This window comes from Erpetoichthys calabaricus, chromosome 10, assembly GCF_900747795.2.
Source record: "Erpetoichthys calabaricus chromosome 10, fErpCal1.3, whole genome shotgun sequence".
Classification (NCBI taxonomy): Eukaryota; Metazoa; Chordata; class Cladistia; order Polypteriformes; family Polypteridae; genus Erpetoichthys; species Erpetoichthys calabaricus.
The window spans coordinates 19,909,468-20,028,592 of NC_041403.2; the positions used below are offsets into that span (position 1 = coordinate 19,909,468).

The 119,125-nt window shown below is 40.4% G+C and overlaps 1 protein-coding gene across 1 annotated transcript; it reads right to left on the reverse strand.

Annotated features, from left to right (window-relative positions):
• Positions 1–13,766: 13,766 nt before the first annotated feature.
• On the reverse strand, positions 13,767–91,227 carry slc35d1a (solute carrier family 35 member D1a). The gene is made up of 12 exons (XM_028810983.2): positions 90,930–91,227; positions 70,589–70,622; positions 70,385–70,471; positions 58,571–58,638; positions 53,448–53,519; positions 53,221–53,289; positions 48,978–49,080; positions 40,285–40,377; positions 33,162–33,229; positions 23,312–23,390; positions 22,556–22,638; positions 13,767–18,152 (listed from the first exon to the last, which is right to left on the reverse strand). Exons 1-12 carry the CDS (start codon positions 91,124–91,126, stop codon positions 18,044–18,046), a joined length of 1,062 nt encoding a protein of 353 aa, XP_028666816.1. The 5' UTR covers positions 91,127–91,227; the 3' UTR covers positions 13,767–18,043.
• Positions 91,228–119,125: the final 27,898 nt, after the last annotated feature.

A 119,125-nucleotide genomic window follows, 5' to 3' on the forward strand; every position in this document is an offset into this window, starting at 1 on the left:
ATTATGTTGTGGTGAGACAAAATATAGTAATTTGTATTCTAGTGTTGAGGCTTATGCAGAGAAGAAAAATAAGACCTGAAAGAAATTGCATTCATTTCATAAAACAAGTGAAACAGAAGTACTATATGAAGTTTGTCAAAGGGGTAGAAGTAGAATGAACTAAACAGGAATTGTTTTGTCTTTGTCTATTCTAAAAGATTACTGTTGCATTTTTAGCACAAGCATATGGGGGAGGGGGGAGATTTCTTGCAGGTAAGCACAAAGTGGTTTTTACCATCATCCTCAGTGGTGTGTAGTTCAAAATCATCTGCATGGTTTGAGAGCTTTCTATCTCTTTACATCCTGGACACATTTAAGCTGAGAGGTTTAAAGAGCAAAGGAGGACAGACTGCAAATTCCCCACATTTAACAGACATTTCAAGCATGTACATGGTGGTCTGCCATGTAGAGTGACCATTTTATGTCCTTGAGAAATTTCTAGAGTTTAGAATCTTTTAAAAATATTTTGTAACTTGTGTATAGTTTTTTTTATATAGATGTGAAGCAACAATGAAATGCAGCCAAACTTCCATTGGTGATGAAGGCATCCGTTTATTTCATTGAGCCAGTTTCATACCTCCAGGTCCTTTTGGGCTTCTCTTCATCTGCTGACTGCTATGAATTTGTCCAGCGTTTAAATATAACAGCCTTAGTGAAACTGAACTGTCCACTTTCTTGCAAAGCCAGGTAAATTATGACTGTGTTTTTATGATACACAATTTAAGACTGTTTCGATATATTAAACTTACTGCAGTCTGAATTTAGAATAGAAAACTTCATGGGGCTTTTTTTTAACACCTCTTTCTAAATGTTTAATGCCACTCCTGTATGCTAAGGTTATTGTTACACTAATCTAGTGATTTGTTTTTATCACTAATTGCTAATTTCTAATCAGTATTCCTTTTTATGTCCTATATGGTGCCGAGTTTAAAACATCCAATACCATCACCATTGAGACCACCTGTCAGAGCAAGCCTTTTAGCGTGATAAATCACTTCAGTTCGTATTCTTACAGCTTATACAGTGCATCCAGAAAGTATTCACAGCACATCACTTTTTCCACATTTTGTTATGTTACAGCCTTATTCCAAAATGGATTAAATTCATTTTTTTACTCAGAATTCTACACACAACACCCCATAATGACAACGTGAAAAAAGTTTACTTGAGATTTTTGCAAATTTATTAAAAATAAAAAAATTGAGAAAGCACATGTACATAAGTATTCACAGCCTTTGCCATGAAGCTCAAAATTGAGCTCATGTGCATCCTGTTTCCCCTGATCATCCTTGAGATGTTTCTGTAGCTTCATTGTAGTCCACCTGTGGTAAATTCAGTTGATTGGACATGATTTGGAAAGGCACACACCTGTCTATATAAGTTGACAGTTCATGTCAGATCACAAACCAAGCATGAAGTTAAAGGAATTGTCTGTAGACCTCCGAGACAGGATTGTCTCGAGGCACAAATCTGGGAAAGGTTACAGAAAAAATTCTGCTGCTTTGAAGGTCCCAATGAGCACAGTGGCCTCCATCATCTGTAAGTGGAAGAAGTTCGAAACCACCAGGACTCTTCCTAGAGCTGGCTGGCCATCTAAACTGAGCTGAGCAATCAGGGGAGAAAGGCCTTAGTCAGGGAGGTAACCATGAACCCGATGGTCACTCTGTCAGAGCTCCAGAAGTCCTCTGTGGAGAAAGGAGAACCTTCCAGAAGGACAACCATCTCTGCAGCAATCTACCAATCAGGCCTGTATGGTAGAGTGGCCAGACGGAAGCCACTCCTTAGTAAAAGGCACATGGCAGCCCGCCTGGAGTTTGCCAAAAGGCACCTGAAGGACTCTCAGACCATGAGAAAGAAAATTCTCTGGTCGGATGAGCCAAAGATTGAACTCTTTGGTGTGAATGGCAGGCGTCAGTTTTGGAGGAAACCAGGCACCGCTCATACAGTGAAGCATGGTAGTGGCAGCAACATGCTGTGGGGATGTTTTTCAGCAGCAGGAACTGGGAGACTAGTCAGGATAAAGGGAAAGATGACTGCAGCAATGTACAGAGACATCCTGGATGAAAACCTGCTCCAGAGCGCTCTTGACCTCAGACTGGGGCGACGATTCATCTTTCAGCAGGACAACGACTGATGGAGCTTGAGAGGTGCTGCAAAGAGGAATGGGCGAAACTGGCCAAGGATAGGTGTGCCAAGCTTGTGGCATCATATTCATATTTTGAGGCTGTAATTGCTGCCAAAGGTGCATCGACAAAGTATTGAGCAAAGGCTGTGAATACTTATGTACATGGGATTTCTCAGTTTTTTATTTTTAATAAATTTGCAAAAACCTCAAGTAAACTTTTTTCACGTTGTCATTATGGGGTGTTGTGTGTAGAATTCTGAAAAAAAAATGAATTTAATCATTTTGGAATAAGGCTGTAACATAACAAAATGTGGAAAAAGTGATGCGCTGTGAATACTTTCCGGATGCACTGTAGATATGTGTATATATAAAGTGATGCGCTGTGAATACTTTCCGGATGCACTGTAACTGTGTTTGGGCTTGAAATTGAAGTTCGAGGTATGAAAAACCTGCAGGTGCTGATTTCACCTTCAGTATCGGCTAAATTGCTGCTTACATTGACACTTTTCCTCTGCTTAATTTTTGCTGCTGTTATCGGGTCGGGGGGGCTTGTATGGTCATCATTTTGGGCTGCTTTGGCAATATGGGCCCATATAGCACCATATCTGAAAACATTTTCAGCTTCATCCTCAGAGCAGATGTGAGTTTGCTTTTCCACCATCCCTTTACCAAATTGAGAATTGAAATTGAAAGCTTTTGTGTAATAGTTCTATTGTACACAGTCACAAATATTACAGTAGATACTGTACAAAATGTTTACACCCTATCCATAAATTCAGAACAGTGGAAGAGTGGGGATAAAACCAACAAGATGCAACCATCTTTACATTTAATCTAAACATGGATAGCTTGTTACAGATAACTTGTGTAAACTAATTTGGAGGAGGGTGGGCTTGCTTAACACTAACAATATCAGTCCATTGTGGGGCTAATTTAGATCTGTCGAAAAAGAAAAAATGCAGATTTGAGATCTAATCCCTTTTATAGGCACAGAAAATGTAACATGGAGATGTTACCAGTTGTCAACAATGACTAGTATAACCAGTTCTTTATTTGAAACCTTCATTCAGAAGTCCATTGGAATATTCCACCCAAAATGATTGTGTATGTGTTACTTACCTTGTGTTTTGTAGTGATGACTGAGAAAACATTTAATGCCATGTTTTTATTAAGAACAGAGAGCAAAATTTTTGCTAAAGGGCTCCAGTGGAAATCGAGTTTGAATAGCTTCAAGTAATAAAATATCCTGGGAATAATCTAAACCTGTCACATAATCCATCTCTCAGGTATCCTGTTATGCTCACAATATCCCAAATATATTTGCTGGATAAAATATTGTTAAAACAACCAGGGAGCGCTCTTAAAGGGGGAATTGCTTTATTTGAAGACCCTCCTCTCTGAGTGCCACCCATTGTTTGGTGTCATTTTCTAAGGTCTAAATTGAATCCGTTTCACTTTGGAGTTGCAGTTTTCTAATTCAATTTTCCTGAAAAGTACAAGTTAATGAAAACTTTTATTATTGAAGCCACTTTTTTCAAAAATGACATTTAAGAAAAACAACTGAAAAGAGAGAAATGAATAGATGAGATGTTGGGTGGTGGTAGCTTGTTGGTGTGCCTGATCCACACCTTAGCTGGCAAGTCATACAATTCCAACCTAATTTGTTTAAATAGCTTAGCTCTGTTTGCAGGTGCAGCTATAACAGACTCCTCTTTTTCTCAGTTTTCTTTTGCTTTTATAAAATTGTTGCAGTTTATCCCAGTATGTCACTACTACTTGCTCCTTGTTGTAAACAAATCAGTACAGAACTTTTTTTTTTTTTAATGGCATTTTTACTCCTTTAAATGCTGACTGTACCATTTTTGATGGCTTGAAATAGTCTCTGGTACCATTGGAGCATTGGTATGCACACACACACAAGCTAAAAAAGCCTGATCTGCAACTGGCTAATGGAGAGCTTTAGCCAAGTGACAGAACTGGTGGCTATGATTGACTTAGTCAATGGTGCTGCAATATATGACTCTAGAATGAGTACACATTAAGGTTTGACCAGTAAGAATATACCTGAAAACAGGGAAAGATCAAAGTGAAGACACAAAAACAACCACAAAGCTCTTGCTCTTGTTTTTATTTTTGGATTCCAGTGCCTGTACAAAAATATGCCATCTGACATCAATGTCAAGCCTCTGCTACAAAATCCAGGTTGTTATCTCTGTACAATGTTAAAATAAATATGCATAAAAACAGCATAGAAAACTTTGAACAGGTTGCATACATATGTATGTACACAATTTATACAGATATATATACAAACACACTTCTAAAATGTACTAAGAACTGCTGAAAATGTCAGCATTTACATACTTGTTAGCCACACTAACTTTTCATCCATCAGCAATCAAATGACTTCTTCTATTTGTGCAGTGTTAAACAATTTATTGGGAATGGCCTTTTTTGCACATTTCAAATAAAAAAGTGCTAATTAATGATCAGTCTTTTTCATAATGAAATCAACACCAGCTCTTTACTTCCCATATTTTTAAAAAATGCCATTGGCTTGGTCTCAGTTATATCAACTACTTAAGTTGATTTTTTACCCTGTGTATTTACAGTAGACATGGTACACCTAGCAATCCCCCCCCCCCCCCAAAAAAAAACAGACCCATGTGCTTGACTAGTTATGGCCTTTTTACTAAATTGAGTATTCCAATTCCTGATGCTTGTTATATAGTGAGCATTTAAATTTATAAAACAGAGATGGTGTTCACTTGAACCCTGATTAATAAATCATCGAGTGCAAGCCATACTGTGGTAATTTGCTGCCTCAGATGATAATTTTGTTGTATCGTTGTTTACAGATAAACATGGGGATTGGGTGTAAATCAATTACCTGGAGCAGAAGTCCCTGCAGTGTTGCCATGTTGTGTGCTGTTCACTCCATGCATTTAGATCACAGCTACTCAGTTACATGCTAGAGGGCAGCATGTTTTTCCATTAATTAATGTCTTATTCAAGGGCCATTTATTTACTACTGAAGTAGCGGTGGGCCATAGTGGCTAAGGTTTTTGTTGGAACCCCATTCATTGATTAGCTAGATGCCAGTTTGGCTCTGCCATCCTCAATGAATACCCTGTCGCCACCCAAGCAACTGTAGTAAAAGTGGAGGGGAGGAAAACAAGCATATTGTGCAGACAGCTATTAGTAGGACCTTTGTAGGGTCTGGTGTGTTGCAGTAATTTCCAGGTAAATGGATATTACCGTATTTTTCGCACCATGAGATGCACTTTTTTTTCCCCAAAAGAAGGTTGGAAATGTCTGTGCGTCTTATGGAGCGAATATTGCGTCACAGACCATGATGTGTATTACCTGACAAAAGTTGACATCCAGGGGTAGACGGCGACAAAACTCACTGTTAGTGTGCTTGGAGGAATGTTAGACTCATTGACTCGGCATCTAATCCTTGCGTGTGCGGGAGTTGCGAAATGTAAACAATGGCAAGATGGCATCGACATCTCATGAGGGAGCGAAGCGAGTGCAGAAAACAAATGTTTTGCGCATTATCACTGACTCGGACTTTCGTTGAGAGTGATCAGGAGATCGAACAAGAGAGTGAGGAACTGGCATCAGCTGATCGGGACACCAGCCGATGCTGCCCCAGCTGAGCGCATTTGTGCACCTATGGCAAGGTTCGTGTGGGAGGAATACCTAGACATTGATCCGTGGGAGCCAAACTGGCTACCGGACTTCACAAGACAGTATGGCTTGCTGTTGGACTCGATAGATTACCAGCCGCTGGACTACTTCAGGCTGTTCTTTCCTGAAGCTGCCTTTCAGCTACTGTCAGACGAGACAAACAGGTATGCAGGGCAATTTTTTGAATCGAGGGCTGTGCTTGCACCGCATTCTCGTTTTTCAAACTGGAAACCCACAACAAAACACGAGATGAAGGGCTTTGTGGCATTACAAATATAGATGGGACTAAACTGGCAATATAACTTCAGGGAGCATTGGTCCAAACGTGCGTGATGATAGGTACGTGCTCCTGCAAAGTGATTGTGAGCAACTGAGCTTCATAAATTCTGACACTAGCAATGAGGAGTTCTTGGGGTTTACATAAAACTAGAAGAGTGCTTGAACCTTAAAGTCTCTCCTTATTTGTTAATGACAGTGATGATGTTTCTTAATACCGCTGTTGAATTTACATGGTTGAAATATTATTCTGCTAAATTTTATTAAACATATTAGTACACCATTTGGTTCAGAATATTTTTCTTCTTGTTTTCCTCTTCTAAACCTAGGTGCGTCTAATGGTCAGGTGCGTCTTATGGTGCAAAAAATACGGTAATTTACAGTTGAAAAGGAGCAAGAAAAGGCTGGAGAAGGAGGAACGAGACTGAGCACGATATTTGTGATGGAGAATACAAACGTCGTCTATCCATGGCCAGACCGGAGATTACCTCACTTAAAGGTCTAAGCCCTTCCCAGTATGGAAGTGGCCAGCTCAAAGACTTCATTGGCCGACGCACTCCAGGGAGAAGCGGACGGGACAGTCAAGAGGGTGAGCTGAAAGCAATTTATTTTTTTTAGGATAGTGTGATTTGGAGAGACTGCAAAAAATAGACAAACATTGACTACAATTTCATTTAAGAAGGGGCAGAACTTTCGTGGACGTTTTTCCTTTTGTGTTATTTGTGTACTGTATTTGTTGGGGGTGGGGTTGCATTTACAGATTTGATTGCTACGATTAATGTTTGTGTGTTTTTATATAATTGATTTAATACATTTGTTCTCTGCTTTGTCAGTTGCTCTGTTGTGTTGATTATTATTTTAAATATATTATGTAACCTATCAATATCGCAGGAAGGTGTCTTGAGGGTGGTTTAGAGTTGACCTGCTAAGTGGATCAAGTACATCACCAAAAGCATGGTGACTTATATTGGTATCATCTGGAAAAGGGCAAAGCGTTATGATCTCATTTATTATCATGACTCATTAGTATTTTCATTCTGCCGTGTTAGAAAAATCTTTTTCAAGATGTCATCCAAATGATTTGAATGCCAAACTGGATGAGTACTTCTCAGTCCTTCACTTTTTTTTCCTCTTTCAAATATTTTGTTCGACCAGAGAGTGCATGGCGAGTACACACAGGTGCAAATGGAAACCAGTCAGATGGAGAACTGCTGAATCCTTTGCCATTTGCAGCTCATTGCTAATAAGGAGACACTAAAACCGTGAATGCACCTCTTAAGACTAAAAGTAAGCAAAGGTGGGAAATCTTAACAAGCAAGACAGCTAAAATGAAGCAGAAAAATGTTGCTTAAACAAAACGTGCTTCAATGGCAATACTTGACGCCTCATTAGGAGGCTGGGTTGGAACAAAAACCTGCAGCCACTGTGGCCCTCCAGGGCCAACGTTGCTCAATCCTGTACTAAAGCAATTGTGTTTTTCGGCCTTAGTTTTAGTTACCTTGTTTGTTACAATTCAACAATAGAATTAAGGTGCATTAAGGTTAACTGTAGACAGTTTTCTTAACCATCCATCAATTAATAGCGATAGAACCACTAGCTCTTTGCTAACATTTATTTATATAGCACATTTTCATACAAACGATGTAGCTAAAAGTGCTTTATAACCTGCTTCCATTTAAACCTTTGTATATGCCTCATGAAGTTTCAGTGTCAATAAAATGTTTTGAAATGAGAAGGGAAGGACTAAGGGGTACAAGCATGTTTTGGACTACAAAACAAACGAATATTTTCAAAAATGAAAAATATACAATATGATATAAATTTGTCCCGGATGGAAGGATGAAAGCATGAATAAGCAATATATTTAAATAATCTAATTACAAAACTGTTTGGAATGAAAACCTGCACTCGCTGTGACCCTCAAAGACTGCAATGGGGGACCCCTGGTGTAGATTGTCCCTGCTGAGAAGTTCACTAAAGGCGATTGGTGTTCTCTCAGCTGCTTGTCCTCCCCCCAGACAGCAGCAAATTCAGTTAATGTTGGTTTAACATTACACAGGTTTAAGGCAGAGGGATGGTCAAACTTGACTACCGTTGCTGATCATTGTCTGAGAATGTCAGAGTGAACGACTAGAAATCAACATCGCTTGGCTTGGAAAATTAGTTGAATCCATGATGACTTTCTAGCACACACAGTTTAACATTTCCAAAACATCATAAGCTCTCCCCTTTTGCCAGCAGAGAGGCCTGAAAGAGCCAGGGCTTTCCAAGACGGGACAGTTCTACCCACTTCTACCACTCTTAAATCTTTTATGGTAAGTAAATCACAAGATAGATGGCACACAGGCCTCTCTTCTGTTTGTGAGGTCCAAAACATGCATGTTCCTTATTTCTCATAGCTGCATTATATGCGTCATACTTCCAGCCGAGTGCTCATTGGCTCTCAACACTCGCACATACGCATGGAGCCTATGGCCGGGGTGAGTCGCTGGGGATGTCAGACTACATTATGTAGTTGCAGGAGCGGGCTGCGATTGCCCCTAACTCACTTAAGATTACGCAAAATGGAAGTCTGTGACCTTAACCTGCTTTAGTTCCACTGGCAGAAAGGGGCATTCTGTCATCTTAAGGCCCCCAAGTAGCTGAGATGGGTGCATCACCTTGAACGAATTCCACAGATGAGGTGAGCAGCAAACCACATGGCCAGACTGTAAGGACTTCTGCTGAGATTGATTCAGTTCCTCTAACTTGAATTTGTAAAATGGAAAACTATAAAATTTAAGTCAGCAACAAGAGGTTTCTGTAGTTTGTCTAGACACCTGCACCGGTGAATGGATTTTGTTCGTAACGATTTATTAATTAGGGTCCACCTGAGCAGCACTCTGTCTTCTAAATTCAATTGCTTACCATATAGTATTTCCCAGCAGGAACTTGACACGTGAAGAATACAGTGATGGTCATGATAGCAAGCAGCCACACGGGGGCACCAAGGTACCACTGCTGTTGAGGAGGAGGAGAAACAAAATGTGAAAGGACATGAAATCATACAATATTACTGGGAAAAAAAGGATTAAAATCAAGCCAGTGTAGCATATTAATGGAAAAAGTTGTGAATGTCACTTAAGTGAATTCCAACACAAGTTGGGTGTAGGGATGTGAATAACACTTGGGTGGGGAGTGCAGTGGCGGATGTTCAGTCCAACCACTTCTTCAATTGCTGCTTTCTAAATAAAGTAACACGTATCATTAATAGTAAGAAATGGCATCTAATCATAAAGCTGGCTGAGGACAGTCTGATGACCTTTCTAATATTTTTAGGACCTGCAGCAGCTCAGTACTTACTGTACGGAGGACAAACTAAGCAACTTAAGTTTTGGAATTCCAAACCAACAAAAGACTTCCCAGCAGCAGCAGCAATTAAGAAAGTGGCTGAAATGATAAGCTGAAGCCACTGCAGCACTCCAGTAATCAAGTTTGAGACCCCTGTTCCCAGAGAACACAAGTTTTCCTTTCAAGGGTTTCTAACAGCTCCTCCACATTTCAATTATGTGATTAGGAGACACTATGCACACTAGCATACATTTTAAAAATGAACAAAAACAGACATATAATGGTCTCACATTCTCATGGGAACGGCAAGAACGTTCCCACTTGGCCAGTTAGAAAAGCTGGTCTAAAGGCACTTTCAAAAAAGGACCCCACCGCTAGATACAGCCCTAGTGCTAAAGTTACACAACTGGAATGGAAGACGCAATACATTTCAAAACTACCCATCCATCTAATTCAGTTCAGGGTCACGGGGAAGTTTACAAACCAGAACATCTAAACGCAGAATTGTTCTGTTGTACGTGGTCCTCCTGTTTTAAGTAGCAAGAGCTAAACAAACCAACCAGCGGGTTCTCTCATGCTACATTCACGTGCAATTGGGTAGACAGTAAATATGAGAGATTGTGAATTTTAAATTCCGTGGGAACGCCATAAAAACTCAAGACTATTCAGAGAGAACAACGCTACCTGAATTCCCCAAGTTGTTACATACTGGAGGCCTCTCATTGTAGTCAACTGTATAAAATAACATGCTGGGCGGCCAAGTGTGTAGTTATTGTGGTCAGATTGCATTTGGAGCAAAGTGAAGCAAATTTAGTATGTTTAGTCTACACTTTATTTATTATGTTGAATAGTTTTGTTTGTAACAAAATGAACAGGGACCTTGCATTCCCCCAAATAGTCTGACTGGAAACCCACGCTAAATGTCACAAGTTAGAGCTCTGAATACTCTGCTAGCACGTGAACACACTGCGCTGCAAAACCTGCCGTCCTGTTCAGTCAGACAACGGACTCGCTGTTTCACATGATCTCCTAAATTGACACAAAATAGGGTAACTCAGCTATTTTATCTAAGATGGCAGACCTTGGTATACACTCTGCTTTACCACCTAACTCTAGGAAAGGGTGCAAAGCATCCGCTCTTTTTTTCCTTAACCTCCTGGGATAAGCAGTCTTTATAATATACAGTATACCCTTACAAGGCACTTGACAAAGCAAACCACTATATGGTTGTTGGGACTGTAGAAGGGATTCACCTCAGCTGGACTGTAATGAATCCAGAATGTGCTTGGAGACGCAAGTAGGTTCGGAAAACCCATGTGCAAAATAAAATGTGGCTGGAGGTTTATCAACACTAATGTCAGCAGGGCCCAACAGGGTTAATAATAAGTAAGGGGAATTCAGAAAATACAATAGTGTGATTACACGGGCAAGTGGTTGCGACTACAAAAACAATTTGTTGAAATAAAAGAACATGCATCGCCAAGGCTGAACGATTACAGACCTTCAGACAGATTGCCAAGTATCGAAAGAGCATACCAGACAATTGAGAGCTCTTGCCAGGGGGCATTTTTAGAAGAGGATTAGGTTTTGTCACTTTTTGAAACCGGCAGAAAAACCAACAATGGCTTTCCAAATGTCAGGTTTTACACAATCCCGCTGTTTGTGTTCTTTCCACATCTTGCACATGAAAGAACGGATACATTTAGCAGATTTATTATTTAGAAATGCACCGCTGCTTACTTTAGAGTGATGCCAAAAAAAAATCAAACCGAACAAAGTTTTGTTTTGCAGGTATTTGTACTGAAATATAACTTGGGCTGGGGGCTGAGCAGAAGCAACAACTGCATGGGGGCTACAGAAGGCGGCAATCCATAATAAATTAAACTCAGTGGGCCAGCTTCTTGGTCTGTGTGCATCTTGAATGAGGAAAGTGTCTACAGCTACGTGATGTCCTATTGTTAACTCTTAAATAATACTAAATAAATAATCTTATGTATCACCTAGTTTATAATTCTATCATCATGCATACTACTGCACAATGATTTGTAGTGATATTTTGTGTCATGTATCATTGTTCTTGTCCGTTATATTTGTCTTTAATACACAGTCTTTAAGAGTTTAGCAACTAATCACTTCACTACATACTGACCTCTGTGTATAAATCTGTATGTGACTAATAAAAAATTGACTTTGCTTATTGTGCCCCCACTAACCACCCCCCGACACACAGCCAAAGTGGCCTCCCACCTCAGCCACATTTCATTTGTTCAAGGGGTCCTTTTAAAGGTAGCAATCTACAAAAAAAAATGACTTACTTATGCACCACGAAAAACCAATCTTGTCTGAATGGGAGTTTGTGCGTCAAGTGAATTTTGCAGATGTCATTAGTGACTGTGAAAGCTGAGAGGCGCAGTCTGCACTAAGATTTGCTGGTTCGTTTTACATGGTGCTGAAACGAGATTTTGTCACATTTTGGTTTGCAGTGTTACAGAACACTAATTGATAATCTTTTGCATTTGGTTTGAAATGAGGGGAAAAAAAAACTCATGCTAGTAATGTTTTGCATTTGGGCTGAAATGTCATAAAATACACGTTAATAGTATTGTGTTATTAACGGTGTCGTGAAACGACTAGCCTGTTGTGAGGTCGTATACCAGAGCCTCGCCCCCATTTAAACCCAGGCTGACTATCTGGATACCTGCTTTTACGTTTTTATAATCGTGTCGAACAATTTACCTTTGATTCAAGCTATGATAATTCATGACCTTGATTGTCACATGCAAGTAAAAATTTCACTGTACACCTGACAATATTGACCTTAACAACCCTACAAACATGCTCTGGTATCCAGATGGTCTCTCGGAGAACAACTGGGCTACAGGATTGTCATTGTGACCAAGTCTGGACAGAACAAACTTGATTTATTTTTCTTGTTTTCAATACTTAATAAACATGGCTTGACTTTTCATCACCTGCTTCAAAGGTCTTTAAAGCCCCCATCTCTCTAGTATTCCTGTTAATAATACTTTTCTTTTGGTTAAGCTGCTCCTAAATGTTGGTTAACTGTGATGAGAATCGAGTCCAGATGAATGGCTGTAGACAAAGGAACAGCTCATTCATTGTTGTTCACACCATAGTAATTTTATTACAAATAAAGAAACAAGAACAAAAGGAGTGAGCAGCAAATATAAGTAATAATCACAACCTTGCTATATTCTATAGGAGTAGACTGTATACAGTGTGATGTAGTACTAGGGTGTTGTACCGTGTTAGTCATTATGAATGTAGAGAAAAGCCAAGCAAAATGACACCTTTTATTGGAAAACTAAAAAGATTACAATATGCAAGCTTTCGAGGGAACTCAGGCCCCTTCTTCACGCAAGATGTAATCAAGCTATCTATCTATCTAATCAAGGATTACTTCTTGCGTGAAGAAGGGGCCTGAGTTGCCTCGAAAGCTTGCATATTGTAATCTTTTTAGTTAGCCAATAAAAGGTGTCATTTTGCTTGGCTTTTCTCTACAGTGTGATGTGAAAGAGAATGAAAACAAGAAAGAGAATTAAAGTTCATTAAGGGCCATGCATTGTGATAAAAACCTGTAGAAATGGACGCTCACCAAAGACTAGTCTGGCTACCAGGACACCACAGAAAAGATAAAAATGAACTCTGAATGTATAACTATCAAAAAATTAAAAGGTGTATACATACTTAACATCTATATAAAATATGTAAATGTATACGTACACACAAGAAATAGTAAACATACAAGATATTTGAGATAGATATATATACGTATATATACACACACATTGTGTGTATATACAGTATATACCTATTTTATATAGATTTTTTTTTTAGTTTTGTGATTATTTTATATTTATATATATATATATATATATATATATATATATATATATATATATATATATATATATATATATATATATATATATATATATATACACATATACACACACACACACACACACACACAGACGAGTATACGTGTATACACACGTTTACATAAAAAGATGTAATCTGTTTATTCACCAATCATGCCAAAACCGTGGAACCCAAAATTTGCATGTGCTTTACCATTGGTCGAATTTAAAATATCGGCTGTATGGTATATGGGGTAATAATGAGATGGAGACAATCTAAAAACCAGAGCTGATGTGGGCACTACAATTCCCATCAGGCACTTAGGAGTGCAATATGAATGATGGGAGGATGCCTCCCAAGTTTTGCAGCAGCCAAGATGTGACCACTACCAAGACCACAGGTACAGCATTTTTTTTTCCTCTTAAGTAATCTGGATAACAATTTCATTGTCTTGGTGGATTACAGCTTTTGTCTAAGATGAGGGCTTTTTTGTCACATCGTTTGTTGTGTTTATCCATGCAAAATTTTCAAAAGACAGTCAACCCTTGCTTCACCACTGTATGTTTACAACAGGGTAACGTCATGTGCTTTGGTTTATATTGTTTTTTATATATTTTTGTATATTATATATACACATACATACATGCACACACATACTGTATATACAAAGCGATTAATATATGCAGAATTGACACTGTACTTAAATGAGCACAGGTGCAGCTATGTAAACGTGTGGTTGTATACTGTATGTATGCTTAATACACAACTGATTATACTTAAACAATTATACATACATACCATACATTTCTGGGTGTATACTCTATACGATATTTGATGTTCCATCCAACACAGACCACTCCTTACTTCCAGTGTACCTCACAGTTCTAAGAATTTCACCACAATGTAAACTTGATAACCATGACTCAGGCAGAATGCTTTAGGTGAAGAATGGACAGATCTTTATCTCTATATCTCTTTCAGGAGGTTAACTTGTACTCTCTTGGCATCCTGCATTAGAGAACATTGCAAGATGCTTGACAAACAAAAAGGAGACCATTCTGTCCATCAAAGACAGTTTGTTTAGCCAAGTTGTCCAAATATCTTGTCTATTTTTAAAAGGTTTTTAAATATAAACACATGGCACAGACACAAAAACACATGACCATTTTTCCCACCGGCTTCATTAAATTATAGACATCACTAAACGTTCCAAGTAAAGAAACCATCTGTACAGTTGAATGTACAACAGTGTCTGACTGCAGCTACATTTCAATGTTTCTGTGAGATAAGGATCAAATGGGGTTGTTTTAGCAGTACGGCTTCAAAGCAAATAACTTAACTGACCGATAAGCTATTACGAGACTGCACTGCTAAAATACACTTCTACACATGAAAACTTGACGTGGTGTTTCTTAACATTATTTTATGCTATGCCAATGTTGGTTCAAATTTAAATATCGTTTCAGTAAATTATTAACAAAGTAATAATCCATCCCTGATGGCGCCTAGGTTAGCCACTTTCAGTGCCCTTCCATCTCGGAGCACACTCAGTCACACCTGGCCGGTTTACAGGCTGAATTAAAATAGAAACCAAATACCAGTTATCACCAAGCACTTCTGGGTGCTCACCAGGCTATGCATTTAATTTGCCAATTCACCAAAATGAGTCTCAATCCAACCCGGCGGCTTGTCGTCTAAACTCAAACCCTGCTAAAACATACCTGGGTTAGAAGCTAAACTCGTACACTTATCTTTAACATTTGCTTTGTTTCCTTGGAGCAGATGACTGTGGTTGTCTCGACTGGATTAACCAGCCCTGCAAGGATGGATGGATGGATGGATAGGTGCTAAGCTAGATAGCGAGTGACAACTAGATCTTTCTGAAGATATCTTACATTGTGCACCACCTGCACTCCACTAAAAGGGAACGTCCAGAAGCGGAATGACTCACAGGTATGCCATTCTACTGTTCAGTTTAATGCATTTCATTGTCAGTCACAAAGGTCTTCATAATCATTTAAAACTTTAAAGTGTAGAATAGCTGATGACATCTATCATATGACGAGCACTGTGAAATAAACCCTTTACTGATGATTTAAGATTCAGTATTTTAAATTGCTGCACATACAGTAAAATCATCTGAACGTCAAAGTAGGGTGGCTTTTATTGTATAACAATTACCGTGTCTATGTGGTTGCACGGATACTTGGGTGTATAAGCCACATGATTGTAAATCAGACTAGTATTTAAATCAAACTTCATTCACATCATTTACTCGGCTCACCTTATTTTGGGTCATAGCCCAAGTGCTAATGTGAAAGGATCTGTTGAACCACATGCTTGGGCAATGGCCAGCTGAGGAAGGAAATTCTAGACTACTATTTTATCATACTCTGGAGAAATATTAAAGGTTTTTTTCAAGTGCATATTTCAAAAGGAAAAAAAGAAAGAAAAAATGACGGTTTAATAAAACCGGAAGAACCGCTTTGTGTTTTGTTCACAACTTCAAAAGCAAGCCATTTGTCATTCTGTATGAAGATCTGTGAGAAGCACACGGGTGCCATTTAGGAACTGTGCATTAACACATCCAGACAAAAAGAGGAACCAATGGATTTGTCTGTTAGAGTGCCCTCTCTCGACAGACTTCATTGTTCTAAAGCGGCCTTTACAGAGCTCAACTCCATTAGTAGTTGTTAAGTCATCATAAGGTGGACTTTTATAAAGTCTCAAGCTGATTTCCAGTGCCTGTCAGGCTTTCTACCCTTTAGGGTGCCATCCTGTTAACCACAGCAGCAACACAGGCGGAGATGGCACATTTTATGCTTTAAGGATGGGGTCTGTGAAGTCGGTCCTGGAGGGCTGTAGCAGCTGCAGGTTTTTGTTCCAACCTGATGGCTAAGATGTTTGTTATTGTGGATGAAGCTCTAATTGCTCAAGTAAAACCTTTCTGTTTCAATTTAGTCTTCTCGCTTGTTACGATTCCTCACCCTTAATTGCTTATTTTAGTCTTAAACGGCTGTGTCCATTATTTTTAAGTGCTCCTTATTAGCAGTAAGATGGCAGTGACAAAGGAACCAGCAGTTCTTGATCTACATTTACACCCATGTGTAATTACTATGAATAATAATTATAATTCTTTGCATTTATATAGCGCTTTTCTCACTACTCAAAGTGCTCAGCAATTGCAGGTTAAGGGCCTTGCTCAAGGGCCCAACAGAGCAGGCATTTACGGGATTCGAACCGGCAACCTTCCGATTGCCAGTGCACATCCCTAGCCTCAGAGCCATGAACTCTCGGGTTCAATTAATTTCACTTTTATGTTTCTGCTTTTGTATGCATCTAAATTATCCCTTGGGATTAACAAAATTTATCTAATAAAATATATAGAAGGAAACTGAAGAGAAAAAAGTAAAGGATGGAGAATTACCCACCCATTTTAGGCTTCAAATCATTTGGATTACATCATTGGGAATGATATAAGAATGACTGGAGATGGCAGAATGAAAATATTAATAAGCCATACAATTAAAAAAAGATGTTACTGACAAAGACTGGCTTCTAATTAAGTGAAAACCTGCAGCCACTACAGTCTACCAAGACTGACTTTGCAGACCTCTTTTTTTCCCTTTGTTTAAAACTTCAACTTCTGTGACAAATAATTAAAAGCACAAAAGCAAATCCTGGGCCTTCTAGCCTTGACAAGCCCTGGCAATGTAGTAGAAATGCAGCCTTTAACTTAAAAGGGCCAATGACATGAAAAATTGTGACTATGCTTAATTTAAATAAAATTAATCAGTGTTACGCACATTCCTGCTATCGGTACAAACATGATGTATTCTCAAACCCACTTAATCGACTTCAGGGTCACGGCAGCATTGCGCATGAGACAAGAACCAACCCTGGACATGGCACTGGTCTCTCACAGGGCCAACTCACATCGTTTACACAGAGCTACTCAGAGCTGACTTAACAGAGGTCTTTAGGGATTTGGGAGGAAAACTACCATGAACCCGGATCATTGAGACAGCAGCGCTACCCAGGGTGCCACCACATCATTTCTTATAAATGAGCCTTCTGGGAAGTTTGTTTAAAAATAAAGTTTATAAGCTAAATCTTATAGATCTAAATCATCCTGATCAGGATTTTGAAAATGAAATGTGGGTCTGAATCTTGCCAAAGCTGAATTGTGTCAGGAAATGCTTATTTAAAAAACAGATATGTTAAAATTACCAATGGTACTATAGTACCTCATCTAGGAACACTGCAATGGATAATGAATTCTAAGGCCTTTGCGCTAAGCAAAAGCTGGTGGTACTGTGCTTTTTGTTATACGAAACTTTAAAAACAGTGTCTGCTACAACTCAGAGCATCACTGCACTCTTAAAAAAAGAGCCCCTTTAAAACCTCAGCTACATCATTAAATGTAAAAACAATAAAATGTGGAATATTCACAGTCTCAACAACAGGCTCTCATTCCGTAAGGCAAAGACAGACACCTCAAAACAATTTTCTCACTGATACGCTGCTGGACTCACAAGGAAATGTAGACTGCTGTGTGATACAGGCCTGAAGGAAGGTGAGCCTTATGGTGCTTCCATTCCCATCACTTTCTGATCCTGCAGATTTGCTGTATAATGCTCTGAAGACTCTGGAGCAGCACAGTCCGTTGTGTTTTTGTTATTTTTGTTTTGTTTTTTTTCACACCACCACCCTTCCTTTCATGTCCATTTTGCTTGGGCTCTCATTTTGCTTACTTGATTGTTCCTCTGTAAAGGTGATGTATGAGTAAACCAGACTTCCAGCAATGCTAAAGAGGGAAAGAAAAAAGTCAGTTAATTTGACATAAGAAGTTATCTGGTATTTACAAATAAGGTTACTCACAAGTTTTGATTATTACAGTGGAACCTCGGTTCATGAACGTCTCTGAACATGTACAAATCGGGTTATGACCAAAAAGTTTGCCAAACTTTTGCATCTGTTCACAACCCCACACTCGGGTGACGAACAAGCCAGTTTCCCTTCCGGTTTGTATGCGCCGATGATTTCCGCACGTGTTCAGTGTCTCTCTGTGCAGCGAGCGAGCGAGAAAAAATATATATATTTACACACAGCTTGTACGGTCCAGAACGGATTAATTGTATTTACATACAATCCTATAGGGGAAATTACTTCAGGTCACGACCAAATCGGGTTGCGACCAGAGTTTTGGAACGAATTACGATCGTGACCCAAGGTTCCACTGTATATGTAAAGTGCCCTCCATAATATTTGGGACAATGACACATTTTTTACTTGATTTCCCCCCTCTGCTCCACAGTTTAAAATCACAAATCAGGAAATTCAGACATTGTGATTAAAGTGTACATTGCAGGTTTTCACTTAGGGGCTTTGCATATGTTTTAGTCACAACATGTAGAGATTACAACTCATTTTATACACTTAAATTCAGGGCAACATAATGTTTGGGAAAACTGGTGTCACAAGTGTTTGTGATTCCTCAGGTATGTTTCATTGCTTCATAAGATACCTCGGCTTGCTTCTACGCTTTGGAGTCTGTAGTTGCCATTGTTCGAAATGAGGACAAGAGCTGTGCCAATGAAAGTCAAAGAAGCCATTATGAGACTGAAAAGCAAGAATAAAACCATTACAGATAGCGGGGGAAACCTTAGGATGACTTAAATCAATTGTCTGGAATTTCAAGAAGAAAGAATGCACTGGTGAGCTCAGTAATCGCAAAGGGACTGGTAAGCCAAGGAAGACCTCCACTGCTTATGACAGAAGAATCCTCTCTATGGTGAAGGAAAAGCCCCAAACACCTGTGCAACTGACCAGAAACAGACTTCAGGAGGCAGATGTGTGTGTGTGTGTGTGTGTGTGTCAAAGACGACTATTTGAAGAAGACTTCATGAACAGAAATACAGAGGCCACACTGCAAGATGCAGACCATTTCTTAGTCTTCTTTCGGCTGCTCCCGTTAGGGGTTACCACAGCAGATCATCTTTTTCATATCTTTCTGTCCTCTCCATCTTGTTCTGTTACACCCATCACCTGCATGTCCTCTCTCACCACATCCATAAACCTTCTCTTAGGCCTTCCTCTTTTCCTCTTCCCTGGCAGCTCTATCCTTAGCATCCTTCTCCCAATATACTCGCATCTCTCCTCCGCACATGTCCAAACCAACGCAATCTCACCTCTCTGACTTTGTCTCCCAACCGTCCAACCTGAGCTGACCCTTTAATGTACTCATTTCTAATCTTGTCCATCCTCGTCACACCCAGTGCAGACCACTAGTTAGCCACAAAACAGGATGGCCAGATTAGTTTGTAAAAAAAATGACTTAAAACAGCCTGCGGAATTCCAAGACAGATGAGACAAAGATAAACCTGATCAGAGTGACAGCAAGAGGAAAGTGTGGAGACAAAAAGGAACTGCGCAAGATCCAAACTAGATCACCTCATTTGTTAAACATGGTGGTGCTGGGGGTGTTGTGTCTTGGGCATGTATGTCTGCCACCGGTCCTGGCACACTTCACTTCACTTCATGGATGATAGAACTGCTGATGGCAATGCCATAAAGACTTCTAAGGTGTATAGAAACATCTAATCTACTCAAGTACCACTAAATGACTTCAAACTCATTGGACGGTGCCAAACACACTGCTGAGAGGCAACACAGGAGTTTATCAACACTAAAAAATGGAACATTTATAATGGGCACGCCATCCACCCACTTTAAATCCAAATCAGCAGGGCTCCTATTTACTGAGGAGAAAATGTAAAGGGTCAAACCCCTGCATTACTGGCTTGGCAGAGCAACACCAGAGAAGATCCTCAGCACCTGACTCTACTCCGTTGGGCCCTTGAGCAAGGAAGGCCCTTAACCTGCAATTGCTCCATCCTGGGTATGATGTTAATCTGCATCCAGCCCTGCATGTAGGCCCTCCAACCTGCAGGAAAAAACCTGGGGGTTGGTGGCAGAATTGGCATTCCAGCCACCATAAAACACCTCACACTGTTCCACCCCATCTGAACTAGTGTGGTGCTGAGGTGTCATCCATTGCATGCCTGCACTCAGGTCCTAATTTGGGATCCTGAGTTGGTTTGTCATGTGGTGCGTGCTTCTAACCTTCTCCTCTACGCTGACAGCGATGCTGGGCAGTGTGGGCTTTCCTCCCACATCCCTAAAGACATGAGTTAAGTCAGCTATGAGTGTCTCTGTTTAAATGATGTGTGTCGGTTAGCTCTCTGATGGGCTGGTGTCATGTCCATCGTTGGTTTTAAAGGGAAGCAAGCTTGATGTACTGTATTTTTCATTTACTGCATTCAGTTTCCATTGCTGACCATTACGTTTCTGGTTCTATCCTTGCCCATTTGCTTGTGCTTCTGCAGGAGAGCTTGGACAGTGTATCTGGAAATGCCTGTCTGCCTTGAAGGCTGAACAGTTATGCAGTTATTTTTTACAAAGGGAAACAAATTCAATTTTGCTCAAATTGTTGGCTCATTACTAATTTTAGGTTGAAAGCTGCCTGGGCTGTCATCATAGTTCTGTAGTCTATATTCTGAGCCCTACGATATACACCTACAAGCAAAATATAAGGACTCCTCAAGAAAGAGAAAAGCCACCTTTACTCGCAGAGGTGTGCCACGAACTACCAGTTCACAGTAACTTCTCAGACCTGGTGTCTGTGTAAGAGATAACTTGGCCAATCCCCTATCGTTGTATTGGTCTTTAGCTACCCCTAAATCCCCTCCATCCACTCGGGAAAGAAAAATAAAAGTGACATCTGCTGTTTGGCACTTTGATTATATTAGATTAGATACTTTATTAATCCCCAAAGGGAAATTCACATACTCCAGCAGCAGCATACTGATAAAAAAACAATATTAAATTAAAGGGTGATAACAATGCAGGTATGACAGACAGTAACTTTGTATAATGTAACGTGTAATTTGAGGAAATTCATGCACAAATTTAGAGCCACTCATGGATTTTTATGTACATCGACAATGTAATTTGACATTCGGTGATGGCCTCAGCCCTATAATGCTATGAACAAACCTTATGAATATTCATAACAGAACTCCAAAATTTTCCATAGCATGTGAAATAAATTTAATTACTTCCTCAACCTGTTTGAACTTCTGTACCTTCAAGAAACACTGGCAGTTGGCCATATGATCAGTTTGACCGGGTTTCTCATGGTGCTACACAAGGTGGGTTGCATTTTGTAAAGCACAGATGTTGACTACATGTGTGCTTGTAACAATAAAGTATTAAATATTTACAGTATTTTTATATACATTTACTCCATTACAGATGCAAGTAAAAAATGTGGCTTTTCTGCTTAGTAAGGTGGTGTATTATCCTTTGGCAAACACAAGGAAACATCACATCTGACAGCTGAGACTACCAGTTAAATTTAGTTATTTGGATATTTGCATAACACATTCACATAGGCAGGTGTCGGGTTTAAGGTGTCTGAAGAAGAGGTCTCCTAAATCTTTGGTATTAAAACACTGCTAGACAACCTGCAATGTGAGTAACATTGTTCTTAGGACACAAATGAGTACAGTCTGGAGCTGAGATAGCAGCTTTATTGGGTTGCAGTTTTTTTGCAGTCTTCAAAAATTGGTATAAATGCTTATCTTTACCTTCTGTGACCCGACCATTAGGAAACTGGAAATTAAGTATCCATCTTCAGACTATATGGGCCCAGATCTCCAAGTTTTAGTCCCAATATACTACAATAAATAATTATGCTGAAGGCCGAGTTTTAACCAAAACATAAATGGCATGCCTGTCAAGATGTTCAAAAGGAATGTGCAAGGTAACAGAGATAAAGACGTCTGTGGATCACACTATTTCATACACAAACTTAAATAGACCTAGAGTGCTCAAAACTGTGAGGTCAAAGAAAGTCATTATTGACTTTTCCAAATATATCTTTAACCACTGGATGAAATGTGGAGTGGACAAAAGTTATTATGGGGGAATATTGGGATTTAACATGCAGTTCAGAGGCAAGACTGATGTCACTTGTTGTGGCAGGCAGGCAGACAGACAGGCCTAGATATGAAAGGCATAGATGAACGGATACTCCTGACAACTTTTAGTACTCTCATGTAAAGGCTAGAAACACAAACACACAAAGCTAATTTCTTTGCATAAACTTGAAAAATCACAGATAATTAATGGGCAAAATACATTTACCTGATGTTCAAGCCAACAAAATTTGTCCATGTGAAAATGTAGTCTCCTCCGAATACCATGCCAATATAGGTTACCACTATATTCTACAAGATGGAAGAAAAACAAAAAAGAGGAAATACAGTAAACACATGTTAATGGCTCCTTTGTAGTTGTTTTTAAAGCAGTTTAACAGTTGTTCCCATTTTATGTAAAAGGCCATTGTACTACACACATTTCTACCCACCTGCCCACACATGCATGCATGCACACAACCAGACGGTGCCTTAAATGTATAAAATAAACATAAAAAACAAAAACTCTGATTATCAAATTATTAAATCAATGTAAGAAAAACTGAATTAAAATAAAAAATTCTCAAAGCCTGGGGCCAGTTCCAGCTAAACAGTTTGAACATGCGGCCACACTAAGTGAACATGGCAAAGCCAATCAGCATTCACAATCTACAGTGCTTTCATCACTCAAGGTTGTACAAAAATTTTACAAATACAAAAGCAGTTATGTGTTTATTTTTTTTTAAGAACCAAAAATGTAAAGAACTGTTGCAGTTTCTAGATGAGGCCTAGGGCATTGAGTTCAGATGGATAGAAACTAAACCAAAGGCCGTAGACAATCAGAACAAAATAACAAGAAACAATGCAAACTTTCAAAGAGTTCAGTGTTTCACCGCAATGCATACAGTCAAGTAATATTGTTCTTTGTACAGTTAAAAAAAAAAAAAAAAAGGAAAAATGCAGATTTTAGTGCAAGGGAGCATACCTTTATGCAACCAACAATGGTGGTGGTGAGTGCAGAATTGTACTGTGTACAAAGAACTGTGGAATACATCAAAATGAACCTGCAAAGACAAATAAGACACAGCAGACTCTTAGCAGTGAGGATATGGTTCAGTACGGAATGACGGGTGCCTTTGGAGCACAAGATGATCCTTGGTTAATGTTTTGACCAGTCTTTGGAGAACTTTTCAGTACGTTTATAGACCGGGGTGGTCAATGTTGGTCCTGAAGAGCCGCAGTAGCTGTAGGTTTTCATTCCAACCCAATTGTTTAATTGTTTAATTAGAAACCAACCCTTGCCAATCTCAGACCTTATTTAATTTTATGGCTTGTTGCTCTGCAATGTAAGGTCTTATATCGTAAGATATCATCCAAATGATTTGAAGCCTAAGAAGGATCATTTTCAGTCTGTCACAATTTCTATTAAGTTTTTTTTTATTAAATCAAACACTGTATGATGAACACACAAGTATATAAATGGAAACAAGCTAGATGGAGAACTGCTGGCTGCTTTGTCATGTACATCTTACTGTTAATAAGGAGCCATTAAAACAGTGAATGCAGCTGTTTAAGATTGAAATAAGCAGTTAAGTGTGGGGAACCTTAATATGCGAGACCACTCAAAGGAAGCATCAAAATATCACTTAAGCAATAAGAGCTTCATCAGCAATAACTGACTTCTCATAAAGAAACTGGGTGGAACAAAAACCTGCAGCCATTATGGCTCTCCAGGACCGACATTGCCCACCTCTGTTATTAGACAATATGTTGCCTTTCAAAAGATGGTAACTTTTTGACATTAAACATATACCAATAAAGAGGTCGCTGACATATCGGCCTAACTACTGTCCATCAGGATTACACAGCAGGTCTTCATGTTTCCTTTTATAGCTGTTTATATACAAGTGGTGGCTATAAAATGTGTAACTGCTTTTCCTTGATGATTTTTTTAAACTATATAGCTGCGGAGATGGCAAATATTCAAGCAGTGCATTTGATGTGTAACGTAAGTATTTTTTATAGTTCAAGTAACTTCATTTACAAGCATTTGGTAAAATACAAACAAAGTTAAATAAACAAAAAACCTTGTGTTACATTTAATTATGTTACTGTATGTCAGTTACATGTTTTATGTTATACAACATTACTATGGTCACAAAACTATGTGCCCTTATACTGTACCTTGCTAGTCCCAAACAAACATAGCTGTAAAATAGATTTCACTAAATAGAACTACAGCAAGGTGACAGCAACACTCCATTTGCATCTTAGCGATGGTCACTCTGTCAGAGCTCCAGAAGTCCTCTGTGGAGAGAGGAGAACCTTCCAGAAGGACAACCATCTCTGCAGCAATCCACCAATCAGGCCTGTATGGTAGAGTGGCCAGACGGAAGCCACTCCTTAGTAAAAGGCACATGGCAGCCCGTCTGAAGTTTGTCTCATCAGACCAGAGAATTTTTTTTCTCATGGTCTGAGAGTCCTTCAGGTGCCTTTTGGCAAAGATTGAACTCTTTGGTGTGAATGCCAGGCGTCACGTTTGAAGGAAACCAGGCACCTCTCATCACCAGGCCAACACCATCCCTACAGTGAAGCATGGTGGTGGCAGCATCATGCTGTGGGGATGTTTTTCAGCAGCAGGGACTGGGAGACTAGTCAGGATAAAGGGAAAGATGACTGCAGCAATCTAGAGAGACATCCTGGATGAAAACCTGCTCCAGAGCGCTCTTGACCTCAGACTGGGGCGATGGTTCATCTTTCAGCAGGACAACGACCCTAAGCACACAGCCAAGATATCAAAGGAGTGGCTTCAGGACAACTCTGTGAATGTCCTTGAGTGGCCCAGCCAGAGCCCAGGCTTGAATCTGATTGAACATCTCTGGAGAGATCTTAAAATGGCTGTGCACCGACGCTTCCCATCCAACCTGATGGAGCTTGAGAGGTGCTGCAAAGAGGAATGGGTGAAACTGGCCAAGGATAGGTGTGCCAAGCTTGTGGCATCATATTCAACAAGACTTGAGGCTATAATTGCTGCCAAAGGTGCATCGACAAAGTACTGAGCAAAGGTTGTGAATACTTATGTACATGGGATTTCTCAGTTTTTTTATTTTTAATAAATTTGCAAAAACCTCAAGTAAACTTTTTTCACGTTGTCATTATGGGGTGTTTTGTGTAGAATTCTGAGGAAAAAATGAATTTAATCCATTTTAGAATAAGGCTGTAACATAACAAAATGTGGAAAAAGTGATGCGCTGTGAATACTTTCTGGATGCACTGTATATGCTCCGTCAACAGCCAAACATTTTAAAATAACAAAGCAAACACTTGTATGAACTTAACAGTAATGTACTAAGAATTGCTTTTCTAAAGACTAGTCACCCCTTTGAAATTTTTTCACATCCAACCATGATGCATTAAACAAAGATTTTTTTTTTCCCCCACTCATTAGCACAAAAATAAAACTTTTTTTTTTATTATTTAATTTGGAAAATGATATCCAAACAGCCATACATGAGGGCCATTTCAATGACATTCAGCATACCATCGTTTTCACCTTTTGAAGACTTAAGTCACTTGCCAAGATTAGCCTACTTTGTGGCATATGGCTGTGTGTCTTGCACTGATGTCACTTTCTGTGCTGTACTGGTATAATATGGGAGCACTCATGTCTATCATTCTTTAGTCAATAGTGCTTAGTGATTGTGACTGTTTGTTACTTGCTGAATGGTAGACTGAAACTGTGAAAGCAGAGATTTCCATTGAACAGTAAATGATGCACATGAGACTCTGTGTTAAGGCACACACTGTGCATCCAAAACTACAAGCTCTTTCATGACGTGCTATACGGCACTGTTATAGTTTGTTAAATAATCCATGATGAATGTTCTGTCACAGATGCTGTGATTAATGCACTGGAACCACAAAAATAACAAAAAACAGTAGGTGGCTGTGCAGCCTTATGAAAATTTAGCCAGCAATCCATTTTTTAAACTTTCCTGCTTCAAAAGAACAGTCAAAAAGTAAATTAGAACTTTATAATTTTGGTAAAGCAAAAATAAAAACTAAAACTAACTGCCAAAGCAAACAATATTAAAATTAAAGTTAATATTGCCCAGCTGACCATGGTCCAACTCTGTCTAAAGATCCGGTCACATTATACAACTTTTTCAACAATTTTCAGTCATAGATTTCATTTACATAATTTCTGTCAATCGCAGTTTCTGTGACTGCCTGTCATGCTGTGTGACATACCCAGCGACTCATCCTGACAAAATTAAACAGGCGTCGGGCCACTTCTGTGTGCATAAGAGCTGCCAACCAATCAGTGCATCACCACGAAGTACAATACATACAATACAGCAAAGAAAAATAAGGGACGTGGTTGTCTTGGATCTGACATACAGAAGAGAAGCTCCTTTGTCAGAAAAAAATAAATAAATTAAAAAGCTGAACTCCCCATAACTGGAAAGCATTTGCACACCACTGGCTCCATCAGGCTGCTCATTATTGGCTGTCAGAAAAAAAGGGGCAAGCTTGCAATATTTTGGAAATGTCAAACTCTGCCAAACAAGTCATCATGGAGTAAGTAAGAAAAGACTCTGGTCTTTTGACGTGTGCAGAAAGCTGCTAGAAACATTCTACCATTCCATAGTAGGCAGCGTGGTGTTATACGCTGTGGTCTCCAAGGGAAGCGACCCTAAGCACAAAAGAAGCACAATACTTGGACAAAATTATCCCGAAAGCCTGCGCCACCACAGGGCCAACCCTGGACACACTAGAAGAGGTCGTGGAAAGGAGGATGGCGGCAAAAGTGGAAGCCAGCAGGAAAAATCCCCTCCATCCCCCCCCAGGAGACTTTTAGCCACAGGCTCATTCCACCACAGTGTGTGGAGAAGCGCCTCTGGGGGTCTTTTCTGCCTACTGCTATCAGGTAATTCAATGCTTCTACCCGATTTGTTAACTTATTGATTGATTAGCTGTATTACCTGTCCTGTGAGTATGTATCCTTGTTTTTTATGCTGTATGCATCTGAATTTCCCAATAGGGTTAATGATGTTTATCTAATTTGTCATCCCCTGCCATTTCTATTGTAATCTGAGATCCTCAGGCGATGAGATCCACAGCTGCTGCTGTCAACTTTAACATTACCCCCAACTGTAAGTTGTGTAAAGTGACGCTGGCTTAACTCAGTGGCAGCGGTACCTGCAAGTTATCATGCAAGACAGGAGTTAAACATTTAGCTTACTTAACAACTTAAACTGAATCATTGCTTAATCTGAATTTAAAAAGCACACCTGCCTGCAGTACAAGGTTAACCACAAAGGAACCTCCAGAGGCTGCAAACTAACAGAATCAATACCAGTTGAGAACACAAATGCACCAAAAAAGCAAAGAATGTGGACTGAGAATGCCAGCCGTGCTTTAATCACTCAATTCGCTGCTTTGATCTGGAGTGTTGACAACTTAAATGCAAAGGTAGAGTTCAAAATTAAAAATCAGGAGGCAAAAGGCACATTAACACTATAATCCGGTTCAACAGGTATTACTAGTCAAATATTGGATCCAGATCAAAAAAAGTTACCTAACAAAAGAAACTCTTGTTGGTGATAACTTGCCTTGTATCCTAAAAAAATAAATAATAAAAAAATAAAAAAAACAGGCCTGATGACTTTGCAACTACAACAACTGCACATTCACCGCAACACTTGGCTCTAAAATGTGAGAGAACTATAAAACAGAACATTACTACAGCATCCGAGTCACATCTGTCAGGTTACGTGATAACTTTTTCCCCCAGGCTGTCGGACTCCTCAACAAAATGCAGCACCCCCATGACCTTCCACTCTGCCCTAAAATCATAGATCGCAGCCTCTCACTTCAGTTCATGCACAGATCGCTTGACTTTAATGTCAAAAGATCAGTCACTGCACTGAACTGTCAAACTTGCAATAAATGGGCTTCTCTGTAATTGTGGCAGTTAACTGTATTGGCCTATTGCCTATTTAAAATGTATGCTACATGGTTTTGTCCATTTCTGCCCACGGCCTTGTCTTATTTGCACTCTGTGTCCGTTTCTGCCCAAGGCCTTGTCTTATTTGCACTATGTGTACACCGTGAGCCCTAAGCTTTATTTCACCTCTCTGTATAGTTGATGACAGTAAAGTTTACTTGACTTTAATTATTAGTGGTTTGGGGAAATCAACCGAATCCAAAATATCACTGGAAGAGAATAGACCTCCAAGTTCCTAATGCATAAAACATAGCTGAGAATACATTGAAAGTTTAGAAAACACAAAACACTTGTGCTAGACTTCCCTTCCTCTGGCAAATAACCAGAAGAATATGTAGCAGGGTATTTTTTAAGTAGCTGGCACGTGTATACACATACGTACTGGGTTTGAAATAAAGCAAGATGCTATTCTCTAAATCCAAAGATACCATAGATTGTTCCCCAAGCCTCTGTCATATGCTGAAGCAGAGTTCCAAATGCATCAAAGTGCACCACTACAATAAAGACTACAGATGAATGTTTATGCGCCATGTTCTCTAGTCAGGCTGAATGTTCGAATAATTTATTTAAAAGGAAAAATACTGGCTACAGTGGTTCTCCATGGGTGTACTTAAAGAGTTCAGTGACTAAACTAATTACAAATGAAAAGGTAATGGGAAGTTTTGGGATACAGAGACTGATGTGCTGGTCTATAGCCGATTGCAAATGTTTAGGAGCCTGTAGTCAAATTACGTTGTTAATTTTCTAAGTGAAAAGAAGTTAAGCTATCCTTCTGTAGGGTACAAATCTAAACATGGCCTACATTGCATTGACTTACTTGGCTGATGCCTTTATCCAAAGCGAATTGCAACATTTATGATACAACTAGTTCCATTTCTTTTGGTTTTCCAATTGGAGCACAGGCAGATCAAGTGACTTGCTCATTGTCACACAGTGACAGTGGTGGGATTTGAACCCACAACGTCAGGGTTTTGAAGTCCAAAGCCTGAACCACTACACCACACTGCCTCCATATGTCAATAAATACAAGCAATGAAAGCAAGGTTGATCAGCGTTGGTCCTGGAGGGCCACAGAGGCTACAAGTTTTTGTTCCTACCCAGTTGCTTAATTAGAAAACCAATCCTTGCTAATAACACATCTTATTTAATATGTTAAGTGTTTTAACTCTGCAGTGTCAGGTCATTCTTAAATCATAGATCTTTTTTCCCTTTTGTTAACACTTTAGCTTAGGCACTGCAATTTATTGCTCATTTACTCTTATGTAACAAGACCACATAACTAAAGCTTCTTGTAGTCTTAATGGTTAGTAGTCATCAGTAAATAGGTTATTCATTGTTGTGCAGTGTGGCATTTGATTTGCTGGTAAAATGACTTCTGAATATGAATGATTTCCATATCTTTTACTTAAGTATGTAATATCAAGAGAAAAAGGTCTCACCTATGCCAACTCAGACCGTTCCAAAGTGAAGCTATTTTAGTAGGCCAGATGAATAACCATTTTACTGATGGTTTGTAAGGGTCATGAACACCAACCCAAAGGAGCCTTCGTCGAGGTCTTGTTACATAACAGTACATAAGTAATAAATGCATTTTGCAGTACCTAAAGTGTTACCTTCCATTTTAATGATCATCTATATATATAAAATTCTTTTCGCATTTGAAACGGAAATTACGTATGACCACACGATATGGAAATTATGTATGAAACGGAAATTACGTATGAAATGGAAATTACGTATGACCACGCGATATGGAAATTACGTATGACCACAGAACATATTATAATATAGGAAACTAATCACTTCGTTTGTGGACACCATTTTTATATCGTCTTTACGAATTGTTATTATTTGTGTGAGAGTTATTTTACTGATATTAAAAAGAAGTAAACACAAACACGCCGATCTATCCCATAGAAGTGTGCCCCGCGTCGCCCTCTCCCAGCCCTCTCTGGACTACACCGCTGAAGTGTCCGCCGCCAGGCGCGTTCTGACAGATACGTTTTATTTATTCGTCCACATGACTGTCGCGGAAACTGCCACATTGTAACTTTTTTTTAGTTGGCAGTACTTGATAGTAGAAGAGATGAGGAAAACAGCTTTGCGTCTTTCTACTTTTTAATTGCGCCAAGCTGTAAACAATGTGAAGACGAGACCGCCTTCAGCGGCGAGGGGTCGTGAGAACAAAGTGGACGCTGGGAGGCGCGGAATATCGGCTGCTCCGCCGGGTTGAGAGCTTCGCAGTTTCGGGCAGCGTCCTCTCTTCTCGCACTGTTTGTGACACTTGAAGTCCCCCTCTCCTGGGAGAGTGCAAATCTTTGCGAATGAGTCCTGCTTCAATGGCACAGATTACACTCTGTTTGTAAATTGCCCTGCATGACTACTTACTGTCCCTTAAGGTGAGTTCGGGTCACTAAAACCCTGCAACATTCAAGGTTGCTTTTGTGATCAATTATTTTAAGAAGATGGAGAGTTTACATCTAAGAAGATGTACAGACCTCTTCATGTAAAGTGTTGGACTTGGGAATTGTTTGGACCTTCTGCCCGTTAAGCACGGAAGGGCAGCGTCCACATTTATCAAAATTATTTTTCTCTTAAATCACAGGCACATAGTGCAAGGTTGTCAGGCACAACTTTGGACGATCACATAGAAAATGTCATTACTATACCACAGCGGTCGTGTAGCGCCTTTCAAAAGGGATCTACTGCCAAGAGATGATCCAAATACATTTTAGCTGCGGTTAGTATAACTTACCTGTTGTGTTATACCACCTTTAAAATGTAGTTTACCCAAAACCACTCCAGTAGTGCTCAATGTATCTTTACTTCTTAAAATGTTAATGTTTTACTGTTTAATAAATTATAGACTACATTTTATTTTTTTCCCTTGCACTCAGTGAGCGAAGCCACTGGGTAATCAGCTAGTAATATATATATATATATATATATATATAGTAATCCCTCCTCCATCGCGGGGGTTGCGCTCCAGAGCCACCCGCGAAATAAGAAAATCCGCGAAGTAGAAACCATATGTTTATATGGTTATTTTTATATTGTCATGCTTGGGTCACAGATTTGCGCAGAAACACAGGAGGTTGTAGAGAGACAGGAACGTTATTCAAACACTGCAAACAAACATTTGTCTCTTTTTCAAAAGTTTAAACTGTGCTCCATGACAAGACAGAGATGACAGTTCTGTCTCACAATTAAAAGAATGCAAACATATCTTCCTCTTCAAAGGAGTGCGCGTAAGGAGCACAGACTGTCAGAAAGACAGAGGAAAGCAAACAAATCAATAGGGCTGTTTGGCTTTTAAGTATGTGAAGCACCGCCAGTACAAAGCTGTTGAAGGCGGCAGCTCACACCCCCTCTGTCAGAAGCAGGGAGAGAGAGAGAGAGAGCCAGAGAAAAACAAACAGTCAAAAATCAATACGTGCCCTTTGAGCTTTTAAGTATGCGAAGCACCGTGCAGCATGTCGCTTCAGGAAGCAGCTGCACAGAAGATAGCAACGTGAAGATAATCTTTCAGCATTTTTAGACGAGCATCCGTATCGTCTAGGTGTGCGAACAGCCCCCCTGCTCACACCCCCTACGTCAGGATCAGAGAAAGTCAGCGCAAGACAGAGAGAGAGAAAAGTAAGTTGGGTAGCTTGTCAGCCATCTGCCAATAGCGTCCCTTGTATGAAATCAACTGGGCAAACCAACTGAGGAAGCATGTACCAGAAATTAAAAGTCCCATTGTCCTCAGAAATCCGCGAACCAGCAAAAAATCCGTGATATATATTTAAATATGCTTACATATAAAATTCGCGATAGAGTGAGGCCGCGAAAGGCGAAGCGCGATATAGCGAGGGATCACTGTGTGTGTGTATATATATATATATATATATATATATATATATACACACACACACACACACAATAATATGATCCGAATCCAAATGAATTGAACCCTAAAGTTTGTGAATAATTTTCAGATCCTCACTTTCTCTTTAGTTTCCTTCTGAGTAATTTATTAAACCAAACACTGCACAATGATTACACATATAAGTAAACAAAAACGAGCTACATTACTTTGTCATTTTCATCACATTGCTAATAAGGAACAATTAAAAACAGTGAATGCACCTGTTTAAGACTAAAATAAGCAATTAAGGGTAGTGACCGAAAGAACGAGATCGTGAAAATAAGTTTCCTCTGCAGGGTGTCTGGGCTTTCCCTTAAAGATAGGGTGAGAAGCTCAGTCATCGGGGAGGGGCTCAGAGTAGAGCCGCTGCTCCTCCGCATCGAGAGAAGTCAGATGAGGTGGCTCGGGCATCTGATCAGGATGCCTCCTGGACGCCTCCTTGGTGAGGTGTTCTGGGCACGTCTAACTGGGATAAGGCCCCATGGAAGACCCAGGACACGCTGGAGGGACTATGTCTCCCGGCTGGCCTGGGAACGCCTCGGGATTACCCTGGAAGAGATAGAAGAAGTGGCCGGGGAGAGGGAAGTCTGGGCATCTCTGCTCAAGCTGCTGTCCCCGTGACCCGATCTCGGATAAGCAGAAGTGAGAGGATGGATGGATGGTTTCAAAAACCTGACAAGCAAAGACAACCAAAATGAAACAGAAAAATGCCACTTCAGTAATAAGTGCCTTATTAGTAATAAATTGAGTTCTAATGAGTCAGCTGGGTTGCAATAAACACCTGCAGACACTGTGGCCCCCTAGGAAAGACTTTGCTCACCCCTGAATTAAAAGGTGCAGTTTTCATAATTCAACTATTTCATGAATCCAACCTAGTTAATTCTTCTGTGCTTTCTCTCAGATAGTGTCATAACTTACCCCATTATGCAGGATAGACCAAACTGGAATGCAAACATCATATCCGACCAGTGCTCATATTCCATTGTCTAGAATGAAAAATATGGATATCATCAATAATTTTATGTGAAATAGAGGGGAATGTCTCGATTACAACTTTTTTGGACACATGACTACTTCACATTTCTGTACTCAACCACTGGCTTGTCAGATTTGTGCTAAAGAAACAGTTGTTCAGATTAATGAAAATGTATCACTTTTCAAAAATTATTTTGCAAAAAAGGCCACTAGACAAGTATTTACCAGTTTAACATTCAGATCCCACTGAAATGAAGCATTTTAATGGCTAGGTGAGTTGTACAGTGCTGTCTTTGTTTTAAAAAGAGTTTTTTCATCCATATGAGGTTTATACAGCGATGTCAGAAAAGGACAGAAAAAATACGGCCAACAGCAAGCACTTGTGAAACTAACTCCAGTACTCAACCTTCCTTGGAAAAAGGAAAAATTGTCTTGCTCCCAAAATTGATTACAAGCACCTCTGTGTCTAAAGATTTCAACCATAGGACCTCAGCCAAATTATGTCATGGGTTTCAGCTTTTTTAGAATAAAGGTTGCCTTGTATTTTAACATGACCTAGCATTTCTACACAGTGGCACCTACTGTATAACAGGTCTTTTTGCAAGGCACTTGGGAGAGCATGAGAGAGGGAAAAATACTCAATACTTCAATCAAGAATGACATTTTACGTGTACATTATATATTATATGTAAGTCACAACCCTTATCATGCAAGCTGGTAACTCTCAGAAACTTGTCTTCTAATCGAGTTCTGACTTTGGCTCTGCCAGATCTCTTCTAATCAGAGTTTCTTCCAGTTTCCAGTGGCCTTTGGATTGTGTGGGACACTACTGGACTCACTGACACCGATTTGTTTTTTCTGGAATTTCTCTAAATGAAAGGTCTACATTTTTAAGGGTAATAATGCTCTGTCTCAATTTATTTGTTAATTGTAGTTTTCTTGCCATTATCACAAGAATTTACAACTTTCTAAGGTGTAGAGGGTGTAGTAAACCATCTGTTCCATCTCCACTTTAAGACAAACTGAAGGTTTTTAAGCAATCAACAGAAGTTGGGGCACCCGTGCAAACTGTTTGCTTCAACTTGCAAGGCTTCATTGACTTTAATTGCTGCAGAACATCTGTAGGTTGTAAACTATTAGTCAGTCCCTGAAGAAGGCCTAAATTTGAAGAAAAAGTGGAAAAACGGAGGTGTTCTAAACTATGTTTCTGATTATCATCATTATGCTAGATTGCTTGCTTATTCTTTTTGCCTTTGCCTTTTGCTTGCCTTTTCTTTTCATGTTATATAAATCTGTGAAAAAGCATATCTTGGACTCTGTCAAGAGAAACATTCAGGTCTTTGTTTTGCAGAGATTTCTAGAAAAGGGGTGGTGTATTTCTAGTTAGGCACAGATTGGTTTATTGTACCAAAATATTTTCTTAAAGTGTTGCCAACATAGCATTTTGAGACCCCACAACCACTGGACCACCAGCCTGGAGATGTCCGAGTTGGTGCTCTGTGTAAACTTCTACACTCTGACAGTATCTCATGAACACAATCACCAAGAGCACGGCAAGCAGCTCACCTAATGGGTTACTTGACAGAGCTTGGCAGTGGTTTTATTTACTGTAAGATTCTTGAATACAAGCCAAGCCAAAACGTACTGTTTGAATTGCAGTGCTGCTGTTGTGATTATTCTTGTGGTTTTCAGATGGGACTGCAAGTGAAACAACCCTTCTGTACAGCAATTCCCAGCACTGAACCATGTCCCCCTAATGAGCTAGGGCTCCCTGCTGGACATTACACACAGCTGTAATTTCCCTCCGTACAGGGACGCCTTGGAAGCATGTCAAGATTGATAGCTCTTCTGACATTTTGGGGAAGTAATAGACTCTGCCCTATTGATTTTCAATTTGCTGAAATTTGAAAGCACTTCTTCCTCCAACTGTGTCTGTTGCATGCTATATTTTCCTTCTCGGTTTTTGGGCACAAAATTGTTTTTGTGATTCTGTCTGCTTTTATTCAAACTCATTTTGCCTTTTCTCTTTTTGCGAAGAGATTTTTTTCGTGTGTATGCCAGTTAATTTTAGACAGGCCAAATGAGGAAAGTTAAGTCATTTAAGTAAACAAAGACATTATGCTAAAGAACTACTTTTTCCCAGGTTAGTGTAAACACCTTTGAAGGATTTTGATAAATGACAAAATTCTGTGCCTCCTGAGCATTTTTATTTTTTCAAACCCATCTGCATGTTCTGACTGAATGTATGTATTTGGGCGTTTTATATAATGGTGTACGTTGTGAAAAGACAGATTCCTATCCAATAGATCACTGCTTAACACACTTTTGTGTACAGGCGAAACATATTACTAGTTATATTTAGCTCTTACTGTTGTATTATGTCTATGCATTGTTTTAGCATGTTAGCTGTGATATTTGGTACGTTTGGGGCCACATTGATGCAAGCTATGGATGTGCTGGACTGCAATAACAGGGGGATACAATCAATGAGCCAAAGCATGAAGGGAAAGAATAGTGGAAGCTCAGTTAAAAAGTGAGGCGACGATTAGTGAGCAGCAGTATGTTTTCATGCCAAGAAAGAACACAATGGACGTAATGTTTTCTCTAAGGGTGTTGATGGAGAAGCATAGAGAAGGCCAAAAGGAGTTGAATTGTGTGTTTGTGGACCTGGAGAAAGCATATGACAGGGTGCCTCAAGAGGAGCTGTGGTATTGTATGAGGAAGTTGGGAGTGGCAGAGAAGTACGTAAGAGTTGTACAGGATATGTACGAGGGAAGTGTGACAGTGGTGAGGTCTGCGGTAGGAGTGACAGAGGTGGGATTACATCAGGGATCATCTCTGACACTTTTATTTCTTATAGTCCCCGTGGACTATGATGTTTGCTGATGACATTGTGATCTGTAGCGAGACCCTGGAGAGGTGGAGATATGATCTAGAGAGGAAAGAGGAATGAAGGTCAGTAGGAACAAGACAGAATACATGTGTGTAAATGAGAGGGAGGTCAGTGGAATGGTGAGGATGCAGGGAGTAGAGTTGGCAAAGGTGGATGAGTTTAAATACTTGGGATCAACAGTTCAGAGTAACGGGGATCGTGGAAGAGAAGTGAAAAAGAGAGTGCAGGCAGGGTGGAATGGGTGGAGAAGAGTGTCAGGAGTAATTTGTGACAGATGGTTATCAGCAAGAGTGAAAAGGAAGGTCTACAGGACGGTAGTGAGACCAGCTATGTTATATTGGTTGGAGACGGTGGCACTGACCAGAAAGCAGGAGAAAGAGCTGGCGGTGGCAGAGTTAAAGATGTTAAGATTTGCATTGGGTGTGATGAGGATGGACAGGATTAGAAATGAGGACATTAGAGGGTCAGCTCAGGTTGGGCGGTTTGGAGACAAAGTCAAGAGAGGCGAGATTGCGTTGGTTAGGACATGCAAAGAGGAGAGATGAGGGGTATATTGGGAGAGGGATGCTAAGGATAGAGCTGCCAGGCAAGAGGAGAAGAGGAACGCCTAAAAGAAGGTTTATGGATGTGGTGAGAGAGGACATGCAGGTGATGGGTGTAACAGAACAAGATGGAGAAGACAGAAAGATATGGAAAAAGATGACCTGCTGTGGCAATCCCTAATGGGAGCAGCCGAAAGAAGTAGAAGATGCAAGCTATGGAAATTTAGTATATTTCATTTCATTGTCAGGAACATTACTTGACCTGTTAATATTTGCAAAGACATATATGCACTGAAATGAGCACATACATTAACAGCAACAAAACAGGCAGAAATGGACCACATTTTGAAATACAAAGGTGTTCTCTTTGTTTTCTCTGCAATGCAAATGTCTGACATTATTTAATGATTTTTAAAAAAGCTCAAACAGTCATATCAAGGGAAAGTTGGAGTACCAGAACATTGTTTTTTCTCTGCAATTCTAAAAGTAACACTGACCAAGCCATATACAGTGGTGTGCAAAAGTATTCAATCCCCTTGAAAGTCATCATTATGTTCTGCAAGACAAGATTTGTATACATTTCTCCATTCGGTATTTTAAAATGTCAACCCTTATGCTATGACAAACCATTTCCAAGGTCAAAATAAACCATTTTCTTTAGATATTTAAAGAAGAAAACTCAAAAGTTAACAGTGAACACCATTGACCAACTTAACTACAATACAACACAAAAGCAACATTGCTGCCTTATCCCATTAAAGAACCCTGAATCAAAACTGCATTAATAGGCACACAAGGTGTTTGAGGAAGAGGGGAGTCTTCACAGTTTTTTTTTTTTGTTTTTTTTCTTTGAAAGGCGAGGGGCTCTGCATAAGGGATGAACATGGCCAGCTTGTTCCACCTTTATTTGAACCCATAATGCCCACAAATGTGCCCAGAGCCAACAAGTCTATCATCACTTATTACTACTCAGAAAATGCTGCTATTGTTTAATTTTGATGGCTCTGCCTGTGCATTCTATGGAATTCTTCTTTAATAGTGGTTAATTATGTCCATTTGTCTGTGTGTGTGTGTGTATATATATTATATATATTATATATATATATATATATATATATATATATATATATATATTATATATATATATATATATATATATATATATATATATATATATATATATATATATATATATATATATATATATATATATATATATACAAACACACACCGCTTCATAGTTAGGTCCATAAGTATATGGACATTGCAATTTTTGTAAATGTTTCTCTGTATACCTCCACAATGGTTTTGAAATTAAGTAATCAAGATGTGACCGAAGTATAGACTTTCAGCTTTAATGTAAGAAGTTTAACAAAGTTATTGCATTAAGCTTTCAGAAGTTACGGCCATCTTTCACAGAGTCCATCCATTTCCAGAGGCTCAAAAGTATATTAATAATATATGCATTATTGTAATACTTGGGTGAAAATCCTTTATAGTCAATGACTGCCTGAAGTCTGGAACCCACGGGCATCACCAATTGCTGTGTTTCCTCCATGAAATGCATTGCCAGGCCTTTACTGCTGCCGCCTTCAGTTGCTGCTTGTTTGTTGGTCTTTCTGCCTTCAGTTTTGCCTTTAGTAACTGAATAGTATGGTGATTAACTTGGCCAGTGAAGAATATCCCATTTCTTTAAAAGGAATTCTTACTGAAACAATTAGAACAACGCTTTGCTATCTACTTTTAACAGTCTTGACAGAATGTTTATACCAAGACTTTAGTTACTGCGAATGAATAGTTCTAGACCCCTACAATTTTTACTACCCCCTTTTTTTTTTTACTCTGAAAAGAACTATAGTTCAATCTTTAAAACGACTTTCCTCGGCAATTTCGTAGTTGTCCAATATCAGCTGAAATGATTTCCAGTTTCTTCAACCCTAGCCTCTGACACACATTCATACTACCTCCAGTAATTTGGGATGGATGTTTGGTAACCAACTTCGAGGTTAAATTTTGATTTGTTAGGACACTGAACCAGGGAATGAAGCAGAAAGTTAATTACACACTCAATCAGACTGCAATAAAAGAGCAACACAAGATCTCTGCCCACTTTAAACGGTCCAAGATGACAAAGGAGAAATTAAGCTATAATTGCATTCAATATTGGCAAGATTCTATTGATTTTACCTTAACACAAAAAAGTCTGAATTAGTGTAAGCTGGCCTAATTCTGGGATTCATAAGAAAAGTAATGATTTACTTCACAAGGTAGAAGTACATAATTAACAAGAATAGCTACATCATGTGTGCTTCAATTTAAATGTTTAAAAGTCTAAATATTCTCAATTGTAACACACATTTGTCATTTTTTTCACCCTCGGATAGTGGTCCATTTTCGTAATCATTGACCTTAAAATAGTTTAAATTTCAAACATAAACGTGTGGGTCTTTGTTTTGTCATTTTAGCATTCTTTAGCCACTGGTAAACAACTGAATTATCAAGAATATCACATTTGTGATCAGCAACCTTGATATAACATAAAATGGCATTCCACATGCCTATATCACGATTCCTATTTCTTTTTTTGGCCTAAAAATTGAACAGTATATCATATGAAGAGTGCCGGACCAAAAAAACCCTCAAGTGATTTTAAAGCATTCAGAAGATATTCTTATGAATGCAATATCTGGAATCAGAGTTTTACTGTTTGGTGGACGCCATAAAATGTTATTAGCAAAGATTTTCACATTCATTCAGGAGAGAAAACACATGGGAGAAAAAATAGTATTTATACATACAAAGGCCTGGATAACTTTTAGTGATCAAACTGGGTAAGCTGCAGTTTAGAGGAAGGTTTAAAACTACCTAAAATATAATAGGTATTTATTATAATATTATTATAATAGCTTTGGTTTTTATCCTTTATTTCTCTACCAGTATTGCTTTAAGTGATTTGAGATTTCTGAAAATGTCTGAAGGAACAAGGTAGCTGGGAAAGTGTTACTAATCAACACCAGAAACAGTACTAGCAACAATCCAATTCAAAGTACAATATATTTTGTAAAGTACTAATTACAATTTCAGCTTAATACCATTAAAAAGTAATAAAATTGACATGCAGGTTGCATGAAAGTTTCTTTCAGTGGCACAGTGTATTCAGGAATCCTCCTCTTAACCCTAACCTTCATTCTGTGATCACTTCATGGAGGCTGGAATAGCTGAGATGGTTATTTAAATTATGCCAATCCACTTCTCTTATCCAGCCTGACTGAAAATTGTGTCAGTTTACACCACACAGAAAAATATTCCTCTGTGTGGACTCGCATGAACAGGCCAAAAAAAAATTGATTATCCTTTGATACATCTCAATCATAGTTTAGCAAATGGAACCTAAATAATTTTTTCCCTTATTACTAAGAAAAACTTGGAAAAGGTAGTGTAAAGATTTAAACATGTCATGCACACAAATGTGCTCAGAGCCAGGTTGGTTAGCTAATGTCAAGCTGTGATCAGCATTACCTAATCAACTACTCATATTCAGCATCATCAGAAATGGTCATCTTGGCAATATTCTGTGGACCCTGTGGAAAAATGTAATAATATACAGTCGATCAGCAGCAGCAGAGCCTACCTTGTGCAGGTCCCCAGAGAAATACGCAAAGGCCAGTGTTGGAAGAAGCATAAAAAGGGCATTGTAATACAGCAGACCATACTTTCCCAGCTCCTGTACATTAAAAAAAAAAAAAAAAAAAAAAAAAATAAGTATAAATAAGTGTAAGAGAAAGCCAAACATGTTTAATCTTTTTGTTTGGTTAAGGTTTAATCACAAGAAGCTATAGTTAAGCATATTTTTTACGATGCAGCCCAGGTTTGTCACTTACTATTCTTTCACAAATCCCTACTGTAACATCCTTGTTCCACTTCTCACCCTGATATGAGCCACCAATAATGTCAATTCACATTCTATTAGTTATAACAGCAGACCCAGCAGCACAATTATTTTTACAAGAATGTATTGAATATGCCAATAATCTACCTACTGCACAATTAGCATCCTAAAATACAAAAAAAAAAATGTTCAAAATACTCCCATATGTCCCACACAGAATTGCATTAAGTATACAAAAAAAAGCAATATGAATAGCACACGTGCTTGCAGCAATTCATAAAACTTATCAATTCTCTAAAATGGCCTGTTATCTAATAATGGCCTAATAGTCATCTGTTGACAACAAAAAGAAATTAAAGGTCATTCAAAAGTGGCCATTTTATTTGAAACATTTACCCAGCAGCAAGTTAAAACACCATTGCTCATCAGTACAAGGCAAGAAGAGATCAAATACAGCACAAAGATACCAAGCCATGTTGTCTTCCAAAATATTTGGAAATGATCAAGTGGTTAATCTTTACTCTAAAGGGCTTGCACCACCTTCCCTAAAACTATGATGACCCTTTCCAATCACCTTTTTAAATGATTATACTGTAGACTACTCTCTTAAGAACTGTAATTCATGTTTTCTGGAGCTTCTTTAAAAGGTCAAAGTTGCTTGCAAAATTGCAATTTGTACTGCAGATCGTCTCTGTACTTTCAAATTCTCTTAATTTATAAATAATTCATTATGTTAACTTGTGGTGCAAACTATGATGACTGATAGGTGCAAATTATTGAGGTATTGTATTGCATTGCATTACTCATTTGGGTCTTTTAAATATTCTTTTAGATTTTCAAATAAATGACAGAATACAATTTTTATGAATAACCTTAATAAACATTACATCCCATTTTAATAAATCTTTTTCTATGTAAGTGAGCAGAGTGAGACTTTGGGTGCAATAAAATGGTTTCATCTTTCTCCTCATAAGCAAACACACAGAATTCATGAGTTATGTTATGTACTGCACATATGCACCATGTCCAAATATAACTTTTGATTTTATATATGTTATTAATCTCCAAGGGGTTAAAAACATCTAACCAGATGTTACTACACCACGTTACAGCGTCCTGTGCGACAGGGACAGTACTGATAGCAAAGCAACAGGCTTTGAAAGTTGTGAAGAATCTGTAAGCAGCATAATATTCCACTATTGCACTGCATTATCTATACCTTGATGTTTAATATAGCCAAGTCTATTTTGCAATAGAGATACTTCTTTATATAAAATTTTTGCACAGGCTACATTATATACTGTAATCCTCCACCAGTACATTTATTTTAAAAGAAACATCAGTGCATGAATAGCGGTTGCAGTATCAGATAAATTGGTAAAATTGTACAGTTTGTTTTTACTTAACATTAGCACAAAAATATGAAACTAGAAAAAAACATAAATGTCATGCTTTTCTAAATAAACATAAAATACAAAAAATAATCCCTAAATGTAACAAACAATGAGGAAACAGTTATGCGTCTACAATGGTAGAAAGTGCTTCACAGATTGGTATGTGCATTTCTTAAACTTCAGTTTATTGGTCTGGTGTGTGGGTTGTTGCCATACACTGGATGCCGTACAGATGGTTATTTTCAGTGACTGCAGTGTCTGCACGGTGCAATTGTGTAACACAGGCCCACAAGAAAGCTGGTGTGCAATTTCTCTGCACTTTTACTTCCACGGAAAAGGAAGTTTGGTGATGGCTTAAAAAATTCATGAATCAAGTTCAGATTTTGATTCTACAATGTTCAAAACGTCCGGAAAAGTGGATTTTGGTATGCCGTCTGTACTGTATGTGTCTGTGAAAACCACTGTGCAACAATGATTTCTGAAAAAGTTGACCTCTCTTTTTCAAATAAGTTGCATTGTGTTTTGTCATTTTACAAACTCCAGGCCTATTGTTTCTGGCCCTGTGCTTATCGCTATATCCTTCAAAAATGGTCTGACCTATGTCCAGCAATAATTGCTGCAGAAACTGTTTTATTTCACCGGGATTGTTGCAGTCTGATCCATATATTCACAGGTCCAGGCCTACGTTTGAGATTCATAATTTAAATATGCACATACACACCAAGAGCACACACACTCACAGAAATATATAAGTCAAGATAGCGGACACTTTGTTATCCCTACAAGAGCACATGCTGGACGATGAAGAAAAAGAAATGATTGAATAAACATACACACACACGCCTCAGTAGATGTATAAAGATCGATGTGCAGGGAGACATTAAACCACCATTGTTTGGACTGGTCTGTCTGTGCAGCTTATTTACTTCATTTGACCCAATGTGTTTAGTTTCAGATTAAATATTGCTTAAGTTGTCTTCACTCCATTTCTTGTTCATGTTACTCCACATGTGGGCGGCACGGTGGCGCAGTGGTAGCGCTGCTGCCTCGCAGTTAGGAGACCCGGGTTCGCTTCCCGGGTCCTCCCTGCGTGGAGTTTGCATGTTCTCCCTGTGTCTGCGTGGGTTTCCTCCCACAGTCCAAAGACATGCAGGTTAGGTGGATTGGTGATTCTAAATTGGCCCTAGTGTGTGCTTGGTGTGTGGGTGTGTTTGTGTGTGTCCTGCGGTGGGTTGGCACCCTGCCCAGGATTGGTTCCCTGCCTTGTGCCCTGTGTTGGCTGGGATTGGCTCCAGCAGACCCCCGTGACCCTGTGTTCGGATTCAGCGGGTTGGAAAATGGATGGATGGATGGGTTACTCCGCATAATAAGTAACTTGATGTACATGGTTGTATATCATTGTGCAGTACAATTGACTGTATTATATTGCAGTATCAATGAAGAGAAATTTCCATGGTAATAGTGTATGAACCATTCTGTACAGAGTGCTTTAGTTACAGTATGGATTGATCTGTACAGCATTTTATTTTTTTATTTTTTTTATTTCCAGCTAAATGTTGCAATACACATTCAGGGTAGCCAAATCCTCTTTAATAAAATCCCTGTGTGCGTCCATGTGTCCGTGTGTGTGTGTCTTCTGGTGAAGTGTGCATGCGCGGGGCACGGTGCGATGCTTTAAAGCAGATGCTTCAAAGGCCGCCTGACACGTCACACAAGACAGAGAGGGCAGGACCTATAAAATATCGCGTGGCCGATCCAATCGGATTTCGGTAAATGAGGTAAGACCTAAAACATAACGCACGAAAAATCCAATCGGGTACTGACATGCGGAGACCAGCTTCCCCAAAGAGGTGGGATTAGTGTTTATTGTTCACTCTGAGGATGTCAGATTTGCGATTAACAAACTTGGCCCGGTAAAGTGTTTTCCTAAATATACGAATTTTCATGATATTACAATAGGATGACTATTAAAAGTAGATTTATTTTTGTGCACATAAAATCTGTTGCTGGGGAGACGCCATACATACAATAATCAGCTGCATGCCAGCACAGATTAAAATACTTGCTGGAGAGATGTATTACTGTGAGAGAAAATTAAAGGCACACAATACAGTCACGCATATTACAGCCACATACAAGCCAGTATTGCTGTAACAGAAAATAGACGGTCCTTTGCCATTTAATATAGACTGTTCCTACTAATGTTTATGCACTACTATTCTAGCGCCCGTTACTGTAACGGGCTTAATGTCTAGTTAAATAATAAAATGCTCAGTCATATAAGTGAAAAGAATCCAGTGTCTTTGTAAGTGACAGCTGATTAAGTATTGAGACAAACTGTCTCATCATTTGCTAAGCAAGATGCCCCAATCTTCTTTATATAAACTTTAATAATATTATGCTGTGTGTGCAATAATACCTTCAAAAAAAAAAAAACCTTAAACGTACTACAGCTTCCGCAACACACAAAAAGGATGGGAAGTTTGAACCAATTTTCTTATACAAAGACCAAAGAAAGTACTCAACTTTTACAGCCACCTCACCTTTCCAGGCCTACACTGATATACAGTAGCAGAATAACTAATTTCAAAGTACAAAACGCATACATGCAGCCCTCCAGTTACCAAGCCCTGTTCTTACTGGTGTTCATTTCCCAATTTTACAAGCAAAATAGAACTTGCACTGAAATAAAATGAGAGCGAAGCAACATTACTATATATTAAATTGTGAAACACAAATAGTTTCAAAGAGGGGTGTGCGCAGCATGTCGACCTTAATTCTGCAGTTTTTGATAATATCACAGTACCTCAGAGTTGGAAAAGAGCTAATGATGGCACAAAAGCCACCACTGACGGCTGATCTTTAAGCACAGAGAGGCAGTCTTTGCTGGAGAATCACTAACGGTTTCACCTCCCCCTCCCGGCAACGGTACTGCATGAGGTGACACACCCTCGACACGTACGTAGTGTGCTGGGAATTACAGCCAGTTACCAATCAAACTGCTTACCTGAGGTTACTGTGTGCGCTGCTGGTTACAGTCAGCAACACATGAGCATGAAAGTACAAAATGATTGAAGGTGGAAAATTGGGGGGGTCAGTTTCTGTGCTCATTCATATCTATGAAAATGCTAAAAACCCAACACCTGCCTGAGTTATTAAAATAATTTGTGAATTGAGAATACCTAAGCATAAGCATCCCTTTTAGTTAGAATTTAACAAAGGTATCTAATCGCTAATCACAAGTGTGGACTGTGCACATTCTCCCTCAGATACTATGGTATATAAGAAGAAAACCAAAAGCCAAGTATTTCTTGGTAACTTTAAACTAGCCTGGTGTGAGAGAGAGTGCTTTATGATGGATTGGCGCCCCACCAGGGGTAATTCCTGTCTTGCGTCTCATGTGACTTTGAATATAAATTGTGAGTTTCTGTCCTGCTAGTGTGGCAGATCTTCCCCCAGGATTTCTCACAATATTGATATGTCAATAGCATTATACTACCATTATCAAGCTTCACAAGAGAAATAGTTTTTATAGGGTTATATAAAATGCTCCACTTGTATCAACCACCACACTTAACGGACCACAATCAGTTTCTTTAACTTGGTGTAGGTCTCACATTATATCATATATGTTCTGATAAACCATATTCTCACACTCCCAAGTCAATGGCACTGGTCTTGCCAATTTGAAGGCCATCCAATACAACCAACTTTCCAAAAAAGATGCATTGATAGAGCTTATCTTTGATTGGTTTTCTGTTCAGGAGAGATTTAGTTCACTTCAAATGAGTAAAAGCCAACACAAATTGACCCATCCTTATGTATTTCATTGCCATACCCCACCTTTTTTTTTTTTTTTTTTTTTTTTTTTTTTATAAAACACATTCCCTTTAAAAAAAAAACAAAAAAAAAAACTTAAGTTTTATAAGATTGAAATCTAAGTAATCAAAGCAGACCTCAGGGTTAATGTTTGCAGTGCACCATGTAATCCATGTGTCTCTGTTATATGCAGTTTGGTATGGAATTCGTAAAAAGCAGTGTTAATATTTGTGATTTGCCAACTGTTGAAATGACAAATGCAATGCATTTTATTACTATTCTGATTTGGATTAGGGCGGCACGGTGGCGCAGTGGTAGCACTGCTGCCTTGCAGTAAGGAGACCTGGGTTTGCTTCCCGGGTTCTCCCTGTATGGAGTTTGCATCTTCTCCCCGTGTCTGCGTGGATTTCCTCCGGGAGCTCCGGTTTCCTCCCACAGTCCAAAGACATGCAGGTTAGGTGCATTGGCGATCCTAAATTGTCCCTAGTGTGTGCTTGGTGTGTCCTGTGGTGGGCTGGTGCCCTGCCTTCCGCCCTGTGTTGGCTGGGATTGGCTCAAGCAGACCCCCCGTGACCCTGTAGTTAGGATATAGCGGGTTGGATAATGGATGGATGGATGATTTGGATTAAGCAGGTTTGAGGAAGAATGTGTATGTGTAGATACAAACTCACACGTAAAGGATACCAGTTAAAAAAATGCTTTACTCAAAAAAGGGTTTGGTCTATAATGTCATTGGGTTGTGCAGTATGCAGTTTGGCAAGAGCGTGTTATGAAGGATGTAAAACTGAACAGTGGTATTTGTTCAGTTCTTTATTTTGGCTTTCCTTATTCTCGCTGTTTCATATTCCAGGACTGTTGAATTTAGCGAGTAAAGGGGCTTGTGGTTGGTTTTCTTGTTACTCCACTCACACAAAATTAAAAATATCTTCAAATCCTGCTTTGCAACAAGTTTTGATTGACCCCTGCCAACTGCTACTAACCTTACCTGACTGAAGATTTGCAACATCACAATGATGTGGTTGTCAGCAACAAAATGAGTTCTAAAAAATACAGAAATAAAATGAAGATGCAAAATGTACAATGTAGTTTTTTGTAAATATCGTTCTGTCTTGTGAAGTGTGTATGATTTTATTACAAGCACTCCCATAGTCTACATCAGTGTTTCCCAACCTCAGTTCTGGGGGCACGCTGTGGCTGCAGGTTTTTGTTCCAACCATTTTCTGCTAATTAATTAATTAATTAATTAATCAAGGACTTTGTTAAATGGTGCGACTCAAACCACCTACAACTGAACACCAGCATAACCAAGGAGCTGGTGGTGGATTTGAGGAGGACCAGGCCCCTCATGGACCCCGTGATCATCAGAGGTGACTGTGTGCAGAGGGTACAGACCTATAAATAGCTGGGAGTGCAGCTGGATGAGAAATTGGACTGGACTGCCAATAATGATGTTCTGTGCAAGAGAGGACAGAGCCGACTATACTTCCTTAGAAGGCTGGCGTCCTTCAACATCTGCAATAAGATGCTGCAGATGTTCTATCAGACGGTTGTGGCGAGCGCCCTCTTCTACACGATGGTGTGCTGGGGAGGCAGCATAAAGAAGAGGGACGCCTCACGCCTGGACAAACTGGTGAGGAAGGCAGGCTCTATTGTAGGCATGGAGCTGGACAGTTTGACATACGTGGCAGAGCGACGGGCGCTGAGCAGGCTCCTGTCAATCATGGAGAATCCACTGCATCCACTAAACAGGATCATCTCCAGACAGAGGAGCAGCTTCAGCGACAGACTGCTTGTCACCGTCCTGCTCCACTGACAGACTGAGGAGATCGTTCCTCCCCCAAACTATGCGACTCTTCAACTCCACCTCGGGGTTAGGGGTAAACGTTAACATTATACAAACTTACTGTCAGTTATACCTGCAATGTTATCTCTCTTTAATTTAATATTGTTGTTCTTTATCAGTATGCTGCTGCTGGAGTATGGGAATTTCCCCTTGGGATTAATAAAGTATCTATCTATGTTTTTAAATGGACTCCTGTACTAATTAAGTGATGCGTTATTTCCCAAGTTCTGTGCTTTGGGAACAATATAGAAATTAGAAAACTAAGTTTGGTTAAAAAAAAAAAAAAAAAAAAAAATTTTACATAAATAAAAATGTACCAAGCCGTTATATGGGAATAATGTACTTTTTTCTTTTTAAAGATATTTTCCTCTTGATTTTCATTCTACTTTTCCAGGTTTTCTAATTGTTTAATTAATCCATCCATCCATCCATCCATTGTCTCCCGCTTATCCGAGGTCGGGTCGCGGGGGCAGCAGCTTGAGCAGAGATGCCCAGACTTCCCTCTCCCCGGCCACTGATGCTATAGTAGTTGCAGCCTTTGCTTATTCCGTGTTGTTTGCCTGGGTGTCTGCTCTGCTCATTTTTAATTGTCATTAATAAGATACAGCGAAGGGGGAAAAACTGCACAGAGAAAGGGCAAAATAGAATGAAATCAACAAAAGAGAGTTAAGCATTTAAATCTCTAGCAAAAGCAGAAATATTTCTAAATGTCTTATAAATGTAAAAATCATGCTGCTGTGCTTTTCTGAAAGTAGAAAAAAAGAAAAATAATACCAGCTAATTAAATGAGATCAATGCTATCAGGTGTTATCACTGATTAGGAATCTGGTTGGAACAAAAACCTGCAGCCACAGCGTGCCCCCCAGGACAGAGGTTGAGAAACACTGGTCTACATGCACAATTACAGTTATTGAATAGACAGATGTCCAGAAGCACATTTGGGAACATAAACCTTGAAAAGAGAATTCAAAATTCCGCCATTCTAGCAGTTTTAGTTTATACCCGTTGATAACCACTGCCACTCTGTGACCCTGTGGAAAAAAAACATGCTTGTTCTCCTATGCTAACAGTCTGAAGAAATGGGCATTAAAAGTACAACTGCAAAGTACCAGTTGCATCAGTTTAAAAAAGAAATGATAAAAGAATACCGCACTTTAAAATGTGCGGTCGTAATTACAGTGAGGCTCGATTTAGAGATTCTAAGAAACCATAACAAGTTCAGACCCTCTAGTGTTTCCTGGCCACAATGGCCACAGAACAGCTTTGGTCAACTTAGGCAGCTTTCATGTTTTTGTTGCACAACAAGCTGGAGCAGACCGACGGCACATTTACTTTAACGTCTACACAAAGCTTTCTGCATACTGACCACAAGCTCATACCTTTGAGTCTAGTTTCTGTTTTACATATGCTCCGTTTGCAGCTGTCAGCACATCATTGAACAGGATAAAAATGTATCCTTCGAGGTCAAAGGCCAAGTCAGAGCTAATTAAAGAGGGGGAAAAAAAGAAAAAAAAATATAGTGGTCAGGAATTTAAACTGCACCATTTGTTGCCTAATTCACACAATGCTTAAGAAAACAGTGCAAAACAAGACAATTCCAAACAAGCCTCTGTAGGGGTCACAGAGTATAAAGAAAATCTAAATTTAACAAATCATGACAACAAACCGTATTTCCATTAAAATCTGTGGACGGATCCTCAGCCAACTAAGCGACTGATTAAAATAAAAGTGCAATTAACTGCTTCACAACACACACACCAAAAACTAAACTGAGAAGAAATACAATCAGATAGATTAGACAGATTAGATACTTTATTAATCCCAAGGGGACATTCACAATTAAAAGAATAGCTGAGGAACAGGACTGAAAAATCTCCATGGACGAACCTAATGTGCAACCTAGCCATATTTAGATGGGAGGCCATCTAGGAAAAGCTTGAGTTGTTGCTGGAAGAGGTGTTGTTGAGGCCAGCTGGGGGGTACTTACCCTGTGGTCTCAATGTGGATTCCAATGCCCCCAATGCAGTGATGGGGACTCTGTGGTGTAAAAAAATGGTGCTGTCTTTCGGATGAAACATAAAACCAAGGTCTTGACTCTCTGTAATCATACAAGATCCTGATGTCCTTTGTAAAGAGTAGGGTGTATCCCAATGTCCAGGCTAAATTGCCCTCCATGGCCTAGTCATTCTGGCCCCCTAATCACCCCCGTCTCTCTCAACACTTCACCGCCTAATAGCTAATGTGTGGTGAGTGTAATGGCACAAAAATCATCCAGGTGGACGCTACACAGTACAGGTGAGGGGACGTTGGCGCACGCATGTTGCTGCCGCTCCTCCCTGTTAACAACACTTTGTTAAAAATTTGTGTTAAACTTGCACTTTTTGCTCTTCTTTCAATTTCTTTTATTGTACGTAGAGTTCATGGATACAATCAAGTCTAATTGTGTTGATTTTGGATTTCCTTTTATGGACTTTGCCTTGACTGGGTCCACAACCTCAGGGACAACTGAATCTTTCGGTGGTTCATTGGACAAGACTTTCTTTTCATTGCCCAATGCTTGAATTTTTCTCTGCACCTTAGAGATCTAGGAGCTGGGGATATTCAGTCTCCTTCATTACAATGGATATGCTGGATTGCTGTCGTATCCTTCTGTACGTGCTTCGGATGGGCATGACTGAGAAGTGCTCTGATGTATGCAGCCACCTGGCTTACGGCTTTGGGGCCATCACGCCTGTAATACCCAGTGTTATTTGTATGTGGTTGTGTGCTGGAACCTCCGGATTCTGATAACTATCTTTCATTTACATCTTGTTGTATCTCCTACTGTGCTGCTTCTGGATTTTTTGCTGCTTTGCTATCATTGCTCATCTGCGCCACACCACCCCACTCCAACCGTCTCACCTTCTCTGCTGAGCTGCCCGCATTGCTGCTACTATCAGATAAGTATTGCTCTATATTATGCTGAAATATTCTGGTGACAAACTTCTTCATATTAAACAATTTGTTCAGAGCAATGTCGCAAAAGACTTCAGTATTGTGTGGCACCCAAAATATTCCCATCACGGGTAACGTCGTCATCACCACCAGCTTGTGAATGAACAGTTTTCTGGCAGCATTTGCTCAGGAATACTCCGTCCTACTCATGGCTTTGGAAAGAAGAGGGTCAAGTGTGCCAAATTTTCAATATGCTAAAATAACCTCGGGTGGCACGGTGGCGCAGTGGAAGAGGTGCTGCCTCGCAGTAAGGAGACCTGGGTTTGCTTCCCGGGTCCTCCCTGTGTGGAGTTTGCATGTATTCCCCGTGTCTGTGTGGGTTTCCTCCCACAGTCCAAAGACATGCAGGTTAGGTGCATTGGCCATCCTAAATTGTCCCTAGTGTGTGCGTGTCCTGCGGTGGGCTGGCACCCTGCCCAGGGTTTGTTTCCTGCCTTGCGCCCTAAGTTGGCTGGGATAGGCTCCAGCAGACCCCCGTGACCCTGTAGTTAGGATATAGCGAGTTGGATAATGGATGGATGGATAAAATAACCACGAGCTATGGATCTGTGCACAACAAATCCACATCAGCTAATATTGCATTGTTTAACCCAAGGTCTCTTAATGGCAAAGCATTGGTCCTACCAAAATTCATTACTGACTCCAAGCTTTAAGCACCTTGAGAATGGGAAAGTGACTATGTAAAGATTATTAAAATTTACACAAGTTTTTTTTTTTTTTTTACTGACATAGTGGGCAATTTCCAATGAGAGCAGAGCAGTTTTGAGACATTTCTCCAGATACACTGGCCATAAGCTAAAGGCTGATTAGCATGCTACACCAGTAAGAATGAGAAGGCCGTACTGTTTTAGCCATAAACACCATACATAAGGTTCTTAGATCTTTATTTAAAAAAAAAAAAAATTTGCATCTCTACAATTCCCTACCCCCTAACCCCATTCAGTTACCCAGCCCTGGCACAGTAAAAGTGTTAACATACAGTACAATTTCTATTTGTTATTATCACTCCATCTATATAGAAAATAAAAGATATACAAGACATGCCAAACCCAATCAATAGAAGTAGTAATGGAATGCTGGGTGAAAGGTTACCTTTGACAATTTCAGCATCAAAGTAAGCAGGTATGTATAACTTAAGCCACACCCACTTTGAACCTTCCCCAAGCCCTTTGACATATATTGATCCATATTAACGGGTCAGGTTAGGTTGGGGAGCAAGCATGCATTGGTACAGAGCATTGCCACACCTTGTGCCTTGAGCATGGGAAAGGCGCTATATAAATAAAATGTATCATTATTATTTACCACACAACAAAACAGCTCGACATCCTGGTTGGCAACCCCTCAGGCACACACGCAGCCCAGCCCAGTCCACCCCAACCCCCACCACTCCCTGAGGAAATAACCGTCAAACCATGGGTGTCCCCCTGGCTTGGTCCAGCCGCTCCGGTCCTCAACAATGAGGATCCTGTGAGCCAGATCACCCTCGGGGAAATGCGCCACATGGCTGCAGTGCTGTAACTGATCCCTCACAATGCAGGTAATGTGCCTCATTTGGACCCTGCCCAACACCCAGTCCATGAAACATTGAACAGAGTTAGGACTAAGAACACACACTCAGAGTACCAGTGTACAGGCCGCCCATTATATCCAGCAACTCGGCGGGGTGGGGTGGAGAAGTCCGTGAAGTCTCAGGATGTCCCACAGGGCAGCTCGAACACCTGAGTTGAGCACTTCATGAAAATTGACAAAGGCTGCAAAGAAACTTTGCCGATATTAGCGACCACTGATTTTAAACATAACTCCTTTTTTCCCCCCTCCCTTGTCACACTGATCTACTTCAACTAGAAATATCAAATCATCTGCGTTTCTGTATCTGGAGAAAAAAAAAAGATTATTAAACTGCCTGTCTGTTTAAAAGCAGCCTTTTAGGAGAAATTGCCAACTGTTCAGTTTTTAATTTTGTCAAATACAAAAATATGCTTCTCCATGAACAAAACAATTAATCCAAATTAAATGAAAAAATGATTTAAATTAACATAATACATGAAGTGTTAACTATTTTAACATGCACTGTATGGGGGAATTGCACAGTTAGGGAAAATCCAGGTAGGATTTTCATTAACTGGTTCATGAAGTCATATTTTGTACAGTACTAAACCAAAGTTCATTTGTCTGCTGCTTGACACAAGTACTGCGTCATCCATCATTCACTTCGCTTCCTGTGTCCTCCCTGCATGGAGTTTCCATGTTCTCCCCGTGTCTGCGTGGGTTTCCTCCCACAGTCCAAAGACATGCAGGTTAGGTGGATTGGCGATTCTAAATTGGCCCTAGTGTGTGCTTGGTGTGTGGGTGTGTTTGTGTGTCCCCTGCAGTGGGTTGGCGCCCTGTCCAGGATTGGTTCCTGCCTTGTGCCCTGTGTTGGCTGGGATTGGCTCCAGCAAACCCCCGTGACCCTGTGTTCGGATTCAGCGGGTTGGAAAATGGATGGAGTATAACACAAATGAAGACAACACGCACATATTAATTCATTTCAGAGAGCAGGCAGTAAATGCAAGCATACCATGATAGCACATAACGTTCACTATTTTATATGAATCCCAAAACCTTGATCTGCCACTTACTTACCTAGCAGCTACAAAAGCTCCAAGTATCATGGCGAATACAGTCAACTGGACTGGTCTAGAGAATTTTTTTCTGCAGAAAACAAAAAAAGAACACACTGATGTTAATTGTAACCTTTCTGATGTCTCTCAGCATGTGTGACAGGATGTATAAACAAGACCTCGCTCACTAAGACTGGGCACCAGTATTAAATTTCACATTAAAGACAAGTAAAGTGGTTTAACGCTTACTTTAACAAGAGGCTCTCAGCAAACATTGTAAACAAAATGGAGAATCGTCGCAGGACTGTGAACATTGGTAAGCTGTAGGGGGAAAAAAAAAAAAAAAAAGGATACATAAAATTGACTCTGCTGGACAATGAAATAATCTGAAAAAGGCTCTGCTTTTACTCACAATTATACTGATAGGCAAAGGACTAAGTTATCATTACTTGACCACTAGAAGTTCTAAAACATATGGAATTTCAGCATTTCATCCGTAAGCAATGGGGTGCAGCAATTAGAGAAATTGTGGAGGTCCGGAAGAGCACTGTGAATAAAGACAGCTGTGTTCCGTTCTCACAAACAAAAGAGAAAAACCTGGCGTAAAAATTCAAGCATAGCTTGATGCTCACTGGATGCCGCAGTGCTCTTAAGCCTGTTTCACACCAGGACTCCGACTCAAATGTTAACTAATTGACTAATAAATCATGCAGAATGTTGTGTGCTGCGAACAGCACTGTCTCAGGAAGGAAGAGGGGGGTAACACTTGAGTAATAGATGCTTTTGTGCAGTACCTAAACTAATTTACTCTTGCGTAATGTGGCCGTAACAAAAGGATTCTTTTGGTCTTAATAATCTTTAACAAGCATTTATAAACTGCTTATTGATCTCTATTCAGTGTGGTATACTAAGAGCCTGTGATACGCTGGTAACATTACTTATGAATTTGGAGAATTCATACATCTTATGCTGAAATATGTCCATTCAAAAAAAAATAAAAAATAAATAAATTATATTATTTATATATATATTATATATACACACACACACACACACACACACACACACGTACGTACTAGTGGGTTCATTTCGTTCGCCCACCCCCGGGTTTGGTTTACCGGATAAACAAACAATTTAAAGAGATTATTTTCATGGGAACTGTTACATATGCATTATTTTCACTTTTGCTTTAAAACTTTTGTAAAAACAATATTTGTCCTTCATCTCCGGCCTCAGGCGTGGTTAAATCGCTTTCTTGCGAGGCATATAACAGTGCTCGTGGTGGGGATCTTGGTGGGGTGGGCGTGGGTGGCGGCTGAACGTACGCTAAGGAGATGCGCTCGGATTAGCTGTTTTTGGAAAAAAAAAAGTGTTTAACTTTTGCTGCTGAGCTGCATGTTCTGCTTGTCGCGCTTTTCGTCGTTCATTTAAAAGCTGCTGTCCTTTTGCCACTTTGAGTTTCTGCCGCTCACATTGTGAATTGGCTTGAACACACGCTAAGGAGATGAGCTCGGATCATCTGCTGGCTTGCTGATGCTGGCGAGCTGCGTGTTCTGCTTGTCGTTGTTTTAAGAGCTGGGAGCACATAAAGTGTGTCTGCCAAAAGCATTCCAACAACTGCTAGGTTAGATGTCCGTGAACTTGTTTTAAATTGTAAGTATGGAGTGACATGTAAAAGTCACCGTCTCATGGGTTTTGCTTCCTAAGGTTGTAATGTCTAGTCTCGCGTGACATCAAAGTCTCTCTCCGAGATGATCAGGTCTCGTTTGCTTCACCCCAAAACCCACACACCCCACCCAGAGGCGTGCTACACTCCTGCCACTTCACGTCGCTCCCGTTGTGAAGGGGTGGGGTGGGGGGAGCTGATCGCACGCTAAGCAGATGCGGACGGATCAGCTGCTGGCTTTGTTCTCCTGCTGCCGAGGTGTGCGTTCTGCTTGTCGTGCTGCGCGTCGATCATTTAAAAGCCTGTACAGCAGCTGTCCTTCTGTCTCACTGCCTTGTCTCGCATGACATCAAATTGTCTTCCGAGAAGATCACGTCTCGTCTCCCTGGTCTTTCTGCTAAGATTTTTTTTTTTTTTTTTAATAATAGAGAGATAAACCACTTCTGACTGTTTTAATGTTGTTATTTTAGTAGGGCATATTGCACAAATTAATTACCTCTTTATCGATGCTTTGTGAATATTATTGAGACCAAAAGAAGCCTTGTAAAGGTCTTGTTACATAAGAATAAATGAGTAAGAGATGCATTTTTGTAGCAGCTAAACTAAAGTCTTACCAAGGAGGGTCACCTCAGGTTTACAAAAAGCTCCACCTGGATACACCGATTACCAATCGTTTTTCTGGGGCCAGCTAGTGTAGGGCACAAGACAAGAACGAACCATGGACAGGGTGAATGCCCCAAACACCCTAGGCCCAATTTAGCACTTACTGATTCACCTAACTTGTATGGACAGTGAGAGGAAACCTACAGTGACATGGGGAGAACATACAAACTCCACAAAGAGAGGTTCGTGATGGGAACCCTGATCTCCAGACTGTGAGGTGGCAGCAGCACTACCACTGCCCCATCACACCCTAAGGTTAACATGACCTTTCAATACTTCACACCTAAAATCAAATTCTACTTACATTTTAAAGCAACATCACTGCACCTCTTTAACAAGGATGTAATCTAGAACAGCCCATAAAATCAGCAGTCACTTTAATGTTTTAGGGGGCAACTGACTGAAGATTTCATTTCTGCTCCTAGTCAAAAGGAACATTTTGCCCCAGCATATGGAAGAATTGCACAGACTGGCATAAGGTCTAGTTATACACCACACTAAATGCCCAATGAACATGGCCAAGTTCTTCAAATGCCCAGTGGCATCAATTCCATATCAGCCTCACAAGATTCATCCCAAAAACTTGAACCAAACAGGAATGTTAAAAGAACAAACATCCCAGATCTTCTGAGGTATACATCTACTTTTAACTTGAAGAGTGGTGTGTAACAGCCATTGTGCATTACCTGCTGTAATGAAGTCTTTCAAATTTTAAAAGGTATTTGGAAACAAAACATATTACTTACAGAAGTGAACCACTCAAAAAAATGAAAACCGTGAGGTCTCACAAAAAAAATTCTACTGGATGTTGTACAACAAGCCAGCAGGCACTATGGGCATCGTCTCGCTGCAATTCAAACTGCAAAATTTAAGAAAGCGCACACAATTGCAGAACAGCCCATCTTGCCTTGTTGTGCAATACACATGTGAACCAAACATCCAGATGAGCCACCAACAGCAAACTAAAAACATAATCCCCTCTACACTCTCTTCACTTACTTTATGGATAACTACCATGCATACCTCATATGCATTACTAATAAAGGGTCACCACCGAACAAAGAGAAATAAACCTGGGTCCCAACGCTAAAAAGGATGACGACCACTGATTTGGAAGTCACAACGCTGTCATATAGCATTCTACTGATCTGCTAATATCTACTATTCAGGGACTGGATATAGAGGTGATGCACTCCTACAAATGCTTAGGGGTCCACATCAATGACAGGTTGGACTGGTCTTGGAACACAGAGCAACCATATAAGAAAGGGCAGAGCTGGCTCTTTTTCCTTAGGAGATTGCGTTCCTTTAATGTGGGAAGTGACATCCTACACATCTGCTAGAACTCAGTGATGGTCAGTGTGGTGTGCGGGGCTGGAGACACCACTTCAAGATGGCCACCAAATCAATAAACTAAATAAAAGGGCAGTCTTGGTTACGAGACACACTCGTAGGTTGTAGCAAAGGAGAGAATGAAAACAAATCCGAGTGCCATTATGATCAATGCTGCACATCCTCTCTGTGACACACCAACACTAAAGACTTTTAGCCAACGAATTACTCAGCAGAAGTGTGTCAAGCAACGAAATTCGAGGGTCCTTCACACCCATGGCAACATGCCTGTATAATGCCTCACTGTGACTGTCAGTTCAGAAATTTCTTTTTAGTCATCCAGGTGTTTTGAGACAACAGATAAATATTTAGGCTTGCTTATATATATATATATATATATATATATATATATATATATATATATATAGATATATAGATATATAGATAGATAGATAGATAGATAGATAGATAGATAGATAGATAGATAGATAGATAGAGAGACAGAGAGAGAATCCTAAGCTTAAAAGTGCAAAGATTTTATGTGATGTTTTTATGTCACATTTTTTGTCATGCTTTAAATCGGGCTTAATTTAAAACATATTTATATATAATATATATTAATTATATTATATACACAGTATATATTATATGTATCATTCTTTTCAGAATTTATCGAACTTTAATGTGATGTTGTTAGATTTTCAGATTCTTATTCTGTTTTTAAAATTATAAACTAAAAAATATTAAGAACTCACTTCCCGTGAGACGAGAGTTTGTGCCACTACACCCGGGGCCGGAAATAAAAGACAAAGAGTAGGACAGCTGTTGTACAGGCTTTTAAATGTTTGAAGTGCATGTGTGTTTGTGTGTGTGTGTGTATATATATATATTGTGACAGATTGGGGGCGATATAGCTCCCTTGAACCCTCGGGCACCACGCCAGACACCAGATAAAATCCAAAATATTGAATTTATTATTAATAAACAGTGCACAAAGCACCCAACTCTCCACAATACTCATATAAATCAATAACAATACTACAATAAACAATCCTCCACTCTCCCAGACGCATTGCCACCGTTCCACCCAGCTCAGCTCGTCTGTCTGGGATTTCCCACAGTCCTTTATAGTCCTCAACCCGGAAGTGCTTCTGAGCCCTCAGTCCATGTGATTATCCAGCACTTCCAGGTCAGGTAAAAACTTCTTTTTTCTTCAGCCCGGAAGTATATCATTTCTTCCGTTCCCATGACTTGGAAATACTTCCGGGCTATACGGAAAATATAAATCCCTGGGCCTCCCTGCAGCGACTCCTGGCATAGTATCCAGCAGGGCTGTGAAGAAAAACTCCAATGTCCATGAGGCCCTGCTGGAATTGGGGGCACCTCCATGTTGCAGGGAGGGCTCCATCTGGTGGCCTGGGGGTATTGGCCAGGATGAACGGGCAGCCATATCCCACTATATATATATATATATTATATATTATATATATATATATATATAATATATATATATACATATATATATATATATACTGTATATATATTGTCTTTAGCAGGCATTAATTTAGTTGGACACAACTCTTAATTTCAACAGTAGCTACAGAAAATGGGGAGAACTCAACACAGAGGTCACCCTCACAAAATTTCAATACCGATTTGATTAACTTAAGATAATAAAGAAAACAGACCATAACGCCACTGTCTCACATACTTTAGTCTTTTTGTGCCAAACAGTCCAGTTATTTGGTTCCCCACATAAAGGAGAGGTAGAGGAAAAGTCTGAAAAACATAAATATGCATAGAACGTTTTATTTTTCTCACACAACATGTATAGCACAAAAAAACAGGCAAATTAAAATACCATGCACAGAAAAACAAGTTTTTCTATTGTTGTTTTACCTAAATATCATTCATTTTCAGAACCCATTCAGCGTAGTCATTTTTTAAATTTCTGACAGGGGTGCATCAGCATTATCTGTGGCAATGTGGCGAAACCACATAGACGCAAGGTTTAAATTCCCTCAACATGACCCAAATCAACATAAGCCACCAAACTATAAAATTGATAAGTGATTGATTACGGATACAAGAATCATTCAAGACGTGTGAAATTACAGTAGACAGCCATTCAGGCATAAATCAATGTAGACATGCAATCTTTGTGCAACTTCAGTGCTGTATTAAGTGTTTTGAAAGAGTACAAGGCATTTATTCAATGCTGAAATTACATTTTAATCATTATTAGTGAAGAGTCCTGAAGGAGGTTCAGCCAGGGTCATACAATGATGTTTATGGCACTTAGACTACATTCCACACATTCCCTGTGAAAAAGACACATTTCCAGAGTTAGAAACCAGCGCCCTACAGCCAAATAACTCAAAAGATCACCATAACTAAGTGACCTCAGATATAAAAGTTTAAAAGGTAACATTTGACGAGTCGCTCCATCTTGTCTCAAATACCTTAAGCAATCGTATAAATGCTGATTAAAGACTCACAGGAAGGCAGGTCTGTCCCCTCCTCTACTTGATTTTTGTTATAAACTGTAGGAGTGAAAATAATTACCCTATAAACCTATATGAAGAGGTGTCTGCTATACTTGTGAAAATTATTAATAATATACAGGGGGTTAAAGCAAGAAAAATAATAATAGAGTAGTGTTACAGAAGAGTGTTGCCAGCAGCCATACCACATGCACTTCAGTTGGATGACAGGTTCTGAAGCTCAGCATGTTTGGGCCAGGCCAGTACTTGGATGGGAGACCATCTAGAAAAGCTTGGGATGTTGCTGGAAGAGGTGTTTCTGAGGCCAGCAGGGGGGCACTTATCCTGTGATCTGATTATGGATCCCAATGTCCTTAATGCAGTGACGAGCACAGTGAGCGGTGAAAATGGCACCATCCTTCAGATGAGACGTACAAATCGAGGTTCTGACTCTGTGTGGTCATAAAAGATCCCTGAGCATCCTTTGTAAAGAGCAGGGTGTATCCCAAGGTCCAAGATAAATTGTCCTCCATGGCCTAGTCATTCTGGCCCCCTTAATAATCCTCTCATCACTTCACCACCTAATAGCTCAAAATGTTTGCCGTTGCATCATCCAGGTGGATACTACCCATTAATGGTGGTTGAAGTAACTCCCCACTCACTACGAAAAGTGCTACACAAATGTAAAGAATTATTAAAAATTACAATAACTAAAAACATGAAAATGAAATATGTGAATTGCTTACACTGCTCTTTTAAAGTGCCAAACACATTTTAACGAACACATCCAGTAAACTTATGTCAATTACTTCCTTTTGCTATGACACATATTTAACTAGTGGAAAAACTAAAATGAAAAAGAAAACAAATATTTTCCTGATAAACAAATAATGAACAACTTTAAAGTACTCCCCTTTATCTTCACAGCTACGAAAAAAACAACTGGGCATGTCACAAATGACGTGCAACACTGATTGCTGGCAGAATGAGAATAATTAAATTAGTAAAAACACACGCAAAATAAACTTTTAAGCCCATAAACAAGTGAAGTACACACTCTATTATCTCCTCATTCTTTTAAAATGATTAAAAAAAATCCTATAGCTGGTCTAAACACACTGGAATAGCAGGCGCCCCAATGGTCCTCGCCAGACCCAAAGGGTCCTCTCACCAAACCTCCACAAAATCAGTTACAAATAAAATGTAATTTTTGCAAACAGAAAATAAAATATTGTGCATTTTCAACAGTACAGAGTAACGGAGATTGTGAAAGAGAGGTGGAAAAGAACGTGCAGACAGGGTGCAGTGGGTGGAGAAGAGTGTCAGGAGTGATTTGTGACAGACAGGTATCAGCAAGAGTGAAAGGGAAGGTCTACAGGACGGTAGTGAGACCAGCTGTGTTATATGGGTTGGAGATGATGGCACTGAAAGCAGGAGACAGAGCTGGAGGTGGTGGAGTTAAAGATGCAAAGATTTGCTTTGGGTGTAAACGAGGATGCACAGGATTAGAAATGAGGACATTAGAGGGTCAGCTCAAGTTGGACGGTTGGGGGACAAAGTCAGAGAGGCGAGATTGCATTGGTTTGGACATGCAAAGAGGAGAGATGAGGGGTATATTGGGAGAAGGATGCCAAGGATAGAGCTGCCAGGGAAGAGGAAAAGAGGAAGGCCTAAGAGAAGGTTTATGGATGTGGTGAGAGAGGACATGCAGGTGATGGGTGACAGAGCAAGATGGAGAGAACAGGAAGATATGGAAGAAGATGATCTGCTGTGGCAACAACTAACAGGAGCAGCTGAAAGAAGAAGAAGAAGTGCATTTTCAAACAAAACAAAGGAAAATGGGTGTGTGGTGTTGCATGTTACAGGAAAATGTGAGAAAATCTACACAAGTTAGCAAGTAGATAAGGAAGAGATCCATCATGATAAGAAAAAAAAAAAACAAGTAAGCTCTGCCCAAATCAAACTGGCACAACATGCCATTGTCAAACAACCAAAGAGAACAACAGTGGAAAAAGGAGCAGGTGAAAAGCTGTCTGTGTCATAAACAGAGCAGATTATTATACTGTATGTCAGGCAAAGTGTGTCACAGAAAAGACTTCTTCTGCCGGTCGTCCTTACTCACCCCTCAGACGGCCACAAGCTTATTTATAACGATGTGCGGAGCAACATGACAGCCACTGACCCAGGTAGTTAGTAGAAATAAGTAAATAACAACATTGGGGGCTCAAAAGGTTTCATCTTTATGTGTTAATGCCACAGCAGGTTTCCTCCAAATTGGCCTGGCACTTCACAGAATATAATTTAGACTTTAATGAAGATCACCCATGGAGCTTTTCTTGGGTTCGGCGTTGGTGTGAAATGCAGGAAATTACCAGTATGAAATTTTTTTTTTGAGAAGTAGGCCCAAATATCTTATAGTTTGTTTTACTTGCCTATAAAATGAAACTTTTTTTTTTTTGTACTTATGAAAATTTTCTTCTCAGCAGGTGAATGGGAATAACAGCAAAAATGCTAACATAAAATATTTCAGGTGGGAGAAAACCTGACTTGCTTAAGCCAATGTCACATTACGTGATTTTTTTTCTCATGGCGTATATCAGATTGGCTGACTGCACTTGCTGATCTCGTTGCTGTACCATGTCCATTTACACGACTGAAAATTGCTGCTCACGTCACATTTACCCACTGAGCGCCAATCTTCCTGCACAGTTGTACTTGCCTCTTTTTCTGGCAGCCAATAGTGTACTGTCTGATGGAACCTGTGCTATGTGAAAGGTTAGCAGATGTGGTGAATTGAGATGCAGTCTCGGCCTTCCACCCCACCATTCTTGGATGGTATGTAAAACACGAGACATCAGAAAGAGACTCTGTTCTGTTTGCAAGGTTCACAACATGCGTGTTCCTTTCCTTGTCGCTACATTCTATACACTGTACATCTAGATGAGCATTTATTGGTTCTTTTGGTTGTCAGCTATACTGTGCACACAGTGCACTTCTCCGACAAGAAAGAATCAAACCTGTTCAATTTTATTGTAGACAGTCAAAGACTAGAGTCGGTCTTGGTCATTAGGTGTGTCACATTAGGTCCTCGGCTTCATGGGAGAGTGCTGCAGACTCCCTTCCTATTGACTAAAATTACATAAATAAACACTATGACTGAAAATTGCTGGAAAAGTCATGTAATGCAACACAGTGTTGGATTGGTACTAACATTTTGACTTGGTATTGACACCAGCTTTTGGACCTCCACACCAGAACCAAAACGTTTCTGAAGCAAATAATGGTATTCCCTGGTATTAGATGCCTCCCTGGTGCTTGATAGCCATGAAGCTCCGCTCGCACTGAAGCAGTAACGGTGGGTTGTCCAACGTGAAGTCTCAATCACTTCAAAGCCTGTGTTTCGTAGCATGAAGTCGACTAAACAGACTGTTTTCCACAACTGCACTAGCGAGTGTCAGGGGAAGAGTGATTGAGAGGAAAGCTGACATTTACTTCTGGTTCTGAAAATTCCAAAATGCTGGTACAGTACCACTCTAAAAATTGTTTTTCAGTACTTTTACGGTACCAGTATACCATACAACCCTAACATAACATGAGCTTTAGTGATGGACTGGAGCAGAAAATTATTTTACAAAAAGTCAATGCCTCTTGCAGATGGAGAGACTAACATACAATGACCATGACCCACCTATGCCAAATAAATAAATAAAAAAAAGAACCTGTCTATCCATCCAATTCCTAACACCCTTAACCAGGTCAAAGTTACAGGGAGCTTGAGCTTATCTTCATAATACTGGTGGGAAGTATTCCTGGATTATGCACTAGTCCAGGGGTGGCGAACTCCAGGCCTGGAGGGCCACAGTGGGTGCAGGTTTTCATTCTAAGGGCTCATTTATACTTCACGCTCAGAACGTGTACGCGCCTGCATCATGGCTGCCACGTGTTCTTTTGACGCGTCCTCTGAGCAGGTCCTCAGAAATTAACGCGACGCATGCGTGAGTTGCAGTACCAGCAAAAAAGTCGGGGGGCGCAGTGTGCTAAAAGTTGGAATGTGATGTCAGAGTCTCTGTTTACTATCTACATGTGACAGAAAGCCGCTTTGCGGATCCTACGAGATCGGTGCGCGCGCTTCGATATTTGCTAAACATCTTCAGATGCTGGCTGCTCACATACCTCTAACCTTGGAAACTGCGTGGCGACCATCTGGCTGTGTGCTGACGGACACTATTCTGGAGTCACAGAATGCAATAGTGAATGCTGTAAGAGATGTGACCAATGAACTAAGGAATATAAAGGCTGTACCATGTGATATTGACCACAAAATGAAATTAATTGGTTAAAAAATAAATGCTGCATGTGATTACCCATTTTTACGTTCCACTAATTACATTCAAACAAAGTTGTAATGCTGTCCTATTTGTAATTCTTGCAACGATAGATAGATACTTTATTAATCCCAAGGGGAAATTCACAATGGCCACAATTCAGAATGGCCACTTATAATTTGATTGGATCTTCAAAAGAAAAATATAACAATGTTTGATTTTGTTGTGCAGTATTTATTTCATCATACTCTTTTGAGGACTTCAGAATGTGGTTAAATATGTAAGGTCAAAAATGGAAAAAACAAAACACATCTACACACCAAGTAGGTTTGAACAGCAGCTACAGGAAATATGTGACAAAGGAGATAGCTGCTAACTTTAAGATTTGAAAAGTTTCTACTTTTAATAGTACACACTGTGACCACATTTCATAAATGATAGATCGACCAACAACTGTTAGTTCTGAAGACACCAAGCTAAATAATGAATAAAACGGTGCAAAGAAACATCACCTAGAAAAGATTTTATGTGATTTTGTTCTCAAGTTAAAACGTCAGAAATCTGAAAATTATTTCATACACTGTTTATGAGCAGGAGCACATTAACATGCTCACGTGCCAGTCACTTGCACAGCCAGTTAAGTGTCCTGTTGGCAGACGAGAACAGTCATTCTGACAGAATGAATGAGGAAGTGATGCAAAGCTACAGGTATCTGGGGATTCACACAAACAACATACTGGACTGGTCTGACAACACAGTGGTGCTGGACAAGAGGGAAATAGAGCAGACTGGACTTCCTAAAAAGACTAAGGTCTTGTGATGTGTGCAGTAAGCTGCTAGAAATGTTCAGCCAGCGTGGTGTTCTATGCTGTGGTCTCCTGGGGAAGCATCCCGAGCATAAAAGAAGCACAATGCCTGAACATACTTATCAGGAAAGCCTGCTCCATCACAGAATGAACCCTGGACACACTAGAACCTGTTGTGCAAAAGAGAATGGTGGCAAAATTGTAAGCCATCATGAAACATCTCCTCCCTTCCCTCCAGGAGGTGCTCTCTTTGAGCACTTTTAGCCACAGGCTCATTTCACCACAGTGTGCTAAAAACTGCCTATGGGGGTCAATTCTACCCACTGCTATCAGGCAATTCAATGCTTCCACCTGATGTACTCGTTATCCTTGTATATAATTTGATAGTATCCGTATGTATGGTGTTCGCGTCAATACCCTGTATATATGGTGTTCGCGTCAATACCTCGACTCAATACAAGTTAGAAGCATGAGTAATGACGGCTGGGTATTAACAACGGTCATTGTTTAAATTTTAGCCGATCTCAGATCTAAAATGAGTGACAATCGCAACGCAGCCACAACAGCAGCAGCAGCCGCAGAAAGGATGTGTAGGAAACGAAGTCACATGACTGACGAGGAACATAGACTTGCTAATGTGACCAGACGTACACAACGTGTACAACAAACGGATGAGCAGCATGCGGCTACAAATGCTACTAACGCTGAAAGAAATCGTGCAAATCGGACACAAAGGACAGATGAAGAACGTACGCTACAGAATGCTACGAACGCTGAAAGAAATCGTGGCAGCCATGCACAAGCGACTGAAGAAGCTCGAGCAGCCGCAAATGCAGCACGGGTTGAAAGACATCGAGCAGCTTGTGCGTTGTGGCGTGAAAATGCTCAGCGGCATGGCATTGCCGATCGATAGATAGATCGATACTTTATTAATCCCAATGGGAAATTCACATTCTCCAGCAGCAGCATAATGATACAATAAATAATATTAAATTAAAGAATGATAATAATGCAGGTGAGAAACAGACAATAACTTTGTATAATGTTAACGTTTACACCCCCGGGTGGAATTGAAGAGTCGCATAGTTTGGGGGAGGAACGATCTCCTCAATCTATCAGTGGAGCAGGAGAGTGACAGCAGTCTGTCGCTGAAGCTGCTCCTCTGTCTGGAGATGATACTATTTAGTGGATGCAGTGGATTCTCCATAATTGATAGGAGCCTACTGAGCACCCTTCGCTCTGCCACAGATGTTAAACTGTCCAGCTCCATGCCAACAATAGAGCCTGCCTTCCTCACCAGTTTGTCCAGGCGTGAGGCGTCTTTCCTCTTAATGCTGCCTCCCCAGCACACCACCGCGTAGAATGTGCAATCACACAGATATTATTGAGGACGAAGTTATTAAGCACCACTCTGGCGCATTTCACAACCTGTGCAAACATTGCAACTCATTCAACTTCACCTGTGAGAACAAGCAAGGTGGAAAATACAATTGCTGCCATAAAGGGTGAGTTCGAATTAACCCTTACAGATACCCTGACAGGTTTAAGAACCTGTTGACATATTTAGACCCAAACTCCAAGCTCTTCTTGGAAAATATCAGAAAGTACAACGGTGCATTAGCCTGTGCATCCATGGGTGCACAAATATCCCTGCCTCCAGGCCATGGTCCATTTTGTTACAGAATACATGGCCAAATATACCATCAATCTGGACCCTTGCACCCCGAAGAGGGTGAAACACTAAAATTTGCTCAAATCTATATATTAGAACAAAATAGTGCTGCTGCTTTGCAGTAAGGAGACTGTGGAAGATTGTGGGTTCGCTTCCCGGTTCCTCCCTGTGTGGATAGCACTTTGAGTACTGAGAAAAGTGCTATATAAATATAATGAATTATTATTATTAAAATTGGGCGGCACAGTGGCGCAGTGGGTAGCGTTGCTGCCTCGCAGTTGGGAGACCTGGGGACCTGGGTTCGCTTCCCGGGTCCTCCATGCATGGAGTTTGCATGTTCTCCCCGTGTCTGCGTGGGTTTCCTCCGGGCGCTCCGGTTTCCTCCCACAGTCCAAAGACATGCAGGTTAGGTGGACTGGTGATTCTAAATTGGCCCTAGTGTGTGCTTGATGTGTGGGTGTGTTTGTGTGTGTCCTGCGGTGGGTTGGCACCCTGCCCAGGATTAGTTCCTGCCTTGTGCCCTGTGTTGGCTGGGATTGGCTCCAGCAGACCCCCCGTGACCCTGTGTTCGGATTCAGCGGGTTGGAAAACGGATGGATGGATTATTAAAATCATTTCAGGGACTTACAAAAAACAAATAATTCTTTGCAGGGAAAGTACTGATTTCACAAAACGTAGAATTTGTAGCCCGATTCGATCGGGCTCCCAGTCGCTAGTATTTATATATTTCAGTAGACTATTACAGTTTTCAACAAATGGCTACTTATTCACTCAAAATGAACCTAAGCCAAGCTGTGTTCACCATTGAATGTTTCTATTTTGATTCCCATTGTAAAAAGATCTGACGTGCAAGTCAAATACAGCCCTCATGAACCTATTTAAATGACCACCATGTCTCACAGTAAGCACACCAGGACTTGCAATGCAGCAAACCCAGTTAAAAATTCCTAAAGCAAGTTTAAATGAACTGTATAACAATATTTTGAGTGCACCTACTTCTTTCATCTTTGATCTTAAAGATTCAAGCGCGAAATTAGAAAAGCCAAAGGGTTCATAAACGTTTTCTCTCAGCTGTTTCTCACCAGGCCTTTAATCAAAATAGCATTGGGCAAAAAATAATCAGGCTGCTGACCTTGCAGCTCAGTATGTCTATTTTCCAAACACTGATGGGAAGATGGGGGGAGTACTTCACCCTCTATAAAGCATCGATGACACCGATCTAAAGACACAGGTAACTTCATTTAACTATTCGTATGATGAACAATTACTGGCATTTCTTGCAAAACCCACATTTCTATGGCTGTACTTTTGTCTATTTGACTCTAAATGGACGGTACAAATTACTTTCTCCTTTTTATTGCCATAACGAAAATGGCCAGTTTTGGGAGTTTTGATTGGAAAATCACATCTGTTCCTGTGTTTGGAATCACAGCTTACATTTCCTATTTTATATTTTAATAAACAGCCTTCTACAGGATCACATGGTCTTTATATATAAAAACGCTACCATGGCTGTTCGCTTGTCTGTCCAGGATTTTACATCACCTGTAGCTCGCAAACCGTTTGACCAATTGACCTGAAATTTGGTACACATATACTACGTGACGTCTACTATCCGCTTTTGGGGTTATGATTGACCTCCAAGGTTATTCCTCTTTTTATTTTATTGTAGAATCAACTCTTGGCAGCGGCCAGCAGGGCGGCTGTGTGGCGCATGCGTACGGGCATCATTCTCATTCCTACCTCTTCATATCTTAAATCATTCTTGAGGCAGATTGAAGACTTAAGTGCCAGCTTAAGTGAAAATTAAGGAAAACGTACTAATTACAACACAAATACTGACTTAATCAGTTTTAATGCGAAAAGATGGAAGAGAAGAAGTGGGCCGCGAGGGTGGAGAAAACGAGCTGCTCGGGAAGCAGCAAGCGCATCAACCTCTGAGCAAACGAATGCTAAACGTACAGAAAAACAGGAGGAAAACTAGGAATGCTCAAGTCAAGTGTATTAATGTGCAGTGCTCCGTTACTGGTCTTTATATTTAATACGCTACCATGGCTGTTCGTTTGTCTGTCCAGGATTTTAAATAATAATAATAATAATTCATTACATTTATATAGCGCTTTTCTCAGTACTCAAAGTTCTATCCACACAGGGAGGAACCGGGAAGCGAACCCACAATTTTCCAGTCTCCTTACTGCAAAGCAGCAGCACTAGCACTGCGCCACCTGTGAGGATAAATCACCCGTCGCTCACAAACCGTTTGAACTATTGACTTGAAATTTGGTACACATATACTACGTGACGTCTACTATCCGCTTTCGGGGTGATGATTGGCCTCCAAGGTTATTCCTCTTTTTATTTATTTATTTTTTTTATTTTATTGTAGAATCAACTCTCAGCAGCGGCTATCATGGCAGCGTATGGGTGCCGTTCTCATCCCAACCCCCCTCGCTGTCACTTCCTCTACCTCTTCATATCTTAAATCATTCTTGAGGCAGATTGAAGACTTGAGTGCCAGCTTAAGTGAAAAATGAAGGAAAACGTACTAAGTAATTACAACACAAACACAGACTTAATCAGTTCTAACGCAAAAAGATGCCGACGAAAGAAGAGAAGAAGAGGACCACTAGGGTGAAGAAAAGAAGAGCTGCTCAGGAAGCAACAAGTGCATCAACCTCTGAGCAAACAAATGATAAACATGCAGAGAAAGAGGAGGAAAACTGGAAATGCTCAAGTGCATTCACTGCGCTCCGTTACTGGTATTTTATAATTGTAGACTTACAATTATGTGTACTGTAATGGCTTAAGATACACCTTCATATAAATAACCACCTGCTATGTCATAATCCTCACAGCTCTGAATATTTTCATTATTTCAATTTCCAAACCTTCATGTCATTATACACCTAATAACAGGACACACCATAATAATAATACATTTTATTTACATAGCGCCTTTCCCATGCTCAAGGCACTTCAACAGAATTTAAGAACCAACGGCAGCGTATACAGTATATAGCACTGTACAAACCAGATAAATAAATAAAGAAGATTAAGACAGTAAATTCAGAGAAAAAGCCTAACAGACAACATAATTGATGGTCTAGCACACACATACAGGTTATATGAGCATCTTGACAGAGAAGTAAACTGAGAGAAGGGTAATAAAGTCAAGTAAAGCTAAAAGCCTTCCTGAACAGATGAGCTTTGAGTTGTTTTTTTAAAAGAATTCATGGAGTCCGTTGACCTGATTAATTTCGGTAGGTCATTCCAGAGTCTGGGCGCTATACAGCTGAAGGCCCTGCTGTCACCTATGAAGTGTAGATTAGTGTGGGGCACAACAAGATTACCAGAATCAGAGGACCTAAGTGGGCATATAGTGATGGAGAAGGTCACTGATGTAGTTTGGCGTGAGGTCGTTTAAGGCTTTGTAGGTTATTAGTAGGATTTTATATTCGATTCTGTAAGACACCATAACACGAGCTGCATTTAGCTACTCAGCATAACTCTGCTTTACCTTTGCAATCAACCACCAAAAAAAATCTAAACTTTGTGAAAACCTTTTCATTGCTCGTTATTAGTGCTTTAAGCAAATATGCGTAACAACACACCGGCTAAACAAAGCCAATGTGTATAAGGCTGTGGCATCTTCACCGGCCGCATATTAAAATGGCGATTCATCCAGCCATCCATCCACTTTCCAACCCGCTGAATCCGAACACAGGGTCACGGGTGTCTGCTAGAGCCAATCCCATATTAAAATGGTGATTCATCCAGCCATCCATCCACTTTCCAACCCGCTGAATCCGAACACAGGGTCACGGGTGTCTGCTGGAGCCAATCCCAGCCAACACAGGGCACAAGGCAGGAACCAATCCTGGGCAGGGTGCCAACCCACCGCAGAAAATGGTGATTCATCTGCCATTTAAATGTGTAAAAGAACAGAACTGCACACCTGTTTTTCTGTATTTCCTTATTAAACGACGGCTCATCATGATATTTCTCTCCATTTTAATTCTGCTTCCTTTACCCCTAACATGAAACAGTGACACATAGCCAAAAAAAAAAAAGCTGAACTACACCCAAAAGTGTAAGTTTACTTAAAAACAGATGTGAGGAGATACCCTTAGCCTTCTAAATAAGTAAAACAAAAATAAAAAACGAACAATGTAACAAACAAAATGCTACTCACAAAGTTAAGGGCTGAAATGCCAAGCACAGAGAAAACAGAACACGTACCTTTCGAGGTATATTCTTATCAAAGTCAGGAAAGCTGATTACCCTGAGTGCCTTTCCTGCCCACAACACAATGACAGTAGCAAGCATCTAAAAGAAAAAAAAGAAGACCAAAAAGAATAATAAAAAGAAAAGGTTAACTTCTTGGCACAGTTCTGGTGGGCGGGAGAGCAGTAGGATTCCAAAGAAATAATGACATGGACTTACTTGTCCCAGCCCCACACATACTGAAGATGGGAATCTGAAAAAAATCAAGATAAATGCAAATTAATATTGTCAGTACAGAACACGGACTTTTATTAGCAGTACATTGTTAAAAGGTGCAATTATATTCATTTTTTTCCTTCATAACTAATGACACACTCAAACAAAAGGAAAACATGGCACCCACTCAAGCACACGCCCAGGCACTGAAAGCAGAGGAGTAGGCCAAGCTGTGCATACGTTTCACCTGAAGAACTGGATTACATGGCCACAAAAGAACAATAAAAACAAATACAAGGATGCATTTTTGAGCAAAGTGTCATAAAAGCATTGTTCAGGCATACCTTATGGATTTAGGGAAGACGGCAAGCTACCGAGTCATCGGGTATAATGCACCTCTACTACTAAACTTTTATCTCATAATATGATACTATAATATGCCATTATAGTCTATGAGTAAATAACCTTGCAATGAATTACTGTACCTTATGGATGGCCTGAGCTGGTAGCGCAAATTAGCACAGCAACCAAAGATGAAACTCAGGGATGAGAAACGTCAGTCCTGTAGGGCCATAGTGGTTGCACGTTTTTATTCCAACTCAGTTGCTTAATGAAAAGTCAGTTAACATAGAAACACAAGACGTCTGACAAACAAGAGGAGACCTTTCACTCCATCAAACTCGTCTGTTTTGCTAATACAGTGGGGCAAAAAAGTATTTAGTCAGCCACCAATTGTGCAAGTTCTCCCACTTAAGAAGATGAGAGAGGCCTGTAATTTTCATCATAGGTATACCTCAACTATGAGAGACAAAATGAGAAAAAAAAAATCCAGAAAATCACATTGTCTGATTTTTGAAGAATTTATTTGCAAATTATGGTGGAAAAAAAGTATTTGGTCAATAACAAAAGTTCATCTCAGTACTTTGTTATATACCCTTTGTTGGCAATGACAAACGTTTTCTGTAAGTCTTCACAAGGTTTTCACACACTGTTGCTGGTATTTTGGCCCATTCCTCCATGCAGATCTCCTCTAGAGCAGTGATGTTTTGGGGCTGTCGCTGGGCAACACGGACTTTCAACTCCCTCCAAAGATTTTCTATGGGTTGAGAACTGGAGACCGGCTAGGCCACTCCAGGACCTTGAAATGTTTCTTACGAAGCCACTCCTTCATTACCCGGGTGGTGTGTTTGGGATCACTGTCATGCTGAAAGACCCAGCCACGTTTCATCTTTAATGCCCTTGCTGATGGAAGGAGGTTTTCACTCAAAATCTGACGATACATGGCCCCATTCATTCTTTCCTTTACACGGATCAGTCGTCCTGGTCCCTTTGCAGAAAAACAGCCCCAAAGCATGATGTTTCCACCCCCATGCTTTACAGTAGGTATGGTGTTCTTTGGATGCAACTCAGCATTCTTTCTCCTCCAAACACGACGAGTAGAGTTTTTTCATCTGACCATATGACATTCTCCCAATCCTCTTCTGGATCATCCAAATGCTCTCTAGCAAACTTCAGACGGGCCTGCACATGTACTGGCTTAAGCAGGGGGACACGTCTGGCACTGCAAGATTTGAGTCCCTGGCGGCGTAGTGTGTTACTGATGGTAGCCTTTGTTACTTTGGTCCTAGCTCTCTGCAGGTCATTCACTAGGTCCCTCCGTGTGGTTCTGGGATTTTTGCTCACTGTTCTTGTGATCATTTTGACACCACGGGGTGAGATCTTGCGTGGAGCCCCAGATCGAGGGAGATTATCAGTGGTCTTGTATGTCTTCCATGTTCTAATAATTGCTCCCACAGTTGATTTCTTCACACCAAGCTGCTTACCTATTGCAGATTCAGTCTTCCCAGCCTGGTGCAGGTCTACAATTTTGTTTCTTTTGTCCTTTGACAGCTCTTTGGTCTTGGCCATAGTGGAGTTTGGAGTGTGACTGTTTGAGGTTGTGGACAGGTGTCTTTTATATTGATAACGAGTTCAAACAGGTGCCATTAATACAGGTAATGAGTGGAGGACAGAGGAGCCTCTTACAGAAGAAGTTACAGGTCTGTGAGAGCCAGAAATCTTGCTTGTTTGTAGGTGACCAAATACTTATTTTCCAAAATAATTTGCAAATAAATTCTTCAAAAAAATCAGACAATGTGATTTTCTGGATTTTTTTTCTCATTTTGTCTCTCATAGTTGAGGTATACCTATGATGAAAATTACAGGCCTCTCTAATCTTTTTAAGTGGGAGAACTTGTACAATTGGTGGCTGACTAAATACTTTTTTGCCCTACTGTAGCTAAGCTGTCCCAAAATCTCATCCAGATCCTTCTTAAAAGGTTAAGGTTTCTGCATCAACTCCAAGTGTTGGTAGTTTAATCCAGAGTTGCACAACTCTTAGCACACAGAAGCGATTCCTGGCTTCAGTTTTAAACGCACTTCCTTTTAATTCCTCTTTCCTCGAGTGCATGATTTACCCTTAAGATGAAAGAATGTTGCTGGACCAACTTTATCAATGCCTTTGAGGATTTGAAATACCTGATTTAGGTCCCCATGTAGTCTCCTCTGCATGAGACTAAACAGGTTTAATTCTCTGAGTCTGTCACAGTAGCACATGTCTCTTAAGTCCTAGGATACACTTGGCTGCTCTCCTCTACACAGCTTCAAGTGCTGCTATGACTTTCTTGAGCCATGGTGACCAGAACTGCTCACAATACTCCAGATGTGGTCTTACTAGTGCATTATATAGTATCAGCATAAAGTTCCCTTGACATAAATTCAGCAGTTTTTGATACCTAGATCAGGTCCCTAACACCGTTGCCTCAAGACTAAAAAATATGGAAATTGCGTTGTTGTCATGGGCTCATACACACACACACACCAACCCCTGGATTTTAATGGCCCTCTAATTCAGGCTCTATGTCAGTGTAACCTAAAGGAGTAACTAAATTATTGCTGATGAAGCACTAATTGCTCAAGTAACATTTTTAGTTATCTCGCTAGTTAAGATTTTGTACCCCTAATTGCATTCACCGTTTTCAATGGCTCCTTATTAACAGTGAGATGCAAATGTCAAAGGAACCATCAGTTCTCCATCTAGCTTGTGTCCATTTACACCTTTGTGTACTAATTGTGCTCTATTTGATTTAAGAAAGAAGGAAACTGAAGGACTGATAATTGTTCGTTTGGGGGCACCAAAAATTAGGCTCCAAAATTTGGATGACATCCTTAGAGCGGAAAAAAAATGATGCTATAAGAAAGGCCTGACAGGGCAGAGTTGAAACACGAACAAGTCATAATATTACATAAGATGTTACTGGCAAGGACTGTTTTCTAATTAAGCAATAAGGTTGGAATAAAAACCTGCAACCCTGCAGGACCAGCACTGCTAACCTCTGATGTAGCTTAATATGAATGTTGTCAGATTGGTGCTAGCTCCCTGAGACCCTGAATTTGAATTAAAGGAATACTCCACACAATTTTTTTTTGTTCAAAATGCAGCTTACCAAGAAATATTCAAGAAATATTTTAATCTCATGTTTTTTGTGGAAAACATATTTATGAAAGTACAAAACCCAATTGTGACCAACACTGAACAACAAACCAAATAAAAACATCCATAGAAAAACTTGAACGTTAGTCATGTCGCATAATCCATATGTAGGTCAAGTCATCCAGTGGTCTGCACCAATGTGCAACACATGTATTGTTTTGATAATATTAAATACAGTCATATGAAAAAGTTTGGGAACCCCTCTCAGCCTGCATAATAATGGACTCTCCTTTCAACAAAAAAGATAACAGTGGTATGTCTTTCATTTCCTACGAACATCTGAGTACTGCGGTGTTTTCTGAACAAAGATTTTTAGTGAAGCAGTATTTAGTTGTATGAAATTAAATCAAATGTGAAAAACTGGCTGTGCACAAATGTGGGTCCCCTTGTCATTGTGCTGATTTGAATGCCTGTCACTGCTCAATGCTGATTACTTACAACACCAAATTGGTTGGATGAGCTCTTTGGACACACCTGTCTATGAAGTTCAAGGCCTAATCAGGAGATACAGGTGCTGGTCATAAAATTAGAATATCATGACAAAGTTGATTTATTTCAGTAATTCCATTCAAAAAGTGAAACTTGTATATTAGATTCATTCATTACACACAGACTGATGTATTTCAAATGTTTATTTCTTTTAATGTTGATGATTATAACTGACAACTAATGAAAGTCCCAAATTCAGTATCTCGGAAAATTAGAATATCAATTAAGACCAATGCAGAAAAAGGATTTTTAGAAATGTTGGCCAACTGAAAGGTATGAACATGAAAAGTATGAGCATGTACAGCACTCAATATTTAGTTGGGGCTCCTTTGGCCTGGATTACTGCAGCAATGCGGCGTGGCATGGAGTCGATCAGTCTGTGGTACTGCTCAGGTGTTATGAGAGCCCATGTTGCTCTGATAGAGGCCTTCAGCTCTTGTGAATTGTTGGGTCTGGCGTATTGTATCTTCCTCTTCACAATACCCCATAGATTTTCTATGGGGTTAAGGTCAGGCGAGTTTGCTGGCCAATCAAGAACAGGGATACCATGGTCCTTAAACCAGGCACTGGTAGCTTTGGCACTGTGTGCAGGTGCCAGGTCCTGTTGGAAAATGAAATCTGCATCTCCATAAAGTTTGTCAGCAGCAGGAAGCATGAAGTGATCTAAAACTTCCTGGTAGACAGCTGCGTTGACCTTGGACCTCAGAAAACACAATGGACCAACACCAGCAGATGACATGGCACCCCAAACCATCACTGACTGTGGAAACTTTACACTGGACCTCACGCAACGTGGATTCTGTGCCTCTCCTCTCTTCCTCCAGACTCTGGGACCTTGATTTCCAAAGGAAATGCAAAATTTACTTTCATCAGAGAACATAACTTTTGACCACTCAGCAGCAGTCCAAAGGCGAGACGCTTCTGACGCTGTCTCTTGTTCAAGAGTGGCTTGACAAAAGGAATGCGACAGCTGAAACCCATGTCTTGCATACGTCTGTGCGTGGTGGTTCTTGAAGCACTGACTCCAGCTGCAGTCCACTCTTTGTGAATCTCCCCCACATTTTTGAATGGGTTTTGTTTCACAATCCTCTCCAGGGTGCGGTTATCCCTATTGCTTGTACACTTTTTTTCTACCACATCTTGTCCTTCCCTTCGCCTCTCTATTAATGTGCTTGGACACAGAGCTCTGTGAACAGCCAGCCTCTTTAGCAATGACCTTTTGTGTCTTGCCCTCCCTGTGCAAGGTGTCAATGGTCATCTTTTGGACAACTGTCAAGTCAGCAGTCTTCCCCATGATTGTGTAGTCTACAGAACTAGACTGAGAGACCATTTAAAGGCTTTTGCAGGTGTTTTGAGTTAATTAGCTGATTAGAGTGTGGCACCAGGTGTCTTCAATATTGAACCTTTTCACAATATTCTAATTTTCCGAGATACTGAATTTGGGACTTTCATTAGTTGTCAGTTATAATCATCAACATTAAAAGAAATAAACATTTGAAATACATCAGTCTGTGTGTAATGAATGAATCTAATATACAAGTTTCAATTTTTTAATGGAATTACTGAAATAAATCAACGTTGTCATGATATTCTAATTTTATGACCAGCACCTGTATAAAGGTGTTTAAGGTGGTCAATTGCAAGTTGTGCTTCCCTTTGACTCTCCTCTGAAGAGTGACAGCATGGGATCCTCAAAGCAACTCTCCAAAGATCTGAAAACAAAGATTGTTCAGTCTCATGGTTTAGGTGAAGGCTATAAAAAGCCATCTCAGAGGTTTAAACTGTCAGTTTCAACTGTAAGGAATGTTATCAGGAAATGGAAGGCCACAGGCACAGTTGCTGTTAAACCCAGCAGGTCTGACAGGCCAAGAAAAATACAGGAGCGGCATATGAGCAGGATTGTGAGAATGGTGACAGACAACCCACAGATCACCTCCAAAGACCTGCAAGAACATCTTGCTACAGATGGTGCATCTGTACATCGTTCTACAATTCAGCACAATTTGCACAAACAACATCTGTATGGCAGGGTGAGGAGAAAGAAGCCCTTTCTGCACTCACACCACAAACAGAGTCGCTTTTTGTATGCAAATGCTCATTTAGACAAGCCAGATTCATTTTGGAACAAAGTGCTTTGACAGACAGACAGGATACTTTATTAATCCCAAGGGGAAATTCACATACTCCAGCAGCAGCATACTGATACAAAAAACAGTATTAAACAGTAATAAAAATACAGGTAAAAAAAGACAATAACTTTGAATAATGTTAACGTTTACCCCCCCCCCCCCCCCCCCGGGTGGAATTGAAGAGTCGCATAGTTTGGGGGAGGAACAATCTCCTCAGTCTGTCAGTGGAGCAGGACAGTGACAGCAGTCTGGACTGCTGTGGACTGGTGAGACAAAAATTGAGTTATTTGGTCAGAACAAAAAGCGCTTTGCATGGTGGAAGAACAACACCGCATTCCAAGAAAAACACCTGCTACCTACTGTCAAATTTGGTGGAGGTTCCATCATGCTGTGGGGCTGTGTGGCTAGTTCAGGGACTGGGGCCCTTGTTAAAGTCGAGGGTCACATGAATTCAACTCAATATCAACAAATTCTTCAGGATAATGTTCAAGCATCAGTCACAAAGTTGAAGTTACGCAGGGGTTGGATATTCCAACAAGACAATGACCCAAAACAAAGTTCGAAATCTACAAAGGCATTCTTGCCGAGGGAGAAGTACAATGTTCTAGAATGGCCATCACAGTCCCCCGACTTGAATATCATCGAAAATCTATGGGATGATTTGAAGCAGGCTGTCCATGCTCGACAGCCATCAAATTGAAGTGAACTGCAGAGATTTTGTATGAAGAATGGACAAAGATACCTCCATCCAGAATCCAGACACTCATCAAAGGCTATAGGAGGACAGCATCTAGAGGCTTTTAGATTTACAAAAGGAGGCTCAACTAAGTATTGCTGTCATATCTCTGTTGAGGTGCCCAAATTTATGCACCTGTCTAATTTTGTTATGATGCATATTGCATATTTTCTTTTAATCCAATAAACTTAATGTCACTGCTGAAATACTACTGTTTCCATAAGGCATGTCATATATTACAAGGAAGTTGCTACTTTGAAAGCCCAGCCAATGAGAAACAAAAATCCAACGAATTAAGAGGGGTTCCCAAACTTTTTCATGACTGTAAATATAAGTAGTCCACAAACAGGAAGCCCCTTCACATGGTATCATGCTTTGGAGTTGAAGACCGCCCTCCTGTCATTTGTGGTCAAGAGTTTTTCCTTCAGAGGAACTCTGAAGCTCTGTTAGAGTGGGTACTTTGTCACCTCCCTGTCCAAGGCCTTTTCTTGCCCGGTTCTTCCAAGCTTCTTCAATTTCAACTTTACTATGGCAACTGTGCTTCTGGGAACACTCAAAGGCTTTGGCCTTCGTATCCGAAGGCCTCTTTAGATGCAATATTTTTGGAATTGCTATCAGGGGCAAGAATGTAGCTGTGATCTCTTTGCCAAAAATGTAAAAAGTTGGCAAGCTATCTCTGACCAATCGGAAAGTAGGTATGCTCCATTGTCAAATGTTGCCACTGTATCTGATCATGATGGGAGAGTGTCGCCTGCGTCGGGAGAAGAGTACGTGGCCATGATATCTCTGCCAATGAGCAGGTACCTTCTAAAACACACATAGCTATGATCCGTCTCTCAAAAACATCAAACATTACTCCTTAACAATCTGTAGATCAGTGCTTCCCAAACACGGTCCCCCGGTGGCTACAGGTTTTTGTTCCAACCAGCTTCTGTTTTTAATTGGACTCCTGGGCTAATTAAGTAAACTGTTATTTCCCAATTTCTGTGTTTTGGGAACAATATAGAAATTAGAAAATTAAATTTGGTAAAAAACAAAATATACCAAGAAGCAGTTATATAGGAATAATGTTTTTTTTTTTTTTAAATAATATTTTTCTTCTTGATTTTCATTCTACTTTTCCAGGTGTTCTAATTGTTAAATTAATCCATTATTTACTAATTAATGCAGCATTTCTCAACCTTTAAGTATTTGCGACCCGAGTTTTCATAACAGTTTTAATTGCGCCCCCAATTTGTTCTTTTTTAATTAATGATATACCATAGATGCATTTTATTATACCTACTTAACTTTTATCTACATTTATCTAACTATTTTTATTTTTCTAGTATCAGAATGTAGTTTAAGTTAATTTGTTTTGGTTTCAATAGATGTATTTTTCATATTTTTGATTCTTGTTTTCTTTTTTTCCCCACATCTTCGCGCCCCCTTTTTGTTACTTCGCACCCCCCTAGGGGGGCCCGCCCCACAGATTGAGGACCACTGAATTAATGGGTCCGACGCTAAAGTAGTTGCAGCTTTTGATTATTCCGTGTTGTTTGCCTGGGGGTCTGCTCTGCTTGTTTTTAATTGTCATTAATAAGATACAACGAAAGGAGAAAACTGCACAGAGAAAGGGCAAACTAGAATGAAATCAACATAAGAGAGTTAAGCATTTAAATCTCTAGCAAAAGCAGAAATATTTCTAAATGTCATATAAATGTAAAAATCATGCTGCTGTGCTTTTCTGAATGTAGAATATGAGAAAAAAATGCCAGCAAATTAAATGAGATCAGTGTTATCTGGTGTTGTCACGGATTATGAAGCTGATTGGAACAAAAACCTGCAGCCACAGGGGGTCCCCAGGACCAAGTTTGTGAAGCACTGCTCTAGGTCTGTCTAGGTATCGCTAGCTAAGTGGAGGCAAGGTACACTCCAACACATGGCGAGAGGTAGAGCGACTTGAACAGAGGCTGGTGTGTGAGTGAGGAAGGCCCCGTATGACTCCATACTCCTGAGACCCCGTCTTCACCTCCCCTCATCCCTCAGACTCCATCTCGGATTCGTGCTTTGCTGTAACCAAACTGTAATACTTAGTGTGATGAGAAGAGTCGCAAAATCAACCGGAATGTTCAAGCAAATTACAAAAAAAAAAAAAACCTGATCTAAATCCATTAAATAGTTCTCTTGTGAAAAGCGGACAGACATACAAACTTTGGATTGTCATATATATATATATATATATATATATATATATATATATATATATATATATATATACTGTATATATAGATTACTGAATGTAGACTGGTGGGCAAAAACATCTGAACATTTCCTGAATCCTCTGTAAACATACTGGATGTGCTGCCAATAAAATCACAGGCAACTGCATCCAGTATTACATTCGTCACAAAGAGTCTTTGCTTCAGCCTCCACATCTGCAGCACGACTGCCAGATCATGAAACCCGATACCTCCATGCACACACCTTTCTGATCTTTCCCCAAGGGGCATGCTGTGGGGCTAATCTATCTGTATGGTACTGTACACTCCAACCTATCCTGCGTTTGTGTGTGGTTTTTTTTTTTTTTTTATGTTTAGCTGTGAGGAAGGTTGCGCACAAAGCATTCCAGAGGCACATTCCTCTGGGTAAAGGAGTAGGGGAGTTGGGGGCAGGGAGGTTAATTTAGGGCTCTGTGGGAAATAAATATTCAAGGTGGGAAAAACTTAGCAGGCACTTTACCACCTGTCTAAGTACAATCTTGAGCAAAACAATTTTAGAAATATATAAATAAATGTATGTGTGATCTGTGAATCAATATAAATAAAAATATTGGCTAAATAAATTGAAAACGGGGAAAAAAGGAGGGATCTGGAATGTTCAAGATTGCTTAGCTATTGCATTTAATTAAAATGCAATTTGTCTGCTGGATAACAAATGGTATCAATAAGGCCATAATAAAAATATGAAAAATGACTTTATTAAATAACCAAGATGTTTACAATTATGGATAAAATTTTCTATAACAATTGACATTATCGGTTTCATATAGAACATCATATCCAAAGTGAAAACAACAACAAGCAGAGCTCTGTTATACCCTTATGGTATTCAGAACGGCAACAAAATCGTAGTAAACAGTTCAAATGTGACACCAGCATACAATCCACCCACCGGTGACATCAACTTTTAAATCAAGGTACTGTCCCAGAGCCACCAATCTAAGTATAGCACACCCATTAAAACTGCCTGCAGTTACGCATGTTATATTATTATCTACCGACTTAAAGAGGCCACTTTAGCAGTGTCTACCTATCTAGAGCCGAGTAGGGCCTCCATACCATTCTGAACTCTTTGTGGCATGGAGTCAAAGGCGCCGAAAACTTTCCATATAGACATTGTCTTACTTCGACTCAATAGCATTGAGCAGTTTCTGTGGATGTTTTAGCCACATGCTCATACTGCAAACTTTCCACCTTTCCTTATTCAAAAAGATAACTCTATTTGTTTGGGATAAGGGGAATACCAGGACCACACTGGAATAAAATAAAGTCACTCACATGTTCATGGAGGAAGATGGAGCAGATGTATGCTTTGTGACACAACACATTATCTATTTGAAATGCCATAAAGGCACCATAAGCAGCAATGGAGATTAAAGATCAAGTGTGTCACTATGGTCTGTGTACTGAATACGATTTCCACTCATATCAGTAGCCTATTTGCTTTCTGATTATTATTAGAATCTAAGAACATTAGAAATTGACAATCGAGGAGACTATTCACTCTGTCATGCTCTTTTATTTAGCCAATAGCTTAGCTGTCCCAATATCTCATTCAATTATTATCATCATCATCATCACTATGTTCAAGTATTCTATTTTCCTTTGTATTATGCATTTCCTGCCAATGTTACCATTCTTGTAGTGCGTGAGAAAGCATTTGTTGGGGTCTGCCAAAAGAATGGCAGAGAAAATTCTTAAGTTTACACAGACTTCTGGCAATGCTGGGACAAAATTCCTAGTTAGGCGCCGATTGGTTTAGTGTATCTAAAGCAGTATTATCCTAAAATTAGAAAAAAAGAAAAAGTTGACACCCTACTGGAGAACCATAGCTGCTTACCTCCTCAAACCTGAGACTTTTGAATTACTGCCCTCCTTAAATTGGGAACAACAGGAGCACCAAGAGCACCTCAGCTGACTGCTACATTCATTTTTGTCAACTTTTACCTTGGGTCTACCAACATAACCTGTTTGTGGATGGAAAAATTATTTACTACAAGCAAAGTATTAACTTTCCATTTGTGACACGATTGATTTGTGTTATTTCTGTGGTTACTTTTTTGCCATTGTGCTTTTGATTTGGCATTCTAACATCCACAAAACTTTCCACGGTGTGATTCCCCACATTCAACCTAACCCATTTGTGGAGCTACCACTCCCTGCTGGGCAAAGGCATGGACAGTGGTTAGTAACAATGCTTAAGTTGTACTGAGGTCTAAAAGTGTGCCCTGAAATCATTCTCCACTTTATTGGACTAACACCACAAGACAGAATAGAATTGGACCATTACTGACAAATTCTGACCCTCACTTCTATACATAAGAGCAGAAGCTAAGGGTCGTTAGACCAGGAGATATTTTCCCAATCTTCAGTCATTTAGCTTTAGCAATGATGTGCTTACTATAGCTTCCTCTTCCTGTTCTTTGCTAGCAGAAGCAGAACCCAATATGCTCTTCTGGTGCTGTAGCCCATCTACTTTATGGTCCGACCCAATATTCATTCAGTGTCCTCCTTCATACCAATGTTGTGAAAAGCTGCTTTTTGAAAATTTGTGGCTTTTCTTTCATCTTGAAGGAATGTTCCTCACTGGACCTTTTTAATCTCAATAGACTACAGTATAATCTCAGAAGGGCAGATGTTTCTAAAATACTGGAACCACCACATCTGGCACACCTGCAATCATACCAAAGTCAAAGTCACTTAGATCATGTGTGCTGACCTATCTAATGCTTGGTGGAACAGCAACTAAACTTAACTGACTTTGCAGCTGAGATATATCCACTAATATCCCCTCCGAGCAATCTGATTGGTGGCTTTGATGACACGACCAACAGAGGAACTGCCGTGCATGAGGATGAGCCAGACAACAAGGAGCCAAGGCGCAGGAGGCACACCAAGAGTTCCTTTCAAAAATATGAACAAGGTTTACACAGCAGGAATGGGAGCCCGTCTACCACCAGTGGTAGTCAAAAAGTGAACAGGAGGGAAGCCACACACCTCAAAATGACAGCATCCGATAAGCTTTACAGGAACACGATCAAAAGAAGAACAGCAGAGGTTAACAGAGGTTCAACACATGTGGATACCGAGGCAAGGCATATGAGCAACATTGAAAGTACATGTGGGCCAGAAGATAACAAATATAACTTAATTCTATAATGTGTATTTTAACTTATTAATGTTAAATATAACTAGAGGGCTTCAACCCCTGCTCGCTTCACTTGCCAACTCCCTCAGCCTGCGCTACACGCCAGCCAATTCGCATCTCTGCCACTCGCATATGTGGATTTCACTTTCACCAAACAACAAATCTTTTAATTCTCGCAGATACGTCTCTTCTTTGGGAACACTACTTTTCCCTGATGGCAACATGAATTAAACGATCTACAAGTCTCCGACTTAAAGTTTAAATCCGAACAATATATTCAACCTCTTTTCACTGTTACGTTATTTCACTGAGTAATACTTTGTTTGTTTGCGCAAATGCAGACTTTACTTTTGAGACCTTCGAATTTTACCACTCATTATGTCTAACCTGCTCTGCATGTGTATCGCACTAACATTTTTGAATTCTTTACGAATTTGTCATCTACTCTTTGTCTTTTATTTCCGGCCCCAAGCGTGGTTAAATCTCTTAGCACAAAGTCTCGTCTCATGGGACGTGAAAGTATCACACTGAAAACGTCGCATCTCATCCCAGGATTATAATAGAGAGACAATAATCATAAAAATAATATGTCTATATTATTATCTGTCTATCTACACACACACACACACACACAGAGTTGACTCCACATGATTGGCTGCATGGGAAGCAGGCTATTGGCATTAACAAGTAAGTGCCCACCATGTATTTGTTTTGTCTAGACCAGGGGTCCCCAACTCCGGTCCTGGAGGGCTGCAGGTTTTCACTCTAACCTTTTTCTTAATTAGTGACCTGTTTTTGCTGCTAATTAACTTCTACTGAACTAATTTTAATTGACTTGCTTAATTAAAAGACTCAGATCCCTTAATTGTTTCTTTTTCCTTAATTAGCAACCAAACAATAATGAGATACAAAATGAGCCAAAACAACTGGTGTCCATCATACAATATGTGAAATTAAAGATGAAGGTCACAGGAATGTTGATCTGCTCAGGTCCCCAAAACCTTTTACCACTGCTGTTAGAAAAGAGAAAATTGACAATTTTGGAAATGTTGCTGCCCTCATTGTGCATTAGCATACAAGCCATGGAATTAAAGAACAAGTTTAATTAATAACAAGAATTGGCACCTAATTAAGCAAATGGTTGGAGTGAAATTGGCTGGAGTTTGAGGCCCTGATGTATTTGATCTTCTGTTGGCTCACTTTCTCCACATTTCATTTCTGCTTGGGTGCCATTTAAGGAAAGAAATGAAGCAATTCAGAGGAACAATAAAAGAAATTCAGGGGAACAAATCTTTAAAACGTCAATTAAAAGCAAGAGAAATTAATTAGCAGCAAGAACAGGTTGCTGATTAAGAAAAGGGTTAGAATGAAAGCCACTTTGGCCATCCACGACCAGAGTTGGGGAGCCCTGGTCTAGACTTTCACCATAAATGGCTGGTACTCTTATTTATACCACTTTCCCAATCCAAATTTCCTATTTTGTCACAACTGCTACTTTGACCAAGCTGTCCTTCCTGTCCTTGGAATGGAACCATATAGTAGGTTGAAGAGCTGACATTACAAGAAAAAGACAATAATGCTCAAACATCCTGTGTCACCACCAAATACATCTGGATGCTTAACTTTCTGAAATGCATACTGTTTAAAGACTAATGTTGTTTGGAAGCAAGTCAGACTTGTATCTTACCATTTCATCCAATCTTCCTTATTCTAAATTCCTTTGCCCAATACATGGAATGTATTCTTTCAGCACTGACTAAAAAACAGGTGTCAAACCCAGATGACGCGCCAATACACTACATTGCACTTTCACATTTCCAATCACAGCAGCCTATTATAAAGTCACCAACTGATCTAAAGGTCTTTGTAATGTTTAAGGAAACTACAGTCTCCACAGTGGGCCAATAAATACTTAGCGGGAACAAGCAAGCACCACACAGGAGACACCAAAGCAGAGAACTTAACCAGGATCCAACAGATATGACACAGTACTGGCTGAGCTACCATTCTGCACCTTTTTATGATCTTATTATTTTTGTATCACATGCACTAGGGTTGCTTGGTATAATGGTGCTAGAAAAGTGCCAAAATTTTTTTTAAAATGGTACAGTACTAGCATTTTGAGATTTTCAATACTGGAAGTCAACATCAGCTTTGAACTGCCCGTTACTTAGGTTTGCAGTTGAGGAAAAGTTAAATAAATAAATAATAAATAAAACATTTCGTAGACTTCACGAAACAAACCTACACACACTGACACACTCAGGACTACACAGGGGACCTCACTTATCCCTCCTTCCCGTTATTGCTTCAGTGTGATTGGGACTTCACATGGGACCATCCTCAAAACCTCTACACCCCCAATACTTTGACGTAATTGGGACTTCACTGGGACCCCCCGTCCACATTATTACTTCAAAGCAATTGAGACTTCAAGGCTATCAAAAGGGGAACCATGCACAGTGTGGCACTAGGGAAACTGAAGTAGGACGGGGCATTTTGAAGTTATCTGTTCTTTGCAGCTGAACTGTTTTGGTACCGAGGTCTGAAAGCTGGTATCAAAGTCAACATTTAGTATCGGTCCAACACTAATATGCACAGATGTCAATCAACATTTGTTTGACAAGGAGGCAGTCTACTCAGCTCAAACAACTACATCACAAAAATAAGTGAACGTTAACAGGTTTGACAAATGTTCAATAACCGTCTGGTAGAAATGCTATGGGTAAGTAAAGCAAGCAACATCTAGTAATCTGGTGTTATATTCAGAAAGCAGCACAGACAGGTAAGGATTAGGACCGACAGCTTTGTACGTCAATAATCGAGCTTAGTAGAGGAAACTCAAATGTAGTTGAGGCAGCTGATGTGTCATGTTCTCACTGCACTGCTCAGACTCTTGGAGGTGCACTTTAAATTGTATGCAGGCCATCAATACTACTTCAGGATCATTGGAGAGAAATGAAGTAATCCATACAAGTAATATAGAGCATCTCAGAGAACTTAAGCATCTGGGGAAGAAAACTGGTACGTAAATGGCAGAAAATGGTCATTAATGTAGACACGACAGTGAATCAAAAATGCAGATTACTACTGATGATGCTATTGGTAAGCGCAGTTATTAAACTACTCTGAGGCATGCTTACATTAATTCTAAAATACTACATTATACTTGTATGTTGTCTGTTCTGATTAGTTTAATACTTTAACAGCAGTTGAACTGAACAGTTTGCTTAATTTACTGTTATAAAGTATACTCTACAGTTTCTTTGCAATGAACACCCAGTGACGATTAGTAAAATTCACGCCATCTGCACTCTTAATACTACGCTGTAATACAAACCCTAGTATTAGACTTGAGTAGTTATAGTAGAGTGTACTTGTAGAGTCAGCGCACTTGAGGACTTTCATTATGCATGTGTTGCCTGTCACAGTAGTACATCACTGATGTAATTTGCAATTAGTTATATATATTTTTTTTTTAATGTATTTAATTATTAATTTTATTACTATGTTAATGGGGTATACTGCTATAAACAGTCCATTACTTTCATGCAACATATTTAACTTTATTTTATGTGTACTCCAAGTAGTACATCACTTTTCTAATTGATAGTGTTGTAGTAAAATACTGCTCTGTGTAATCTCATCAGTTTAACACAAATGTTACACTTTAAATTGTTACAATGTGGACCTGTCAAAAGACTGGCTTTCAATCTAGGGACAGTTTCTGCGTCGTACCAGATGCCGTTGGCATAGGCTCAAACTTCCTGCAACCCTAAATTGGGAAAAACAGGTAAAGGCAAATAGATAGATGCAGAAATGAGTACACTACTTTCTTTACTCTATCTCACTGTTTTAAGGTGCATGGTGGTTAATGCTGTTGCTTCACATCTACAGCTCTTTTTCAAGTGCTAGCCTAGACACAGATGGCATCAAATGTGTATTGTGGAGGTTTTTCTCTAGATACTCCAGGTTTCCTCTTGCAAATGAAAGATGTGCAGTTTATTTAGCAGGGCTATCCCTTGACGGGTGGGGCCATATATTTAAAAAAGATAGATAATACAGGGGTCCTCGGGTTACAACGTCTCAACATATGACGTTTCAAGTTTACAACACTCACTCCCATAAAAACTTAAAAAAAAAATTGAGACATGAGAAGGAACAAAGGTAAGGATTTTTTGTTACTACAGTACAGTGTACAGTATATTTATGTCCTTTTCCTTTTTCTGTGGCTTAGTTGTGTTTTTATGTTCTAGATTATGATTTTGCAAATGTGTTAGGTTAGGGTGTGTTTCGACTTACACTAAAATTCGGGTTACATCACTGTTGTAGGAACGGAACTGTGTCGTAACCCGAGGACCCCCTGTATATATGAAATAAAATAAAATTCACAAATAAGCTCTCAAATTGATTGCTTTACTTTCAGATAGACTTAACCTTCCACAGTGGATACAATGGAAAACATCATTTTTTTTAGTCATTAAACACATTAAAAAATGATTAAATGCTCTCAGCACTTTACAAATCATTAAAATATCAGTATAATTAATTAAAATAGATAAACTTGGATAATGCTCATGAATAAGCTATTGCAAAACTTTAAATTTTCTCATTTTTCACTTCAGTGAATGCTCCTATTAATTCCTCCCAATTCCAATTTCTTACTAGTTAGTTTTCAGTGGAGATCAGTTAATCCACTCAGTCTCTTTTGAGACTCCACTGCTCTTAAAAAATGTTAAACATCAAAGTCCCTTTTGTCAATACTTGTGAAAATAAAAGAGGCCCAATATATTTTCATCATGTACAATGCTCATTAAATATTGAGACTCATCCAGTCCAGGGTCACAAATGTGGAAGGCTGCCCGAGAATTAGGCAACTGTTCCCCAAAAAAATGTAATTTTTTTTTGGTTATTGACCAAGTTTATTGACACACATCAATATAGGACCTCCAGGTTACCACAGACTTGATGCAAATAGCCACCATTTTTCTCCTCATCAGAAATCAGGTTAACAAAAACTAGTTGACAATGCATGAGAGAACAGCAAAAAAAAAAAATCAAACAGCCTGAGCCAACAGTGTCTGCCTTAGATATCGTTAAAGAAAATACTTTCAAAACTGAATGATTGTCAGATAATAGGTGTAAGGTGCACGTGGGTGGCATGGTAGAGCTACTGCCTTGCAGTAAGGAGACTAGGGTTTGCATACTGGGTCCTCCCTGTGTTTATGTGGATTTCCACCCAGGGTCCAAAGATATGCAGGTCAGGTGGCTTGGCAATACTAAATTGGCCTCAGTGAACGCTTAGTGTGTCCGTGTCTGTGTTCGCCCTGCGATGGACTGGTGTCCTGTCCAGGGTTTGTTTCTGTCCTAGCTGGAATAGGCTCCGGCACCCCCCAGCCACCCTGCTTAGGACTAAGCAGGTTAGAAAAATACTGACTGATCTCACTGCGTCCATCTGTCAAGCAAACGGCTGAGAGCAGTCTACCCAATGGACAGGCCTGCAGGTTAGGTTAACAGACGACTCTGGCGGGAGCACAGTCACACTGGCCCAGTTTAAATGGACTGTTCAATTCCATTTATTTTTGTATAGCACTCTTTACAGACTGCAGATACTGAGCATTGTGGCAAGTTGTTGGGTAAAATGCAAGTATACAGTTTGCAAATGACAAGGCTGTACATAAAGACATTTGTTAAAACACACTGCAAACAAAGTAGAAACGGATTAACATACAACAAACAATATCAACAACAATACAAACAATATCTGCTCATGAATTTGCAAATGACAAGGCTGTACATAAAGACACATATTTGTTAAAATACACACAGCAAACAAAGTAGAAACAGATTAACATACAACAAACAATATCAACAACAATACAAACAATATCTGCTCATGAATTAACATGCTGTCTCCAGAATTTTTTGCTGCTTTGTGATCAGTGTTGCCAGAACAGGCTCTGGCTCCATTCAATCCTGAAATGTACGAGCAAGTCTAAAAAACGGATGAATGCCAAATAGTTTTATTAATTTTATTAATGTCCTCATTATTTGGTTACATTAACAATGTATGCAGATATTTTAATTTGCATTCATAGTTTATTTTAGTGTGTGAATTCCAATTACATAGCTAATGCACCACTCTAATGCTTGAATTGTTCAAATGTGCATTTATCACCTTAATATTTGTATTGTGAATATTCTTGTTTGTCAATCAGTTGTTTAATGTCTACTGCAATATTTAAAAGCCAAGTGTTTAGATTTACTTAAGTTTGTGGTTGCAAATATTGAGTACTGACTTTCATCACACCAAAGAGCTTCCAAACCCGGTCACTATTCAGGGAATGGGTGTGGAGGTGGTGCACTGCTAAAAAATACTTGGGGGGGGATTTACATTAGCGACGAGCTGAACTGGTTTAGTAACACAGAGAAAAGAAACTGGTAGTGACATCCTTTACATGTTTATGGCCAGTGGTGTGTTGAGCCGGAAACATCACTTCAAGAGAGGCCAACTGAATCAACAAACAGCCACAATTATGGGATAGGCTCTTTACACTATGGAGATTGTAGCAAAGACAGAGAATGAAAATCAAAAATGAGTGCCATTATGGAAAATGCTGCACACCCTTTCTTTGACACGAACACTGATGACTTTCAGGGAATGACTCATTCAGCAGAAGTGCTACAGGGATCGTACCAACAGCAATACACCCATATAGTGCCTCACTGGGACTGGGACTTCAGAATCAGAAGTTTGCTCTTCTTTCTTTTTAAATATTTATTTCCTTTTTACGCATTCTGGTGTGTGTGTATTTATCTATTTACTGAAAGAGTGTCCGTAAAAAGACACATTTCTCCCAGGAGACAAAGTTCTATCTATCTATCTGAGTCTGTGCGCCAACTCTTCTTCTTTGTACCCTCAAGATATTACATTATGTTTTACATGACAGAAAAAAGTGACGATTGTAACACAGAATGCATATTAACAAGTGTATTGATCATAGGTGGTCACTTGCATCTTCGACTTTTATAAAATGGTTCTCGGTCCAGAGCACTTTGAGAATCACCGGTTTATGCCAAAGGCAATACACCATTACAATGCCTCAGTAGTCTCTTTATATTTTTGGCAGGTGAGAAGTTTTTGTTTATTTTTAGTAATTCTGGTATGTATTCGGGAATCATTGTTGTCGTTTGTTAAAATATGTACTGTATTTATTGAGCTTCTGTAAAAAGCTAAAAATGTTCCCATTGGGACAAGTAAAGTACTGACTTGAGTAATTCAAATAAAACTGACCATCAGTTAGGCAAAAACAAAAACATACCAACACTGGACAACATAATAAATGAAATTGTGTCACATAGCACCTTCAAGCGGGCACTACGGCTCGATTTGATAAACACGAGTAATGTCATTGCATGCACTTCACTTTTAGGAACATTTTTTTTTTGATGCGATATGCTTACGGCCTCGTTTTGTCTCAAATCCAATCCTTCCTCTTGGTGCACAGGCACCATCATCCCATTTAAATTCCTTTCAGATTTGTTATTTATATGTCAACTGCACTTGTATTTCAGGGCACACTCAACTACCGCTTGAGTGTTCCGCTGCCAGCACCTTTTCCATTTAAAGTCTCTTTGCCCTTGCGGTAATTTAATAAAAGAGAAGATCATACAACCACAATGATGTCTATTAATCGTATTTAATATTTGCTGGGCGCCACCGTGGGCCCCGAAAAAAGTCAACTTCTTACAGACAAGCTAATAATAGAAAGGCTAATGGCATAAAAGTGTTAAAGAGTCCGCTCGAACTGGACCTCGTCCGGCAGCTTGCACGACTCTCTTTGCCCCCAACTCGCGAAAGCCAGAGACGTCCAAGCTCCGCGATTTGTATTTCCCACACATGCAAGTCTCGTCTTCCATCCGCTCCACCCCTCCGAAAAAGAAAACGCAGAGGTGAAAAAAGTTAATCATTAGTTGCTGTTACTAAGCGACACTCGGGGTATCGATTTCCTAAGTCTTAAGTCCAGGCGCCCGGCTGCCCCTGCCTACCTGTAGTTGGTGAGGACGCTTTTATTCACCACGACGATGAGAAACGAACTGAATCCATAAAAAGCCGCCGCGACCAGCTTAAAGCACACTGTCAGCGTCTCGGCCGCCATCCCCGAGTCCTCATCCTTCTCTGAAGAGGCTTTAGACAGACCTTTTCCTTTAACCCGCACACGCTGACGTTTCCGAACTTCCGCCATCTCTGAGACTGGCTACGTTTCTAATGAGGTAGGCAAGGGGCGTTTTAAGGGGCGGGGCGTGAGTAAAGCGCGTTGACTAGCGTGTGACATCTGCTGGTGGCTTGGCATTAATACCTGGAAATAACTTTGGGCAAAAGGTAAGACGAGTCCCGCGCTTCATAGATAATTGAAGGGGGCGACCCATAAAGTCAGTCACAAAACGCTCTTTGAGTCAGATAACCTTACCACAACCCTAATCTTAACAATCGTGTAACGGGGCCCTAATATTCACCATAGTCTAATGCGATGGGTGGGTGTTTTGTGATGTTGTTGCATTACATGACTGACCTCATAGGTACTGCGGTCTGCATTTACACTCTGTTTAGTCGATTGACCACTCGAGAGAGCCCTCCGTTGGTGCGCGGCTGTCAGTGCGTGTTCAGCTTTCTGCCAGAAGCCCAACTTCAGACCAAAATGATAAGGGGGTGTGTGCATTTGAAAAGTCTCCAGGGTCATGGTGGGATAAAAGTCCTAAAAATGTAGCAGTATACTTGACAGTAGGGCTGACGCGTTTGATAATAACTGAACAAATCTGAATCCTATTATGTGATATCATCTACTGTTGAAGTTTGCTCTGTACTTGAAATATTACTACTGTAGTATTGTTTTGTATTGAGGATTACTTCTATTTTGTTCTATGTATTTTATTTGCCCCCTTTTTTGACACCCACTGCACGTCCAGCCTACCTGGAAAGGGGCTTCTCTTTGAATTGCCTTTCCCATTTTTTTCCCTTCAAGGGGTTTTCTTGTCTTCTTAGAGAGTCAAGGCTGGGGGGCGGTGGGTGGGGGACAGGGCCCATTAAAGCCCATTGCAGCACTCCTTGTGTGATTTTGGGCTCTACAAAAATAAATTGTATTATTGTGTATGTAATATGAGTGACGACAACAAAAAAGGAGAGCTTCTGCTGGCGAGTGTAATTCACAATATTTTACATAATGCCGCCTGAAGTAAGGTACATTTTTGCTGCCCATTTGCCCCAATCCACATACATCCTTATGAGACATGAGATGATAATTCATTCAAAAAAGCAACAAGTTTTGTGAGACAGTGCATTCTCTAAGCATCAGATAAAAATAAATTAAAAATGTATTCCATCCATCCATCCATTATCCAACCCACTATATCCTAACTACAGGGTCACGGGGGTCTGCTGGAGCCAATCCCAGCCAACACAGGGCGCAAGGCAGGAAACAAACCCCGGGCAGGGCGCCAGCCCACCACATAATAATGTATTATTTTTGAAAAAAAAAACACAATAAAAATGATTAGCTTTTAAACAATAACACACAAAACATATTAAAAACAATAAAATGTATCATACGAAACTGAATGCGAAACATAACTTGGCAGTGTCCTCCTACTCCTGAATTGAATTGAATTGAATTGAATTGAAAGGGGGCGGCACGGTGGCGCAGTGGGTAGCGCTGCTGCCTCGCAGTTGGGAGATCTGGGGACCTGGGTTCGATTCCCGGGTCCTCCCTGCGTGGAGTTTGCATGTTCTCCCCGTGTCTGCGTGGGTTTCCTCCGGGCGCTCCGGTTTCCTCCCACAGTCCAAAGACATGCAGGTTAGGTGGATTGGCGATTCTAAATTGGCCCTAGTGTGTGCTTGGTGTGTGGGTGTGTTTGTGTGTGTCCTGCGGTGGGTTGGCACCCTGCCTGGGATTGGTTCCTGCCTTGTGCCCTGTGTTGGCTGGGATTGGCTCCAGCAGACCCCCGTGACCCTGTGTTCGGATTCAGCGGGTTGGAAAATGGATGGATGGATGGATGAATTGAAAGGGTACTCATCATAGCCCAGTGTTTCTCGACCTTTAAGTATTTGCGACCCGAGTTTTCATAACAGTTTTAATCGCCGCCCCCTAACATTTTTTTGAAACCCTAATAAAATTTATTTCTATGTTTTTTGCTGCCAATACACTGCTACAAGTTTCAAATTTTCCTACGAATAGTGAAATTACGCCACATATGGGCACGCCCCACAATTTGAGAACCACTGTCATAGTCTGCAGTTCAGCATTTAATACTATAATCACTGACATATTGGTAAGAAAGCTGACAGACTAAGGCCTCCTCTCCTCTGCCTCTGCATGTGAACAAAGGACTTTCTGACAAACCACCCACAAAGGGTTAAACTCAACCCTCACCTCTCTTCTTCCCTTTTGCTCAGCACAGGATCTCCACAAGGCTGTGTGTTGAGCCCACTACTTTACTCTTTGTACACATATGACTGCACCCCAATCCATCCCACAAATACTATCATTAAAATTTGCAGATGATACCACTGTCATAGGGCTCATATTAGAAGGAGATGAGTAGGCCTACAGAGACGAGGTCCAGAGACTTACAAAATGGTGTTCAGTGAATATCTTCACACCGAACACCACAAAAACCAAAGAACTCATTCTGGACTTCTGAAAGCATAGCACAGAACCAGTTCCTCTTTACATCGACAGAGACCATGTGGAAAGGGTGCAGACCTTCAAATTCTTGGGTACCCACATTTCAGAGAACCTTTCCTGGTCTGAGACCACCACAGCAATGGTCACAAAAGTGGAACAGTGACTGCATGTTCTGAGAGTGCTCAGGAAAAAACAACTATTGGTGCCTTTTTATTGATCAACCATCAGGAACCTCCTGGCGTAACCGCATCACAGTATGGTATGATGGCTGCACGGCAGAAGATAAGAAGGCTCTCCAAAGAGTCATAAACACTGAACAAAAAAATCACAGGTTGTTGTCTGCCCTTCCTGGAAGATACTGCCCGCTCCCAGGATCTCACCACAAATATCATTATGGATCGTTCACACCATGGTCACCACCGGTTTGGACTGTTGCCCTCTGCTTCTCTCATGCAGCTACTCCCCAGTGGAATGGTATTATTTTAATGTATTACTACTGGTTCCATTGTTATTTGTATCTTATTTCTTTTTAACTGAATTTTTGCATATACTATTACTTTTTTCATTGCTTGTATTATGTGTTGTAGCATTGGTTGTGTTTCATGAAAAGTATTGTCATTTTTGCTTTTTGTACCCAGTTGCAGAAGCTCTTGTAATTTCATTGTAGTTATTTTAAAAAGACAATAATTGCACACTTCTTGGCTGTTTCAAACTTTGCTCTGCCAACTGAAACACATCTGCACTTTCTAACTAAACATACACAGACTTTTAAAAGAAATTGTAACCGACACCTTTAGCAGATTCCAGAAATTAACAAAATGTTACAAAATGACATTATCTGTGTATACACTGTAGTGGCCTTTGGCCAGTAAACGCTTAAAAATGCTGGTTCTTTGATGGCACTTTATGGTTCTTTACTGGGTTGTGTGGTTCCTCATAGAGTGTAACATTTCATTCTGGGAAAGGTTATTTGCATATGAAGTTGGTTCTTTCTTCACATCTAAGGTAAGACAACTAAAGCCTGAAAGTCTTGTGACGCAGAACAGGTATGCAGTGCATTCTGGGAAAGCTGGAAGGCACACTTAGGGTGAATTCTTTAAAACTCACTTTATAAGCCCTCCACAGATTTTATATAGGAAAAACTATCCGTTGTAAATATGTGTAATGGATGATATGCTACTGTGTAAGATAAATATGTTTTATTTTGTTGATTATACTTCGTTTGGTGCAGTGCTAGCACTGCTGCCTTGCAGTAAGGAGACCTGGGCTTGCAGGTGCAGGGGAAAAGTAATTTTTTACACCAATGTTCACAGACATAAGAGTATTTCACTTTTCATTGTGGGTCACAAGTTTACAAACAGTCAGTCATTATCCAACCCGCTATATCCTAACACAGGGTCACGGGAGTCTGCTGGAGCCAATCCCAGCCAACAAAGGGCGCAAGGCAGGGCACCAGCCCACCACAGGGCACACGCACACATTAGGGACAATTTTTAGGGTCACCAATCCTGTATGTCTTTGGACTGTGGGAGGAAACTGGAGCACCCAGAGGAAACCCATGTAGACACGGGAAGAACATGCAAACTCCACGCAGGGAGGACCCGGGAAGCGAACCCGGGTCTCCTTACTGCGAGGCAGCAGCGCTACCACCGTGCCGCACATAAGTTCACAAACACTTTATTAATATTTGTTAGCATTGCCTTTAAATTGTTTAACTTGGACCAAACATTTTGGGTCACCTTCCTCAAGCTTCTTACCATAAGTTACTGGAATTCTGTCTAATTCCTCCAGACAGAACTGTTGTATCTGGGACTCATTCACAGGCCTCCTTGCTCACACATACTTTATGAGGTCTGCCCACAAATCTTCAGGTCAGGGCTTTCTGATGGCCACTCCAATACCTTGACCTTGTTGTCCTTAAGCCATGGAAATCAAAAATTGCACTTTCTAAAGTCGATGTCACATTACGTGATTTTTTGTCGTGGGGTAATCGCAGTAGCTGATCTTGTTACTGAACCCATATGAAATTGCGGTCGATGTCATGCTTACTGACTGACCGCCAATCTTCTAGCACAGTTGTGCTCAAAGATTTCTCTGACAGTCAATAGTGTGCTGCTTGACGGTGCTGGTACCGCATGAAGGGTTAACAGTGGCAGTGAGTTCAGATGCAATCTCAGAACTTTTTTTTTTCCAATCTGTTTTAGTATGAGACATCAGACAGACGAGTTTCTCTTCTCATTGTGAGTTGTCAATACATGCATGTTCCTTATTCTTCACCGTTGCATTCTATGCATTGCACTTCCGAATGAGTAGTTAGTGATTGTCAGCTCTCCAGCACAAACAGCCCACTCCTTCAACTGAACACAAAATCATACAGGTTTGATTTTATTGTAGTGAGACAAGTTGTGGACAAGTTGGTCTCAGTCATTGGGTATGTCACATTAGGCTATCGTCTTGATAGATAGATAGATAGATAGATAGATAGATAGATAGATAGATAGATAGATAGATAGATAGATAGATAGATAGATAGATAGATAGATAGATAGTAGGGAGCATCAGTGAGACCCAAACCCAATAATACCCAAAATGGTTCAAATAAGATAGATAGATAGATAGATAGATAGATAGATAGATAGATAGATAGATAGATAGATAGATAGATAGATAGTAGGGAGCATCAGTGAGACCCAAACCCAATAATACCCAAAATGGTTCAAATAAGATAGATAGATAGATAGATAGATAGATAGATAGATAGATAGATAGATAGATAGATAGATAGATAGATAGATAGATAGATAGATAGATAGATAGATAGATAGATAGATAGATAGATAGATAGATAGTGTAACCAGTAGGGGTAATCACTGAGAAACCAAACCCAATAATACCCAACATGGTTCAAATAATGAATTTTTAATCCACCAAGCATGTTACAGTATATAATGAAGCACACTCAACAATCACACAAAACAATGAAAGTCTTTGTTCTCCTTTGCCTTCAGTTAAGTGTTGCCCACTGCCTCCCGACTTTGAATCCTCCAGGTAAGGCAGCAGGCTGTTTTTATACTGGACCCTGAACAGCTTCTGGTGACCCGCCATGACTTGTGGGGAGCACTTCCAGGTTGTTTGAAAATCTGAACCAGAACAGTCCTCCCCCACACAGTGCTCTCTTGCAGCACCCTGGGACCCTGACAGGGTTTTACATCCAGACTCCAGTTCCCATGAACCTTGCTGTTGTCCAAGCTAGAATGCCTCCCCTGCTACCTAAAGTATGGGAGCTAAAAATGCTACTGGCCTCCAGCTTTTGCTTATTCATCCCCTAACACCTTCCATCTTGGGAACAGTTTATGTTGCCGTCCAGCCATGATGCCCATCTGTCCTCCATGGAACTCATAATAGACAGATGTTATAATAAATGACAACCCCCCCCCCCACCCAAAAAAAAAAAACAGAACAACTTATTGGTGGCATTAAGATGTGGTCATATCTGCCCAGTTGTACCACAGGTTCCCATTTAAAGGCATTCACATTTGGACAGAGTAGGTCCAGCTTGTTGTCTCCACAAATGAAACATGGTGATAGATGTTTGTTCTTTCCAAAGTTTCCCTAGTTGAAGTGATTAATAATGATTTATCAATAGAGTGCTGCTAACAGAGTAAATCCGCCAACAACCTTCAATGTCATAACTTTGCAAGAAAATCCACAGTAACAAGAGGAGAACATGCAAAACACACACATAGATGGCACTGTATTCTTCTAGGCTGCTTTGAGGTCTGCTTGCAGCACCCTCACTGGGGAGCCACCTAAGTGCCAGCTTCTATGAGGATAGGCAGTGCTTAAAGTGGGCTGGTGCTCACAGTATGGAGACCCTCCATACACTTTGAAGGCTGTGAATCTACAAACATACAATCCATGAATCCTGGTTGTTTATATATATACAAGGGAGGGAATCTGGAACCCCAGGACCCCATCTTCCGGTCTCTAAATACAATGTGTATCCATCCATCCATCATGATTTGTCTTACAAAACTGAAACATCAGGAGTATGGCGTCTTCTTTTTTATACTATAAACTGGTCGTGGCAGTCGGGGTTAGCCTGTGTACTGTGTGTGAATGCAGCAAATAAGATGGCGATTGCCTGTCTCCTTTTGCAAGTTAGCATTAATTTTAACACATGAACACATTAGAAACACACAAGCTGGAAAGAAAATATGATTTATTTCTAGAAATGATGATTGGGGAAAAAGCAATATTTTCAAAGAATAAGCATTTGAATGGATGACTGGCACACCATTAAGGAAGTTATCGAAATAAATCAGCGCAAAGGGAGCACCTAGAAACTAGCATTGTGTCCTCCAGGACAAAAGCCATGAAGTTCTCCTGTTAACCCCCCCAAACTCGCCTCTCTCTCTGAGCAGAGCTTTCTTCACTGACTTTCTCTCACTGTGCCCTTTCACTTGAATTTGTGCTTGAATAAACCCCTTTGTTTCCTCACTTTACCTTCTTCTCTCATTTCACACTCTGTCTGGAAACGTTTCATCGGTTTTCGCAGTGGACGGCTCTCCCAGAGGAATGACGAGGGGCCCAGCTACATTAAGGCCTTGCTTTACACTTCCATTTGTAAGCCACTCGGGGCAAATTCCTTCAAAGCACGAGGTGATGATGAGCATTTTCTGAGCCTAACCTATTCTACTTTTTGAGTCACAAGGAACCAAAGCCTATCCTGGCAGCATGGAGCTCAGTACAGGAGTTAGTCCAATTGAAGGTCAACAAGCTGAATGTTCTAGAACGGGAAATCAAAAATTAAAGGCACTACATATTTAATGAAAAGAAAACAAAATTTATGAAAATTTAAGCATGTTTTTCAATATACCCCCACAACCCTTCTCCAGATAGGGACACAGTTCTGCAATTTCAAAGTCAAAGTGAACTTTATTGTCATCTAAACCATATACAAATATACAGATAGATGAAATTGCGAAGCTCAGGGTCCACAGTGTAACAACATGATGTGCAAATAATAAATTAAAAATAGAATTAAAATTAACATTTAAAATTAAATCACAAACAAGACAAGACATTGTGCAAAGCCAAGACAAAGAAGTAGCAGCAATATTGACGTGTAGTTAGCAATATGAACATTGATGCAATGTATGATATTTGCAATCTAGATACATAAATATAGTCAATAGATATGTAATATAATAAATAAATAATAAATAATAGATATAGATAATACAGAAATTATCAATGTATAATAATAATTGTTTAAGACGTGTAAACAATGACAGGTCATTGTCACAGCAGAAGGACATCAAGAGTGTCAAAATCCTTAAAGGTCAGTATGAGATTTTCAGTTCTTTTCTACCTGCACACTCGTCTTTTCAGGACAGTGGCTCACATGTATAAAAGTTCTGTTTTTAGAGGTGGTTGAGGTCGTGTGGAAGGTCCCAGGGGGCAGCCTGGTGTTAAGGAGTCTAACAGCTTGGCGGTAAAAACTCTCCTGCAGCCTGGCAGATCTGGCTTTGGGGCTGCAGTATCTTCTCTTGGATGGCAGAAGTGTGAAAAGTCCATGTGAGGGGTGTAAGGGGTACTGCACAATGCTGCAGGCCTTGCGGACACTGCGTTTGTAAAATATGTCCTGTAGTGAAGGGAGAGGCACCCCAATAATGTTATCTGCTGTCTTCACTATCCTTTGCAGGTCAAACAAGTGTGGTGGATGCCTGGAAGGACCGGGAGAGGGACAATACCTCCCCTGGACCACAAGAGGGCAGCCGCGCTGGTCTGCACTGGGGCCACGGGATCAGAGCTTAGAAGCTCAACCCTGTTGGGGCCCATGGGTGCCCAGAGGATTATAGAGCCTTGGATTGCAGTACTTCCGCCACACCCAGAAGTGCTGCCGGAAGATCATCACGGAGCACCTGGAGCACATCCGGGGCATTATAAAAGGGGCCGCCTCACTCTATTAGGGAAGCCAGAGTCGGATGGAGCTTGCGGGTGGAGGAGTGATGGCGGCAGAAAGAGAAGAAGAGAGAGAGAAAAAATGAAAGAGTTTTTAGCTGATTTATACTTTGTGTGGTGCTGTAAAGTAAAAGAAGGAAACGTGTGTTTGTGAACATCTGCTGTCGTGTCTGTCTGTGTTCAAGGGCTTAACTTTCACCAAAGTTATGTACAGTTAGGTCCATAAATATTTGGACAGAGACAACTTTTTTCTAATTTTGGTTCTGTACATTACCATAATGAATTTCAAATGAAACAACTCAGATGCAGTTGAAGTGCAGACTTGCAGCTTTAATTCAGTGGGATGAACAAAATGATTGTATAAAAATGTGAGGCAACTAAAGCATTTTTTGAACATAATCCCTTCATTTCAGGGGCTCAAAAATAATTGGACAAATTAAATAACTGGGCATAAAATGTTCATTTCTAATACTTGATTGAAAACCATTTGCTGGCAATGACAGCCTGAAGTCTTGAACTCATGGACATCACCAGATGCTGGGTTTCCTCCTTTTTAATGCTCTGCCAGGCCTTTACTGCAGCAGCTTTCAGTTGCTGTTTGTTTGTGGGCCTTTCTGTCTGAAGTTTAGTCTTCAATAAGTGAAATGCATGCTCAATTGGGTTAAGATCAGGTGACTGACTTGGCCATTCAAGAATTTTCCACTTCTTTGCTTTAATAAACTCCTGGGTTGCTTTGGCTGTATGTTTTGGGTCATTGTCCATCTGTATCATGAAACGCCGCCCAATCAATTTGACTACATTTAGCTGGATTTGAGCAGACAGTACGTCTCTGAATACCTCAGAATTCATTCAGCTGCTTCTGTCATGTGTCACATCATCAATAAACACGAGTGTCCAAGTGCCACTGGCAGCCATGCACGCCCAAGCCATCACACTGCCTCCACCGTGTTTTACAGAAGATGTGGTATGCTTTGGATAATGAGCTGTTCCACACCTTCTCCATACATTTTTCTTGCCATCATTCTGGTAGAGGTTGATCTTGGTTTCTTCTGTCCAAAGAATGTTTTTCCAGGACTGTGCTGGCTTTTTTAGATGTTCTTTAGCAAAGTCCAATCTAGCCTTTCTATTGTTGAGGCTTATGAGTGGCTTGCACCTTGCAGTGCAAACTCTGTAGAGCCGGCTGTGTATGAATGTGTTACGGGTGCAACGAGTTCAGCTGTCATCTCGGCCCTTTTTCTTTTCTTTTGATGGGCAGACAGTGGAACAGGTTGCAACCTTCATTTATCTGGGATCCTTCTTGTGTGAGGATGGAGGATATAGTAAGGATATAAAAACATGCTTAGCAATGGGTTGGTCAATAATGACATCGCTGAATACAATCTGAAGAAGAAGACATACAGTACTGTGCAAAAGTTTTAAGCAGGTGTGAAAAAATGCTGTAAACAAAGAATGCTTTCAGAAATATAAATAATGATTGTTTATTGTTATCAATTTACAAAATGCAAAGTGAGCGAACAAAAGAAAAATCTAAATCAAATCAATATTTGATGTTACTGCCTTTTGCCTTCAAACCAGCATCAATTCTTATAGGTACACTTGCACAAAGTCAGGGATTTTGTAGGATTCTAGTCAGGTGTCTGATCAACCAATTCTACCAAACAGGTGCTGATGATCATCAATGTCACACGTAGGTTGAAACCCAGTAATTAACTGAAACAGAAACAGCTGTGTAGGAGGCTTAAAACTGGGTGAGGAACAGCCAAACTCTGTACCAAGGTGAGGTTGTGGAAGACAGTTTCATGTCATGGCAAGATTGAGCACAGCAACAAGACACAAGGTAGTTCTACTGCATCAGCAAGGTCTCTCCCAGACAAAGATTTCAAAGCAGACTGGGGTTTCAAGATGTGCTGTTCAAGCTCTTTTGAAGAAGCACAAAGAAACGGGCAACGTTGAGGATCGTAGACGCAGTGGTCGGCCAAGGAAACTTAGTGCAGCAGATGAAAGACACATCAAGCTTATTACCCTTCAAAATCGGAAGATGTCCAGCAGTGCCATCAGCTCAGAACTGGCAGAAACCAGTGGGACCCAGGTACACCCATCTACTGTCCGGAGAAGTCTGGCCAGAAGTGGTCTTCATGGAAGAGTTGCAGCCAAAACGCCATATCTCCGACGTGGAAACAATGTCAAGCGACCATAGTATGCACTTAAACATAGGAACTGGGGTGCAGAAAAATGGCAGCAGGTGCTCTGGACTGATGAGTCAAAATTTGAAATATTTGGCTGTAGCAGAAGGCAGTTTGTTCATCGAAGGGCTGGAGAGCGGTACAATAATGAGTGTCTGCAGGCAACAGTGAAGCATGGTGGAGGTTCCTTGAACGTTTGGGGCTACATTTCTGCCAATGGAGTTGGAGATTTGGTCAGGATTAATGGTGTTCTGAATGTGGAGAAATACAGGCAGATACTTATCCATCATGCAATACCATCAGGGAGGCGAATGATTGGCCCCAAATTTATTCTGCAGCAGGACAACGACCCCAAACATACAGCCAAAGTCATTAAGAACTATCTTCAGTGTAAAGAAAAACAAGAAGTCCTGGAAGTGATGGTATGGCCCCCACAGAGCCCTGATCTCAACATCATCGAGTGTTTCTGGGATTACATGAAGAGACAGAAGGATGTGAGGAAGCCTACATCCACAGAAGATCTGTGGTTAGTTCTCCAAGATGTTTGGAACAACCTACCAGCCGAGTTCCTTCAAAAACTGTGTGCAAGTGTACCTAGAAGAATTGATGCTGTTGTGAAGGCAAAGGGTGGTCACACCAAATATTGGTTTGATTTAGATTTCTCTTTTGTTCATTCACTGAATTTAGTTGATTGATCAAAATAAATGATTAACACTTCCATTTTTGAAAGCATTCTATGTTGACAGCATTTTTTCACACCTGCCTAAAACTTTTGCACAGTACTGTAAATCTAACAGTTCAAAAATCAGGCTGGGTAAAGCCGTTATCTGGCCAATTGCAACATATGGATGTGAAGGATGGACCCTCAAGCAGGCAGACACAAAGAACACAGAAACTTTTCAAATGTGGTGCTATACACGGATGCTCCGACTGTCATGGAAAGAAATCTGCAGTAACAGATGGGTTCTCGAGCAGCTAAATAGATCCAAAGAACTGCTGGCTAAAAGTAAAAACTTGGCTACTTTAGGCACATTACAAAGAAAATTAGCTGTATGGTGGAAGACATCATTCTGGGATGCACAGAAGGCAAGTGCAGCAGAGGGCGATAGAAGAGAAGATGGACAGAGGATATTTCTCACTGGACCGGGATGGGAAATCAACGACAGAGATGGGTGACAGAACATGGTGAGGCATGGAGACAGGCCCCACTCGCTATCAACCCTTCCACAGGACAGCATAGAACAACAGCAAACGTAGCAAACGTCACACATGGGAGGCAGCTAAAGGGCTCAAATGAGGGAAATTCCGTTCCAGATCAGAGGGGGAAATTCCGCCTGGCCCTCATGACGCCACTTATGGTTCTGACCCTCCTGGTGATATCACTTCCGGGTTTCCGTACCTGATGATGTCACTTCTGGTCCTGACCCCCCTGATAATATCACTTCCGGGTTCCGGACCTGATGACGTCACGTCCGGTTTCCGGCCCAGAAGACTTTACAAGTCTTGTTCAAAAAGCAGATGCCATTATACACCAGGGTTCAACTTTAAGATTCGGCACCCTTACACTATTTTAAGATTAGGCAATTTATCTAAATTTTAAGATTAGGGACCCTGGTGTACCTGGCCGTACCCCCACAAACCTTACGTTCAGGGTTTGTAGTAGGGGCAGGCCAGTCTAAGACAAACAACAGGAAGGACAATTTTGAGATTAGGCTTTTTGAACAAGATCCGACTTCACTTCCACTTCCGACCCCGATGGCGTCAGTTCCTCTGCCTCTCCTTAAATACTACCATTTTCTGCCTATGCATCAGTTCCGTTTTGAACTCCATGAAACCAGTTGGTTTACTGTGTTGCAGCCAATTACAACATATGGGGCGGCTACCCCAAACCTTTTTGTGGCTCCTTCGTTTTCTTGTTGTGACACAAGACAACAAACAGACGAGCTTCTGTTTCTTCTGTGAGGTCTAAAGCGACCACATTCCTTATTCCTCATCGCTGCATTTTATGCATTATGCTTTAGACTGAGTGCTCATTGGTTGTTAGCTCAGGCATACACAGAGCCCACCCCTAAAACTTTAAGAGACTGGTTGGACTGAGTCATTGGAGCACGTGGTAACTGCCTCTGTCAGTGAGTTCTGCCTATGGAAAAAATCATGTTGTGACGAAGTGAGTTAGGGGTCCATGGCGGAGCAGGGTTTTAATATATAAACGGTGTTGCTCAGCCTCGTTGGGTAGTGGAGTGTTTAATGTGGGAATTAGCAAATCATGGTTGCACATGAATGCACAATCATCCAGCCAGTTTCCTTATTTCCAGTAATGTGTGGCCTGGTGGAGTCAGGGCTGTACAAACAGTATACAGGTACAGTGAGTTCGGCCGCCGTCTCAGCCCTTTTTATTTTCTTGATCTCCAGTATTTCATGGTGCAAAAACCACACTCCATCCGAGGGAGGAGACTGTCTTTTCTGTTTCAAACACTGATGCTCCTTATTCTTCACCACTGCATTACATGCAATGTACTTCCAGGTGAGCTTTCATTGGTGGTCAGATCTCAAATGCACACGAGCCCACCCCTCTGACCCGTTTACGTCTTGTTGGTTGGGATGTGCTAAGATTATGTAAACAAAGTCAACAAATACTGAAAAATGATGAAAAACTCATGTAACGTGACAGGGATGTCCACAAAGCGTCACAAGGGTTAGGTAGATAGATTAAGGGGTACGGCAGAAGGGTGTTATTGTGAGCAGCCACCAAAATGTGATGGTAGGGCACTGAACTTCAGTTTTTGGTTACAGAATTATATTTTTTGTTCCGCCAACCCTGACTTCTTTTGTGGGACGTTCCTTATTTTTCAAAGCTCTTTGGTGAGGGAGGCCTGGATTGGGTGTATAGGTCTGAGGTTGGCTCTGATTAGCACCCCATCCAGGACTGGTTCTTGCCTTGTGCCCCCAATGTTGCTGAAAATGCTTCAGTCCCTCGCCACCCTGAATCAGAGCAGATGTTGTATTGTTATATCTTGTGATGATACTTGCTTTGAAAAATTAAGTCTGATGGGCAGAAGTAAACTACACAATAGAGTCACAAGCATTTTGCTACTGGGATTCTTTCATCTGTACTTTAACAAATTTCAGTTGCTGACTCCAAATCTGAAAACTGTTTTCGTCCAGCACGTCCCATTTTTTATTTATGATGTTCCAGGTCTTGGACAACTAGGGTGACTGGACAGGACAGTAAAGGCGATGCATTTCAGCATTTAAGAAATAAGTTTGGTCTCAAGAAAAGTGAAACCAAAATTAAGGAAGGTGTTTTTGTTGGCCCTGTAATCCGTGAACTGATGCTTGACGATGAGTTCAAAAGAAAACTGAAGCCCACTGAATCAGCGCCCTCATTCGTGTACTTTGTCCAGAATTTTCTTGACAGTCACAGAGCAGAGAATTATACTGAGCTTGTGGAGAATATGCTGAAAGTATATTAGCTTACGGGAGCCAGAATGTCACTGAAGACGCATTTTTTACATTCTCATCTCGATTTTTTTCCACCAAATCTAAGCGATATCAGAGATGAGTATGGGGAAAGATTTCATCAAGATATAAAGGTGATGGAAAACTGATATCGGGGAAAATTCACTCCGAGCATGATGGGTGACTTCTGTTGGTTCTTGCAAAGAGAGACAGATGTGCAGTACAAGCGCAAAAGCGAGTGCCTCCAACATTGTTGGACACGCTGACCTCACTTTTATATTTAGGTAAATTGACATAAATATGCTTTAACGTGTCTCTGGTATCATCTTCTGGTTTGCTTTCAGAATAAACACATCAAAACAATTTTGGTTGGACATAGTCCAAACTTCACATATCGTGTTTGATATATTACATTGATATGCAAAAGTGTCAAAACGTCAATGATGTACTTCAAAAACCTGACGTGCCAGCTTAATTCCGATTTCATACATGAAATCAGTGTAAAAAACTTAATAAAGAGATGCTCTGAAGTTCCCAGAAGCAAACAAAAAATATTTTTTTGTAGACCAGTGAATCGAATTTGGAGGCATTCTGTCACTAAATCTTGAGCAGAGGTCTGTGACGTTGCATCAAGACGCAGAAAACCAAAGCAAGGAAAGTCAATTGGAAGGCTCGAGGTCATTTTTGTAGACCATCTCCTGTCTCACGATCATTGAATCAAATGAGCTCCAAGCAGGACTCCAAGTACCTACATACTCCTCTCTTAATGACACCTGGTTTATGAGCTCCTGGCAATTAATTCACAAGATTATTTAACAGATAAGCACCTGGTTCCCTCCAGGCATTAACAGGATGTACATTGTGTCAAAATGGCCACAACTTTCCCATGTCAAGCAAAGAGATGAGGTGCGGCACGGGCATTATTAGCACCACAATGCTTGAATAAATAAGCACTCCTTCCAGATTGAGCAGTTAACGTACCTGACAAATTTTTGTGCACACCTGCAAGGTGTGGCAGTACAGAGGGTGTCAGTCTGGCATCTTCATAAGCGAAGACACAGCAAGCTGTTGTTGAGATATCAAAAGAAATGTGACAAACAGGAGGGGACCATTCAGTCCATCAAGCTTGTTTGTTTAGCTAATAGCTAAGCTGTCCTAATATCTCATCTAGATTCTTCTGAAAGGTTCTCAAGGTTTCTTCTTCAACACCATGTCTCGGTGGTTTGTTCCAGAGTCCCACAACTCTTTGTGTAAAGAAGTGTGGAACTCATTACGTGTGCTTGCCTGTCCTCTCTCGTATGTATGTAATGGAAAAATTATTCTGGATTAGAGAAGGTGACTTTGCTCAAAGTCTAAAGAGGACAGTGTTATAAATAAAATTGCTCCATATCATCATATCTTATCACGCCACTGCCGTATCCAGGTAAGAGCGGCGTCATTAGCGTCCTTAAGATCTTTATCGGTAAATGTAGGGCCTCGAGAACAATCATGGAGAATGTGGTCCATTGTTTGGGTGAGCTCACCATAGGTACTATTATTATTATTATCCACTGCACTCATTGCTCCAGATGATAGTTTCTAGCCTCTTTGTATCCCAATGGACACTTTTTTGGGGACACAAATGTTTGATTTGACGTGCTACAGTCTTAACACTAACGGTTTCTTAATGGTACTAGGGGGCTTTGCCCCCTGCTCGCTTCACTTGCCAACTCCTCACTCCCCTATTCCGCCTGCGCCTACGTGCCAGCCACTTTGCATCTCTGCTGCTTGTGTTGTGAAGAGGGGGGCTGAATGCACTCCTAGGAGACGCGGTCACTCCTCCAACACCCCCTCCTAAACGGTGATACAATGGGAAACACAAACATTTTTTTTTACCTCCTCTTTGCTCAATCAGCTGCTGGCTTGCTGCTGCTGCCATGCCGCGTGATCTGCATCTCGCAGGGCGCACTTCTGTCATATCACCAATCTCCATATATTTGATCTCTTTTCGCTTTTACTTTTTCATCAATATCGCATTGAATTTTGATTCCGTGTTTGGAATAACATCGTGACAACGCAACGTATAACTGCCTGTGAGTGAATATCATTCCTTTCTCTCTACAAGAAATGTGTCTGACAATAGCATTCACACAAATGAGAAATGATAGAAGCGTGTGCCTGGTGTAAAATAAAGACAAAAATCCACATAAAGGTTTGGGGTTTCCGGCCCTGTATACTGTACAATTTGCACAATATTCAATTACAGTCCAGAGAATCATTCACAGATTAACAACCAAACGACAATATGGCGGGATTGGGAAGATTTATAGTGGGGACCGGAATTAATCAGAGGAATGCTGGGTAGGGAGTCGCAATGGACGCTGGGAGTCCTGACGTCATCAGGGGGAAGGAGAATGCGGAAGTGGCAAGACGTTAGAAGACTCACGGTGTCGTCGTTTCCTTCATTCTGGGAAAAGGGAGAGAGAGAGGTTAGTTGCCCGCCATTCCCTTTTGGCTGTAGACTTCGCACTACTTCCTGGGTCGTTCTGCGGCTCCCTATGCCCGCGTGCGTGACACTGGTTATGTGGGCAGGACTTTTCCAAATCTCTTTGCGTAAACTCTTGTCTCGCGGGGCTTGAAATTTTTTCTTGCGGGATTTCACTTTCACCAAACAACAAACCTTTTAATTCTCGCGGATACGCCTCTACATTGGCAAGAACACTACTTTTTTTTTTTCCCTGATGGCAACGTGAATTAGACGATCTACAAGTCTCCGACTTAAAGTTAAAATCCGAACAATATATTCGATCTCTTTTCGCTGTTCCGTTATTTCACCGAGTAACAATTTCCATTTGTTTGCACTAATGTGATCTTTACTCTCATTTTTTTGAGACTTTTGAATTTTCGTACTTCCATTATCTCTAACCTGCTGTGTATGTGTATCGCGCCAATGGTTTTGAATTCTTTATGACATTGCAGTAAGGAGACTGTGGAAGATTGTGGGTTCGCTTCCCGGTTCCTCCCTGTGTGGATAGCACTTTGAGTACTGAGAAAAGCGCTATATAAATGTAATAAATTATTATTATTACTAGGGGGCTCTGCCCCCTGCTCACTTCGCTCGCCAACCCCTGGTGTTGGGAAATGACAAAGAGCGTGATGTATGAATGAGATATAGAATAGTGTGAAGGTGTAGATGATGTAAATAGAAAGCAAACAATAAAGTGTGTGGCACAGTGTAAAGGGTTATTGGAAAATTTCTTTGTACACGCCTTTTAAGTGTAAAAGGTAATTTCAGGTCAGAACTTGTAAGGTCAATGAAGATGGTCATCGTCGTGATCAGAGTCAACTTTGTCAGAGCTTAGAAAGAGTTGTGTCTCTCCAGGAAGTAATGCAATGATTTGGGTATTTATGTTTTCTACATTAATATTGTTTGGACATAATATAGCGCATTGTGTTAAAAGGGGCATTTGGTCTAATGAGATTGCTGTTCCAAATATCTCTGTAACTAAGTCGTCGCAGATAAAGGCTTGAGGAATTGTACTAATATCTAATAGGTGAGCGCATGGCATGTGGAACAATAGGTAAGCACTGTATAAAATCTCCTCCTAATAAAAGTACCTTTCCTCCAAAGGGAATATTATTATTCATCAATGTTTGTAGAAGTTTATGAATGGTGTTGAGTAAGTGACTGGATGCCATTGCACATTTATCAATAATTAACAGTTTTGCAAGACGGATGTCATGTGCAGTGCCACTGTTCATGTTCATAGTGGATACCGATTTGTAGGATCTAATGCAGTTCATAAAGTTTTCACTTTCAGGTACATCGTTAGTTAGAAGGTTCTGTAGATATTCAGGATATGAATGTAAAGGGGGCAGTCTAATTTGACCCTTTTGACAACAACGTGTAAATTCATTAAGTTAAGTGAATGACAATGATTGCAAATGACATTCATTAATCCCAATGAATTTTCCTGAATAGTGGACTCATCATTTGTATGTCGGTCAGTTGAGCTTTCTCTTTTTGGAGCCTTGCCTGCTTGTTTTTCGGCATTCCAGATGCGCGGTGTAGACGTCTGCGTTTATTTATTTGGTCCCTTCGCTGCAGTTTACGTATGTCTGAGACGGGAGGTGTTTCGTTTTGAATCCGTGCCTGTTTCGATGCAGCACTTTGAGACTCGTGCTGTATGCGTGTACGTTCATTGTGTCTGTCCATATGCGCTGGTTTCTGTTAATGTGTTAGTTGAGCTTTGCGTTTTTGGAGCCGAGACATTTTTTCTTCCGGAGGTTCAGAAGCGCGTTGTATGTGCCGCCGTGTATTTTGTTTTTTCATGCGGGTTCGTGTGTTTGGTCCCGTTATCCGAGCCGTATCGTTTTGTACCTGTGATCGTGTATTCATGACTTGTTTGTTCTTAAGCGTGAGAAATATGGAGTATTCAGTGTAAGGAATATGAAATATTCAGTGTAAGGAGATCCAACTATGCTGTTGAATCCTCCTCTTTGTGTGTGTCCCGTCCGTTGCTTGTAGGGGGGGGTGTGGGATTTGTGGGGCGCGAGCAGCTTCTTTTTTTTTGTGTGCTAGTTTCGTGTGCAATGGGTTTCGTGTGGCGCTGTGTGCGTCGCCTGCGTTTGACTCCTTTTTTCTGTGCTGACTCCTTTTTTCTGTGGTCGCGGCGCCTCATTTCTTTGACTCCTTTTTTCTGTGCTCACTCCTTTTTTCTGTGGTCGTGGCCGCCTCTCGCGGCGCCTCATTTCTTGGGGCGCCTGCGCAGTACGTCTTTTTGCGGCTACGGCCCATGGCCGGATGTCCCTGTGTCCATCCGGTTTACCATTCTCGGTTAGTAATGTGGATTATTATTCTACTTTGTCATCTACTCTTTGTCTTTTATTTTCAGCCCCGGTCCTGGTTAAATCTCTTGTCACAAAGACTCGTCTCGTGGGACATGAAAGTGTCTCTCTGAGAAAATCACGTCTCGTCTTCTCCCAAACTTCCAAGTTTTTTTTTTTATAATAGAGAGATTTGGTTGGGTTGTGTGGTTCCTCAAACTGCAGAACCATTCCTTGACAAAGCACCATTTAATTCTTTAAAGGTGAAATCAGTTCTTTGGGCTTGGAATGTGGACAGAATTGAAATCGTTAATGTCTAGTAGGCTACCTACACTCTTAAAAGTGGATCTTCAAAGTGATAAAATAGGAGAACCATTTTTTGTCCCCAAATGACGATTTCACATGAATTTTCCAGAAGGAACCTTTTATTCATTTAGATAATAATAATAATTCTTTGCATTTATATAGCGCTTTTCTCACTACTCAAATCACTCAGCAATTGCAGGTTAAGGGCCTTGCTCAAGGGCCCAACAGAGCAGAGTCCCTACTGGCATTTTTCGGGATTCGAACCGGCAACCTTCCAATTGCCAGTGCAGATCCCTAGCCTCAGAGCCATCACTCCGCCATTTAGATCTGTAACAAGCTCCATAAAGTAAATAAAGGATGGTAACAGACTTGAGAAATACCAATGGATTCCTTATTTTAAAAGGACTCTCGCTGCATACAGTTGCACAGGCCAAGTCCCGGTTTTCTTCCTCGGTTAGTGTCCTGCTAGGTAGCCTACAATACATTAAAGATTTCATTTTTTCCACACGTTAGGAAGTTTTTCAAAGCACAAAGAGCCAACTTTATGTGCAAAGAATGCATCCCAGAATGAAAGCGTGCTCGGTCAAGTAACTACAAGGACCCACAGAACCAAGTAAGGAACAATAAAGTACCTTTAAAGAACCAACATTTTTAAGAGTTTAGGAGGATACAACGGATCACGAAAATCCAAACTTAGCCGGTGTGATTGTATGCAGCGAGAGCATTTTTACAATTGCAATCCCACTGGTATTCCATAAATGGTGTAGTGGTTAAGGCTTTGGACTACAAGCCCGGAGGCTGTGGGCTCAAATCCCACTGCTGACACTGTGTGACCCTGAGAAAGTCACCTGACCTGTCTCTGATCGTATCATAAATGTGGTAAGTCGCCTTGGATACATTACATGTAATGTTATCATCTGTTCATGGATAATTATTGAGCATATTATGGATCCGTGGGCGGCACGGTGGCGCAGTGGTAGTGCTGCTGCCTCGCAGTTAGGAGACCCGGGTTCGTTTCCTGGGTCCTCCCTGCGTGGAGTTTGCATGTTCTCCCCGTGTCTGCGTGGGTTTCCTCCGGGCGCTCTGGTTTCCTCCCACAGTCCAAAGACATGCAGGTTAGGTGGATTGACGATTCTAAATTGGCCTTGGTGTGTGGGTGTGTTTGTGTGTGTCCTGCGGTGGGTTGGCACCCTGCCCGGGATTGGTTCCTGCCCTTTGTTGGCTGGGATTGGCTCCAGCAGACCCCTGTGTTCGGATTCAGTGGGTTGGGTAATGGATGGATGGATATTATGGATCCAGAGGTTCTTTCTTTCTGGAACCTTCCTCTGCATTGTTCTTTTGAGAAGCAAAAAAAGTTAAGCTATGGCATCACTCTGAAGTACTGCCCTGCCACCTTTATTTTTAAGAGTGTACCCTTAACATGGAAATAGGTTGCATTTGATATTTGCCTGTCATTACATGATGTCACACCCCAGTGTTCCCTATCATAGGCTTTAGCTGGAACTCGGGACATGAAGTATTGGGAATGAGACTCAGTGGGACAATAAAGGAAGAAGACACAGCTGATATAACAAGTAAAAGGGTGTGTTAATTAAAAAAAAATTTCCACAGATAAAATATCAAAAAAAATACATACAAACACTGCAATAATTAATTAAGATAAAAAATTTAAAAAAAATTAAAAACAATTACATTCAGCACATGGCACACACCTTAAAAAATCTTTCAAAGAAAGAAAATCCAAAGCCTCTTTAACGAGCTCCGAAAAGAGAATGGTTACTCTGCTTTCTTCCCTATACAAGAAAAGAAACATTTGGAGGGAAAGCAAATCAGAATACAGTGGAACCTCGGTTCACGACCATAATTTGTTCCAAAACTCTGGTCATAAACCGATTTGGTCGTGAACTGAAGCAATTTCCCCCATAGGATTGTATGTAAATACAATTAATCCGTTCCAGACCGTACGAACTGTATGTAAATATATATATTTTTTAATTTTTAAGCACAAATATAGTTAATTATACCATAGAATGCACATCGTAATAGTAAACTAAATGTAAAAACATTGAATAACACTGAGAAAACCTTGAACAACAGGGAAAACTAACACTGCAATAGTTCGCGCTATAGTGCTAGAAACCGCTTGTTAAAAACACATTTTTTTAATGAGTTTTAAGCACAGGGGAAAAAAATGAACATTTGAAAAATCTGTAATTTAATAAACCACCAAGAAAAGTAACATTGCAACAATGCACGCTACGAACTGATCACTGTAAACAACTGAAAAGAAAAACAAGCCTTCTCTACCTTACGCGTCCCTCCCTGTCTCGCTCGCTCTCTCTCTCGCGACCCTGGAGCGCCTGTGTGTGTGTGTGTCTCTCTAGCTCCTGTGTGTGTGCGTGTCTGTCTCTTTCGTGCTGCCTGTGTGTGTGCGCGGCTCTCTCTCGCTGGCTGTGTGTGTGTGCGTGGCTCTCTCTCTGGCGCTGCCTGTGTGTGTGCACGGCTCTCTCTCTGGCGCTGCCTGTGTGTGTGTGTGTGTGTGTGTCGCGCTCTCTCTCTCGCTCTCTCTCTCGCTCCTGCACAGGGAGAGACTGAACATTTACAAACCGAAAGGGAACATGGCTTGTTCATATACCGAGTGTGTGGTCATGAACCAAGGCAAAAGTTTGGCGAACTTTTTGGTCGTAAACCGATTTATACGTATACTGAGACGTTCGTGAACTGAGGTTCCACTGTAATTGGAATGCTGGTCTATTCTCCTGCCTGTTGTGGTGGATGGCCAGGGTCCTTACTTGGCCGGGACGCCTTCTTAATGGAAGGACAATGGAGAGAGTGTGCACAGGGCATATCTCCCCCAGATTGCTAGATGGCAGCCCTTTAGGTTGCTACAGCACCACAAATTCCTGCAGTGCACACTGGGAATTGGAGTTCTTCGACTCAGTCCTGTTGGGTGCCGCCATGGGGTTCTGCAAGGACTGAGGAGTCCTACTTTGTGGGGCTCCAGACTTACCTGGAAGTGCTCCTGGGCCAAGATTTGGGAACACTGGAAGTACTTCCGGGGATAAAAGAAAAGGAGCCCGCTGCCACCGCTCGGGGAACCTCAGTCAGGAGGTGGAGGACAAAGCTTGCTGGAGGAATAGTGGAGGCGAAAGAAAGACAAGACAGAGAAAGGAAAGGATTGTGCTATTGTGTTTGGCTGTACTGCACTTTGGTGCTGGTGGGAAACGAGTGAAAAGTGTTTCCCACTGAAATGAAAGCCTTGTGTGTTGCAGAAACCTGTGCCTATGTCTGCTTGTGTTTGGTTTGGGGGAACTTGGGCCACACGCCCCTGCAGGCCACACTGTGAATCACCCTGCAGCTGCCTTAATTCTTCACGTATTGACCTTCTCCTAGTTTGAACTGAACTAATCCACTGAGCTGGTGGAAAGTGCGACTTTTATCCCAGGATACCATCATGTGACCCGAATCTAACACCCCTCTCTCTGTCTCTCTGGTCACTTGCCTAGCCTATATTTTATCTCTGCCAATTGTGCCACATGTGCACCTATGTTGACGACACTTCACATCACGGCTCCCTCGTATACCTGTGACCGGCGCCCGTCATACGCCAACCACTTACTTTGCAGCACAGCAACATCCAAACACCAGAAGAACACTGGGACGAAGCATGAAGGGTATCTGGCAGGCGCCACCCCGTTCACTCCAAGCGCTTCACATGGGCATCCAGGGTACAAACTGGCAAGTGAACAATGTATGCCTTTTTTTCTTTTCTCATAAGGAAAGTGGATTGAAAAGAACTACGTAAAAAACGGAGCAAAGTGTTTTTAGATTATCACGTTGGGAGGCATTTCCTTACATGTGGTAATTTGTTTACTTGCTTTGACCTCTTCTTAAGACGGGTATCAGAAAAAGAGGCATACCTCCAGCAGAGGAAGGTGCAACCTTGTCAGCTAATCAACATAATCAGCAATATGGGCAACCATTTTTTGATAAAGTTGTGACTGTTTGAAGTTACATCCAAACCTTTGGTAAAACTAAATGAAAAAATAAAGAAACAGAAATACAAGCAGGCTTTCGTTTGTGTCCAGAATATTCTAATGTAAAGCGTGCTTCTTCTTCCCTTCTGAACCGCTGCTCACCAAATGATCTCTGCATTCCATCTGTTTCATCCAAATATTTATCGTGGAAGGGTTACAAGACAGGAAAACATCACAATTGCTCTCTAACAAGGCCAGTTTAAATGTCACCACTCATCCTTGGAATATCATCTTCTGAAACAAACTGGAGAGACTTACGTCTGTTAGTAGACTGAATGAACAGCATGGCAGACACTGCGAAAAGAGCAAGAAGTGAAACCCATGTAATCGTCCTCCTAGGGCAAGGGTGTGTTAGACTGGCATGTGCCTGATCCAGAATGACCTGCTCGAGGTGTTCGTTCATTCCACTTCTGGCCAAACAAAATACAGGTTCTGCTTCTTAAATGATCTGAACTTTGTTAAATAGCCACAAGAATCAGAGAACCTGCACACTTTTTTACTGTGCTACTGTACGTAACCTTGGCCCTCTGACAAGCTACTGTAAGCCTTTTGTACTGTAAACCTTGGTGTGATCTCTCATAACGCCCTCAGATTTGACAAACAAGTTCAATCTGTTGCTAAACTCTGTTTCTGTCAGCTCAGGACATTAGCTAAAGTCACGACTTTTTGAGCTGGAGAAGATTTTGAAAAACTAATTCATGTCTGTCTGTTCTTGGCTTGAAAATTGCAGTTCATTATACACTGCAGTCAACCAGTCATCCCATGATCATCTTCAGTTAGATAGACAGATATGAAATGAAAGGTACTATATAACAGATAAGTAGATAGAGAGAGACAGACAGATTGTTATGAAAGGCACTGTATAACATAAATACATATGAAAGGTACTATATTACAGATAGATAGATAGATAGATAGATAGATAGATAGATAGATAGATAGATAGATAGATAGATAGATAGATAGATAGATAGATAGGAAAGGCACTATATTATAGATAGATAGATAGATAGATAGATAGATAGATAGATAGATAGATAGATAGATAGATAGATAGATAGATAGATAGATAGATAGATAGATAGATAGATAGATAGATAGATAGATAGATAGATGTTTGTTTGTTTTTAGGTCTCTGAATGGTTCTGCACCCTCTTATCTTACTGACATCTCACACTCTTATTTTTCCATGCGATCACAGAAGTCCTCTGACCAGATGTTTCTGGTCATGTCGAGGTGTAGACTTAAGCTCAGAGGTGTCAGTGCCTTTGCAGTAAGCTGCCCCTAAGCTTTGGAATGGTCTACCACAGTATTAGGTCTGAACCCGCTTTGATGACTTTTAATTCCAGGTTGAAAGCCCATCTTTTCTCCTTGGCTTATGAAACTATCATGAGAGTATTTGTTGCTTCTTTTATTGTCTTTAATTTATTTGCTAGTCGAAGTGTTTGGCGTTGCTGGGGTATATTCGTAGAATGCGTTAAGGAAAGAAAGGAACGGTTTATGTGTTTTTCAAATGGTGACTCTGTTATTTATGGCTAGCTTACCCATCCATCATCCACACTGCTTCTCTATCAGCGTCTCTGCTCTTGTGAGTCAAGAATTTGTTCTTTTTGATTCTGATTGGATTCCAGAATTGTGATAAGTCCTTGCTGGGTTGTAACCATGAATGTTGTTATATCTGACTCTTAGTTCAAAATGGACAGTTCGTAGTGCTTAAATTATGAAGAAAAGATGACAAAGAAGGAGTTAAACAACCTTTTGATTCTCCTTTGCATTGTGCCACACTTACATTCTTGATCAACCCTCACCCAACACCCCATGCAAAAGCACCCAATACTCTTTTTTATATCTCTCTATTATAAAAGAAAATCCTGAGACGAGACAAGACTATTTCCAAGAGATTTTTTCAAGTCCCGCGAGATGAGACTTTGGCCATGAGATTTTTTCAAGTCCAGCCCTCCTCTCAACCATATTCAACTACGCCCACAGTCCTCTCACCTCTCTTTTGTGTGAATGCTTTTGACAGACACAGTTCCTGCTCTCTCAGCTCTTATACATTTTTATGTTTTACTCTCTTTAAGATCCCAAATAAAGTAGACTTGTTATGTTCAAATCTTATTGAAGAATTTCATCCCGAAGGGTAATCAATGGAAGAAATGAGTACACGGGCAATCCTAGCACTGGGAAATGATGAAGTCAAACAAATTAATACGAAAATTGCTAATCGGTTACAAGGCAAATTGGTTAAATGCGTATTAGTGGACTATGTTGAAACAGTTGGTGGTGATGGTGCAGATGAAAACATCAACTTACAATGTCCCAAAGAATATCTACCATCGTTAACACCGTCCAGTCTTCTGCCGCCCAAATTACTGTTGAAAGAAGGATGTATCCAAGAAAGGTAATGTAGTATATCTTCCGCGGATGACATTAGACACCAAATGAGATCTTGATCTGCCATTCGTATTAAAACGTTTACAGTTTCACGTTAGAATAGCTTTTGTAAAGAAAATTAACAAATCACAGAGACAAACATTCGAAAAAGTCAGTTAATTTATCAAACATTCGAAAAAGTCAGTTAATTTATTAGAGAGAAAGAAACGAAATTCACTCAAAGGCAGTTATACGTCACGTTGTCACGATGTTAGTCCAAACACAGAATCAAAATTCAATGTGATATTGACTTAAATTTAATTCAAAAAATTGTTTTACTTAAGTTTTACAGTAAAAGTGTAAGTTTAAAAAGTATTGCGTATTAATTTCAAAGCCAAATAGAACGAAAATGTATAACGCAATGAAAATCTCTAACGCAACATGAAACATAATTTTCTTTCAATTTATTACTTTTTCCTATTTTTTACTCTGGTTAATTACTCGCTGTAATGTAAAATAGTTCTATTATGCATATGTAACAATTCCCATGAAAATAACAATCTGTTTAAATTGTGCATTCGCATCCCCATACGCGAGTGGCAGAAATGCAAAATGGCTAGCGCATAGTGCTGGCCCGGGGGTTGGCGAGCGAAGCAAGCAGGGGGCAAAGCCCCCTAGTTACAGTAGATAGAGGCAGCATGCAGCATCAATTCTGGTCGTTTAGTCTGCTAGTCTGGCTTCTGTCTAATCAGATGTTTAATTTGCTCTGAGCCAGCAGGTGGTACTGGTGTGCAAACTGTAGCACACTATCTTGTCTGTATGGTCTTACAGAGCAACAGAGCAAAATTTAGTCCAGAGTGAGGAAAGGGTGAAAGATTGTGTAGGGAACATACAGACAGACTTTCTATTTTTTATGTACAGATTTGTCTATTTATTGAAACTATACAGTACTTTGGACAACTGATATTGTTTTAAATGTGCTATATAAATAAAAGCGACATGACGATAGCAATTACAGACTGAGCTCAATATCCGCAGGGCATTGGTTCATCCCACGAGACTGTTGGCTTTAACATCACCACTTACTTGGCGGCCTCCGACAATGTCTGTTAACAGCAACATGGCTGAGGAGCTTTAACTGTTGTATGAAGCCCATCCACAACTGCCAATCCCTTGCTGAGGCCAAAGTACGGAGAGATGTTTTCCTTGTGGTTGTTAGCTGCTTGCCTCCTCTAACAAAATTAATCATCTGCTTAGATGGGCAGGAACCCTTGACTGCAGGAATTGCTGCACTGATAGTTTCGGGGAGAGCCTTCAAGAGTTGGTGATGCCACCATCTGTGACAACAATCACAAAGTGGAGCAGCTCAGGAACCAAAGTGCCTCGATTGCAGCACAGTGGGTAGACTGGAGATTCCGCTATAACCAGTATGTGCAGGTTTGATACATCATACACTGTCTGGATGAGGAATTGTATGCAGTGTGGCTCCACCCAGGTCAACTTCCTGTTTCTCCTTCTAGTCCACACTCCTTGTTGCCTTATCACGACTGCCCTGCATGATCTTTCCTCCTTAAGTACTGCTCTCTATTCTTGCTGAACTAGTTGCCACACCCCACCATGGTTCTAATGCTGGGGGCCCAGTTAAGCTCAACCTCGTGTCAATACACACACCAACCTCTTGTGCCTCTTAAATGGCTTCCTCTGCCTTCCATTTCCTTCCTGTTTTAAATTCAATTCCATTTGCGGCTACATGTTTTTGGTCTAACATCCCACCTTGGATGCATAAGCGATCAGATGTTTGTTTTTTTTAAAACTCCACGTCTGGAACACAAGGCATCAATGTGCAAGCTGGTAACCGAGTACTAAATACACTGTAGTAGTGTTTCATATGTTTTATTTTCAACAAAGCATTAGCATACATGGACCTTATTTACCAATTTCAAATCCCACCACTATGGTACCTAAGGAAGTCGATCTATGAATTTTCAACACAACAAGAAGGCTCTGTAGTAGTGGAGACTTAAAACACTTTGGGGCAGTGTGTACAATGAGCAGCGCTACGTTAGATTAATTGCTTTCTTCTTGTACAGAGTATTTAGGTGCACAGATCTTGTTCATAGTTTGAAATCCCACCGCTGACACAGTGACATCCTATACACTATTGTAGAAGCAGCTCTCTGAATAATTACAGTATGCTGGAGCATTTGTTTGTAGGCAGCAAGGATATGGCATTAAATATGTATTCAACACATCGCTACAGTCGGTGTACTCAATGAGCTTTGCACCCATATACACTATATTGCCAAAAGTACTGGGACCCCCCCCCCCAAATCATTGAATTCAGGTGTTCCGATCACTTCCAAGGCCACAGATGTATAACATCAAGCACCTAGGCATGCAGGCGGTGTCTACAAACATTTGTGAAAGAATGG

What these genes read in the sequence shown, in the direction of transcription:
- slc35d1a (XM_028810983.2), bottom strand. Translation starts at nt 91,126, where the DNA reads ATGGCGGAAGTTCGGAAACGTCAGCGTGTGCGGGTTAAAGGAAAAGGT. An exon ending in AGCGTCCTCACCAACTACAG is followed by an intron (nt 70,623 to 90,929) that starts GTAGGCAGGGGC and finishes GATTTTTTTCAG; the next exon opens with ATTCCCATCTTCAGTATGTG. An exon ending in AACAGAAACTAGACTCAAAG is followed by an intron (nt 40,378 to 48,977) that starts GTATGAGCTTGT and finishes TTTAATGTACAG; the next exon opens with GAGCTGGGAAAGTATGGTCT.